This window comes from Vanacampus margaritifer, chromosome 5 (assembly GCF_051991255.1).
Source record: "Vanacampus margaritifer isolate UIUO_Vmar chromosome 5, RoL_Vmar_1.0, whole genome shotgun sequence".
NCBI lineage: Eukaryota > Metazoa > Chordata > Actinopteri > Syngnathiformes > Syngnathidae > Vanacampus > Vanacampus margaritifer.
Window position 1 is genome coordinate 28,626,629 of NC_135436.1, and position 144,179 is coordinate 28,770,807.

The window sequence follows — 144,179 nt, forward strand, 5'->3', positions numbered from 1 at the left end:
GTTGAAAATCAGAGGTAAAAACAAAAGAAACCTTCTTTTTTTTTCCAAAGGAGCATCCTGCCTAACAAAGTCTGCCTAGCAACATGTGACTTTGACACACGTCAACTCAGCCAATTGTCTGAAATCCATGTTTCAATGTTGTGAAGCGGTTTAAATTTCATGATGAATGAAATGTAAAATGCACCCAATTTGTGAACTTGGGATAGTTCAAAATCAAATACAAAATCCATCCATCAATAAACCAAACCACTTATCCTCTTAGGGTCATGTAACTTAGATTTAATTGTACAAAAGTAAAAAAAAAAAAAAAAAAAAATAAATAATAAAGTGTACAATACAAAATTGGATGATAAAAAAAAAGAAGTAAATAAGAAGCATTTCTGATTATAAAAATGAAAACATATAGTAACAATGGCTGCTACTGGCAGACCTCCGCCAAGGCCAAAGGAATCAAATTGTACACCTTCATGTATGCACTCACAAATAATGGAATGTTTTCATTCAACCTGAATTACTGACAAATTGTGAAAATAAAAAAAACATTCCTAAGTGAAAAAATATCATCTTCCTCTGCTCATGTACTGCGCCCGGCCAATTAGAGTAGAAATCAGTTAAATAATTTAAAAGATAAACATGGGCTATTATGTAAGAGTAAATAAGCACAACAGATGGTGTGATTAAAAAAAAAAAGTGTTTTGTGACTGCTGTCTTCAAAAAGTTTGTCAGCTGCCTTCTGCTGCTCGTTTGCCGTGTTAGTGGGAGTCTTTTTATGAAATCACAGCCCGTCTCCTCGGTCGTACGCATTGTTCCACTCCGCCAGTGCGCTGTTACGAACGCCGTAGCAGAAGTAGATGAGAAAACCTGCAAATGAGAGCAGTTACAAGACTTTGGACAGACAGGAAATTCTCCCAAAAATCTAAAATGTTGAAAAAGAAAATGGAAATCTGCATTTAAGATCTGCAGATTTGTAATTGCCTAAAAGATTTTGCCAGAAGGCGACAAAGCATATATTTCAAGAAAGTCAGCTCCTCTCCTCAATTCAATATATGGCAGGTGTCATAACAATAAGAACATATATCCAAGTGTCAACAATAAACCTATAACAAGCACTTATAGCCATTTGTCATAACAATAGGCACTGCAAGCCAAGTTCCCTAAAAATAATCACCTACAAGCATTTGTCATAACTATAAGCACTTAAAGCCATATGTCATAACAATAAGTGCTTATAGCATTTGTCATAAAAATAATTACTGAAAGCCATTTGTCATAACAATAAGCACTTCAAGTCATGTGCCATAAAAATAAACACCTACAAGCATTTGTCATAACAATAAGCATTTAAATACATATGTCATAACAATAAGCACTTATAGCCATTTGTCATAACAATAAGCACTTAAAGCAATGTTCTATTACAATAACCACCTACAACTATTTGCCATAACAATAAGCGCTTAAAGCCATTGTCATAACAATAAGCACTTAAAGCAATGTTCTATTACAATAACCACCTACAACTATTTGCCATAACAATAAGCGCTTAAAGCCATTTGTCATAACAATAAGCACTTCAAGCCATATGCCATAACAAACACCACCTACAACCATTTGTCATAGCAATAAACACTTAAAGCCATTTGTCACACCAATAAGCACTTGAAGCCATGTGTCATAACAATAAGCACTTGTATCCATGTGTCATAACAATAAGCACTTGAAGCCATGTGTCATAACAATAAGCACTTATATTCATTTGTCATAACAATTAGCACTTAAAGCCATGTGTCATAACAATAAGCACTTGAAGCCATGTGTCATAACAATAAGCACTTGAAGCCATGTGTCATAAAAATAAGCACTTAATATTCATTTGTCATAACAATTAGCACTTCAAGCCATTTGCCACACCAATAAGCACTTAAAGCCATGTGTCATAACAATAAGCACTTGAAACCATGTGTCATAACAATAAGCACCTATAGCCATGCAGGTGGTGTAGTGCATCCAAGGTCCTTTGAGGAGCTGCGTCATCAGGTAGGTGTTGATCAGCATGCTGACCAGCGGCAGCAACGGCACCAGAGGGACCTGCAGGTAGACAGCAGCACGTTCATTGACGTGACGGCCGGAACGCTCTCCGTAAATTTGAAAAGGGAAGTGAAGAAATGATCACTTGGAAGGAGGGCTTGGCCTTGTTTTGCGGTTGTCGCCACACCACAGCGGTGACGCCCAAACACACCATGAAGATGGCGCCCAGGAGGTAAGGACACCACGCCGCTTGCTTGCCCACGACGGCCACGGCGCTGAAGAGGAACGCCAAAACCACTGCCGGACAAAGACACAATTGCAGAAACTATTTCGTGCCACAACATCTGGTGAGAACCAACATTTTCTTTCATTGAAAAAAAGCTCAGTAACAAAAAGCACAAGCCTATTTTTTTTATTTTATTTTACACACAAACTAACTGTGGGAATGCTGGAAGCATGTTATTGTGATTTTTATTTTCCTCCCTTTTTTGCCCAGAAACAAATCCCACCTTCATGAGGCCAATTTGCTTCTTACCGAGCACGCAGGTGCAAATGATGACGGCGAAGCCGGAGCGAGGAGTGGGCTCTTTGTCGGGATGGAAGACGAGCCACCTGATGATGGCGCGGAGATCTTTTCTCCGGATGTCCACGTCGCCCTCAGTGACCATTTCCACCTCCTCAGTGGCCGTCCCGCAGGTGGCGCTCTTGTCAGGCTTGTACCTTTTGACACCATACATCATTTTAGACCTGACGTTGGACTTGATTGGACCAACAGTTCTCAAAATGGGATCCCCGAGCCGTAACCCGGGGTCCGACGTACCTGAGCAACAGCACGCACGCGGCGACCAGCGTGTAAGCCAGCAGAGCGCCGATGGACATGAGGTCCACCAGATCACGCAGGTCGAACAGCACCGCCATCACGGCTGCACCGGCACAACAAACAACAAACAACATGTCAGGTGACACCAAGGCAAGTTTCAACCTTCACATTTCAAGCCAGTAAGTTTGAACCTTCAAATTTTAAGTAAGTCAAGTTTGAACCTTCAAATTTCAAGTAAGTCAAGTTTGAACCTTCAAATTTTAAGTAAGTCAAGTTTGAACCTTCAAATTTTAAGCAAGTCAAGTTTGAACCTTCAAATTTCAAGTAAGTCAAGTTTGAACCTTCAAATTTCAAGTAAGTCAAGTTTGAACCTTCAAATTTCAAGCGAATAATTTTAAACCTTCAAATTTCAAGCGAGTAATTTTAAACCTTCAAATTTCAAGCGAGTAAGTTTGAACCTTCAAATTTTAAGTAAGTCAAGTTTGAACCTTCAAATTTCAAGCCAGTAATTTTAAACCTTCAAATTTCAAGCGAATCATTTTAAACCTTCAAATGTTAAGTAAGTCAAGTTTGAACCTTCAAATTTTAAGTAAGTCAAGTTTGAACCTTCAAATTTTAAGTAAGTCAAGTTTGAACCTTCAAATTTTAAGTAAGTCAAGTTTGAACCTTCAAATTTCAAGTAAGTCAAGTTTGAACCTTCAAATTTTAAGTAAGTCAAGTTTGAACCTTCAAATTTCAAGCGAGTAAGTTTGAACCTTCAAATTTTAAGTAAGTCAAGTTTGAACCTTCAAATTTCAAGCCAGTAATTTTAAACCTTCAAATTTCAAGCAAGTAAGTTTGAACCTTCAAATTTTAAGTAAGTCAAGTTTGAACCTTCAAATTTTAAGTAAGTCAAGTTTGAACCTTCAAATTTCAAGTAAGTCAAGTTTGAACCTTCAAATTTCAAGCAAATAATTTTAAACCTTCAAATTTCCAGCGAGTAAGTTTGAACCTTCAAATTTTAAGTAAGTCAAGTTTGAACCTTCAAATTTCAAGCCAGTAATTTTAAACCTTCAAATTTCAAGTAAGTCAAGTTTGAACCTTCAAATTTTAAGTAAGTCAAGTTTGAACCTTCAAATTTTAAGCAAGTCAAGTTTGAACCTTCAAATTTCAAGTAAGTCAAGTTTGAACCTTCAAATTTCAAGTAAGTCAAGTTTGAACCTTCAAATTTCAAGTAAGTCAAGTTTGAACCTTCAAATTTCAAGTAAGTCAAGTTTGAACCTTCAAATTTCAAGCGAATAATTTTAAACCTTCAAATTTCAAGCGAGTAATTTTAAACCTTCAAATTTCAAGCGAGTAAGTTTGAACCTTCAAATTTTAAGTAAGTCAAGTTTGAACCTTCAAATTTCAAGCCAGTAATTTTAAACCTTCAAATTTCAAGCGAATCATTTTAAACCTTCAAATGTTAAGTAAGTCAAGTTTGAACCTTCAAATTTTAAGTAAGTCAAGTTTGAACCTTCAAATTTTAAGTAAGTCAAGTTTGAACCTTCAAATTTCAAGTAAGTCAAGTTTGAACCTTCAAATTTCAAGTAAGTCAAGTTTGAACCTTCAAATTTCAAGCGAGTAAGTTTGAACCTTCAAATTTTAAGTAAGTCAAGTTTGAACCTTCAAATTTCAAGCCAGTAATTTTAAACCTTCAAATTTTAAGCAAGTAAGTTTGAACCTTCAAATTTTAAGTAAGTCAAGTTTGAACCTTCAAATTTTAAGTAAGTCAAGTTTGAACCTTCAAATTTCAAGTAAGTCAAGTTTGAACCTTCAAATTTCAAGCAAATAATTTTAAACCTTCAAATTTCCAGCGAGTAAGTTTGAACCTTCAAATTTTAAGTAAGTCAAGTTTGAACCTTCAAATTTCAAGCCAGTAATTTTAAACCTTCAAATTTCAAGCGAATCATTTTAAACCTTCAAATTTTAAGTAAGTCAAGTTTGAACCTTCAAATTTTAAGTAAGTCAAGTTTGAACTTTCAAATTTCAAGCGAATAATTTTAAACCTTCAAATTTCAAGCGAATAATTTTAAACCTTCAAATTTCAAGATAATAAGTCAAGTTTGTACCTTCAAACTTCAAGTAAGTCAAGTTTGAACCTTCAAATTTCAAGCGAATAAGTCAAGTTTGAACCGAGTAACGACTTACTGTGGCAAAAAAACAACAACCAAGTCAAGCCTTCGTTAGTTTTAGCTGAGTAAGTCCAAGTCCTAAAAAAAAGTCAATTTGAAAGTTTTCCCAGCTGCGCCGATGCAAAAGTTGCGAATGTCGCGTTTTCGGACTCACCCGCTACAACGCCCGACACGATGGTTGCGATGAGGGGCGTTTTGGTGCGATTGTTGATTCTGCTCAAACATTTGAAGAGCAGCCCATCTTCTGCCATGGCCCAAATGACTCTGGGCATGGGGAACATGGCGCCCAGTAAACTGCACACACACGCCAGCAGGTCAATATTTGCTTTGGGATTTATTTATTTTTTGGGGATTCAAACTTTTAAATCGCCTGATGACCTCATTTTTAATAATCGTTTCTTTTTTGAAAAGAGATTATTTAAAAAAAAAAAAAGATTATTAAAAATGAGAGCGTCAGGCGATTACATTTTTTAATTGTAATTAATCACATGACTTCAATAGTTAACTCACGATTAATCACAAATTTTATATCTGTTCTTAATGTACAATAAAAACTTTTTTCTAGGTTTTCATACTCTTGAATTTTTTTTTTTACATCTAAAGCCGTCAATGGCAGTGAATGAGTTAAAGTAGCTGTAGATTAATTTGATAATCGATTAATTGATTAAATTTGACAGCTTTACCTTAGACATGCCATTTTCCTGTAAATAAATATTTTATGTAGCATTACAACACAATCACAGAAATAAAAGTGAATCTGAAATACTTTTTTTCTTATTTTTTTTCCCTCATAAAAAATTGACTGTTTTTTAGAAAAATACTTCTGGAACATTCCAGCATTTTTTTTTTTTTTTAACATTACTTTTTCGCTGACAAACGGAATGTAATATGACATTTTTAAAAATGTATTTATTAAAAATGATGTATTGTGTCCATTGACCTTGTGGAGAGCGCGCAGAGAGAGCCGGCGGCCACGGCGTTGGTGGCGGTCAGCCAGCCCACGTGCGTGAAGGCCACCGGCAGCGGGTTGAGCCGGTCCAGCAGGTAGTACGGCATCAAGACGGTGAGGGCGGTGGACACGCCCACGTACATCACCAGGCACACCCCCAGCGAGCTGATGATCCCGACGGGGATGGCTTTCTGCGGGTTCTTCACCTCCTCGCCTGCACGGCGCCAAGATTGGAGATGGATGTCAGCGATTGCGAGAAAACGCCACTAGGTGGCAGTATCGCTCCGCAAACACTTTCCTGGTTGTGGCTGTCAGGTGTTTTCTGTAACTAATTAATGTGTTATAATAATTGTAAATAAATGTACAATTAATATTTTTAAAAACTATTTTTTCCACTTGCTGTCGCCTGAATATGACATCACCTGTGCTGAGGTAACGACCAATCACGGCTCAGTTTGCTGACCAAATCCAGAAAACAGGTGAGCCATGATTGGTCGCTACCTCAGAACTGGTTGAAAAATAAGTTTGAAAAAGTGTTAATTCTATATGGAAAACAATGAAGTTATCAAATTAATTTTGGACAAAATATTAACTTTTCACTGCTGAAAATGTCTCAATGAGTTAATTTTATTACATTTTTCTTATAAAATATTTTTTGTGGTTCTGTAAAATTACAACTTTTTTTCCTGTCCTCTTTTTTCTTCTTCAATTTTCAGTGTGTAAAAAAAAAAAAGTGTTTTAAGAATATAATTTAATTTATTTTTCTTAATTCTTAAAAAATTAATTATGTTACAACTTTTTCTCCAAAACCTTTTTTTCCCCTTTAATAATACAAAACTTTATTCTTGCAAAAATGATGGCTTGTTCTCTCAAATTGTCTTGAAATATTCAACTTTTTCCTTTTTCTCATAAAAAATATTGCAATTTAAAAAAAATTAACTTTTCACTGCTGAAAATGTCTCAATGAGTCAAGTATTATTACATTTTTCTTATAAAATATTTTTTTGTGGTTCTGTAAAATTACAAATTTTTTTCCTGTCCTCTTTTTTCTTCTTCAATTTTCAGTGTGTAAAAAAAAAAAAGTGTTTTAAGAATATAATTCAATTTATTTTTCTTAATTCTTAAAAAATAAATTATGTTACAACTTTTTCTCCAAAACCTTTTTTTCCCCTTTAATAATACAAAACTTTATTCTTGCAAAAATGATGGCTTGTTCTCTCAAATTGTTGTCTTGAAATATTCAACTTTTTCCTTTTTCTCATAAAAAATATTGCAATTTAAAAAAAAAAAAAAATAAACTAATGATTCCCCCCTTATAAAATGTACTTCTTGCAAGATTAATTTCTTTTTAAATTTTCTTTCAAAATTTCTTTTAAAAACACACCATTTGATAAAAGCAATATTGCAGTTACTAATAATAATTTACACAGAGACTTTTATATCTTATACACTGCCATTTTTTTGTTTGTATTTTAACATCAAGATTTTGTGATCTCTTCACAAGGAGAGAGAAAAAAAAAGTTTGATTCTCCTTTTTTTTTTTGTCTGTTTTCATAATCAGCAATCGAAAAAAAGGGGAAGTTGCACAAAATGTCAGATTTCCTGACGGCACCCACCTGTCGTGGCGATGCATTCAAAGCCAATGAAGGCGTAGAAGCAGGTGGCGGCCCCAGAGAAGACCCCCGTCCAGCCGAAAGGCATGAAGCCCCCCGAACCCAAACTTTCCTTCAAAGACGAATGATGCGTCGCGCTGAAGGAGCACACAAAGACTGAGAAAGCCATCGGATTGCATTTGGGGACCATCGAGTGTTTTTTTTCCGCTGCTCACTTGGGCGAGGACGCGTTGGCGGCGTTGAGAATGTCGTCGGGGTTCACGTTCCAGTTTCTCACGTCTCCCTTGATCATCCCGCCCACCATCACGGACAGGAGAACCACCATGTTGACGCTGGTGAACACTTTGCCCACCAGCGCCGATTCCTTCACGCCAAAGCCCAGCACGCCTGCAAAAACGTTCCAAATGTGCACAACTAATGATCCATTTGAGGTGAAAACAACAACACATTTTTGGAGGGGAAAAAAAAGTCAATATTTTACAAATACATTTTGATTAACTTATTCACTGGCAGCCATTTTCACTGAAGCAACCCCATTCGCTCCCGGCTGTTTTACTGGATTTTGAGGCCCACAGAATATTCTGTTGCTATACAAAGATGGAACCTACCAAATGAAAGATTAGAGCCTCTTCTTTTTATCAGGAAAAAAAAGTATATTTCTATCTATAGCATAAAAATTTAGCTAAGTTTCATCCTTATTCGCAAATCTATTTAGAAATGTGAGTAAAAAAGAGGGGTTTTTTTCAACATGGCCCTGGTTGGTCTCTTATACTCTGCTGCCACCTGCTGGTGGTTTTTGTAATAACTACCATTGCTTCAACCGTTCTGAGCAGTTGAGAGGCTGCATCAAAGCCTGCTGTATGCTCTAGCATTAAAAAAAAACAAAAAATGTATAAATACGTCTTTGGGACACTTAAAACATTTTTGGGGAGCAAATGAGTTTTTAAAAAATCCTCAGAAAAATGTCATTTTCTTAAAGATTTTTTTTTTTTCAAGAAAAACAAATAATTTTTTAATAAGAAAAAAGCCATGTTTCAAGAAAAAAGCAGCATTTTTTTCAAGAAAAAATAAAATTATAATAATCAAAATTACAATATTTTTAGAGATAAAGTTGTATTTGACAAAAAGTCACAATAACATAAATCTAGAGCTGTTTCCTACATTTAAAAAGTGCCAACATATTTTTAAATTAAAAAAACACTTCTAAACAATAAGGTGATAAAGAGCTATTAATTTAATTTGGTCGCCATTTTTAGAGTACATTCTAAAATCCAACCTCCACTGAACACGCATCACAATCAAGCCACAATCAATCTGAGCTATTTTTCAATACTTGTCATACGTTAGCATAAAAGCATAATTTTAACTTAATATAATAATAATAATAATAAAAGTAGTTCCTTTTTTTTTTTTTTTTGCAAGCCGGAATGGTTGAGTCAAGGCAACTGAAGTCTTGTTTTTTCCCCCCAAAAGATTCCAAATGACTGCCTAATCCCTTTTGGCTAACGTAATCCTTTCTTTCCAACGGAGACGTTCTGACCTGTCAAAATCACGATGAGGCAGACGGAAAAGATGTCGGGGTATTCGGACAGGACGCCAGGCGAGTTCATGGGCATGTTGGTTTTGCTCCACCTTTCCATTCGGCCTCCGATGAGCGTGTCGAAGGTGGCGCTCCACGTTTTGGCCACGCTGGAAGTGCCTGCGGACAAAACGAGAACTTCAGGATGTGATCTCTTACGCCGACTCATCAAATGTCATCATCATGCTCGTCCACAATGGCAAAGACAAATTATTGGTAGTTTGGCATCACCAATTTGGCCTTTTTGTGTGTTTCGATAGGACCAAAATTCGGGCCCTGAATTTCATAAAATTGTTTAGTAGATGGATACCAAATTTCATCTCTTGGCAGTCATGGCCACATCCCGAACCAAATTGATTAAAATTTTTTTTTTTTTAACTAGGATAAACTTGCCTCCTCCAAAGATAGTGAGATTTGATATTACAAAATCACACTAAATGGCCATTATTAGGGATGGACCAATTGTCGGCCGGGCTGATTATTGGTGCCAATATTTGGTATTTTGACAAATATCGGCCTTTTTACGAATCTGAAGGCCGATAAAATTGGTATCTCACTGAGCGGTGAATGCTTGCGAACATAGCCGATTTCGGGTTTTGATCAGATGTTCACAGAGAGATCGTACTTGTCGCAAAGACATTTTGAACATATTAAGACAATTTTTCACTGTCTGCGAATCGTTTGAAACCATTTACAAACCCGGACAAAAAAAAACAAATTAGCTACATTCGCATGCATTTGTTACTCAGTTGGATACAGGGAACTTTTCATTTAGGGATTAATTTAAATTTCCACTTTAAATGTAATATTTAAAATTAAAAGAAAAAGTTGTATTTTTTATGTTGACGCTAATATTTTCTTTTATGGCAAATGAATATCGGCTTGAAATATCAGTTATCGGTCTCCTTGACTACTAATAATCAGTATATAAATAGAAAAAAGGAAGCTCCTTGAAATTTTCGTTATAACATTTAATCAACGCTGTCAATTCTTCATATACTAAAAATTAAAAGAAAGGCTGTTTTTTTTTAAACTATTTTGATGCTAATAGTTTATATTTTACTGCAAATGAATATTGGCTTGAAATATCGGTTATCGTCAACTAATAATTGGTATGTAAATAGAAATAAGGAAGCTCTTTGAAAATTGTGTTATAAAATTTAAACAACGCTTTCAATTCTTCATATACTTAAAAATAAATTTTAAATTTGATGCTAATATTTTCTCTGTTACTGAATATAGGCTTAAAATATCGGTTATCGGTCTCCTAGACTACTAATAATCGGTATCGGCCTTGAAAAAAACATCGGTCTATCACTCCCCATTATCCAACCTGACGAATCTCTAAAGTCTCACCAATGGCGTACGACATGAGCAAGTTCCATCCGGTGATGAAGGCCAGCAACTCGCCGGCCGTCACGTAACTGTAAAGGTACGCCGAGCCCGTTTTGTGCACGCAGGCGCCAAACTCGGCATAGCACAGGCCGGCCAGGATGGACGCCACCGCCGCGATGAGGAAAGACAGGATGATGGCCGGTCCCGAACTCTCTTTGGCCACGTTGCCGGCCACCACGTAGACGCCGGCGCCCAGCGTGCTCCCCACGCCCAGCGCCACCAGGTCGAACGTGTTGAGGCAGCGCGACAGGCGGCTGTCGTTGATGGTGGCGTCCACCACTTTGATGCGCACCAGCTGCCTCCCCAAGCGCTTCAGGCCTTCCGGAATCATCACACCTGAGAGGCGGGATGTCGCCTGTTGGCAAAACAAGACAGATTTGTGCCGACGTTTTCAGGATCACACAGGGACAAAAACAGAGGTGGCAAATCCAGGTCCAAAAAGTAAAAACCTAAAGCCAAGCTGTGGCAGGTTTTTTACTTTCTGGACCTGGATTTGCCACCTCTGGAAACAAAACATTATTGTCCAGCTAGCTTGAAAACTATAGCTTAGCTAATGCTGTGAAGTGACCCCAAAAAAAGCTAAATAAGCAAATGACAATCCACATTTGGCTTTAGCCCTAGGTGCTAGCTACCTAGCTCCCTAGCTAGCTATCCGGGTGCTCGGTTACCTGCTAGGGAGCTAGCTAGCTAGTACAAGTGGCTAAAGCCAAACTGTGGCAGGTTTTTTACTTTCTGGACCTGGATTTGCCACCTCTGGAAACAAAACATTATTGTCCAGCTAGCTTGAAAACTATAGCTTAGCTAATGCTGTGAAGTGACCCCAAAAAAAGCTAAATAAGCAAATGACAATCCACATTTGGCTTTCGCCCCAGGTGCTAGCTACCTAGCTCCCTAGCTAGCTATCCGGGTGCTCGGTTACCTGCTAGGGAGCTAGCTAGCTAGTACAAGTGGCTAAAGCCAAACTGTGGCAGGTTTTTTACTTTCTGGACCTGGATTTGCTACCTCTGGAAACAAAACATTATTGTCCAGCTAGCTTGAAAACTATAGCTTAGCTAATGCTGTGAAGTGACCCCAAAAAAAGCTAAATAAGCAAATGACAATCCACATTTGGCTTTAGCCCTAGGTGCTAGCTACCTAGTTCCCTAGCTAGCTATCCGGGTGCTCGGTTACCTGCTAGGGAGCTAGCTAGCTAGTACAAGTGGCTAAAGCCAAACTGTGGCAGGTTTTTTACTTTCTGGACCTGGATTTGCTACCTCTGGAAACAAAACATTATTGTCCAGCTAGCTTGAAAACCATAGCTTAGCTAATGCTGTGAACTGACTGCAAAAATAAAATAAATAAGCAAATGACAATTCACATTTGGCTTTAGCCCCAGGTGCTAGCCGGCTAGCTCCCTAGCTAGCTATCCGGGTGCTCAGTTACCTGCTAGGGAGCTAGCTAGCTAGCACAAGTGGCTAAAGCCAAACCGTGGCAGGTTTTTTTACTTTATGGACCTGGATTTGCTACCTCTGGAAACAAAACATTATTGTCCAGCTAGCTTTAAAACTATAGCTTAGCTAATGCTGTGAACAGACCAACGAAACAAAACAAAAAAGCTAAATAAGCGATGGCAATTCAGTTTGGCTTTAGCCCCAGTTGGTCGCAGTTTTTCCATTGCAACAAATAGGTTATGTGTGCCAGGGTCAATTCTGTGGGTCCAAGTTACCTTTTTTTTTTTTTTTTTTTTTAACATTTGGCTGCGTTGCTTGTTGTGCTTTTAAAAAGGGCCTTCTCACTAATAAGACCCAAGATCTTGAATCAAAATCTCAACAATGACTGACTTCTACATCTTTTTTTTTTTTAACTCTGTGAGACCATCTGCACAGATTGAATAAGAAAGACATAGATAGTACAAATGTTTTCAAATGTAGGAAGTAAAACATAATCTTAAAAATAGTAGGTGTGTAAGTATAGATACCTGAAAAATCTACTTAAGCACAGGAACAAAGTATTTGTATGTCGCCACTTCCCACCACTGGCTTTTATTGCTGTGATGCGTGAAATGCAGATGATTCATTTTGTGACTCATGACCATAAAGATGAAGATTCTTAAAGAGGTTTTAACTTTTCAATTTCAAAATCCTCCTACAACCTTATAGTGCATCCCACTAGTCAAGTAGCTGTCACATCTTTCTTTCAATACCAGGAACCAAAGCACTAACAGTTCTTTCCATATAATCATCATTGTTGATTTCATTTTTATTATTATTAACGTTTTACCTTACGTTTTACATTAGATAAACTCAAAAAGCTTTTTGTCTTAATTTGGCTGAGAAAAAGCGTTGTTTTGGCGCCACCCTGAGGAGGAGAGCCAACCTGCAGGGGCTACTTTACCAGTGGCTACTTCCAGTACAGCTTCAACAAGAACGGAAATAGTAACTTACTGCTTATTTCACGTTTTGACATCGCCCCATTTGCCTTTCCTCTCCTTACTTAAATGCGTATGATAGTTGACGTCAGTCGTTTCAAAGTGACTAGGATCGCGCTTAGCCGTCATGCTGACGTTGGGGTAAAACCGTGTGTTGTTAAGTAGCGGCACTTTCGTCTTTTTGCCAAACCATTCGTAGGGTGTGTATTAGAAACAGCGTGGGACTACGTGTAAAAACAATTCGCGTCATTACAATAAATATATTAATAGGTGTATTGATTTAATATATCAAGACGTTTTAGCTAATGCGGAAATAGAAATAATGTAGAGCGAAAATGTGAAGGCGGACACTGGAACACTAACCGCAGTGCCTACATGGCGGCCATATTGGTAGGGGCGACTCCGGCTATCCAATCACAAGTAATGTACTGACATTCAAAGTCCCGACTAATTCATTTCAAGTGATTTTAATGAATTTTGCTAATTTTTGCCAATGTCAAAATGTGTGCTATCAATACACAAGGCTACAAAAAGAAAAAGACCAAAAAATAATTAGGTCGTGTGCTGTATTTTTTTTAAGTGATAATATTCCCTCATCTTTTGCTTACGTTTATAACCAGACAAAATATTAAATAAAATCTAGACACAAACGTCAAAGACTGTACTTGCTGCCTTCTACCAATAGATGGCGATAATGGCAAGGAATTGATCCTTAATCAGCGGTTAATATTAATATTTGTTAACTTCAAAGTACCAAGTATTTACGCCTAAAAAGGTGCATTTAATATTACCATAAGCTACCATAATATTATGCATAGTTTGCAAATGAACACTGCATCCCAACATAGAAAAAATACAATACTGTACCAGTTTACCTAAAATAAATGATTTAATTAAATACATTGCACATAAGTTAAATAAAAAATATAACTGAATATATGAAAACGTTATTTTGAAAGATTCATTGCAAATGTATTGTGTTTAAAAGTTAAATACAACTGCACAGAACAAATTAACTGCATGAAGAAAACGTTTGCGCGCCTATGACTATTTTTTTAAGACCACTAGGTGGCGCCCACGTACGAGACTGAGAATCACTGAGCACAATAAATTGAAATTGAGAGGAACGTTAAAATGTTTTACACATTGCCCGTATAGCTAAGGCGGTTGGATGTTGTGGGAAATTATGCAAAAACAAATAAATAAATACATAAAACGCAGCCTCTGACTCTGAAAGTTTTTTTTTAAACTGCACATAGGCTATATGTGTATATATATATATATATATATATATATATATATATATATATATATATATATATATATATATATATATATATATATATTTAGCACATCAGAGAAACAGTGATCGTGTGACGTGTATGCAAAATAAATAAATAAATATATATATATATATTTTTACTAGCACATGAAAAGCTGCCATATGTGGAGCTGATAATAAATCAAAACCCTTTTTCATCTTCAGGTAGAGTTCTTTAGAATACAGCATGTATGCGTAACGTGTCGCTTTGACAGCAGTGGAGAATGCTGGGAGAACACACATGCGTCTTTTCATATAAAAATATCAATAAAGAGCTCAGTTGCTTTGAAAGAAAGAAAAAAAAAAGTCTTTTTGAGTGAACCAGGTCAGTGGTTCTCAAACTTTTTGCACTAAACAGCACTTCAGAAAATAAAATTCAAGTACCGCCATAATAGAATCTAAAATTTAGTGACACAAGTGATTTTTGGGGTTAATTACGTTTACAACTGCGTAGTCATGAAAGAGATGAACGTTTGCGAGATGGCACGTTTTTCCTTTTAATGTTCCACACTGCAAAAACAACACTTGCAATGACAAAAAGGTCCAAAGTGTTGCCGTTGCTCATCCAAAAATCCTTTCATATTTCACAATTCCGTTTGTTCTGTGCAAATTACAGCAAGTTAATCATGACAATGCCCCCACCATAAATGTTTGATGCGCTGGAAATACTCACACGGTGCCACCTTACCTGAAGGGTACCTTTGAAAATACTTTACAAATTGGTTTTGTGATGTGCATGGAAACCGACATTTTTGCTTTTAAAGTTAGTATTTTAAAAAATAAAAATGAAAACTGAAAAATTATGAAACAAATAAAAAAATTAAAAATAACAGCCCAGACTGCAGTTCCACCAATTGACATGAAATGTGGCGGACATGTCTATCAGAAAAGGCCAATCAAAAAAAGTTTTGTTCTTTAGCCTAAGACTTGTACAGTATATTGGTGAAAATCTATTTTTAGCCATTAGGGCCAATTTCACGCCCTTGAGCAACTAGGGAAGGCGCTCAAATGTGCCCTCATCGGAATGAGGTGATGGACATGCTCGATTGTGAAGCTAATGCTAGCTAAAGCTAATCATATGTGGGCTGGACAAGGTGTGAATAATCTGATAATTTCGAGGGCAAAAAGATACCCTGAAACCAAGAATCCATCCCCCAAATTGAACAGGAAGTCAGCCATTTTGGTTTCAAGCAGCCATTTTGGGAAAATTCAAATCCTCAAAATCTGAAGGAAATTCATCCAAATAAGTCCCAAGCACAAGCAATTATCCACACTAAACACATTTGATTGTGTTTTGGGTAAAAATGACACATTTGCCTTTTATTTTACTGCGGCGATTTATGACCAAAGTAGCGGGCTCGCTATTTGGCAAGCTGATGTCTGACTGTGTCAAGGTTGTTTTTTTTTTAAGGCTTAGCAAAGTGTTAACATGACAGCAACAACCTATAAACAATCCAACTCATTAAGTATAACGGTACCCTCACTTGTACAGAAGCGTTGCCGACACAAACCAAACGTCAACATCCAAAAGTGCAAAATAAATTCTATCATTACTGATTTGACTGCTTATTATTATTGCTAATAATAATCCTTGATGTTGCGTGTTGTTTCCCTGCAACCACAATTGTGTTTCACAAAACAAAGAACACTGCTAATAACTGCAATTGGGTTGCTGGTGGTGGATGGACTCGAGCAGTGCTTGACATCTAAATGGACCAATCAGACACAGTGTGTGCGTGCGTGCGTGTCCTCTAATAACAGTAATCGATCTCCTCATTGGCCAGCACAAGGGCGGTCCTGCAGGGGATGTACACCTGGGGGGGGTCAAAAAAAAGAAAGAAAGGGGAAAAAAAAGACACATGTGAGAGAGTTGTTAAACAGTGGACCATGTCATTATTGTATTGCTTTTTTTGTATTGTCTGTGCATCTCCTGTCTGTCTATTATGGAGGACCAAAACTGCCCTAATTAAAAATAAATAAATGACAAAATAAATAAATGAATAAAAGAGGAAATAAAAACTGATATAAAAAAAATATGAAAAAAAAAAGAAAATGAAATAAATAAATAAATATATAAAGCCATAAATAAATAAGAGTAAAAATAAAAAACGAGATGCAAAAAATAAAAATTAATGTGAAAACAAATATGGAAATAAATGAAAAATAAATATATAAATATAATTAAATATAAATCAATAAATAAAAAAAAACACTGCAAAATATTTAAATATAATTAAATATCAATCAATAAAAAAAAAAAAAAACACTTTGCCGTCACATTTATTTATTTCACGCTGCAGACGCTCTGTCAGGATGACATTTTATTCAAATGAGGGGGCGGTCCTAAGCATGTCTTGGTTTGGACTCCGCCGTTGCAAACTGCCTTTCAAGGGTCGAGTGAGCGGGTCGGCGAACAATGAAGTCTCACCAGCTTGCATGGAGCGCTGCAGCAATAGATCTTGTCCGCTGTCACCACAACTTAGGCAGTTTGCAACGGCGGAGCCCAACCCAAGACACGCTTAGGACCGCCCCCTCATTTGAATAACACTTCGTCCTGACAGAGCGTCTGCAGCGTAAAATAAATAAATGTTGAGAGCAGAGCGTTTTTATTTATTGATATTTAATTCTATTTTTATATGTATTTTATTTTCTGAATCTCGTTTTTATTTTTGTATTTATTTTTAAGTAGTTAATAAATGTATGTATATATATATATAAAATATATATAAATTTCCATTTATATTTATTTTTTGTATTTAATTTTTGAATGATGTTTTTTATCTTCACTTTTAGTCATTTATTTATTTATTCAGTTATTTATTTATTTGATAATTTTGGCAGTTTTAGGTCCATGAAACCTAGCGACGCCCTTTGATGTACGGTACGTATGCAACGGCAACATACGAATGCATTTATTTTTAGAACAAGGCGTCTGCCACTAATCAGCTCTTTGATCAATCTGTTTGATATTCCGCGCGCGCTTGGCGGGCCAAGAGCCACCGAGCGCCATTAGTCATCTCATGAAAAAGAAAGAAAAAAAGTCAGGCAGACATAAAACGGCCTTAGATTTCCCCAAAGAGTCGCCGGAGCGAGAGCGAGAGCACGGCCGTAAACAATTCAATCAAGCGCTGCACTTTAGAGCCACTGCCGGGGTCTCTTTGGCGCCCACCGGTGGACCAAACGCTCACGCGGGAGCAACAACAGTGCAAGTAGGTGAGCAAAGTAGCACGAGCGTTAGCGAGATCATCATCGTTTGGTTCACATTTGGACAAAATTGAAAGCAAACAAAAAAAAACCTATTTGCTTTTTGTACATTTAATCTGATATAAAATAAAATGAAAAAGAAAAAAAACTAACAAAATAATATACAAAAAAAGTGAAATGTTTCATAACATAACAGCTAAAATATTTTCTTTTTAAGAAAGTGCAACATCAATAGTTATTTTTTCTTCATTTTAGGGAAATTACAACTTTGCAATTGTCTTTTTTTTGTCAAGACAAGACCAACATTTTGTCATATTTTTTGTGGAAGTTAAAATTTTTATTTTTTTCAGGAAAGCGCAACATCCATAGTTTGTCGCCTTTTTAGACCAGTGTAATAAAAAAAAAGTTAAATAGCAAGAGATTGTCTTCTTTTTAGGAAAGTACAACATCAATAGTTTGTCGCCTTTTTAGACAAGTGTAAATTCTTCATTTTAGGGAAATTACAACTTTGCAATTGTCTTTTTTTTGTCAAGACAAGACCAACATTTTGTCATATTTTTTGTGGAAGTTAAAATTTTTATTTTTTGAATTTCTTTAGGAAAGCGCAACATCCATAGTTTGTCGCCTTTTTAGACCAGTGTAATAAAAAAAAAAGTTAAATAGCAAGAGATTGTCTTCTTTTTAGGAAAGTGCAACATCAATAGTTTGTCTTTTTGGTAAATCACAACAATAGTTTGTTTTTTTATTTAAGAAAGCACAACAACAATGGTTTATCTTTTTAGAAAAGTGTATCAACATTGATAGTTAAACTTGTTTTTAAGAAAGTGTAACATCAACATAGTTTGTCTTCTTTTAAGGGAAGTGCAGAATGCAGATTCCACAGTGTATTTTCTTTTTAAGAAAGTGCAACGTCAATAGTTTGTCGTCTTTTAAGGAAAGTGCAACATTAATAGTTAACTTTGGTTTTAAGGAAAGTGCCACATCAACGTAGTTTGTCTTCTTTTTAGGGAAGCGCAGATTCCACAGTTTATTTTCTTTTTAAGAAAGTGCAACATCAATAGTTTGTCATCTTTTTAGGAAAATGCAACACTGATAATTTGTCTTCCTTTTAGAAAAGTGCCACATTTAAACATCAGTTTGTCTTCTTTTTAGTAAAACAGAACAGCATCAATTATTTGTCTTCTTTTAAAGAATTTATAATATTTCTTTGTAGGAAAGCACAACATCAAAAATCATCAGTTTGAGGATTTGATCTTTATGTTGTCGCAATCTCGTTTGAAACTTGTGACGAAAGCACACTGCAACAAGCCGTGACATCTGCCAGCCAGAAGTTGAGCTGCACTGTGTTTGTTTAGGGAGTCGACGAGGCTGTCGCACTTCCCGTCCCTTACGCGATACGCAACGGAGGCGTAACGTAACGGCTTTTGGCTCGCGACATGGACAAATCCCGTCAGCAAACATGCTGATGCCATCTAATTATTTTGGTTCCGAGTCAGGAGTGGCGGCGCGTTCTCGGTTTGCGGAGTCGGTGCCGACTTTGAAAGCACCAGCTGGTGACTAAAACATTGTGGGCACGTTCACGCCCCCTGTAGACGCCGGCGTCTGATTACGTTTCCATCGAACAACAAAGTCGATGCCAAGCAGGAGGCGGCGGCGTCTGTTTTCTAATCGGCCTCACTTTTTCCTCCTCCGACTTACGTGGTTACAAGACGCGCCGGCTTTTCGTGGCCTTTCGCTGACGAGAGGCCACGAAAAGTGGAGAAAAAGTTGCTCCTCGATGAGAAAACAGCAACGACGACAACATCGTTATCTGCTTAAGTGCACCGACGCTTGCATTAGCGACGAGCCAAGGTTCGCGTCGAGTTCATGTAAACAAAACCAGCGCCTTGAGTCGTTCACCCTTTTAGTACTTCGCCACGCGGCACATGAAAAGGTAACGCGCTGAATAATTTACATTTCTTACGTAAGGAAACGCAGGAAGCGGATTCTAATGAGGATTCAGAGTTGTATTGAAAAATGTGCATTTTTTTCTCCCTTCTTCTTTAAGATTAAAACGCTTTCATTTTGCATGAAGGGACGCCGTAGCGGGCGAGCGCTCGCAGGGCGGAATCGGCAACGCTGGTTAGCGTGTTTGGCTAACATCACAGGGTTAAAATATTAGGAACGGCTCTCAGTGGGATGCAAACTAATTACTGTAGTAGCTCTTGAACAGTAAAGATGAAAGTGTAGTTAGTGCAATCTAGCTTAGTGGAGTGATGTTCTTTGTACTTGATTTTTATACATTGAATCTCGCTGGAAAAACAAAAAATAAAAAAGTGTTTTATCCCTGAGAGACCTCTTAGAAAGGTGCAATATCGATAGGTTGCCTTCTTGGAATGTGAAATATTGATTGTTCTCTTCTTCTTAGGAATGAACAACAACGCCACTAGTTTGTGTTTTAGGAAACTGTCAAATCAAGTTTGTCTTCTTTTTAGGAGTGCACCACCAAGTTTCTTTTCTTTCTTGGGAAAGTGCACCACCAATAGTGTGTCTTCTTATTTGGAACGCACAACCATCAGTAGGTTGTCCTGTTTTCAGAAAGTGCAACATCAACATTTTTTTTTTTTAATTTTAGAAAAGTGCAACATCAATATTTGTGTCTTTTTGTCAGGAAGGTGTAAACTCAATACAGCAGTTTGTTTTCATTTGAGGAAAATGTAACACCAAGTTTGTTTTCTTTTTTATTGAGTGCAACACCACTAGTCTGTTTTTTTTTAATCATTAAGGATAACATCAACAGTTTGTCTTCTTTTTCGGAAAGTATAACAGCAGTATTTTAATTTTTTTTGAAAGGTGCAAACTCAATATTGTTTCTTTTCATTTTTGGAAAATGCAACACCAAGTTTTTATTTTTGTGTAAAGTGCAACTTCAATAGTTTGCCTTCTTTTTGGAAGTCATAACATCAAGTCTTTTTAAGAAGGTGCAAAGTCAATACTGTAGTTTCTTCATTTTTGGGAAATGCAACACCAAGTTTGTTCTATTTTTTGTGAAGTGCAACTTCAATAGTTTGTTTTATTTTTGTAAAGTGCAACTTCAATAGTTTGTTTTATTTGTGTAAAGTGCAACTTCAATAGTTTGTTTTATTTTTTGTAAAGTGCAACTTCAATAGTTTGTTTTCTTTTTCGGAAAGTATAACAGCAGTATTTTTTTTTTTTGAAAGGTGCAAAGTCAATACTGTAGTTTCTTCATTTTTGGAAAATGCAACACCAAGTTTGTTCTATTTTTTGTGAAGTGCAACTTCAATAGTTTGTTTTCTTTTTCGGAAAGTTTGTTTTCTTTTTCGGAAAGTATAACATCAATAGTTAGTCTTTTTAGAAAGGTGCAAAGTCAGTACTGTCGTTTCTTCATTTTTGGGAAATGCAACACCAAGTTTGTTCTATTTTTGTGTAAAGTGCAACTTCAATAGTTTGTTTTCTTTTTCGGAAAGTATAACAGCAGTATTTTTTTTTTTGAAAGGTGCAAACTCAATATTGTAGTTTATTTTCATTTTTACAAAATGCAACACCAAGTTTTTATTTTTGTGTAAAGTGCAACTTCAATAGTTTGTTTTCTTTTTCGGAAAGTATAACAGCAGTATTTTTTTTTTTTTTGAAAGGTGCAAACTCAATATTATAGTTTATTTTCATTTTTGCAAAATGCAACACCAAGTTTTTATTTTTGTGTATAGTGCAACTTCAATAGTTTGCCTTCTTTTTGGGAAATCGTAGCATCAAGTCTTTTTAGGAAGGTGCAAAGTCAATACTGTAGTTTCTTCATTTTTGGGAAATGCAACACCAAGTTTGTTCTATTTTTTGTGAAGTGCAACTTCAATAGTTTTTCTTTTTCGAAAAGTATAACATCAATAGTTAGTCTTTTTTAGAAAGGTGCAAAGTCAGTACTGTAGTTTATTTTCATTTTTGGAAAATGCAACACCAAGTTCTATTTTTTGTGAAGTGCAACTTCAATAGTTTGTTTTATTTTTGTAAAGTGCAACTTCAATAGTTTGTTTTCTTTTTCGGAAAGTATAACAGCAGTATTTTTTATTTTTTTTGAAAGGTGCAAACTCAATATTGTAGTTTCTTTTCATTTTTGGAAAATGCAACTACAATAGTTTGCCTTCTTTTTGGGAAATCATAACATCAAGTCTTTTTAGGAAGGTGCAAAGTCAATACTGTAGTTTCTTCATTTTTGGAAAATGCAACACCAAGTTTGTTCTATTTTTTGTGAAGTGCAACTTCAATAGTTTGTTTTCTTTTTGGGAAAGGGGAAAAGAAAAAAAAAGGGAACGGATAACATCAATAGCTTGTCTTTTTCCTTTTCCTGCGGAAAGTTATCATTGGTGAGGCGTACCTGCATGGAATGGGCGCGTCCGTTGAAGGGCTGCGGCTCCGTGAAGAACTCGGTGTTGTGGTCCAGCCGGCCGTGGCCGCCGTACAAATCCTCGTCAGAATCGAGCTTGATTTTGTACCTGGCAGGCGTCGGTTAAGGAAAGTGGAAGCCAACCTTAAACATTTTTTAAAAATTGTTTAATATTACATTTGTGGAATATGAGTTAAGCAGCAAAATCCAGCCGTTTTTATCCATCTCAGGGGGCGGCCATTTTGCCACTTGCTGTCGACTGAGGATGACATCACAGTTGCTCAGGTAACAACCAATCACAGCGCAGCTTCAGAAAACAGGTGAGCTGTGATTGGTCATTGACTGAGTGCGCCGTGGCCTTTTAGTTTGTTTTGTCAATCATTTCTCGTCCTTCCTTTTTTTTTTCTCACACTAGCCCAACGTACCGGACTTGTAAAGCGGGCCAAAAACGCGGACTGCCGAGCGCAAGCGAGCCCTTAGAGAGCTTCGGATGCGATTCTTCCAAAATCCAAACAAGCTGACTTCTCTTTGGCAGTCTGACAAGGCGTCTCCAAGGCCAAAGTGCCGACTGCGAAACGGCTCAAGCGAAAACCCTGGCAGCTTTGCGGCAAAGAACAAACTCCTCCGTCTTTCCCCGTACGTGAGCCGCGTGTCTGAACAATCTCCCGACACATCTATTTGCTTTTCCAATCTCGCCACTCGGCCCGAGAAGACATAAGCTCGTCCATCACGCGCACACACAACAAAAAAAAAAAAAACTCCAAACTGAGCAATTCAATTTGTGCGGCTGGAAGCGGCGACAAAACAAGCGCAATCAAGAAGACGAGTTAAAAGGAGGGCCGGCTCGGAGAGTCCGTCGCCACGTGAAGGACGGCGGGATAAAAATGACGGTGGGGGGGGGCAGCAAAGAGGGATGAAGATGTGATCCAGTGCGCACTTATCAGCCCGTCGAAAACCAATTGACTGGGCTGAATGTCATTGAAAGGTACTTTTTTTTGTTACTTTCAATGCATGAGACTCTCCAGGAAGTCCTTGTGCTCTTGACTCTTGAGTGGCGCCGCTCATCCGCAACGTGACGCCGGTTCTACTTGTATTATGCACATTATGCAAAGTTCACGGTCACATTCTCAACAAGTCACGGTTGAAGAGACATTTTTTTGCAAACTTTCATTTGCTATGTTAAGATTATTTTTGTGTCATGCGGATGGGAATTGATGAGAGTTGAGCGATTAGCAAGCCTTTTTTGCTAAATGGCCCTGGCTGATCTCTTATACTCTGCTGCCCCCCTGCTGGGCGTTTTTTTGTAACAACTATCATTACTTTAAGCCACCTCCATGTCAGAAGCTGCATCAAAGCGTTCTCCATGCTCGAAAACAAACAAAAAAAACCCTCATAAATACGTTTTGGGGAGTGAAGTAAAAATTATTAAAAACGTATTCTTACATTTTTGGGTTTGAATGAGATGTAAATTGATCTGATTTCTTGTTAAATCTCATTGGGTGAGGGATGGGATAGCGCAGGGTCCGGAGTGCTGCAGGTTTTAGATGTTTCTGCCCACTGGCACACCTGTTTCATATCATCAGTTCATCAGCATACCTGATAACAATCCTGATCTTTAGCATCAGGTGTGTTGGTAGGCGGAAACATCTAAAACCTGCAGGACTCCGAACCTCGAGGACTGGAATTGGTGAACCCTGGGATAGAGGGTTAAATCGTATGCAGGGGTGTACAAAGGAGGAGGGAAAGGGGGGTGGCATCCACAGCACCCCTAAAAAAAAAAGGGGGGCAGCAAAAAAGGTCTTTTTACAAGCATTACTCCAGACGCATGTTTACCACAAAAATCGACAGCAAACGGCAAAAAAAATCCGTCTGTCGCCCCAAACAGAATCAGTTTTCGATTCCAAATGATGACTTTGGAGTTCCACAAATCCCCCACCTCTCCTCTCTCAAAATAACTAATTCACATATTTCCTCGAGGACCTGTCCTCCGCCATTTGATAAAAACGTAGTCATTATTGTGCTTTCTCTACAATGCACAAGATAACACAAGATGGCGCTAAAATCCTTCTAAATAAGAGTTGGTCTCGAGGAGCTGAGGCGGCAAATCCAGGTTCCGAAAGTCAAAACAACTGCCGCTGTTTGTTTAGCCCCTCGCTAGCTCCCTAGCAGCTAAACAAGCACCCGGGGAGCTAGCTAGCTAGCTAGCATGTGGGGCTAAAGCCAAACTGGGTCATGGTTTTTACTTTTTGGACCTGAATTTGCCACCTCTGTCGAGGAGCTTGATGTGACTTTTGATGTCAGGAGGGAGCTTCAGTTAAAAAGTAATTAAATTGCTTTATATTATTAGTCATTGTGTTTTCATTATTATTATTTTTTTTTCTACATTATTCACACTTGAGACCCTTCGGGACAAAACGTATATTTTATGAGGGGTTCTTTTACATCTCTACAATCAAGGATGACTTTGTTCTCCAAAATAAAAACCCTGTTGATTTTGGAACAATATCCAAACCTCCGTCGGCCATTTTGCGTCATACGTCACTCAAAACAAAAGAGCCTTCACTCTGAGAGGGACGGACGGCATCGGGTTCCAGTTGAGCGTGGCGTGAAACGGACGAAGGACCTGCATTGAAAACGGCAGCAACATGAGTTTCGCTAAACGCCGCACACGTCGGACCAGATTGCCGTTTGATGAGCCGCCAAGCAACAGGCGGCGGCGGCGGCGGCGGCGGCCATTGTGCCAGCTCGTCACTCTCGCTCGCTGTCAGAGAAAGCTGTCGCACCGTGGGCCCTGACATGAACTCACTTTTACAGCGACAAACCCACACGCTGCTGTACTTAACACACTCCTTTATTGTGTTGCTGTTATTCAAAATGTACAATGCCGGGAAAATTTTTTTTTCTTTCTTTCTGCATACGTACTTATCACACTTTACTCACTCACTGCCGGTCTTTCTTTTTTTTAAATAAAGTTGCCAATAATAACAGCTGTTTTAAACAATTTTGATTGATCAGGTCCACATTGGTATTTTTAAGAGGAGGCTCAAGACACACTTTTTTTTTTTTTAGTTTGGCCTTGAACTTATTTACTCCCAAAAACGTATAAAAACGTTCTATTTTAAATATTGCCATGCTCCCAAAAACACATTTATACATTTTTTTTTAATGCTAGAGCATACAGAAGGCTTTGATGCAGCCTCTGAACTGAAGAGAATGGTAATAGAAATGGTAGTTATTACAAAAAACGGCCAGCAGGTGGCAGCAGAGTATAAGAGATCAACCAGGGCCATGTTGCAAAAAGCTCTTTTTGACATTGTTTTCAACAGGTTTGTGAATAATGATGAAACCTAACTATATTCTAATGCTAATTGCTGCAAAACGGAAAAAGGTTTTGCAGCAATTACCATTTGAATATTCATCATAATTCACAAATCCGTTCAAAACACTGGGGGAAACAGCTTGTTGCAACATGGCCCTGGTTGATCTCTTTAATACGCTGCTGCCACCTGCTGGTCCTTTTTTTAATAACTACCATTGCTTCAAGCATTCTCTTCAGTTTAGAGGCTGCGTCAAAGTATGCTGCATTCTGTATGCTCTATCATTAAAAAACACCCATAAACGTATAAATACGTCTTTGGGAGTGAAGGACAAAGTATTTTAAAAACGTATTTATACATTTTTGGGGAATGAGGCAAGATGCTTTGGTATGACCTTGGAAGAGTCACGAAAAAGAATATACAAACTGAAGGTCAGACAGTATATGGACATTAAATTGTGAACTATTTGGGGTTTTGTATTTTGTCCAGAAAGACCCAGGACCCCCCCCACAAAAAAAAAATAATCCCAATTTAATGATATAGGTTGAACAAAAAAGTTGTGATGATGTGGACAAAGGCCAAGACAAAGAGCGCTACTTTTTTTTTTTTGTAGCAGAAAGACAAGCTGACAAGAAGTAAATTGACGTCTGGCTCTGCAATCAAGACTCATGGCCGAATTGTTTGCAATGTTTGCAATCACGCCGCCCAAACTCGCCTCCCCCTCCCAGCTTATTGGACAAAATCGATGAGCGTTCCTCCATCTTGGCCTTTTATCCGCATTCATCGATGGGAATAGCCGACTGCCATCTGCAGCCGCTAACAAACACAATCCCTCCCTCCCAAAAAAAAAAGCAGCCAATTTGAAAAGGAGAAGCAGGACGTAAACACGGAGCGTTTGGAATCGTCGCAACGGGGCCTCGCTTGGAGACCCAAAACCCTGCAAAGTTCCGCTCGCTTGCCACAGCCTATTATTTGTCACATTTCGAGTCAGCTCCATTTTACATAGATTTTATGCATTTCAAAGTGTAGCTCCTAGCCATAGGAAAAAGAAAAAAGAAAAAAGAATGAAACGCACCACTTATACCCCCCAAATTAAGCCTTCTAACAGGCAACTCAGAATTGAATATGGCACAATATTCAACCACAAAATCTGAATTCTTGCCTATACAGTAGAGTAGAGCTGTCAAAATTAATCGATTAATCGACAAGTAATCGATTGCCAAATTAATCGACAACTATTTTAATAAACAAGTAATTAAAAATCGTCCAAATTCTCTGATTTCAGCATATCAACAGTAATTGTTCACTGATTTCTGTAGTCCTTGATGAAAGAAGACTGATTATCGTCTGTGTTTAATCAAAATAAGACATTTGCAAGCAACTGTTTTTACTTTGGACAACAATAACGGAATCCAATGACAACCCCCCCCACCTTTTTTTTTTTTTAAATCACTATACAATTACAAAGCATTAAATATCCATCAATCACTGGTGGTTAATAAACCGTAACCAGGGGAAAAAATGCTTTTGCAATACACTTTAATGCAAAATTAAAATGAATCCAATTAATCGATTGAATAATCGATAGATTAATCGATTCTAAAATTATTCGACAGCGACAGCACTACAATACAGTACGGCTGGGTTTAAAAAAAAATAAAAATAAAATAATTGATATCGAATCGATTTTGCTTTTCAAGCCCGATATCGATTAATAACACCATGAATCTTTTCCCCATAAATTCTTCAGATTTTTTTTTTAAAGGACAATTTTTTTTGTATCTTACTGTTTTCTTGAAATTTACTGTTCACGTGAATTCAAAAGTATTTTCTCACGCAAGACCTGACCTTTTTGCACTTTAAGACAATTTTAAATTCATATTACAATTATTGAATTAGATCATGAAAATACTTCCATCGGATCCTTGTGTAACACTTAAATAATTATAAAAAGTGTTACTTTCATTAATAAACTAAATCATTTGACCAGTTACTTTGGAATTCAATATTTGTGGAGTTTTGATCACATTTAAGAAGAATTGAGGTGCCATAATTATTCGATATCGGATTGAAGTGAATCGAATGGAACTGAAGTCTTGTGAATCGAAATCGAATCGATTGAGGAAATGACAATCGATACCCAGCCCTACTCGACGGTACTTTAGCACACAGGCAGGAACTGCCGCATCACGACTGGCCTAATATCAGCAACAAATAATTTTCCCTGCGGAATTTTGACCAAAGCATTTGACAGACAATTTATGAGGACACGCGGGAAGGTTTTCAAATTGCGGGGAAAATGCGTCAAGTGTTCTGCTGGCGCGCGGTTGCAAACAATGCAGTGGAGTCAAGCATGAGCGGCTCGGGTCAGCCTTGAGCGCCGATTATTTTCAGCCGCGTGACCGTGCCGACCCTCGCGCGCCGCCCAGCAAACTTTGAGCGTGTGACAGCCGCCTTGTAATGAAAAAGCACTTTTGCGCTCTTTCAGCGTGTTGCTGTTTACCTCGGCTGCCTTTGAGTGGCACTTTCATCTGTCTTCGCCCCTAATTGGATCCTCGGCGCTCGCTTCCCGTCGGAGCATCTGCATCTCCCCCGGCCCGCTTCACCTTCCTTCTCACACGCACATACTCTCACACTCACATACACACTCGCACTCTCACACGCCACGCATGCACGTTCACACACTTTCTCTCAAGCACACGCATTCCCGCGCGCACACTCTCACGTGGGTGTGACCACTTTCGCTCTTGTGCTCGCACACTCTCACACATACACCCCGAAACTCACCCTCTCATTCACACTCTTAATACTCTTAAGTTACATTCGCAAACATGCACACACATCCACACACAAACTTTCTCGTACGTCATTTAATACTCACGCGCACGCGTTCACTCTCACGCAACACAATCACACAATGTGACGTGCACACATTCATTTTCTTTCATGCACTTTCACACTCTCACACAAACTCGTCAATTACGTGTCACTCTTTCACTCAACATGTACGCCCTCAGCCACTCTCTTTCACACTCTCAGGAAAAACATATTCTCACTATCTCTCATTTACACATGCTCTCACACATACTTTTGTTACGTGCACACATTCATGCTCATTTTCTTTGATGCACATTCACACTCTCACACACTTGTAAATGACATGTCACTCTCTCACATCAATCTCTCACTCACATGCATGCCCTCAGCCACTCTATTTCACAAACTCACACATACATATTCTCACTCTTTCATAGGCACATGGTCTTTCACTAAATCACACACTCAAACGCTCAACTACACAAATCCACACACTCTCACAACACACTTTTTCACACACTTTCATACTAAGTCTCTTACACGCACAAAACATGTGCACACACATTCACTCTCACACAGACAAAAATCACACACAGTTACACACATACTCGCGTTCACACTCGTTTTCTCTCATGCAGTCACACGCATGTTCGCACATAACTATACACTTTCACACACATTCTTGAACAGGCACTCACATCACTCTCACATTAATATTCTCACTTTCTCTCGTGTATACATGCTATCACATACTTTTACTCTCATACACTATCTCACACAGAGACTCTGTCTACTCTCAAACACGCAAACCTACACACTTTCAAACACACTTTTTCACACACTATTTTAAACTATTTCTCTTACACACACATCTCACACATTCACTCACACAGTTACACACATACATATTTTCACTTTCTCTCATTTATACATGCTCTGACATACTTTTCCTCTCATACGCTCACTCACACACACTCAGACAGACTTTCTGTCACACTCCTCAAGTTGAAAACCCGCACACTTTCACTTTCGCACACACACACACACACACACACGCACACACACACACGCACACACACACACACACACACACACACACACACACACACACACACACACTCTCACTTGACGTGTTTACGTCCGCGTTGTATAATGACAGCAGCCGGCATCGGAGGCCTCTCCTTCAAAACATCAAAAGGCGAGCGGCGAGGCGATTAAGCGGCGCCGGCGCCCCGGCTTCACCCCGCCAAGAGAGGTTGTAATTACGCCGCGTCAAACACGCTGCCGATTAGCGCTCGATATTAAGAGATTAGCAGCTGCTGCTGTTGTTCTTTTCTTTCCGCGCTTCTTCCCCATCTGCAAATAAACACCGCGGCCACGATTCGCATCCTGCTGCGTGGCTTTTATTTTTATCCTCGGCACGCCTTTTTGTCTCCTATAATAAGCGACGTGGCGCACTCCAAACTAAATATGGATCTAAACATGCAATCCGCTTTAATAACTGACAAACAATTTATACGATAAAAGCGGGGAATTGCACTAATGTGTCCCTTTGAAAGGCTTTGGAGTGGAGGCAAGCGATTTCAATCATTCAAAATCAACAGTTCCTGCTCTGCCATTGCAAATTAAACCCGGAACGTTGGAATAATTACGCTGTCACGATTTAATATTTTTTAGAATCGATTAGTCTATCGACTATTCAATCAATTAATCGACTAATTGGATTCATTTTAATTTTGCATTAGTGTTGGCTTTAATCCAATAGTTTAAGGCTAATGCTAACATAGGCATTTTTTTTAAAAGTGTGAGAGAAGCAAAACTGAAAGAAAAACTAAATTAATGGAAAAAAACTATTTTCATTTTTTAAAAAAATTCTCTTTATAGTGCCGGATTTTCACCTAATGCGGGTCCGTAACGTGTGCCTCACGATAATCGGACATTCACAGTATGTCAGAAAAGCAACACTGTTAGGGATGTAACGATATCCAAAAGTCACGATATGATAAATATCACGATATGAACCTCCCGATGCGATCATTATGAGGAGGTTAGCTGTTAAAAAAAATAAAATAAAAAAAAACTACTCACAATACTGTTACCGACGCAATGTATCATGTTCTGTCGTTCACAATTCTGTGTTCAATTTTTTACAAATGTAAAATATTTGCTGGTATGACTGATTCATGGGAGTGATAACCGCCGCAGTGGCCAAAACATTCCGAATTAAAATTAAGCTGCACTAATAAACTGCACACATGGAACATAACCTTGCCTTTTTAACAGATGTGCCGCTTTTTAATATTGTGACATGACAACGATGATATTGTGACAATTTTAATATTGTGATATAGCCGTTATCGTTTAGGGCCAGACATATGCATTTTTAAGGCCGATTTTTGTCAGAAAAAAATACTGATTACCGATTATTTAAAAATATATATTTAATCCATACAATTGTGTTCCCACAGCATTTATTTGTGAATATTCGTTATTTGAAGGAAAAACACCCTCGAACTTCCTGTTAGCATTTGAATGGGACCTTCCCTTCACTTTTAGCATTAGCGCTAGGCTAGTGATGTTTTAAAAACGAAGCTTGTTTTGTGTTTAAATATACAGTATATAAAGATTCTTATCGTGGTGTTTTTAGTTTTACAGTTGACTCCAACTGAGGTGTCATTAAACAGCTTAAAGGACACTTATGGTCAACAGAATAAACAGAATAATATAGGCTACACATGTGCTAGTTGCTAATGCTACGCAAGCATTCAGGGTACTTTCACAGTGTCGGAAACTTCTTTTTTTTCTGATGATAACGTTTCAAGGGGAAAATAATCAGCCATTTGGCCCAATTGGCCGATTGTTTTGGTTAAGGCCAATAATCGGCCGATAAAAATCGTGGCCGATTAATCGGTCGGGCCCTAATATCGTTACATCCCTAGTTCTTTTATTGACATACTGTAGCTAGTGTCAATATTTCCTGAAACATCAAAAGACATCAGCTATAAAATGTAAAGCGCGAGACAATTTAACCCACGCGTGTCAGCTGTCATTAACAAGCAACAGGATTCCGGCGCCACACGAGACGCCAGCTGAGAAAGGATACTTTCCTGCCGCCTGCACGGCCACCTTGTAGTGCTGGAAGCTTTTGCTGGGGTGGAAGTTGAAGATGAAGAGCACGTTGGCCCTGTCAAACACGATGACCTTGTCCTCCTGGTGCTTGGCGCTCACAAAGGCCTGCAGGGGAGACAGCGAGGACACCAGAGCGCCGCATGAATAGTCATCATCTTCCTCTCCGATGCGCGGATTTAGAGGATTACAAAGCGGCACGCTATGTATCAGCGGGACGTCAGCACGTTTGCCGATTCCAGGTGGCGCTCATCTCGGCAGACGCCAACGCTTGTCAGCCGGGTTCAGCCGCGCGCGGCAAAGTCCGACCGGACTGATGCTAATGTTTCGTTAGCGGGCGTTATCAATGTCACGCGGACGCGAATGCCCTGGAGAATAGAATGACATCCAAAACTCAACTCAGTTTTTTTTTTAGGGCCCATCTAATAGGGGATTTTGGATACTGATATTGGTGGCTACAAAAAAAAAAGCTTCAAAATGTTTTTCTGTCATTCTCAGTTGCGGTTAACTATCAATTTAAACATAAAATGACACATATTGTATTTAAAACCAGTTTAGGCTTTTTAAGTCTGCTAGCTTAATGCTAACACTAAATAGCATCTCTGTTGTGGTGCTTTTAAGCAACGACTCAACACAAACTGCTGCTTTTAATCTACTATCTTAAGGCTAACGCTAACAGCCAATCATAGCATCTATGTGGCCCTTTAAGATACGAATATTTGATAATAAACGGGTGTTTTTCAAAGTATTTTTCCATCATTCCCAGTACTGTCAAACTAAACATAAACCACATACGGCAGCTTAGGGTTTTTTCAGTCCGCTAGCTTAATGCTAACACACTAAATAGCATCTCTGCTGTGGTGCTACAACCTTTTAAGCAACGACTTAACAGAAACTCTGCTGCTTTTAATCCACTATTTTAAGGCTAACGCTAACAGCCAATCATAGCATCTATGTGGCCCTTTAAGATACGAATATTTGATAATAAACTGGTGTTTTTCAAAGTGTTTTTCCGTCATTCCCAGTACTGTCAAACTAAACATAAACCACATACGGCAGCTTAGGGTTTTTTCAGTCCGCTAGCTTAATGCTAACACACTAAATAGCATCTCTGTTGTGGTGCTACAACCTTTTATGCAACGACTCAACACAAACTCTGCTGCTTTTAATCCACTATTTTAAGGCTAACGCTAACAGCCAATCATAGCATCTATGTGGCCCTTTAAGATACAAATATTTGATAATAAACGGGTGTTTTTCAAAGTGTTTTTCCATCATTCCCAGTACTGTCAAACTAAACATAAACCACATATGGCAGCTTAGGCTTTTTCAGTCTGCTAGCTTAATGCTAACACACTAAATAGCATCTCTGTTGTGGTACTACAACCTTTTAAGCAACGACTCAACACAAACTCTGCTGCTTTTAATCTACTATTTTAAGGCTAACGCTAACAGCCAATAATAGCATCTATGTGGTCCTTTAAGATACGGATATTTGATAATAAACAGGACAGAAACTCAGGACAATAAAACAAAACTCGCAGTTATATAGGACTAAATGAACCCCCCCCCCCATTAAAACACATTATTATTATTATTATTTTATTTTATGTTTGTTCTGTGGTGCCTTGTTATGTTGGCGCTGCTAATAGAGTTGCCTAAAAATGCGGCTTGACATTTATTGTTATATCTACAAAATGCCCTAGTTTTTGTGTTGCTCCTGGTTGGGCACCGCTGCTTTAAAACACATTTTGGAAAATTAGCAGCTCTGCAACAATTAGTGGGCTAGTTTAATTTCACTCTCTATCGTTGGGCAGACACTCCCAAGAGCCAACCTTTTGTACACAAACAATTAAAAAGTAAATTTGCTATCATTTGTCCTTAAAGTGACAAAGCAGCTTTTTCTCCCAGCGGGTCAACACAAACAATAAATGAGCAAACAAACAAACGTCTTTTGTGATTCACGAGTTGCTTGTCGCTCATTAAAGTGTTTGAGGCTCTAATGAATTTGGATGTTTTGAAACGTGAGACGACGGATCATTTTCAACAAATACCTATATATGGCAACAGAGCGTATTTCCGAAAAATGACTTGAAATAATGGCATGGGACGCCGATTCTTTCGATGAATGAATCGTTTTTAAGTTCAGCGAAAATTCAATGATTTGAAGGTTGTGCATCAGCAGCAAAACGCAGCCAGATGATGACTTCAGTGCAACTTTCCCCCACTTCAGTTACAGGCGCTTGGGAAATAAAAGTAGATGACTCGCGATCGATACGAAGGGGGAAAAAAAATGTCGGCCGAGAGGCAGTCATGGTTGTAATTATCCCGAGTTGGCGTGGCGGGGGGACGGCGGCGGCGGCGGTCAGGAGAGTAACAAGGTGAAGAGGCTCTCTCGCTGCGACGACGCACCCGCAAATCAATTACGCACACTCGCGCCTAATCCCGATCAATTTACTCTGCGTTTACATCATCTCGCTAGTGCCGAGAAACACTCGGCTAAGCGCCGCTATTAATTGAAGAGCGACGGCGCCGGATGAGAGCTAAATCCGAGAGCGAGGGAAACCTCGCCAAGGTGAACTTGACAGCCGTTTATCTCCATCTGCCTGCAAGAGCTCAGCAATCACTTTGTCTTGAGAAAGAAGTTAGTCGGTGGTGGCTAGAAATTAGGGGGGTCAAAATGAGTCAGTTCATTTTGAGTTAATTTGAAGTTCTTTAACGCCACTCATTTTCTTAACGCGTGATTAATGACCGCCCATTGGAAAGCTTGTACTGGGGGAATTCAAATTCCAGTCGCACCGCAGCAGACATGGCCACGTCAAAATTTAGCAGTAATAAATTTCATAATAATGCATATATTTGTGAAGACGGAGGTCAAATTGTATTTTACAATTTTAAAAATTGCAGAATTACCCAAGTTACTTCATCTTAAAGATTACATAGCCATTAACTCATTTACACCGATTTTCACTGAAGCAAACCCCTTCGCTCCTGGCAGTTTTACTGGATTTTGATTTGAGTTTGCAAGGCCCACAGAATATTGTGTTCTATTGCTATAAAAACATCGAACCTACCACAAGAAAGATTAGAGTCTCTTCTTTCATCAGGAAAAAAAGGATATGTGCATTAGAATATAGCTAAGTTTGATCGTTATTCACAAATCTGTTTATAACAGTGGGGGAACGAGCTTTATTCAACATGGCCTTGGTTGATCTCTAATATTCTGCTGCCACCTGCTGGCTGTTTTTGTAATAACTACCATTGCGTCAAGCATTCTCTTCAGTTCAGAGGCTGCATCAAAGCCTTTGTAGGCTCTAGCAAAAAAAAACAACAACTAAAAAACGTATAAATACGTACAAACTTTGGTAGCATGGTAATATTAAAAATAGAACGCATTTATACGTTTTTGGGAGTAAATGAGTTAATATGAAAAGAAAAATGCACTGAGCTGTCACCAACAACAAAAATGGCCTCAACACAAATCAATATCACACCTGTTTTTTGAAGTACATATTTGAATTTTAACTAAACGTTTTGAATTATTATGTCATTACTGTTTCAATGAATAAAAGATGCAGCAATATTTCTATTAGTTAAATTTTTTGCCACTTTAATGTTCACAAGAGTATGAAAACAGAAAAAAACATTTTAAGTTAACTGTTTAAGTCATGCGATTAATTAGGATTTTTTTTTTTTTTAATTGCCTGACACCCCAAGTATAAATAATATTTAAGTAAAAAATTAAAACATTTAACATTTAACCTGACAAACTTCTAATTCTAACCCTAACTTGAACCCTGAACAGTATCCGGCACAGGAATGTGCCCACGCTTGCCAATCAATTTGTCCTAAGAAATAACATGTGCTATAATTTATAGATAAGAAGATATAAAAAAGAGCCCATCTTCTTACCGGCGGGGCGGCCAGCCAGCCGTACTTGTCCTCGGTGCGGTTCATGTCACGGTCAAAGTTGTAAAGCTGCCGGTAGCGCAGATGCATCATGTCCAGCAGGTTGAACTGCCGCCGGGCGTAGTGGTAGCTCTCGTTGTTCCCCTCTCGGGGGAAATCCAACCATTCGGGGTGGCCGAACTCGTTCCCTGCGGCACACGGACAAAAATAGGGAGCGAAGATTAGCATCGGCGCTGCTATTTGAGGCTCTTTTCAAGTTGCAAACGGTCCACGACCTGCGCAGAATCCCAGCAGAGCGTCTCGCTTTTTATGTTATTATTATAATATTTGGTAGCAAACTGCCCCCAAGCACTTCCTGTTCCTGCTCGATTTAGACAACTGATAAAAAGAAGAAGCAGCCTATGTGTTCCTCGATTCCCGACATTCGAGTAGGCCTACATGACTGTTGTATGTTAACTCATTCACTTGCAGCCATTTTCACTGAAGCAACCCCCTTCGCTCCCGGCTGTTTTATTGGATTTTGACAGATTTTGCAAGGCCCACAGAATACTGTGTTCTATTGCTATAAAAACATGGAACCGAGCAAAAGAAAGATTAGAGTCTCTTCTTTCATCAGGAAAAATTTATATTTCTATCTGTTTCTGTTTTGTAGCAATTAGCATTAGACTATAGCCAGGTGCTCATTTACCTGCTATGGAGCTAGCTAGCACAAGCAGCTAAAGCCAAACTGTGGCAGGCTTTTTACTTTCTGGACCTGGATTTGCCACCTCTGTTATTCATAAACCTGTTAAAAACACTGGGAAAAGAGCTTTTTGCAACATGGCCCTGGTTGATCTCTTATACTCTGCTGCCACCTGCTGGTCGTTTTTTGTAATAACTACAATTGCTTCAGGTCAGAGGCTGCGTCAAAGCCTTCTGTATGCTCTAGCATAAAAAAAACACATAAAAAAGGTACAAATACTTTTTGAGACCATGACAATATTTAAAATATGTTTTGGGGAGAAAATGAGTAAATATTTGTGTGGTACAAAATAAAACTAGACACATTTGTTAAAAAGTAGACATGATACTTCTGTGAAACCGCTACACATACTTCTTGGACATGATAGTACAAACTAGACAAAATCTTGATAAAATGCTGCTATTCGTACATATTTAATAATCCTCATTCTAACAGATTTAGCTCTTCAACTGAGGTTTCACTGTCCTGTATTTGCATCTTGAATGTCAACAGTTGTTTGAAAGGTGTTGACCAAACATTCCAGGTGGTCAATCAGTACGGGTCTAAACCTGGACAAGTCCCACGGGAGCATTAGGAGGGGGGAAAAAAAAAAAGCGCGCGATGACGCTCTCCCGTCACAGCGAGAGACGAGTTAATGAATCCATCAACGGATGTCACGTCAACATCATAAAACAACAGCCGGCGATAATTGAATTCCCGGCAGAGGTGGTGTGGCAGGCACGTGCAGCCGGATGAAGCCGCAATAAATGCTGGCACCTCCAAGAATTCAACAATAATAATAATAAATAAATAAAAAAAACGGTCAAGGTAGTAGGACGACGCAGACGTAAGAGAGATTGACAGCACGGCCTAATGAAATTCATGATGTGGCTGTTAAAGGAGCAGCAAACAGTGAGGCCCGGCCCGGCAGCACCGCAATGCAGCAGCCTGTAAAGTAGCAAATAAGAGCAGTTATTTGTGTCATTAGTTCCATCAAAGCTGTCTTTTTACTGTGTTGGTGATAAGTGCAAAAGGTGTCCATGCAGAACGTGGTGTTGGTTGGTGGGTGTGGCCTAACAGATAACACATGTGGTAGGATGGCTGTGTCAAAGGGCATCCTCAACACTCCCTTTTTGTTTTTCTGGAGAGCTCAGTATTGTTCATTCGGTAATTTTACCGATTTGACATGTCATCATCATTGCTCTCTTTTTTTTTTTTGTATGTGCGTGCGAGTGTGCGTGTATTCATTAGTTCACCTAAAACCTATTAAAAAATCCCATTCCGTTCACCTAAACCGAACACTTCCAGCCAGAGTTGTGAGGCCGTCAGGAGACCCGAGGAAGGACCAAAGAAAGGAAAGTGAAATCCAGCACCGACCAGACACCACCCACCAGGCCACCAACCAGAGCCCTTCACCAACCCCAGAGACATCTAAATTCCAACAAATCAGGGAGACCTCAAGAGACCAAAGGAGACACTCCCAACGCCGAACCCAAACCCAAATCGGAAATTTTACCCTACACCTAAACACCAACCCTAAACTGGAACACGAAATATAATCCATCCTAACCACCAAACACTGAGACAATCGTAGAAATTGGACTTTCCGCTCCCAGAATATGGTCATAGTAAACCAAAAATCAAAAGAAAACGGGTCAATATGAGTCACACCTGCTCAGGATCACCCTAGCAAGTTTCCCCCCTTTTATCATTTCGTGGCGACGAGTAATCTGCCGGATTCTCTCTGCAGATTGATGCAGAGCCGCATAAAAGCTTCCCGTCTCGCGTTTAATCTCCGCTTGAGAGAAACGGATTGGACACACCTCCACCAGGTAATCGTTGCTCTTTCCTCGCCAAACGTTCCTCCCCGCACGCCTCCATTAATCACAGCCATAATCGCCTCCACTTCCTTGCAGCCAAAATAAACCAAATCCGCTCTTATATAAAATCATTTAATGGCACACAAGGGGGAAATAATGCGGAATGTTCAACTAGTTTCTATGTATCATATTTTCTCTTTAGTTAATAAGTGGTCATTGATGAATTTACATCTTTAGACTGTAGTTAGACGAGTAGAGAGTATATGAGCGCCATCAACTTTAAAAGATTAAGAGAGCTGGTAAACAAGATTTATCAGGTCTATAATGTAAATTAGATGCTACTGCAGTTTCTCTATTATGTAATGATAAAACCAAGATAAAATGCTGCGTTCCCTCCGTCTTGAGATACGATGTTTGATTTGTTGCATTTCAACTTTCATATCTCAAATCAGCTTTCCTTGCTTCTTGAATGAATAGAAATGCTATTCTTTTTTTTTTTTTTTACCCCAGCCACTACCCAAAACAGCAGAAATTCTTTGTTAGAATAAATGCACACAAGTTATCCCATATTTACTCTTTTTTGCAAAGCATTTATTCAGTTGCAAAACTGAAACCTGACATGATAGCGGCTGGACACATTTGTGAACTTTGACTTTCCGCGCTGAAGAAAAACGTTTGCATTATTGTCTGCGCAATGAGTCATATACGGGATGATTGTCACATTGCGGCTATGTGGATCCCCAAACCCTTTAGAGCAGCAATAGGCTATGAAACCAAGGCCTAACCCAATAAAAAGAGGAGATTCAGCAAAATGCGCTTCAGAACGGGTAGGAGATTGTAATCTGGGCGGTTGACTTCCTTCCTGGTCTGTTGTTTAATAAATGTTCTAGGTTGACTGAATCTGACATTCTTGTAATGCGTTTTTTTTTTTTTTTAAGAAAAATATCACTATATAAATTTGTACTTCATAAACTGTACAATCCTGACATCATTTAACAGAATATCAAGAGTATTTTTTTTGGCTTCAATTCAATAGACATTGTGCTGTTCCTTCTGGTGTGCACACCTTGGCCACATGGGGGCAGTATAATACACATATAGTGACACATGCCAAAAGGTGCATTGGCAATTGTTGTTATTAAATTTCAAATCAATAAAAGTTCTCGCATAGATGCGGGGCCAGCAAGTTGATGCAAGATTGTGCTGCATGCATTGAAATCAAACGTATTATTATTATGGCGCTCTTCGGGTAATTGTGCGCCACCGCCACCGCGGCTGCTCCGTTATAACGAGCGGGATGAATGTGAGGCGGCCATGTTTACACCAGGTTACGTCAGGCATCTCATTAGCGGTCAAAGCCAGACGCGCATCAGATAAGCGTCTGACAGTGACACGGTCCCCTCAGTAATTAGCGGCGCCGACAAGCCGCCGCGATCAATGTGTTTACCACAGGAGGGATTTCTGGCCAAAAGGGAAGATCAATGAGGGCGCTGGCGAGGCGAGAACAGATTGGAGATGGGGACTGCAAATAACAACAAAAAGTTACACAAGCAGGCTGCATGCTGAAATATACATTTGGAAAATGGAGGGTTTAATTACCGTAAAAAAACAAACCAATAAGGACCATTCATAAAGAAGGAGATTTAGAATATGCGTCATCTGTTTATTTTTTTTTTACTGACTGTTGCGGCTAACAAGCAAACATATCATTACTAACAGCCATGCAAAACCAAAACCTGAAAATGGAGCATAAACAGATTCACGTTCAAGATGAACGTAAAAAAAAAAAAAAAAAAAAACAGTTTGAGAAGCAAAGGAAGTCTTTAACATACGAGACACCAGGAGAAGTTTCCGGCTCAGTAATTTGGCCCCGTAAATCCGCAAGGTTATCAGCAATCCGTGCGAGCTGTGAAAGTCAGCCGGCGCGAGGTTCGCTGATGTCACGATAAAACCCCGCCAGGCGTTTCACGGCAGCCGCGGCGTTAATGCCATCGACGTTACAGTATCCATCTGGGCAGCGTTGCCGTCGGTCACGGGGAAATAAACCACACTTTCCAAACTGGGAAAATTGATTTGCATTCTCAAATTATTTGCTATGGCTCCGCAGCGGTAAGTGACTCTGGGCCGTCATTGATCCATTGACGCGAGGCGTCATCACACCTTTTACCTGACTTTATTTCACCTTTTTTGTTGGGTCGGAGTTAAATTTGAGGACCATTTTGGCCTTTTCCATCAAAATTTTCTCCAATTGGGACCAAATTGACTAATGATAAAAAAATATTTGCAGAACTTATTTATAGTTGGTGTGGCAAATATAAAAAAATATTATTTTGACGCCATGTTCTGCTCATTCTTTCTGGTGTGCCTACCTGGGCCACAGACACAAATGAATAACAGTTGCTTCTACTTTGAGTAAAACAGTAAACTGCAAGAATATGAGAGGGAGGATAAAGAATATACACGTGAGGGTTGAGGACCATTTATGTTCAAATATCCGTTGCTAAAGTACGACGGCGCATGAGGGCCACGTATAAATATATATATTTTTAGAGAGAAAAAACTCACAAATTTGCCACTTTATAAAGTGGCAAATTTGTGACTTTATAAAGTGGTAAATTTACAAGAAAAAAACTCTTAAATTTACGATTTTATTAAGTGGCAAATTTGGCAAACTTTACCCGTGATACACGGCAGCTAGAGCCACAACACTTCCTGATCAGCTGACTAACACTAACCAATCAGAAGCTAGCATACTTTAGGTAAATGCAAGTGAATGACGGAGAGCAACAGATTCGACACATCAACTTAGATACTTGTACAAAAAAATAAATACAAATGTATAAATAATAATTCTGGAAACATAAATGTCATGCTGTGAGCCAATGAGAAGTAATGTCGTCACAGGGCGGCCATCTTGGGACAGGGCTGCTCGATCACTCATAACATAACAGCCAATATTTTTCTTGTTAGATAAGACACAAGAGGTGAGACAAACAACTATGCTGTGCTTATAAACAATAATAATAAACATTTTGCCTGAATCATAGCCACGTTAGTAAGTTTCGTAATAAACTGTTATATACTGTTTGTATATCCGAAAATAATTCAACGAGTTCCGAACATTTATGTGGGTAAATCATCCTATTTACCACCAACATCACAACGCACCAGAGCCGTCCCGTCTTAAAATGGCCGACCACTGACGAGCTCGCCGACTTTGCCTTGAGCAACCAATCCCTCAATTTAGCTCCTCCCCGAAATACAAAAATTGTCTCTCAGTCTCAATGAATCACTCCACACTACATTCGTATTCAGACGGGGCTTTACTGCCATCTTGTGGCATTTTAGAAAACACACCCAATGGAAACAAATGGGTGAGTTTTTCAATGATAGTGACGTGTAAAAAAAACAAAAAAAAAATAAAATAAATAAAACTGAATTCAGGAAATGAACATAGGATTTCTGTAATGCACCTGAAGTTAACCACCCGACAACAATAAAACTTGACCTTCTCTAACCAGTGACGATTACGTTTTTAAAATCTATTCTCCCTAATGATGCTTCAAGTCTCAACCTTCTTCACTGCATTATATTTTTTTTCCCGTTCATTTAGCTTTCCTTTAAACAAAAGTTTTAACTTTCGCCCATGATTAATGTTATCACGCAATGATAAGCGCTACGCCTTTAATAAGGCTGACAGCAGCTCTCAAAGGAGAACAATATGCTTTTTCTCTGCCTTTAATTCGGCCGGCTTTGCGTAGCCGTGCGCTTCAAACGCTCGCTGACAGAATGAGGAGCGCGTCTGAAAAGCGAGACGAGGCCTCCGCCGCCGCCGCCGCCGCCGCCGCCGCCGCCGCCGCGCTCATGTCATTACATCACGGGTGCTTGATTATTGCAGCGGTGCAAAAAGCAGAAAAGGTCAATGTCGTTCCCCGAGTTGCGTAATTATTTACGATAAGCTGCAGATTTGCAATACGTTTCAGAAATGTGACGGAAGCTTTGGGCGAAAGGTTAAAAACATTTGAAGACTGCTTTTCTAATGTCAAGTCAATTAGTGGAGATTGATCAATGGCGTTTTTTTCCCGCAAAACTGAAATCTTATTGATTTTGAATCAGTGCAGCTGAGGGTCAAAGCACAGATCAGCAGGACACGATCTATACCGGACACAATCTATTACCAGTAGGGGTGTTAGGCGATTACATTTTTTAATCGTAATTAATCGAATGACTTCAATAGTTAAATTGCGATTAATCGCAAATTTTATATCTGTTCTAAATAAAATGTACAATAAAATATTTTTTTCTAAGTTTTCATACTTTTGTTAACACAAAAGTGGGGAAAAAATGTTAAACTAATAGAAATTTGGCTGCATATTTTAGTCATTGATACGGTAATTTCAAAATAATTCATAAAATGAAGTTAAAATTAAAGGATGTACTGATGATTTGTGTTGAGGTCATTTTTCTGCCACTAGATGGCATAATTGCATTTATAAGACATTGGTGACAACTCAGTGTATTTTTCTTTTCATATTTAGAGCTATCTCATCTTTAACATGAATTAACTTGTGAAATTCTGCACATTTTTAAATTGTAAAAAAACAATTTGACCACCAGTTTCCACAAATGCATTATTAATACATTTATTACTGCAAAATTTTGACGTGGACGTGTCTGCTGCGTTGTAACTGGAATTCCCCAAGTACAGTTTTTCCAGGTAAGGGGCGCGTCATTAATGGCGTCAAAGGAACTTTAAATTAACTGAAATTGAACGCACTCATTTTTACACCCCTAATTACCAGCAATGTGAAATTTCGTGGTTATGTCCATCATGAGTAGACCCACAAAGTCTCAAGAAGCTTTGACAATCGTGCCATGTTTTTGTGGTTCAATAAATAACAAGGTATAATGATTGTGGATCGTTTTTCTGCTGCAGCGCTCGGGAGTGCAGTGTTGAATTTATTTTTTATTTTTTTGCGATGGTCCACTTGATTCCCCTTCAGCCGCATTGTTCATTGCAGGGCAAGACTCCATTAAGCATATCTCGAGCCAACCTCCTCTTCTTTCGCGCCGCCGACTGTCCTCAGAGAAGCTACACAGCCAGCCAGCAGGGGGCGCTAACATGCAGTCGATGCCTTGCCTCATCTGTATTTACATGAATCCAGGGAGCTCATGCAGAGACGAAGGTCACCGTGTGACATCTTTAATTAATCTTTAATGTCTTTAGCAGCAGGTCATTTGGATTTTGAGCGTGCCGTATTCCACACCCAGTGGCGCAAAATGGCGATCAAACCCAGTAAAGCTTCAGCACATGACTCACTGGTGGCGATATCTTCAGATGTAGCCAATGAAAGCTAATGCACTTAACTCCGCCGCCCCACCCTTACTGATGGAATTAAACCGAAAAAGGCTATTTCATGTTTTTATATGAATTAGGATTCGTCAGCGATGCAAGTTTGGGTCTCGCCCTGAAGCTAGGAAGAAGAAAAAAAAATCATAAAGACATTAAAGTCCCTCCCACCAGGACACAGTGGGGACCACCCTCATTGATGAAATATTTAGACAGCGGCCTGTTGCCTCCTGCTGCCCGCGGATGGAGAGGATGAATAAATGTGTACTCGTATCGCAGCGGTCGACGCTTAAAACGGCGAGCTTTACCTTAAGGATAAAAAACAAGCGTGCGGCCAATGGGAGGAATGTAAAACGATTCCCCGCACGGCTCCGGGAAGCGTGCTATTAATCTTGCGCCTTTGCGTTTCTCCTGACAAAGTTACCACTTTTTGACAAATAAAAAGCCTGTAAATGAAGATTATCGCTGGAAATGTGTGAAAAGACTGGATTGTGCTGAATTGTGGAAGGTTAAACCGTTTTTCACCGTTTTTCACCGTTTACGATTTCGGCACGGTGATACACGTGGCTGTCTGGCAAGATGTCACCCGTCGTCCACGAAATAAGAACTTCAACAGCTTTGTATGTATCAGTAGTTATCTGGCAAAACTCAGAGTTACTTAATTATAGGGTTCGCAACTCTTAGAAAAATAAATAAGGGACACCTCAGCGACGAGGACGGCCGATCGCCCTCAACCTTTGCTGGCGTGATTTTTTTCAGCTTTTTTTTTTTTTTTTTACTATTTAGACTAGATTGTTGTTGCTATGTGAAAAACACTTATGTCTATTTTTTGGAAATTATTTTTAAGTTTTTGGGATGTCTGCATTCAGTTTCATTCCCAAAACATAAAAATACAAAAAATAATTGCTGCTAAGTAAAAAACACTTATGTCCATTTAAAAATATATATATATTTATTTTTACATTTTTGGGATGTCTGCATTTTGTTACATCACAAAAATGTAAAATTACAAAACTAAAAAATACAAAAAAAAAAAAACAGAAACAAAAAAAACACTTATGTCCATTTAAAAAAAATATATTTTATGTTTATTTTTTTGTTTATGGGATGTACGCATTGAGTTTCATCCCAAAAATGTAAAATTACAAAACTTTAAAAACAAAAACAAAAAAATTATAACAGAAAAAACACTATCTCCATTTTGAAAAATTTATATTTTATATTTATTTTTACAATTTTGGGATGTCTGCATTTTGTTACATCACAAAAATGTAAAATTACAAAACTAAAAATACAAAAAAAAAAAAAACAGAAACAAAAAAACACTTACGTCCATTTAAAAAATATATATTTAATGTTTATTTTTACGTTTATGGGATATACGCATTGAGTTTCATCCCAAAAATGTAAAATTACAAAACTTTAAAAACAAAAACAAAAAAATTAGAACAGAAAAAACACTATCTCCATTTTGAAAAATTTATATTTTATATTTATTTTTACAATTTTGGGATGTCTGCATTCAGTTTCATCCCCAAAATGTAAAAAAGAAAAAAGAAAAAAAAGGACATTAAGTGTTTTTCACGTCGCAGCGACAATATTTTTGAATGATATGAACACATGGAAAAGTTATTATGCAGAAATGTGCATGTTGCTTGAGGTCAGTCAGTCCACCATTGGGCTATCGTTTGTATTTGGCTATTCTATGTATATTCTATGTAAGATGAGCGGATTCTTTATCGTCATACTGGTGAATTAATGTGCCGTCAAGCTCCTTGATCACAGAGCAGGAGGTCCTTGGAACGTTACCGGAAGTCGTCACGTAAAGGGCACTGTTATTCACTAATTCCATTGACATTTTACGGAATATTTTTGACTCTCACCGTAATACGGGACAAAGCGCGTCCCTTGACAACTCAACAACGGTATGCGTAATGATTCCGTATTTCAAGGGACGCTTGGCAACCCTACTTAGTTAATATAACTTAGGCCCATTTGCACCGCTATAGCTAGCTAGCGCGGTATTGCCACAATGACTCACCCATGAAGTTGAGGTAGGCTTCGCCGCCCAGCGCGTGCGTGAGCAGGCGGATCATCTTATGCAGTTGCATCCCGCGATCGATGACGGGTGTCATGGGAGCCAGCGAGTCCATATTGGTGTACATCTCCTTGTCCATCAGCCAGAACGCCAGCGTTTTATCCCCGACCAGGGCCTGGAAAAATGATATGGAGGATGGGCATTGTGAGCACACACTATTTGTCTACTAGCTACGTACTGTATGTGGAAAAGTGATGTAATATGCATGCCAGGCCAGTAGATGGCGATGTCAATGTAAGGAAACGCTATCAAATTGCTTGTACTGAAAATGGTTGGCTGATCTTTTAAGATCTGTAGAATGTTGTGTTCTGTGACAAAATTAAAGAAGAATAGACCCCCTTCTTTTACCAGACCAAAAAATAAATAAAAATAAATCATTTTACATTCTTTAAATCGGGTTAGTTTCGCCAAAAATACTTGTTTCTGACCAAAAACGTTGTGAAAATTTGCTTTTTGTGAAAAAAAAACAGTTACTTTGATGTTTATATATTGCGTTGCTTTATAAAAAAAATAAAAACAAGGGGACATAATAATGACAAAATCATAAATTTCCAGAGAAATAATTAAGACATGCACTGCGACTCCCGCATGGCTGAAACCGAACATCAGAGGATTTTTGACGTTTTGTCATTCACGCCATGAACTGCATCATCTTTTCTCGCGATCATGACGGACTCTTTTCTACCACCATTACACATTCTCTGTTTATACTATACAAGAAACGATTATTTAAATAAAACGATTATTATGTCGATTAAACGACGACGAATCAGACAAAACAAACATGCTTTCATTTCCAATAGAAAGGGAAGAAAACGCACAAACATAATTAGGATTCAGTTACTGATAGAGTAACGTCAGAAAGTATGTAAAAATGGTGATCATTCATTTCCAAAATAAAAGCACATTTTTGCAAAAGAGTTATTTTGATTAATCATGCTTCCATAGAGGAGTGCAAAAATCTAGTCTTGAGTGGCCATTTTCATTTAAACAGTCTCTAAACAATTAATCAATTCTCAAAAATAATAATCTATTCATTTGGTAATTGATTCATTGCTTGCATTTCCCTTCTTCTTGTTCTGATCCTAAATTCAAAGTGATGCGACACCACCATCTACAGGAATCTGTTCGTCATTACAACGGTTTATAAATCTGAATTTCTCAGACAAGCTGAGCGAGACCTTCTTCCAACTCCTACCCATTGAAAAACACACTTCGCGGAACGTCAGTGTCAACAAACGGTTGGATTTCAGTTTCCAAATGAATGAATGAAAATGTATTCGATTCATCGGCAAATTAAACATTCAACGTGGTCAAAAAATTTATTCCATACATTAATATACAACCGGAAGGGTGTCGGCAGAAGCAAAAGCTTTAAATTTCTCTAGCACTACAAAATAGAAAAAAAATAATCAATTCAAATATTGTACATTTTATAAAGCACAAAATCAAGACTAACCTCGCACAATATAAACGTTAACGTTAGTGAACGTGTTCAGTTGAAAAACAACAAAGCAAATTGCTAACCTGGTCATGACTTTCAGCATAGGCGATGCTCTTTTCCTCGTAGCGCCTGTTGGTCAGCGTGTGGACAATGTTTCCGATGTCCCATTCTTCATCCTTGAACTCTTTCAGGATCTGCAGCATGGGGGGAAAAAAATAAATTTGAAAAAAATAAACGTAAAGATAGATGAGCGTGAGGGATCTGTTTGGGGCTTTCTGACTGATGTCCAAAAAAAACGCTGGCTATTTCGGCTTTCTGGAATTTTCTCTGGGTTACACTTGTTTCTCAGATCAATCTCTTGTTGTGACGTCTCTATATCTGCACCGTGACTTATGTCCGCTCGATGAATGGCTTTAATGGAGTTTTTAATAACTCCTCCGCAGCCCCACGGGCGGCGTGGCGGCATACCAGAAGACGGGCAAGGTCGCAGCCTTTCATCCAAACGCGGGGATTCCACAATAAATCCCGGCAAAAAGAATCAATGGGCGGCCGGCGGCCGGGCCGACTCGCGAACCTCCTGCCGGGAATCATTTACAACAGGGGTCACCCGGCCCACGCGGTGCAGGCGCAACGGCTATGACGGTGTTTCCCCGCTACATTGAACGGCCGCGTTATAGCGCTGATTTTGAAGCAGTTGTCGTTCTCACCAAGCAACCAGCAAATAAAGCATTATTGTACGTTGTTTTTGTATGTGTTGCTGCTCTGTATGTATTGAATTTAGGGCTGTGCAATTAATCGAAATTCAATTCCAATTTCAATTATTATACTGCACAATTACAAAATCAGCATAATCGTAAAAAAAATTTTTTTTGGGGGGGGGGGGAGTTGTATAATTTATACATTTGCACCTTTGTTAAATTTTAAAATAGCTTATTTAATCAATTTTGTTTCATCCAAAAGGAAGTTGCATGATTATAGTGTTTCAAAGAATTGTATTTGTCTTAATATTTTATGTTTTTTTTTTACGTTTAAACATTTTCTTGTTTTATACCCAAAAATAAATGATCGTCTATTATTATAAATATATGTTATGTTATTCAGTTTGATCCAAAAGGAACTTACATAACAATAGTGTTTCTTCTGTTTTTTTTAATTTGGTCTTAATATTTTTGAATGGGTAAACATTTTCTTGTTTTGTACCACAAAATAAATAATCGTGATTTTAATTTTTTCTAGAATTGAGCAGCCCTAATTGAAGTAGCAGCTGTTTGAAGGTTTATAATGACCATAACATCCAATGCTAATTTCTGTTAGCGTGTCTATAGTGTTTCACATTATATACGAGCATTAAGCTTGTGCGCCTTTGAATGTTGTTATTGCTAGAAGACTTTCAAAACAAAACGATATCAATTTTGGGTGCTTAAATATACAATTCTCTTTTTGTGCATGCAAGAAATTAAGAAATGCGCTAAGGAATGCTTAAAACATTTATTTTAAATGTGTTTTAATACATTTGTGGGAGGGGTAAATTGTATAAAAAAATTTAATTTTAAATATTGCCATGGTTCCCAAAACGTATCTATACATTTTTTAAATGTTTTTTTTTATGCTAGAGCATACAGAAGGCTTTGATGCAGCCTCTGAACTGACGGACGCTTAAAGCAATGGTAGTTATTACAAAAACGGCCAGCAGATGTCAGCAGAGCAAAGGCCCTTTTCCCCAGTGTTTTAAACAGATTTGTGAATAATGATAAAACTTAGCCATATTCTAATGCTAATTGCTGCAAAACGGAAACAGATAGATATACATTTTTTTTCCTGATTAAAGAAGAGACTCTAATCTTTCTTTTGGTGGGTTCCATGTTTTTATAGCAATAGAACACAATATTATGTGGGCCATGCCAAATCAGTCAAAATGCAGTGAAACATCTGGGAGCGAAGGGGGTTACTTCAGTGAAAATAGCTGGGAGTGAATGAGTTAAAAATATATATTTTGCTCTCTATACTGTGGATTTTCTCCAATAACGAGTGGGTCTGGAACGGATTTCCCACAAGGAATGGGGGTTGACTGTAATCCTTCGCAGTTAGCAACAAGCTAGTTCCTAAATGGAATAAATGCCCCCCGCCTTCCTCCCCGCTTGAGCCCTTGCTGATGGACGTGCGGCCCGTCCGGCTGGATGGGGGCAGCACGTGGCGAGTCTATCCCGGTGACAGGCTTGAAGCGTGCCGGGTGGAATTGGCCCCGACAGCTGACTGACAGGCGAGGAAACCTTTATATTACTCTACAGAGAGGTAATCCTTGGAGTAAAGGGGAGTAAATTGTGCCGATCAATACGTCCAAAATGAACTGGCTGGTCCAACTAAATAGTGGCTCTTGGCTTTATGTATTTATTGTACATTATATACTGTAGATATCACCTTTTCACCTTAGCCTTGTGGGCCCAGATTAGTTAGTGAAGGTCAATATATAGCTTCACACAGGACTGCTGCGGCGAGTATATTTGACAGTTTATTAATATAACCAACACCGAGTTTATGATTCTTTATCACAAACAAAATTGTTAACTGGGAAACACTCTTAGCGTCTTTTGAGGCAGTGATTCTCGACATTATAATGGCCCGCAAATTTGTATTTAATCTTTACGTATAGTCGCGGTTCCCTTTTTGCGGTCTTACAATTTTACATTTTTCTGTATGCTACTTCGAGCCTTTAGTAAAGGCCTCTACAGCAAAGCTAACATAGCTAGCTAATTTACTAGCCATAACCTAGTCAGAGCGAATTGTAATCCCTCCACAGGTGGTCAAGGATAGACGCAGCCGCTAGTGTACTTTCAATCACTTTTTTTTGCTAGGTCAACAACCAACGTTTGCCCAGAGGCACTCGGGTCGATACGCATACTAGCTAACGGTTAGCCAGCTAAATCCCGCCTTTTAAAGCCTCATGCACATTCAAAGTCACAGATATAACCGTGTAGACCATGCGGATAACAACCCCAAGAGGACAAAAAATTAATAATACCAGCAACTCACACACATTTTTGTATTGGTAGTATGCATAAAGCTTTAAAACATATTGTAAATAAAATAAATACACTAAATACTACTTTACTGTTTGTTATCAAGCATTTATCTGGGTGCAAATATTAACTTTTGTGTGCAGGAAATTTTAATTGAATCATTGTTAGAATAAATGTACATAAGTTATCCCATATTTACTCGTATAGTACTGCAAAGCATGACTCATGCTCGTGCAGCTTCAAAACCAAGAACTGTGCCCCTATCACAGGATAGCGGCTGGAACATTTTGCGGTCGAACTGTTGAACTTTGACTGTTGAAAGTTTCAGTGCCCAAGAAAAACACATCTACATTATTATCTGCACAATGACTCATATCCGTGATGGTTTTCGTGTTGCTGCTGTGTGTCCCCCTCCCTTTTAGAGCAGCAACGGCTGTGTAACTAGGGAACGCCCTGTAAAAAAAATAAAAAGAGGGTTGGGCAGAATGTGCTTCAGAGCGGGTCGGAGATTGTAATCTGTGCACATCTCTGTCTGTTCTCCTCGCGAGCAAAAATAATCTTAAATCTCTTGTCTTCCTTCCTTGTCTATTGTTTATTACATGTTTTAGGTTGACTGAATTTGACAATCATTACTCAGGTACGCTTTCTAATTTTCTTAGACATCCTTTAACAGTGTTGATGTTCAAACAGCATAATGCTACAGTGTCTTACAATAATACTCAATATCATTTTTAGGAATAAAACCTTGTTCTCATTTTTGAATTGACCTAATATGGTTAAAGGTGAGAACCATTGTTCTACAGTATTTGGAGAAATTGCATAAAGAAGGGCAGAATGCAGTACGCAAGGTCGTTTGACTAAAACCTCATCTGTCGTCACATTTACACCAAACATATGTCACAAACATACAATATATACATTTTACACTTGTTTATAGTTATGTTGAACATGCAAAATGGACAATATGGAATAAATCCTCCCCCCCCACCATCCATCACAACATTCAGTCACTCAAATCATTTCTGCTCACTGCAACCTCACCAGTGCTGTGGGAGCAATTAATGTGTTAGCGGCGCTGTCCAAGCGGAGACGGCGAGCGACCCGCTTGACGACCACAGGCTCGACCGCGACCCGGACCCCCGAGCCCCTTGGCGCCGCAGACACTCCGCTTCATCAATGGTAATGAGCAGCAGCGCAACAAATCTTACTTTACAAGCCGGCTATCGCCAGCCGAGCCATGAAGTGCTCGGATTAATTAGGCAGGGATGGAAATAAAATGTAAAAAAAAAAAAAGAAAAAAGAAGAAGTGTAGCTTCACGGCAACCTTTAGTGGTTCTAACATTGGGTTCCCGGACCTCTGGAGGTCCATAAAGCATAGCTTGGAAGTGCATATTATTATTTGCATATTATTTTATTAGGGATGTCCAAATTAGTGCGTTAATTTTGAGCTAATTTAAAGTTTCTTTAACGCCACAATTTTTTTTTAACGTGCGATTAATGACCGCCCCTTACTTGGATAGTCAGTGCAGGTACTGGGGGAATTCCAGTCGCAACGCAGAAGACACGTCCATGTCAAAATTTAGTAGTACTAAATTTAATAATAATGCAAATATTTGTGGTAGACTAGGGTCAATTTCACAAGTTACTTCATGCTAAAGATTAGATAGCTCTTAATATTAAAATAAAAATGCAGAGCTGTCACCAACGCTGCAAATAAATATCACACTCGTTTTTTACAGTAATAACTCAATTTTATGAAATTACTGTATCAATGACTAAAAGATGCAGCCACGATTCTATTGGTTTATCATCCCCCCCACTTGTATGTTAACAAGAGTATGAAATATTTTACTGTACATTTAGAACAGATATAAAACTTGCGATTAATCGTGAGTTAACTATTGAAGTCATGATGTTAATTACGAATAAAAATTTGAATCGCCTGAGATCCCTACATTTTCTGAATTAAAAAAATGCATATATACATAGAGGCAATAGCATAGTAATAAAACAAACAAACCAATTATTCCTTCCTATCTTTGGGGCAATTAAGTGCTCAGAATTATTATTATTATTATATTAGAAACTATTTTTAGAGTCTAAAGGGCAGAATAAAAATTAAAGTAATATGAGAATATATATTTTTTTTTAATTCACTTGTTAAAATATGACTTTTATACCTTGCTCCAAGTAATTGTAAACATCAAATGATTTCTAAGCTCTTTATTTTAAAGGGGTCATGTTTGAAATGGCATTTAAATGTATTGGGATCATTACGTTTGCGGTACATTTACAATTTAAACTACAGACAAATGCAAACATTTGGAGACGGGGGCTGGCAGTGGCATTAGGTACTGTTCTAAGATTCTTTTTTTTTTTTTTTTTTAACCATTAAAATTTCAATTCTCGTGCAGTAAATCACCCAGTACATACTTTAATGTGTAAGATGAATAATTACACCAAATATATTGTTAACAATTTTATAAAGCGCAACTCTCTGCACACCGCTACGCCTCCTTCCATCAAACACGGCGGCCCGGTAGGGTCATTATCCACTAAAATCAACCCCGCCGAGTGGCAGCAAGCAAGGAGGTCAAAGTGAGACGCGGCGTAAACAAGCAATTTTCGATAAGCGCCCTCTAATTGAAAGCGATTCCGCCATGATGGACGCCGCAAAGAAAAGCGTGGCAGAAAGAAATGTGTATTTCCATTCAATTAAAAAAAAACGGGCAGAAAGAGAAATGGGGCTCGGAGGTCATTGGAGTCGAGAGATGCCGAGGGAACCGGCAGATTTCACGTTTCTTATTCCCGCCTCTAACTGTTCCAATTATATCCAGACTGCAGCTGGGGGAAGGCCATGCGACCGTGTAGCTATTAAGCGGGGCAGTATTTTGTTTGTTTGGGCAGTGCAACGTCTTGCGCAGCGCTGGATAGTGGCTGTTTTTTGGATTTCACAAACCCTATTCACAAACTATGGCCAGCAGATGGTCAAAGCGTTTGTCACATTAAATCTAATTCACAGGCGTCACGAAACAAAAAAATATTAGTGTCAAAAGTCACTGTTGAGCAGAAAATGTATCTTTTCACAAAACGCTTGTTTTCTCCTTATTTTTCTAATTTGGCTTGATGTCACTCAAATGGCCTATTTTCAAATGGTGATTACTAAAGAATGGAATAAGGTAGAAACGTACTTTTTTTTTTCTGGAGAGCTCAGTATTGTTCATTCGGTAATTTTTTTTTAATTATTATTATTAATTTTTTTTGTATGTGGGTGAGAATGTGGATGTGCCTGTGTGCGTGTGTGCGAGTGTGTGTGGCCTATTTTCAAATGGTGATTACTAAAGAATGGAATAAGGTAAAAACGTACTTTTTTTCCTTTTTTTTTCTGGAGATCTCAGTATTGTTCATTCGGTAATTTTACCGATTTGACAGGTCATCATCATTGCTCTCCTTTAAAAAAAATTTTTTTTTTTATTATTATAAATTTTTTTTGGTATGTGGTTGAGAATGTGTATGTGCCTGTGTGCGTGCGTGCGAGTGTGTGTGGCCTATTTTCAAATGGTGATTACTAAAGAATGGAATAAGGTAGAAACATACTTTTTTTTCTAATGAAATAATAGAATCCAATCTTTCATATGGTATTCACCATGTCTATATAGTCATAGCACATAATATTCCGTTTGCCTTGAAAGAGGAGTGAAAATGCTTAAAATCAGGTTTGGATAATGTTTGGTGGTAAAAAGTGTTAAGACACACCACACCTTGGGATAATCGCTTACAATCCTCTTTGACGGATGATTTGACAAGCAAACCTTTGCTGACTTTGATCACAAGAGGCGAAAAATACTCAGAATTAAGGCCGATTATCAATATTTTCCCCGCCCGGCTTCATCCGCTACTCATTATTAAAAGATCTTTATTTTCCCCGCCACCGTTAAAAGAGTCGTATTGAATGAGTCACAGCGAGGACGGAACTCAGCGTGACGCCAAGCTTGCGGAACTGAGGGACTCATCGGGTACAAATGGGAGCCTATAAATAACACTGTCGAAGTCTGTCTATCTTCTCCCGTCTCATTGCTGTTCCAGCCTGTTCACAAGTAACGTTCCCTAATTGACGCCATGAAGGAGCGAAGCATCGAGAGGTTCATACATCATATTGTCTTATCAAGATCAAGCGCTTTCATCGACTTTCCAGCACCTTACCATTCTGCTAATTGGCATATATAGAATAAACATGAATGTGGAATATCTGCGATGGAGAACTCCATTCTTGTGCTAAGAGTTTTTTTTTTTTTTTTTTTTTGGTATTACAATTGCTGACTTTATGAGCAGATCAAAACAAAAAGGCATGTCATGACTACATGGGGCATATTAAAGCCATGCGAGGCATAATTAAAGCTATGTATAACAACCGCACACTAGTGCAAAACACACAGCGCTATGCCTGGCATAACAATCACACCATTGTGTATGCGGCCTTGAGAGATTCAAAAATAATACATACAATAAGTCATGGCAACAATTCCTATTATCCTTCTCCCTCTTTGTAATGTATGACAACATATACACAGTATCTTTGTTAGCAAATGTTAACATTCAGTTGTACCTATGGAACGCCACTAGGTGACAATAGCACAATGCAAAAATCTTCCCCTAACTGAGCCTTTCCCATCTGTCAGGTCTGTTCAGTGGTTGACTACATAAATGGCCATTAGGGATGTAAAAATGCTACTTAAAACATTGATTGTATAGTTCAGACAATTAACTCATTCATTCACAGCCACTTTCACTGAAGCAACCCCCTTCGCTCCCAGTCAGTTTTGACTGATTTGTGGATAAAGATGATTAGCTATATTCTAATGCTAATTGCTGCAAAACAGAAAACAGATACAAATGAGATGAGACTCTAATCTTTCTTTTGGTAAGTTCCATGTTTTTATAGCAATGGGGTATATGCCATGGAGGAGGCGGGATTTCCAACTTCCTGGTTTTCACACATTTCCGTTTCCTGTTTGTGACGTGTGGGCCACGTCCTAGTTCTTGCGCTTCTGCCTTTGTGCCCCTCGCTTGAACGTTTAAGCCAACGGGTATGAGTGTGTAGTGTGTCTGTCTCAGTTGTCCGAAGCATTTCAGAGAGTTGAGAGTTGAGGCGCGCTCCCCCGCTGGGGGGGCGCAGGGGTGTGGGTGCGAGTGTTAGAACGCGGCCATCAGTGGCCGGAAACGACGCTGATTTGTGAAATTTGGAAGTCGGAAGTCCGTGGCAGAACACAATATTCTGTGGGCGAAGGGGGTTGCTTCAGTCAAAAAGGCTGGAAGTGAATGAGTTAAGGGGCCAAAAACGAAGTCCTTATTCATATATAGTTTTAAAAATGATCACCCGAATAATTGGTTCTCAGAATTTTATTCTGCTAAATATCGAAATTGGCATTGACTTTAAAATGTCAAATTGGACATACAAATTCCTAATTGACGCCAAATTCAAAGCTTGAAAATGCAACTTTAAAATGACAAGGATCTGATGATGTGATAAAGCGAGCAGGAAACTCTCAAATTGTTCAGAGAAGTCAATGCATGAAGGAGAGTTCTCCAATGGCGCTCAGAGGATAATCCTGCAAGTGTTTACCGAGCAGGAGGCTTCAATCCAAGGAAAGTAAAGCTGGTGTAAGAAGTGAGTGAGCTAGGAAGGTCAAGCCTGGGAGTCATCATCATCTTCTTCTTCTTCTTCTTCTTCTTCCCTCTCTGTCTCTCCATCTTCCACGGGGAGTAACAGCCACCGCTGTGAGCGACTGGCTTGATGAACGATGCGTAAACTTTCACGTCCTTCCCCCTCCGGCCAAGATGAACAATCAAGTGTAGCACGGGAAGACGCGTGCCGTGACAAGGTTGCATTCTCCGCTTAATTATGCAAACACAATTTTTTTTTAAATGTTCAAAGGATTACAGGCGCAATTACTTTTAAAGATATGAATGGACCAACAATCACACACTGTGCATGGGTGCACTTAACTCTTTGACTGCCAAAAACGTTAAATAACGTTTAGTAAAATCCTAGGGAGGAGTGCCAAAGACGTTAAAAGACGTTTGTTTCAAAACAGAGGTGAAACTAACCATTTTCTATTGTTGATTACTGAAAAACGGAATAAGGTAGAAACAAACTTATTTTTTCTGATGAAAGATGAGAGTCCAATCTTTCATTTGGTAGTATGTGTGTTCCCATAGTCCACGGCATCCCTTTTCTGAAAACGTCTGGCAGTCAAAGAGTTAAAAGAATGACCCCCAAAGCTGTGTGGCAATCACGTGCTCATGCAACCAAACAACCACTTACCTAAATGTGGCATAACAATGACATGCTCGCGCAGTCAAAAGAATCAGACTTTTAACTATGTGTGACATAGCATTCACAGGCTGGCGTCAAAACAATGAGTCCCAAAGTTATTTGTGGCATAAAAAGCAAAGTCAAAACAATCACTCACAAAGGTATGAGTGGCATGACAATCACATGATGGCGCAGAAAAAACTGCATCAAACACATAATCACATGCTGGTGTCAAAACAATCAGTCTCACAGGTTTGTGAGAATTTATTTTTTACATTATTTTTGTTTGTAAATTTCTTCAAATGTTGACTTATTGAAGCACGTTGAATTATATTTTGCATGAAATGTGCTATATCAAAAACTGCCTTGCCTGTGTGTGGCATAACAATCACGCGTGTCAAAACAGTCTCAAAACGATGTGTGGCATAACAATCTACTCCTAAAGCATAACAATCACTGGTGTCAAAACCATCAGTCCCACTGGTATGTGAGAACTTTTTTATTATTATTATTTTGTTTGTAAATTTCTTTAAATGTTGAATTATGTGAAGCATGTTGAATTATCTTTTGTATGAAATGTGCTGCATCAAAAACTGCCTTGCCTGTGTGTGGCATAACAATCACGCGTGTCAAAACAGTCTCAAAACGATGTGTGGCATAACAATCTACTCCTAAAGCATCGTGTGTGGCACAACTGGAATAAATCCATCCTATATTGACGATAATAAAAAATAAAAAAAAATCTCATATACGGGAACACAGATATTGCACTTCTATAAACAGTTGAGTCAAAAATAACCCAAATAGACCGATCCTCTACTCGACCCAACTTTCTGGGTAAAACACCCATTTCCTGACTCAAAGTTTGGTCAAATTGACCCATAAAGTGGATCGGTCCATTTTTGACCCATAATTGGGTTACTTTGAACCCAACTGTTTTTAGAGTGTGTGATGTATCGTTACATCATAATTTTCCAGTATATCAGCCACAAGCGTATGTATTCCAATATTACCCCAATTGTTGGAAAAATATCACATTATCATATTCCGAGTTTTCATCTCTAGTAATTGGACAGATGCAAAAGCACAGCAGATGAAGTTTCGAGCACCTCAACCATCCATAACACCATGTGACCAACTTTTTTGCATTGAAATGTAGATGTCAATAGCTTTTCATAGCCATTGCTGCGCTCTTATAAACAATGTTTTTTTCCCACGGCATGGTGGGCCATTAAGTACTTCAACATTGGCACTTTGGGCTGAAGAGGTGAGCTAAAGGGTGCTTCAATACTTGTTGTGCGGAAGGACATCCGCGGTATCCTGTGCCAACAATTTCCCAACCGGCGTGTGAACGAGCACCGAGTGGTCATTTGTATCTGTCCAACAACGTCAAAATAACAAAAAGAAAAATGTCCATTACTAACAACAAATCTAGTGGCGGCCAAAGACTTTGGCACAGTAATCGCCACCAGTACGTTTTTGATGTGGCTGAGCACGTAGCTGCAGAGTTTGCAGCAGAAATGAGGCCTTGTCACCTTCATAAAACATTGATTTTGTATTCATAAGACATAATGGCAGGCATGGAAACGTGTGTCTGATGAGGTTTACCCATAATGCCCCACTTCTAGAAATGAGAACCATTGTTAAAAACATTATTTTTTTTTTAGCTAGTACTTCAGAAGGTAATACCATGAAAGAGGTAGAAATATACTTTTTTTCCCCTAATGAAAGAAGAGACTCTAATCTTTCTTTTGGTAGATTCCATATATTATTATAGAAATAGAACACAATATTCTGTGCGCCTTGCAAAATCAGTCAAAATCCATTAAAACAGCCAGGAGCAAAGGGGGTTGCTTCAGTGAAAATGGCTGCCAGTGAACGAGTTAATATTGGCGCCATCCCTAATAATTCAGGATATTTATTCATGTCAATACTGATCATGTTACTTATTTATCACAATAATTAGTGTTGAAAAAAATTATCTTTTTCTTGCGCGTGTTCGTTTTCTTTGGGGTAGTGAGAATGTTGGTTATCCGAATGCAGGCTGGAGATCGATGAACAGTTACTTCGAAGCTTTTATTTCTGCAGAATATTCCGGGCACAAGTGAGTTCCAGACAACGGCTGCAGCCTCTCACAAGTGCGAAGATTACAGTGGACTTACAACATTCTTATGCTATCTTGAAGGGCGGTACCACGAAGCCCCCAGCAAACAGCCCACCCGGAGTTCACCGGACATGAGATACTTTAAAGACATCATACTAACACATTGACTTCAACCACAGACAAATGGTCTATTGTTGTGGAAATAGAGGAGGTCCTCCAGACATGCCGGCAGCGAGCAGAAATCGCGACAACACTCACAAAGACACATCCACAGATAAAAGTTCTACTGAGGAAATAAGGAAATTAAAACAGTTATGACTAAATCTGGGCAGAAGACCCTCTTCAATAGGAAACACCAATATATATAAATCTCTTCCAGTGTTTACATTTTCTATCACTTCTACAACTTCCTAGAAAATCACAATGTGCCATCACCGCTGCGCTATACTTAGCGCGGGCCAACGGGCCACTCGTGTTGTCCCTGGGAACTACCTGGTGGCTGCAGGCACCAAATTGGTGGCCCCTGTTTAGAGTTGTGAGGATTTACGCTGTGAACAAATGCCATTGGTGTTTTTTAGAGCATAAAAACTCAGACTGCTCACACTGCTGCACATCGTCCAATACCGAAAGAGACGGCAAAACCATTTATGTGAAACTTTTGCCACATCTGCGCACAACTTTAGCAAGTGAAGCCGTTTAGGTGCGCTAACCGCTAACGTGTTGTAACATTCGGCCCGGCTCCATAACGAGATGACCTTCGCATGAAAGCTCGTCGCCATCCCCGCCGGCCTCACAAGGAGAATACGCCGTACGTGAATGCATACACGCGGGAATGGCGGTAATTACCCGGTGAACGGCAAGGTCACCGTGAATGAACAGGTCAAACGCTTTTATTTTTGCTATAACAACTGTGTCTCGTCGTCCCGCTTCTTCCGTACGTCTTTTGTTTGAGGGGATGAATAATGACCTTCTCATTCAGTCAGGAGGTGGGATTAAACAAGCAAAAAAATAAAAGAGCGCTGCATTAATAATAAAAAAAAGAAAAAAAGAGGAACAAAGGGCTTGCATGTGGAAGATTAAACCTCTCACACCGCTCGGGGGCGAGAAAAAAAAAATACTCAAGTGCTTTTCACACAAGGAGACTTGATCATATTAGCTGGAAGAAAAGGCACATGTGCATGTGACGAGTGCCAGGTAGGCATGCACTTTTTGTAATGATACAACAATTTACTACAAATTAATTTGCGCGCCTCCAAGCTAAGGGTTGCAGACAACCGAACCACTGTGATGTGTTTCACAATTAGAGATGGGCGAGTATCAATACCAAGTGTATCGGTATCGGGACCAAACCTGCCAAAATAAAAAATAAATCAATAAAAGTGAAAATAAAAAAAAATGAATGTAAAATAATAATACAAAATGAACATCCATTTTTATTTTCAATTATTTATTAATTTATTTATGTATTTTTATTTTGGCAGTTTTGGTCCTCCATAATACCCAACCTTAAGTCTAAAAGGTATCAACGGCGTCCGGTAATCTTGTGGCCATTTTACGGCCAGGAACTAGAAATTAGAATAATAGAAAATTGCCTCACTCAATCCCACCCAAAAATTTATAAATATGTTTTTTAATACTTTGTCCTTCACACCCCAAAACATATTTAAACGTGTTTTATGTTTTTTTTTTATGCTAGAGCATATAGAATGCTTTGATGCAGCTTCTGACCTTAAGAGGTCACTTAAAGAAATGGTAGTTATTACAAAAAACGGCCAGCAGGTGGCAGCAGAGTATAAGAGACCATCCAGGGCCATGTCGCAACAAGCTCTTTTTGCCTGTGTTTTCAACAAGTTTGTGAATAATGATGAAACTTAGCTAAATTATAATGCTTATTGCTGTAAAACGGAAACAGATACAAATCTACTTTTTCTCCTGATGAAAGAAGAAACTCTAATCTTTCCTTTGGTAAGTTCCATGTTTTTATAGTAATAGAACACAATATTCTGTGGGCCTTGCAAAATCAGACAAAATCCAGTAAAACTGCCAGGAGCGAAGGGGGTTGCTTCAGTAAAAATGACTGCGAGTTGAGTTTTAATTTCATGCAGGGAAATTTTTTTTATATAGTGCCTAAGTAGGCCTTTCTTCAAAATTATCTGTCATTGAAAATTGGCATCGGTCTGAAAAAGAGTGGTATCCAACATCCCAAATCAAAATACTTGAAACACTTTCACACTTTTGCACTCCAACTGTCAACTCACCACGGGGTGTCAAATGGTGTAAACAAAAACGAGTGAGAAAATACAAGTGAAAGCAGATCAGCTTACCTGAATCCACTTATCGGGAATAGCCATCGCTAATCGGTAATCAAAACCGAGCCCGCCTTCCTCCACTGCCCTGCAGAGGGCGGGCATCCCCGACACGTCCTGCACAAAAAGTTGCATTTTGGGTTAAGAAAAGAAGAAAGTGAGAACAGAAGGAGAAGAATACAAGCAGAGACGAGGCGAAGCAAGCAGTAAAACTTGCAGTGTCAAAATGTAATGATCCTTTTGAGGATTCACCATGAAAAAGCGAGCCTGAGGGGCTATTCGTCACTGCTTTCAGCTTTAATTAGTATTCTTTCCACGACTGAATGGGTCTTTTTTTTTGGTGATATTAACCAATTTTTGCAAGTGTGTGAATCCTGGTAAAAAGGGATATATTTAACGACTCTTTTAAAATCTCACTCACAAGCAAGCGTCCCCTGGAAAAAAAATGACCCCAGACACTAGACTAGATTCACATTTTGGCACTAAATTGGGTGGACATGTTTATCATGACAGGGCGCATAGAAAAAAGTCTCAAGGATTCATGAAGAAAACTGAACAGCCTGTCGGTCCTTTTGGATGGAAGCAGCAATTTTGGGCAAATTCCAGGACTCAAATTCTAATTTGCCAAAATGGGCCCCAATCAGAAGCAGGCATCCTTGTGGGCAGAGCATGGCGTCAAGTTTGAGAATTTCGAGGACCATCCGCCATTTGGTAAAAAAAACAAAAAAAAAAACTAATTTGCTCCCCAAAATGTACAAATTTTAAATATTGTCATGGTCCCAAAGACGTATTTGTACATAAAAAAAAAAAAAAAAAGTTTTTTATGGAAGAGCTTTGATGCAGCCTCTGACCTGAAGAGGTCGCTTAAAGCAATAGTAGTTAATACAAGAAACGGCTAGCAGGTGGCAGCAGAGTATAAGAGATCAAGCAGGTCAATGCTGCAACAAACTATTTTTCCAAGTGTTTGTGAATAATGATGAAGCTTAGTTATATTCTAATGCTAATTGTTTTTTGTTTTTTTTCCAGATGAAAGAAGAGACTGTTTCTTTTGGTAGGTTTAATGTTTTTATAGCAATAGAACACAATATTATGCGGGCCTTGCAAAATCAGTCAAAATCCAGTAAAAGAGCCGGGAGCAAAGGGGGTTGCTTCAATGAAAATGACTGAGAGTGAATGAGTTAATTAAGATTTTACAACAGGCAAAGTTTGACCCTGGATTATTTCTAATTGCATTCCCTCCTATGGGAACATTGTTTGGAATTCCGAAGAAATCACAAGGTCAAAAAGTGTCCCCGGCGCGGATCCTTGGAGGTTCCTTAGGCCGACAAGAATGACATCTCATTGCCTTTTCGCATTACTTCCTAATTACAGCAATGAATACGCAAGGAAGCAGCGGCCGGTGATGAAGTGCCGCTCACTAATAGCCGCCGCGGGCCACGTCATTACAAAAGACGACCTCTACCTCGGCGACGGTGATGCAGTCGGGATACAGCGTGTGCAGGATGTGATTGGCCAGCATCAGGTACACCAGCGAGTCCTCGTCCACGTGGAGGCCAAAGTACTCGCTGTAATCCCCCGAGAAGGCGACGCCTGAGGAGGAAACGCCCACATAAGAAACCTCGCTTTCGATGCTACACTTTTAAACCGTTGAGGTTACGGAACTTATGTAAAGAAACTCATCAAGTGTGAAATTAAACAATTAAGTAAATCGTTTTTTTTATTTTTATTTACCCGTTTCTGAAAGTCATCTAAGTTTCTCTGTATTATATACGATCAGTTGGACTAGGCGAGCCACAGCCACTTTCAAGCAATTGCCAGCATCCAAGACCCACAGAGAAAAAGTAAAGGTTAAAGGTAAGCAGAGCTGCATTGACTTTTGTTAGCATCTTAGCATTAGCTTTTGACACGCGGTCAGATACTTGATTGCTGAGGAACCTTGAGCCCTGCTGCGAATCGTGAAAATCCACCAGTATGAACTCCCTATCAAAAAGGTTTACTGTAGAATAATTGCCTCTAGATGACACAAGATGGTGGTAAAGGACTACTTTTGTCTAACTGAAGATCCTGAACTCAGTTTGGCACAAAGATGCCACCAGATGGAGTCCTAGCAGGGCAGTAAGTACGTGATTTTTCCAAGAATAACAGGAAAGATTAAAAACAAACAAAACAAAAAAAAACACACAAAAACATAAATAGTGTATATGCATACATTCATGAGTGACAAGGGCTGTGCAATTAATCGAAATTCAATTACAATTTCAATTATTACACGCTACAATTACAAAATCAGCATAAGCGTAATTTTTTAAAATTAATACTAATAGTGAGTTATTTAAATTTATACATTTGCACCTTTTTAAAATAACTTTTTTTTTTTAAATCATCCAAAAGGAACATGCATAATGATAAAGTTTCAAAGAATTGTATTTGTTTTAATATTTATTTGTTGTTTACGTTTAAACATTTTCTTATTTTGTACCCCAAAAAAAAACGATCGTCCGACTGCACAGTGCACAAGCTGCACTCCAACTTCAAGTTTTTGCCAACATAATTAAATAAATAAATAAATATATATTTTTATAAATACATATTATTATAAATTCAGTTTGGTCCAAAAAGAACTTACATAATTATAGTGTTTCTATTTTTTTTTAACTAGTGTTAATATTTTTAAATGCTTATACATTTTCTTGTTTTGTACCAAAAAATAAATAATCATGTGAATAATTGTGATTTTGCTTATTGCCAAAATAATCGTGATTATTATTTTTTCCATAATCGAGCAGCCCTGTGAGTGACTGTATTTGTATTTGGTGACAATCGTGCTCGGTGTCATAATGGATATGTAGACCGACTAACGTCCTTTAAACAATTGCAACTATGTCCAGCGTTGGCATGGCTTACCGATGCCGTGGTGGTGATACAGCATGGAGGTGACGCCGTCGAATCGGAAGCCGTCAAACTTGTACTCTTCCATCCACCAGCGCAGGTTTGACAGAAGGAAGCGAAGCACTTCCCAGCTAGCAACACACACACATTCAAGGTCAGACACGGCAGAGGCTTGAATTATTCACACGCCTCATCATGCACTTTGAACACTAGAAATTAATTTCCAACGCTGCAGGACATTCACATATTGATAACCAAAGCGTCATTATGTCGCAAGCTAGGCGGCGGCGGCGGGAGTCGTTTTCATTATCGTAGAGACAGCGTTCAGGTTTTCTCGGAAATAAGCAGAGGTGACAAAAGTACTCGCGCTCGCTACTAAGTTGATGAATGCTTGCTTGTGAGACTGGTCAAAGCAAATTCATTTGTCAAAGTGATTGGATTTCAGTTGACAAATAGAATCGTCCATGTATATATGTATATATATATATATATATATATATATATATACACACACACACACTTTTTAAGTGGCAAATTTGCGAGTTTTTTCTCGGAATATTGCGGTCATTTGTCAAGGTCGCTACAGACATGTTTTGCCAGTAAAACTTGCCAGTAAATATGTTTGACGTTATTTATCTTTAACTCATTGACTGGCAGCCATTTTCACTGAAGCAATCCCCTTTGCTCCCGGCTGTTTTACTGGATTTTTACTGATTTTGCAAGGTCCACAGATTATAATATTCTATTGCAATAACAAAATGGAATCTACCAGAAGAAAGATTAGAGTCTCTTCTTTCATCAAGAATTTTTTTTTTATATTACTATCGGTTTCCGTTTTGCAGCAATTAGCGTTAGAATGGAGCTCAATATCATCATTATTCACATTCATGTTGAAAACACTGGCAAAATAAAGCTTGTTGCAACATGATCTCTTATACTCTGCTGCCACCTGCTGACCGTTTTTGTAATAAAGTTCAGAGGCTTTCTACTGTATGGACATGGCAAAAAAATAGAACATATTTATACGTTTTTGGGAATAAATGAGTTAAGCAAATGTGAAACGTGATGAATTAAAGAAATCATATTGCTAATATAGTTTATGTGACATTGAGCAACACTAATGAATCTGAAGGCCCTGGTCCACAGGTAAGACTGACATGCCAGAATACAGAGGCTGAAATCTAACGCTACAAAATGAAAAGAATATAATGTTGGGGAAAAATGAATTTAGTCTCATGAAGGAAAAAATATAATTCAGGTTAGTGCTTTTAATAGTGTTGAGACCAGCAAAGAGCCCTGAAGGTCCACCACTGCGAAAATTTTACTTTTGGCTCTTTTCTCAAAAGCACGGCTTCCCTTTTAACTGACGTCTCCATGGCAACATGCCAAAGATTTGCTCTTGTAATGAGCGCCAAATGAGCGACACCCGCGACGCCGATTAAAGCGTGAGTGTCTGACTCTGCGTACAACCAATTTTGCACCTTGGGCACTTGTGGTAGCATACTGAGAACTGGTGCTGAGACTTGCACCTGCACAAGAAAAAACTGGTCCCGAAGACAGCCGTGAAATGTTAGTGACGTAATCAAACAATCATGAAAATGAAACTACTGGTGCTGACTGTAGCGGCGTACATGTAGGCTTACTAATCACGAGTGAGCAATATCAATGACCAATCACATGTTCAGCCGTCAACAAGCGACATGGACTCCCACATACAGTATTTGTTACAGTGGACGCCAGGATAGAATAGCTGTAACGTGTTGTAAACTTACCAAGCTTATATGTAACATTGCGATTGGTCAATATAATTAGAAATAAAAACAACTAAATTTATATATATATAAAGAGAGAGAGAGAGAGAGAGAGAGAGAGAGAGAGAGAGAATAATCAATTTTTATTTTTTTAATCTCATTTTTTATTTTTGTATTATTTTTTAGTTTTATTTATTTATTTATTTAGGGATATATATATATATATATATATATATATATATATATATATATATATATATATATATATATATTTTTTTTTTTGTGTTTGTTTTTATTTCCCATTTATATATGTTTTTTATTTCCTTTTTTAAATTATATATATTTTTTATATACATTTTCATTTTCACTTTTATAATTTTTTTCTTTTATTTAGTCATTTATTTATTATTTTTTTAATTTTGGCAGTATTGGTCCTCCATATAATCAAACATGCCAGTCATGACACACATCACCCTTTCGACCAATCACAGGTGCTGCAGGTACTGATTGACACCTAGACTGACCAATGAAGAGCAAGCTTACTTAACCCGAATCAAACTGTATATATTTTTTTTTCCCCAGCACATGGCAGCACAGCGAGGAAGCAGTTTAACATTTTAGTGATGGACTGGGGCCATTTCATCATGTCAAAAAGCTGTTGCAGCAGCGACTACTTCAATAACCTCTCAAACTGCCACATCCGTCCGCACACTTAACATTTCTTTCCTTCAATAATCCCCCCTGCTCTCTCACTCTCTTTTTCGCTGGAAAATATGTCACCCCTGCAGGTTTTAACTTGTCCTGAGCCCTCCTCCTCATCCTCAGTGATGTCCGACCCGGGCGCATGCTGACAGGTGCGAAGCAAAATGTTACATCAGCGAGAGGAGCAGCACCAACGGTGGGGGGGGGGGGGGCTCGGCGTGAACACCGGCCGGGCTGGGTGGTCACGCAGCTCCTGTGATAAATAGATTAGGTCCTTCACTCTGCTGCACAGAGCCAACAAAGACTCCGGCACAATGCATCCTCCGGGGAAAGAGATAATAGCCAGCCAGAGCTCAGTAGGGGTGGGGGGCGCGGTTGTATTTGTGGCAGGGTGGGGGCTCCGGGATGAAACCGTGCTGCCACATTAGGAGCCACAGTGCCATTCATCATCAAGCCCAATTACGGGCCGGGTGCTTGGCTCTCTGGTTGGGGAACAGATACGCAGCTCAATGAAGTCATCGCTCAGTCTGCGGTGTTAATGCTGGAGCAAATTGCAAACTACACGGTGCTCTTGCTTAAACGCGCCGCTGAAACATGGTTAGGGGAGCGCTAATAGAATAAAGAAGCGCTAATGGAGTCATATTGCTGCTGCTGGTGGAGCATCTTGGATGTACAGCGGAACCTCAATGCCTTCCCCTCATTTGTTTTTCCCTGACAATCTACTTCTACCATAGAAAATAATGGATGGCTGCATATAATATTTGGCAGGTAGCACGGCCAAGGACGTCACTGACCAATCACTGGTGCCGGATGTAGACGGCCAGAAAGCCACTGACGAGTGAGGGACGTCCTGTTCACAGCAAAATCACTAGAGCTAGATTAACACTGAGAGTGTTAAATCTAACACTAGAATAGAATAATCTACACTGGTAAACACTGAGTAGTGTTGAAAGTACTCTATAATAGTGTCAGCGTAAAACATTTAATTATGCCAAAATACACTTAACTCTTGTGTTTATACTTGAGTGTATAGCACTAATATCAGTAGTTGGGTTTCCATCCACGCATTTTTATTCGAATTTTCAAGAAATGCGAAAACAAAACTCAAACTCAAACGCTAGAAATTCGAAAAAGGGCCCAAAATTCTCCCCCCAAAAAAATTACGCTTAGAGGGGGTGGATTTTTAAGCGTATCGAAAAAAGGAAAATGCGAATTTTGGCTATGAAAACAGGTTTTGCGATTAACCGCTCGCAAGACCGGATATTACGTCACACGTATGTTTGTCGTCCCAAAACAATGGTGGACGAAAAAGTAAGGTATGTTTGCTTGTTTATTTACACACAATCTTAAAAACATACAATTATGGCAGAAATAAATAAATAAAATAAATGCAACACATCTGAAGTTGAGGTAGAAACCCATTACGGGCTTATCAAGGACCTAACCTGAGAAAAATAAACTAACATTTTAATAACAAAAATATACTACCAATGCTATATATATAGCCTCAACAAACATATCTTCAACACTGAATTATTACTTTTAGCCTAACAGTGTTACAATAACACGGTTTACTGCATATTTGATCGAACACTGGAAATTTAACACTAGGTGGGTTTCCATCCAATTGTTTAGAATTTTTTTAAGCGAATGTACTGAAAATGCGCAAAACGTACACGTGACGTCATATCCGGTCAAAACGTGAGACGTGTATCCAGTCAGCGTTTATTCGCAAAACCTGTTTCAAAAATTCGCATTTTCCTTTTTTCGATGCACTTCAAAATTCATCCTCTCTACGCGTATAAACTTTTTGGAGAATTTCTAACGTTTCGATTCAGTTTTATTTTCGCATTTCTTAAAAATTCGAATACAGATAAGTGGATGGACACAACTACTGACTGATTTGCTGTGTAGACGCGTGAGTGATGTAACTAACCAACAATTGGTGTATAAGGATTAACAACCAATGACGACTGAGTGATGTCATCAACCACCAATTAATAGAGCTGCTTGTAATAACACAATGTGGTAAATGAGCACCCATGAATGCTGACTTAATAACGATTGATAATGTCGAGCGGCCGACGAAAAAGGAATGACCTAACCGACTAATCACAGGTCTATAACCAACCATTTATGGTAAAGATGAGAAGCTTCTCTACTTTTTATTACAAGCACAGCTTACATGAGTCACCATTCAAATAACAGCCTGCTTCCTTCAGCTCATCTTCATGCGCAGTTGCCGCTTATCGGGTTTTATCCCCCCCGCCACCCTCGCTCCCCCTCCAGCCGTACACGACGGCAACCCGTATAATGCGATGCACCCGAGTTCGCGGGCAGACGGCGGGTCAAGCTGTCACCACGGCGAAGGAAAGATTGGAAGTTTTTTGGGAAAGCTGCGGATAAGAAAGCAAATGGAAGGACGCTGCTGATGGAAGATGTGCACGGGTAGAGGCCAAAAAGATGCTCAGGAAGGCTTTTCAGGCATCCGTCGTGTGGAATTTGGAAATACCTTTTCATAATGTTTGTGAACAAAAGGCACACGGGCGCTTGCGGGTGGCCAAAAAGTGAGTGGCTACAATTGACTTCAACTGAAATGATGACAAAAATCTTGTTTGGTGTTATGCTGCCAGATATACCCCAAACGCTTTTAGGTGTTTTTTGTTGTGGTATTTGCTTGAAATAAATAAATTAATGAATAATTTTCAGCTAAAATAATCATCCAAGCTTAGTCATCATCATCATAGTAAACCAGGTCTTTAACTCATTCAACTCCCAGCCTTTTCACTGAAGCAACCCCCTTTGCTCCCAGCTGTTTTACTGGGTTTTGACAGATTTTGCAAGGCCCACAGAATATTGTCTCCTGAAAAAAACAAACTATATTTGTATTTGTTTCCGTTTTGCAGCATTTAGTATTAAAATAAAGCTAAGTTTCACCATTATTCACAAACACTGGGGGAAAGAGCTTGCTGCAACATGGCCCTGGTTGAGCTCTTATGCTCTGCTGCCACCTGGTGACCGTTTTTGTAATAACTACCATTGCTTTAAGCGACCTCTTCAGGTCAGAGGCTGCATCAAAGCCTTCTGTATGCTCTAGCATAAAAACAAACAAACACGTTTTTGAGACCATGGCAATATTTAAAATAGACGTTTTTATACGTTTTTGGGAACAAACGAGTTAATGAACCTAACATACGAGTTTTGGGATCATAGCTTCCTACAATAAGCCGGAGTAGCCGAAGATCATGCAAAACTCCACACAGGAAGGTCAGATCTAAGATTCAAACTCAAAACCTCTGGAGTGTGTGACCGACATGCTAACCTCACCATGCGGAAAGTACATCAATGACGTGCGGGTTTTAAAGGCCTTTGAATTCAGATTTAAAAGGGTCATATAATGGAAAATTGACTTTTTAATGGTTTGTTTACAAATAGTTGTGTCTCTTTAGTTCCTGCCCACCTATCAAGTGTGAAATTTAACAATCAAGTCAATCTTTTGTTAACGACTTACTACACAAAATGTGTCTGTGAGCCGTTTGAAATGTTTGTTCATTTACGAAGCCCCGGTCCGCTTGCTGGCTGTCAAGTCGGGCTTGCCAGTGGATGATCCAAAGGGTTGAAGCATTTTGGGGGTGTAGGTATAGTTGGATATAGTAGCTACAGACAGATACAGACTGCATGTCACAATTGCACTGGTTAACCACTGATGCCAATGAAGTTAAGAAAACTAAAACGGGGAAAAACAGTCGATATCTACCTCCATAATTGAGTACTCCACTGCTCTCAGTCTTTGCACATTTTTGGCAATTATCTTCCAACGTGTGTAGTGCATTTAGAAGCAAATCTCTGAATTCACTTTACAGGGTCTTTAAGGATTTAACTTTGGAAAATCAAACCTAATACTTTTTTAAGAATCGGTGGACACCCTCATTTAACATGAATCCCAATTTTAAATTGCTTGTAATAATCCCATTTTATACTTTAGAAGTGTTTGCGCCTTGTTTGGGCTTACAAATCAAGTTAATCACATTTATCCTTGAATACCTTTATTTAATACCAGCAGAAGATAAGTTTGGTATTTCCAATCGCCCTATGCACAGATCATTATCAGAGATCTTTGTGGGTCAGAAAAACACAAATATAGACTAATCCTGTCAGAGACGCAATAATTATTCCTTTGTGCTCACGTTCGGCATGAAAATACGGGGAGCAGTGAAAGAGTTTTCAAAGGCGTGGCGCTGGCTCCTTTTTTTCCCCCATATCTTAGGAATCCACAGGCACATTGAAGTCCAACAGAAGCGAATGATCCTGGAGAGGTGGTCAGATTACAAGTTCCTCAGAAGTCTCTCTCATCTGGAGCGTGCCGCCATCCTGCGAGGTTTGGGTTTCGCGGCCTGCCAGCGCGCTCACTCGCCAAACATGCCGCCTTGATTTACTTGGCTGCTGTCTCAAGGTGACTTTGGCATCTTTTAAAAGGAAACGGCGGCCAATAAATTAGGCTGACATCCGCCGGTTGTTGCGAGCACGCCCTCGTACCAGCGCATTCGGAATGGGATCAGGAATTTGGGGGAAAGGATTTATATCTGCTAAGAAAACAAAATATCCTTCCATGTTTTCAAGGGCATTCGAGCTGGACACAAATGCTTTGGAAAATTGAAATGAATATTTAATCTACTTCAATATTTTAGAAACCAAAAGTACACACTTCTTCTGGGCAGGGATAACAAGAAGCCTACAAGGTAAACCTGTTAACAATCACAGTAGAGGTCACTCAAAGCAGAGGTGGCAAATCTAGGTCCAGAAAGTAGCTAGCTAGCTAGCCCCTGGGGCTAACCCCAAACTGTGGCAGGGTTTCTACGTTCTGGACCTGGATTTGCCACCTCTAACTCAAAGTATCAAATATCGATGTATTGTACCCTTTTCTACAATATTGATAAACAAACGTTGGATTTCATCACAATGACTGTCTGATGGCCAAGTAAGCAAACTTTGCTCTTAAGGTATTTAATTCAGTCTAAGTTTGATGTTTGTTAACATTCTTGTTATGCCATGAGCCGAATTGAAGTAAAGAATTGAAGTTAAAAATTTTTTTTTAACTCATTTACTCCCAAAGACATATTTATAAGTTTTTTTAAAAGTTTTTTTTTTAATGCTAGAGACGGATAGGATTTGATGCAGCCTCTGAATGGAAGAGGATGCTTGAAGCAATGGTAGTTATTACAAAAACGGCCAGCAGGTGGCAGCAGAGTATAAGAGATCAACCAGGGCCATGTTGAATAAAGCTCTTTCCCCCACTGTTTTAAACAGATTTGTGAATAATGATGAAACTTAGCTATATTCTAATGCCAATAATAACCAATGTTAGCTTCTGATAACTAGCAACTTAGTCTCCTGTTCTAGATGGAGTCTCAGCCTCCAGAAATCTTCCATAAGACCACAAAAAGACACTTTATAAGTTGCTCGTCACTTTTTCAAAAAGTAGTCTGCTGGAGGCGTTGGAGAAGTCACTAAATGGCAGTCTCACAAAAGCTATAATTCTTTATCCATTGTTTATTTTGACTAAACATGTCAGAGAACTTTTATTAAGACACCTGGGAAATGTATTGAATTGGGGGGGAAAGCAAAATAAGCAAAAAATTATTATTTACTGCCGAGTCATTGATGAAACAAGGACAGTCGCAGTTGCTTATTCTTTCATCTAATTGCTACTCAGCAAGTGTGAGAGTATTTGTGGCCTCGCTTGGGCAGAGAAGTGATGTTTGCCAAGCCAGGCATTTGGAATACTGATAGCAGACCAACTATTTCTCTCAAAGGTACGCCAAGCTAACAATTTAGATCTAAGGAGTGTGGTCTCTGGTGATACCGCTTGGCAAGATGGTACTGAAGACAAATCCAAAAAAAAAAAAAAGTTCTTCGATCAAGACAACAGGAATGAAAGCAGAATTTCGTTTGGACAAGCAGTACAAGTCAGCATCTGTCAAACACGGTGATCCCCTCTGATGACTGACAGCAACATTGTTCAATCAAAAACAGGCAGCGATTCACGCTAGGTTTACGGCTATGCATCCTCAAACGAAGATGTCACAAGCGAACAACCCAGCAGGATCTGAAGCTCCGCTGGGCTTTCACAAATGACTCCTTACGTGCCCCCCGCGGTGCAGCCATATGTCTCATAAGCGCCGCGCAACCTTGTCCACATATTATTGCCTTGTGCCTGATGCTAAGTAGCGCAACAACTTTAACAATAGCATTGGTCGCTAACAGTGATTGATATTCTCCCACTGCGCTGGAAAATCACAACGGTGACACGACGACATGTGGCCCGAAAACATATTTGACAGTCAACTTCAATGATGCACCTTTTGGTTTAGCATATTAGCAGTTAGCACTCATGTAGCATGTCTGATAATAGCAGAATGTCTTCATTTCACTTCATGGGGATCTGGGGCTGTTTTGCACAAGATTATCAAGGTATTCTGGAGCAGTTGCCCTTAATCTGAAAACTTGGCCTCAGTCTCAGGCTGAGACCTCGAAACCGTCATAAAATGAGGACCACCTGCATTCATACAAGAAGTACCTGGAGTAGTTGAAGAGGCAGCTGTCCCAAAGGCTGTGCTCCCCACGAGGAGGCGAGTGGAAGAAGCACGAGTCCGACCCGTCAAACTTGTTGAGGCCGTCCTCTGTGTTTTTGGAAGCGTGGCTGTGGACCACATCCAGCAGCACCACGATGCCCATCGAGTGTGCCACGTCAATCAGCTGCTTCAGCTCATCAGGGTTGCCGTAGCGACTAAGGAGGACACCAAACACAGAGTTTGGTTATGTGTGAAGGTTCTAGGAGAGTCAAAATTATTGGTTAGTTCAGTCTTCTTTTTAGGAAAGTGTCTTAAGAAAGTGCTACAAATGGTTTGTCTTCTTTTTAGGGAAGTTCAATAACAGTAGTTTTTCTTCTTTATTGGAAAGTCAACAATGACAGTGCCTTCTTTTTTAAGGAAGTGCTACAAATAGTTTGTCTTCTTTTTAGGAAAGTGCAACATCAATAACTTTTTAGGGATTAGTAACATCGATATTTTTCTTCTTAGGTACATAAGTGCAACATCAGTAGATTGTCTTCTATTTAGGAAAGTGCAACATATCAATAGTTTGTCTTCTTTTTCGGGAACTGCAACAATTGTAGTATGCATTCAAACAGCAGTTTAGAACCTTCACACATTTTGGTTATGTGTGAAGGTAAAGACAACAACCCCATTTTGGTTATTATATTAATAGAAGACAATTGTTGACTTTCCACTAAAGAAGAAAAACTACTGTTATTGAACGTTATTGATGTTGCACTTTCCTTAAAAGAAGACAAACTACCTGTAGAACTTTCTTAAAAGGAAGGCACTGTCATTGTTGACTTTCCTAAAAATAAGACAAATTACTCAACTTGAACTTCTCTACAACAATAAGACAAACTATTTGTAGCACTTTTTTTTAAAAAGGAAAGCAAACTATCATTCTATTTCAATAAAAATAAGACAAACTACTGTTATTGAACTTCCCTAAAAATAAGACAAACCATTTGTAGCACTTTCTTAAGAAGGGAAGCTATCAATGTTCCTAAACGTTCCTAAAAAGAAAACAGTTGGCATTGCACCTCGCTAAAAAGAAGACTAAACTAACTAATAATTTTGAATCTCCTAGAAAATAAAAATGTTTCACACATTTTCATTATATCTGTACTTTAATGTATATACACTACTTGGTTTAGTCAGTTGGACCAGTTAATTGGAGAATTTACACAAAACAGTTGCATATTTTGTGGTGTGGGCTGAAATTTGCATCCATAACAAAATTCTGATCAACAAAGCTGGAAAATTTGGTTATTGGTCCAAATTAGGACTGTCCGGCCCTTGCTTGAATCCTACCTTAACGACCAACTTTAATTGCCACAAAGCTGTCACTGCAGAGAGGCTAAGTAGGAATATATCTAATCTTTGACAAAACCCTTCATATTTTCCCCAATAACAGCCGTCCCGTCCCCGCTGCTATCATCCCATCGGCCTCCTTGTGAAGCAGCACGCATAGCACCAGCATTAGCCGCTTCCCGGTATTCAAGCGTTCCGGTTTTAAATGACACTGAGAGATCGATCATGGGTGAAATTACACTATATACCTTACACTCGGGGGTTTAGGCTGTACTCCAAAAGGCGAGGGAAGGGGCGGTGAAGGTGGGATGGGGCGGGTGGTGAGGATCTCTGACAGAAGATAAACACTCAGACTAGTCCAACTTTATCAGAGAGTCCCGCTCTCTGGATTAACTGGAAATGTGTTTACAGAGAGATTACTGCCGGGGTCAGGCGTGCTCACCTTGATCAGACGCCAGGCAGGAAATTGCTCGCTCTGTTTTGTCTCGACGGCCCGCGTTGTGAAATGACACGACTTGACAAATATTTGTAGTAAAGATGCAAATTGCGTGAAGACATTGGGATAATTCCTCTGCTGGTCCTTACTGACATAACTCAAGTGATCTACAATGTTATGAGGATTATTGGTTCCATGTCAGAATCGATTGATTTTTATTGATATTTCAACAGTACATGATGATTCAACGCCGCATCAACTGCTGCTGATGAAAAGCGGTTTCGATACCAGATGCCAACACGTCATAATTTTCAACTGATCTTGAAACAAACAAGACCTCTGTTGATTTTTGTGAGACAAAATGCCAGAGTTAGCGTTGAGCTAAGCACAATGACAAACCTGGAAGCTGCAAAGAAGCTGGTAACCTGATAGCCAAAGCTTGCGTAGTAGGCGTGCTCCATGATGGCCATCATTTGAATGCAGTTGTAACCTGGATACAGCACACACATTTTAAAACGGATTATCTACTTGAAATGTATTCCTGTTGTGACATGATCAAGCTGTCTGTGTGGATTGTTTGTTTTGCAGGTAAAAGTTTTCAGCATGATTCAGTGAGGAGAGCAACACCTCCATCTGCTCGCGTCGCCTCATTTCCTGCCATCACCGCAGGCCTTGTTGTCGTCTCTCTTGGTGATTTGTAGGATGCCAGCGGACCGCATGGGATACACGCGGAACGACAACGTTACCCGCAACACGTCAACACTATTTTGCCGGAATTCCCATTTAATACCATAATCTGTCTTGTTCCATGGACAATTTAAGAGACATATATGCAAAATTGCGAAATTAAAGCTATTACCTTCCTTTTTACTACCTAGACGTATGATTTTTTTATATTTATGCTTTTTTTTTACTGCATAAAGTTTCAGCATTATTGGTATAAAATATGCATTTATTTTAATTTTCAGACCCTTCAAATTTCAAATTCCCTTAAATATGTTACCAGGCATGACTTTTTTTTCTTATGTTCTTAGTGCTGTCTTTCTACAGTCAGTTGAGAAGAGTGATCTTCCACTTCGTAAATTAAAATAAAAGTTTTTCACCATGGTCAGCAGATGTTATCTCCACTTTTTAATATCAAAATTGTATCACTTATTTGCGCATTAGAAAGCAGCAAGCCTCTTTGGACATGAAGAATATTGCATGAAATTCCTACTTTGAAAAAAAAAAAAAAAAGACATAATCAGGGATGTGATTTGACCAAAGTGAAATTATCTGAAAATTTAGCCGGGGGTCTGGGGGCCGCTGGCACTCGCTCATGGGTTTTCCGTGTTTTTAAGTACTTTCAATGCACTCACATGACAAAGAAATAGACAAAACAACAGCATAAATTTTCAATGTATATTGAACTATCCCATATAAAATGGCAGTTTTAGTCAACTCAAAATCAGTCACATTCAAAAACATTGGACTGCCTTTGCTTTTAAAAACTATCACTGAGAATATCATCATATCTAACTAATGTGATTGCTAAGTTAACACATAAATAATGTTGAAGAGTTCAAATTTCATGAACAAATAATTGTATCATGACCAAATGAAAAGTAACTCATATTAGAGCATACCACAAATGTCTTTGTTATAGCAGAAGATGTTATCTGTCGGAGTCAGAGTGCATACACAATGAAATACACAAAAAAAAAAAAAAAATCGGATTTTTTTTCTTTTTCGGGGAGATAAAAAAAGCGGAATTCCGCGAATTAGCGGAAAAATCACATCCCTGCATAATGTAAAATTGGTTTGAAAAGCGAATCATCTGGAGATGCGGTCGGCGCCGGCCGTCATCTCCGTCAATCCCGCATTCACGTATGACATCTCAGCACGCTCCCATGCGAGCTGCTTCCACGAGCGAAAGGCAACTCCAGGCTTTCAAGCCACCGTCGAGCCCACCATAGGGAAGCCCTGCGATTGTTTTGCCATCGTTGCATGATGGCACCCGGCTCGGCTTCACAATGGAGAGGAAGCAAAGAAACGGATTCTGAGGCAACGTGTCAGCATTTCCATACAAACTCGAAAAAGACGGCAGAGATTCACCTCCTGACGCACTACAATTGGGAATTCCCCGAGCTGCGGCGAGTAGGCAGTTTGACAGGAGACATGTTGCGGTAAAGCATTTATCAGATGGCTCCTGTGCGTTTTAATAACAGGAGACCAATAATGCATTTGTTTCTCAACTCCAGACAGTTCCCTGGTGTCCTAACAACATGTCTGTGACACGATTGAGTCAAAATACACTAAGGATAGAGAATTACAGCATTACAATACAAGCATGGATTGTAATTTCACTATTGGTGGCAGTACTTCATTACCAAGTGGCCCAAGTAGACTTCCGATCCAACTAATCGCATATAAATGTCACATGACCAGACTCAAAAAACAGGTGAGGCGTGATTGATTCCCCAGTGTTTTGAACAGATTTGTGAATAATGATGAAACTTAGTTATATTCTAATGCTAATTGCTGCAAAACGTAAACGGATAAAAAAATATTTTTTTGTTTCCTGATGAAAGAAAATACACAAATTTTTCTTCCTTTGTGAGGATGAACTTGGGCTGAAATTCACTGAAAAAGTAAGATGATATTGTATTTAAGTGAGAAAAATACAATTGAGGTAGATTTGTAGTATGACCCAGTTTAATTACACCTGTAAGCGATAATGAGGAGACGTTGCAGAAGGCCACAAGGGGCAAAATATTGATGAATGGTTTTTAGTTCAGACGTCACTGCAGGCACAGACGCGTATGCAAAATTGTAAGATTTCCTCAAGGCTGCCGTCATGAAAAAATGGAAAAAGCTCGGCTCTGTTTATTCCATCGAGCTTTGGGTAATGTGACACAAAGTCAACTTTTTTTTTGTTTTGTTTTTTAGTAGAGCCAAGAGAGACGTCACTGTTAATGAATAAATAAAGACGCAGAGGTGTTGATAAGCAGTTATGTTTCATGTTAAGCGTCACGTCTTACCCAGGTCTTTTATACGAGGCAGCACGTTGACGGTGAAGTTGCTGTACGACGCGATCTTTCCCTCGGGTGACGCAATGCCCACGTGGGCCTCATAGATCCTCAGGTGCGTGGGTTTCATGGGCCGCGGGTGGATGTGCTGGAGAGGAAAGCCAAAATGGAGCAAAAACATCCTCCCAGGGCTGTAGGAAAAAAACATCTTCCGACAAAGGCTGCGGTGGTGTGAATCACATTGTCTGTGTTACGCAAGAGATTTGTTTGGCGCTAACATCCTCACGGCTACACAAAAGGACTTGAACCCATAATTTGAATGAAGCACACTTGAACATTCCATCTACTGACAAAGCTCTCTCTAGGATGCTTAAAAGACAAACTGAAGCTAGAGTGATAAACTGGCCTTTATGTCCACTTTTTCATGGCGAATGCTCAAAATGATCAAACTTCAATGCCGTGCTCCTCCCACATTAGACGGTGTGGGCAAAAACAGCGTTGAAATTTAGTGTCATCCGACATTTGGATAACTGTGGTGGCAAATCCAGGTCCAGAGAGTAAAAACCCTGCACAGTTTGGCTTTAGGTAAACGAGCACCATGGGTGCTAGCTAGCTAGCTAGCTCGCTCCCTAGCAGGTTAACGAGCAACATGGGAGCTAGCTAACTGGATTAGGCACCACTGGCTTTTGATTGTTGCTCATTTCAGGGTTTCCCCTACTGCTTTATAGGCCTGGCGGGCCACCAAGTTTTTCCTGTCCCCCCGGCAGGCTAAGCATCCCGCCCCCACTATGTCAATGAATAGTAACGACCGAATTGACAAGTATGATTCAGCGCATGTCGTCTCCCCCGTCAACGCATACAATTCAGCGGGGGCTGCTCATCATCAACAAATAGGATTCGTGGCATGTTATTCGTCATACGTAAAACGTTGACAAATATTTTCTTGGGCCGAATTTTATACCCAGTCTGTCGTGGACCACCAGGCTTAGCAAAGTTCTCTGGGTGAAACCTTGCATTTGGACAATTTTTTTCTTACAGAAGTTTCAAAAATGGCTGCTTCAAACCACAAATGGTGGTCCATATCGTTGACAATATTATATATATATTATATTAATATAAACAATATTAAAAAAAAAATTAAAGCATGTTGACGAGTCCCAAAAAGCAATTCATATGTTGGCCGCATTATAAACAGTGACTCCAAGATGGCCTTTGGCCTGTTTTTTTTCCCGAGAAGAAGAAGCCAACCAGTAAGCACTTACAATGTAAGGTTGTGGGGGGTCCCAGTGAATCCAGTCATAGATGACTGCGTTCTTCTGCTTGGTCACATATTTGGCCCATGGCGAGATCCGGTAGAGCCGCTCACCGGCCTTGGTGTGAACCACCACCTGGTAAAAGAAGAAACCCCGATTATAAGCAACAAGCACAGTGTGAGAACAGTCAAGCTAGACACACAAAGATGGTGGCGTAGTGTTATGAAGGTTCTGATTGTTCTTGTGTTTTGGTGTTCTGGGGAACTTGTTTGCTATTTCTGTTTTTCTTTAAGTTTGTTTATTATACCCGCATGATGGCGTAGGAGGCAGGTAACATTCAGCAACCAATCTTATCGTCTTACCAGCCTTATCGTTTCTCCACCGATCAGGACTGAGCTTTTGCTAGCCACTAGCGAGTCCCTCCTGGGCCGAGCACTCGCATGATTCAGTGAACTTCACAACTATCCGTCTTTAATCATTTGTGCGTCCATGAGAAGTTACGTTCATGTCGAATATGTTGTACAGGGTGTCCATAAAGTCTCTTTACCATTTAAAAAATGTATTAAAAATGCAATTGATTAGATATTTTATTCAGATTTGTTCTATTGTATTCAGTGTTTAAAAAAACACACACAGTGTTTATCATTACTGACCTTAAGCAAAGGATTACTGATGCCATTGCCACAATTGATGAGGCTATGCTACAGCGAACATGGCAAGAAATCAAGTACCGTCTTGATGTGCTTCGTGCAACTAATGGTGCCCCTGTGGAAGTGTATTAGAAGAGGTAAAAAAAACTTTAACTCTTTGACTGCCAAAAACGTTAAATAACGTTTAGTAAAATCCTAGGGAGGAGTGCCAAAGACGTTAAAAGACGTTTGTTTCAAAACAGAGGTGAAATTAACCATTTTCTATTGTTGATTACTGAAAAACGGAATAAGGTAGAAACAAACTTTTTTTTCTGATGAAAGATGAGAGTCCAATCTTTCATTTGGTAGTATGTGTGTTTCCATAGTCCAAACACATAATTTTCTGTGGACCTTGAAAGATCAGTCAAAATGCTTAAATCGGCTGGCACCCACGGCATCCCTTTTCTGAAAACGTCTGGCAGTCAAAGAGTTAATAAACGCTGAATACAATAGAGCAAATCTAAATAAAATATCTAATCAATTGCATTTTTAATAAATTTTTGAAATGGTAAAGAGACTTTATGGACACCCTGTATATTGTTGCTTGAATAACTCCGTCCATGGCCGTCCTATGTTATAGAAGCTAGTTAAACTAGCCAAATTGGGTCGAATTGTTACTTTCATGTAGAACACTAGATTATTTGTATCATACACTACTCATTCTCTTTTTTTATTTTTCAATTTTTTAGAAACCATAAATATTCCAAACAAATGATTTACAAATAATCCCACACAATTACACAAATAGAAGCATCATCATCATCGCAACTCCTCAATAAAGAGTAGCATGATAGTGAACGGTCTTCTTTATTGTTCTGGCCGGACAACCTGAGGAGATTGAGGATGTATGAATCAGTCCGAGTCCAGTCCTTCTCTGAGGTCACAAGTTTGGGTCATCTTCCCGACATCTCCATTACATGTAGTGTTGAAAAGAACATGGAAACATTTTGTTGTCAAAGTATATGTATTCAGATTTGGATTTTTTTTGTTATAAAACAGGGCAGCTCAATATTGATTAGAAGATTGGTTGCGGTGTTTTTTTTTGTATTGCGAGGGCCTGCCCAACAGGATTTTTCAACAACTGAGCTATTTAGCAAGGCACTATGTTTAGTAGCTTTATGTTGGCAGCATTATGTTGAGTTTTGTTGGGTAATTCAGCTGAAGCCAAGTTTCTAGCAGGCATTACAACTCAAATGGACTCCCTGTGGTACGGTTCAGAATGGTAAACCCTGAACTGGCTATATAAAAATATAAATGAAACCATGAGAGTCGAGAAAAGCAAGCAGTCAATTCCGCAATGTTACGCGCAGTATGCGCTCGGCCACCCGCAGATCTCGGCTAATTCTGGCTATTCCTGTGCAGTAATGACCAGAGCCACCTGCCCGAGTGCTGTTGGCCAGAACCCCCCTGGGCTGGTATTTCATTACAGCCGGCCTCCTGGGGATCCAAGTTCCATCCACTGGCGTCCTTCAGAATTTACAGGATTAGGAAAAAATCAATGCACTAAGGTGGTCCTTCACACAAATTGGCCAGTATCAGGCACGTTAACAGAAAACCACGGGAAAAACAAGCATCGGCTAGGCAATGTGTTTGATTACTTCAAAAATGCTTCCCTGCCGGGCGTCATCAGAAGCAGGTGCTTTGCCCACAACGTTTGTTCGTGGAGACAAATTGGAGCCCAGAATAAAGGGTACGCAGGGCTCTACATTAGAGGGTCTAGCGCTCGGCTTCGGCGAGGGAGTTTATTTGAAAGCGCGAGTTGGCGGCAATGCTACCATTGACGGGCAGCGGGGGGGCGCGGGGGGGGGGGGGGGGCGCAGGGGGGCGGACAAGTGCCAGCGCTTCCATCTGCTTCTTATCATCCCAAGACTGACCTCCGCTGACAATGGGAGCGAGGCGGCCTGTCCGGAGTGGCTGGTGGGGGAGCGGGGAGGTGGTGGGTTGCGCCGGTGATGACCCGGGTCCCAAGAACAGTGGTACTGGGACAGTGTGACACCTTCCATTCCATGGATGGCATCTTATTTCAAGATTGTAGACTTCCCTCTCAATAGCGCTGCCCATGTACCGTGGCCCCACTACATCATGGGAATGGGAATGCTGCGAGGTCCCTATTGTTTTTCTAGGAATTCTTCTTCTTCTTATTATTATTATTCTACTTATAGGCGTTGCACACACATTGGGCCTGGTGAAAAAAAAATATATTTTAACTAATTTGCTTCCAAAAACGTATAAATACGTTCTATTTTAAATATTACCATGCTCCCAAAGACATATCAATATTTTTTTTATGTTTTAAAATTTGCGACTTTATAAAATGGCAAATTTGCGACTTTATAAAGTGGCAGATTTGCGAGAAAAAAACTTACGAGAAATACATGTAGCGTAGCTATAGTTTAATGTGAGGATTTGTTGGTGGTTAATAGGACATTGTTTATAAAATGAAAAGGCAGGATGGAGACGGATTCATTCTTAATTTAAACGTTTGTTCGTAGTCATACACGGCAGCTAGAGCAAGAACACTTCCTCATCAGCTGACTAAACACTAACCAATCAGAAGCTAGCATACTTTAGGTAAATCCAAGTGAATGACGCAGAGAAGCAGTTTCGACACACACAAAAAAAATGGCAAAATGTATGAATGTACAAGTACATTTTTGTTTTAACAAATTCACTTAAATGCTTGATCCTCAGGGGTGTGGACCTTCGCAAAGCGAGGAGTTTTTGTCACTGGCAGTACCCAAGGTTTCAAAGTGCGAATGCATGATATGGTTAAAGCCATTACTATCTCCTAATTTGAAAACCCGACCGAAAAGTATTGGCACAAACATCCGAGTAGTACGCTACGTGTATTTCTCGTAGGTTTTTTTCTCTCGCAAATTTGCCACTTTTTGCGAGAAAAAAAACTGACGAGAAATAAGAGTTTTTTTCCCTCAGAATATTGCCCCCGCCCTCTAAAAAAAAATCTATATTTATACGTGGCCCTAATACGCCGTCGTACAAATTCCTTTGAACTCCTTCTAATAACAAAAATGAGTTGTTCTAGTTGTCAACATATATGAATAAAGTATCAATGTGTTTCGAGCATGTGGGAGCATTAAAACAACTGAAAAACAATTATATAGTCTTTGCCTATCGCGGCATTTCACCAGAATGGGTGGGTCTGGAAAGCATCCCCCGCGGTGAACAGGGATTCACCGCATTTGCCATCCTCACGGCCGACTTGCGAGACAATTCAAAGCGGGAGGTGTGTGTTTTGCATTTAACCTTGATGAATTTTTCACAAGCGCTAAAAAACAATCATCCGCAGCCACAGTGGGCCACGTTGTGTGGCAAACAAGGAGACGTCCCACGGGAGTGGAAATGAAAACAAGCCTCCACCGCGCGTACTGCACGCGCGGCGTAATCTCCCTTGTGCTCGCCGCTCATGGCACCACGCCAGCCTTTCGCACCCATCTTACGAAACGTGGGCGGGGGGCGGGGGGGGGGGGGGCACGGCGTCGACACGGCACCCGCTGAGGGCGTGAAAGTCGGCATGAAGATGCGCCGCTGCCTACCTTGAGCTTGCTGTTGTGATCCACAGCGGGAGACCCGTCACGCTTGGGCGGGAGAATCAACTCCCACTTGCCGTAATCTCTTTTGGTGTACGGGTTGGAGAATTTGTCCCAGCCATCTAGGAAGAGAGGTAAAAAACAAACATGTATGCTGGGAAGCAACATGACCGGCTTTTAGCACAGAAACATGAAAAAGAGCATCAGGCTCGATGTAACACACACCCAAGATTTGACCTGATAAAGCTATCAGGAAACCTTTGTTGCCCCTGAATTGTAATTCTTCAAGTCATAAAGACATTTTGGGCAATCGTATTCTTCCATCTTTTTTTGGGCAAGCAAGGTCCAAAAAGGCATGCTTGAATGTGTTTGGTGTGGAAGAAAAAGCCTATTAAACACCTTTAACTCAAACATTAAAACCCCAAAACGTATAAATAAGTTTTTTATACTTTGTCCTTCAGTCCCAAAAATGTATTTATACGTTTCTTATGTTTGTTTGTTTTTTAATGTTAGAGCATACAGAAGGTTTTGATACAGTTTCTGACAGCAATGGTAGTTATAAAAAAAAACAACAATGGCCAGCAGGTGGCAGCAGAGTATAAGAGACCAGCCAAGACCATGTTGCAACAAGCTCTTTTTGACAGTGTTTTCAACAGGTTTGTGAATAATGATGAAACTTTGCTATATTCTAATGCTAATTGATGCAAAACGGAAACAGGTACAAATATACATATATTTTTTCCTGAAGTAAGAAGAGACTCTAATCTTTCTTTTGGTAGGTTCCATGTTTTTATAGCAATAGAACACAGTATTCTATGGGCCTTGCAAAATTAGTCAAAATCTAGTAAAACAGCCGGGCGCGAAGGGGATTGCTTCAGTGAAAATGGCTGCAAGTGAATGAGTTAATGTGGACTAAAAATAAAGATGGCTATATAATGAAGTAGAATACGTACATGAAAGGAAAAAACACGCACACATATGCAGTTGATATTATATCCCACAGGATTTTTGCCTGATTGTTTCAAGCACCTTTGGCCATCATTTGGCACATATGTTCCTGTACGCTATTCTAGCCTTTTCAAGCCACTGGTATGTTTTCTCGATATCAGCCACTTCCCTCAATTTGTCGGTGTAACATGCCACGCGGGGCTTGTCTTTCCATGACAGTCCATCTGGCTCCTTCTCCTTACTGGGTTGGGAGTCATCATCTTGATGATGATGATGATGATATGTAATATATGTGCCAGTCAATCCCGAGACAATATAGTTCACTTTAGCTACGCAAACAAGGGTGGATTTTAAGTTTAAAAAGTAGTAAGAAAAAGTGTCAAGAAAAAAAAAGTGATTTACTTTTCCAGTCCTCCTCGAATGTTCAAATGTAAAAGCCTGCCATGGGGAATTTCATTATTTTTGATTGTTAATGAAATAAGTCACTTGGTGCCTTTCTGCTTTGTGCTCAAACAGCTCCCCAATGGCCCGGTGTATTTCACCAGCCCTCCTCTCCTCCGCAGCGAAATGCCCACTTCACCACTCAGTGAATCAAAGATCCTGCTGAGAGCACATTACCGGCAGCTGAAGGGAACATTTTAGAACGCTGAACATTTATCACGCCGACCATCCGGGCCACGTCTCTAATCCATATCTGCTTACCCTTGATGAACGGAAAACAACGGCAGGATGGAAAGTGAAAGGCAGAAGTGACTCGACACACTCGGATTTGTGTGGGATTTATAGCCTGAAGCGTACCAGCACAGTATATGCATCAGTGTTGCTGCTAGTTAAATCAGAGAATATGACGGCGCGATGTCACAATGTAATCACTCTCACTCAAGTCAATGTCGCAACAGTGCTTCTATACATTTCCCACCAATGAAGGATGACAAATGAATGCGGAAAGTGTGCCGGGATGGTAAAAACAAGCAGGAAAGCGCGTCAATGGTTACCATTTGAATGATGGTAATTGGTACAAGGACAGCACAGTGGGCAAGTGGTAAGCACAGCCGCCTCACAGTTGAGAAGTTCTGGGTTCGAATCTCAGTCATGTTACTCAGAAATGAGGTACAAAAGAAAAAGTTACACAAGTAAAAGAGTTCATTTTCATAATGTACTGTAATTTAATTGTTTCATTTGTCATTCATCTACAGTAGAGGTGCAACAATTAATTGATTGATTAATCAATAAGTAACTGATTATCAAGTTGATCGATAATTATCTTTGATAATCAATTCATTGTTTCAATACCTTTTTAATTATCCTCAGAATTCAACAATAAATATGATCCAATTTCTGTCGACCTCATTGATAGTAGACTGATTATCTTTGTGTCGAATCAAAATAAACCATTGGCTTTTACTTTCGTGACATGTTACAGACCAAACCAGTCGCTGAATCATAATTTATGTTTTCTGCACTTAGAAATAATGCCTTGTTTTTTTTTAATCGAAATTGATCAATTAAAATATGATTTTAATCCACAGATTATTTTATTATAAAAATAATTGTCTGCAACTTGCAGCCCCAATTTACAGTAATTATAATTTACCAAATATTTAATGAAAAAGGTCAATGTAATTTTTTTGTAACTTAATAATATTTTCTATTTTATTTACATAAGAAATCAGTTAGTTACTTTTAAAATCAAGTCATCAAAGTAAACTACTTTAAAAACCAAGTAATCAGTAAAGTATCTAAATTACAAGGTAACGGCGCAAACGCTGGTGCTGAACTCCTGCTTCTTCAGCCTGTGCGTACTTTAACTTGTCAGAAAGCCAAGACGGGCTTCCAAGACCCTCTTGGAATTGCTGTGCTTCATTATTATTTTTACGACAATTTGATCACCTTTTTGCGGGCCTCAACATACCAAAAAAGTCAAATACTTGGTTAGTGTTCATCTTGGTGAAAATCCGTATGTATTTTAGGCAGCCCCCAACATGCTTAAAATGGGGGGGGGGGGGGGATGCACACAAAAAAAAAAGTCTCAAAGTCCCATGTATGAAATTGAACAGGAAGTTGGCCATTTTAGATTGAAGCAACCATTGTAGGCGAACTTCCAGCCGCGTGGTAGGAAGGGAGCATCGGGGTGATGGGCGGCACCCTCCCGAACCCCGGGCCCGGCAGGGAAAGGTCCCGGTTGTGAATATACTCATATTTTGACATTCTCCTACTTTGGGAATTTGCCCCAATCAAAAGCAGCTATCCTAGTCATAAAGTTTTTTTTGCCTCCGCCATCTAACGTGGGCTGAGCGTAGCGTCAAAGTAATTTCATTTCATGCACAGGTAGCAAGAAGCTATGCTTATTTTTAGGTTGTGATTTTTTTTTCCCCCCTCCCCTGTGTCAAATGAGAGTCATGCGTCACGACTGGTTTGTGCAATAAAGTCGAGTGCTCTAATAGGTTTGATGGAGAGGAGAAGAGAGGAAAAAAAAAAAAGCTGAGCAATATGAAAACAGCTAAAAAAAAAAAAGGGCCTGGAGTGTGAGGTGCGTTGTTTATCTATTTGACAGACGAGAGGCAGCCTGGTGTTATGTCGCTAATGATGATGAAAATAAATGGTCTTGACTGACATGGACACCATTAACTTGATCTGACTTTCAAAGTTGGCACGGCGGGTGAAAAGGAGTTCTGGGCGCAAACACGGCGCTTTTGCATTTCTCATCAGCTATGCCGGCGATGATGAAATAAGCAGCTACTAAAAAATTAAAAGGCAGACTCCCACCAGTTCCACTCTTCGGTATTCAAGCCTATCCTGCGTGATCAATATTTTCCACATTTCCCACGTCGGCCGATCAAAAGGTACCTCCGGCTGCTCCTTATCTTAATATCTGCTTTCTCTTTGTTCAACAGCACAGCAATGTTGAATAGCTTCTCAAACGCTGAGTCGAGATGCAACCTTCGTGTGTGCAATCAAATCACTTGACAGCATCGGGAACAAACTCTGTGACTTAAAGCCACAATTTGTGTTTAGTAAAGCGAAGGGAGATGAGGACAAGGTTAAGATTTTTTTCACCACTTCAGTCACAATCGGACTCAGTTTTTTTCAGTGAGTAAGGTCCTGTACCAAAATGAAACGAAAATGGAGAAATATGATTGAAAGGCAAGTGTTTATGACTTACGAGCATGGTCAGAGAAAAAATGAAACTCCTAAGTCAAGGCACTAGCGCTGGGTAGCGATACTAATTTCCTAAATCGATTCAATTTGAGTCAATTTCCCCAATTCAATTTAATCCAATCCAATATTGACTTAATATACATAACATATATTTATGGAACATCTATTATTCTTAAATATCAAAGACAAACGCCACAATCAATATTTTTTTTAATTAAATTATGCAGCAACAGTAACTGGTCAAATGATTTTGTTTATTTTTGTTAATGAGAGCAACATGTGTTATGATCACTTAAGTATCAGCAAGGATGAGATGAAAACATTTTCATAATTCTAACTAACGATATTTGTAATTATAAATTTAACATTGAAAACAGTGAATTGTCTTAAAGTGCAATATGTCAGGCATTTTGTAAATGTAACAAAATACTTTTAATTCATGTGAACATTAAATTTCAAGAAAATGGCAAGATACCAAAAAAAATTAGGCTTTTAAAATACTATTTTCTCATGAATTGATAGAAAAAAAAGTAAAATAATCGATTTATGGTTTTAGGCATCGATATTGGGCTATGAAAGGAAAAATTTTATTTGATATCGATTAATGGACTTTTTTCTTTAACCCTATAAAGCCAAACGTAGCAGATTAAATACAAGACATTTTGAGCCCTCTATTTCATGAGTATAATTCCCCCCCCCCCCCATTAAAACCCGTACGTACCGTATATGATCTGACACATGCATTGCACGGATAATCCATTAACGGGCAGTATCTCCCATCAGTAATAAATGTACGAATTTAAAGCCTTGAGACCGGATGTATCTAATATGACACAAATTAAAAGTCATATGTGGAAGTTGATTTTCCCCAAAATATTTTTTTTCATTTGTTTGTTCAAAAGGACCAATAAATACTCTATCTACAAAGAATCTGAATTTTTTCTTTTATACTTTATGGGTCAGGCTTTATAAGGTTAAACTCAGCCCTATAAGGCACCACTGTAAAGGGGGGGATGACTATTCTTCCCTGGGTCATTTCTTTGCATCACATCATCTGTGAGCAGGTGCACCTGCTTGCGGCTACGCGGAAATTGCCAGAACATTGCGGGGAATTCTCCCCGGCGTGCTGATAGGTGTGTTCTCACCCCGAGAGTCCACTTACTGAAATCACCGGTGAGGAAGAGGGCCTCCGCAGCCGGAGCCCACTCCTTAAAGAAGAGGCTATTGTTGGGCCGGCGCTGCACGCCGAAGGTCCAGTAGCTTCGCGTGAACTGGTCGAAGCCGCCCTCCGCCTCTTCCAGCTGGAAAAGCTGCTTCTGGAACAGCTCATATCTGAAAAAACACAAGGAAAGATCACATGAAAACACAAAATGGCTACTCGGGTTTGGCTTAAGCCAATTAGTCGACTTTACTACTCCGCATGGTTTATAGCTTTGAAGGTGACCAACTGAATTTGAAATATGAATATTATATATCAAATATTTGAAATATTGATTCATCAAAAAATGTATCCTCAGATTCATCGATTAGGGCCCAACCTATTAATCGGCCGCCGATTATAATCAGCCGCCGATTATAATCGGACGATTATTGACCTTCAAACTAAACAATCTGCTTATTGGGGCCAAACGGCCGATTATTTACCCTTTAAAACGTTATCGAAGAAAACCAAAGTTTCCGACGCTGTGAAAGTAGCCTGAATGCACCATTTTGCTTGCGTAGCATTAGCAACTAGCAAGTGTGTAGCCTATGTTATTCTGCTTATTCTGTTGTCCTTTAAACTGTTTAATGATATCCCAGTTGGAGTTAAGTGTAAAAACTAAACACTAAAACTAAACAGACAATGATAAGAATTACATCCACCGTATATTTAAATACATAAATATGTTTTGAAAACATTGCTAGCCTAGCACTAATGCTAAAAGCGAAGGGAGGATCCCATTCAAAAGCTAAACTGAAGTTAGCATCGACTTCGGGAGTTTTTCCTTCACATAATGAATATTCATACACAAATGCTGTGGAAACACATACCAACAGGTGAGATAACACTACGCAAAGGCACAAATTCTTCCTAATGTGTGAAACATGAGCTATTTTAATATAATTGAATCAGAACTTTCTTCTGTACTCACTTTAAGTGTGTACACCATGGATCCACGGCACCACACTGCCCCCAAGAGGCCAAAATGCACAGGAACAGTCAGTATTTGTTCTTAAGGTTTTTCCAGTTGCTATTATTTGAGTATATTGACATTCTATTCTTATTTTTATTTTGTCATTGTCCTTTGAAGTTATATTTAAAGTTGATATTTCAAGGATTCAAAGAATTTATTTTCTCAGAATTCAAGGATGCAAACATCCAAGAATTTTTTGGGGTCTTAACACGCATATCCACATATTTTTCCAGCCCAATTATGAACTCTAAAACATATACAGTAAACTAGTTGTAAATAAGTAAGAATTATTTTATTGTTGACACATAAATCTATACACTAACCTTGTATACTTCATGAAATTTGTTGATAAGGTCATACTATGGACTTGTAAAGCAAGTTCAAAGCAGAGTAAATCTTGAGCGCAAAATTTAAGGATGGGGCGGGGGATAATTTTATGCATTTTATATATATATATATATATATATATATATATATATATATATTATTTCTTTAAGAATCGGCCGATTCATCTGTATTTTTATCTGCCCAAAATCGGTATCGGCATCGACATAAAAAAAATGCATATCGGTCAGGCCCTAATTGATTCATCAAAAAATTAATCGACAGATTCATCGATTGTTAGTAACCCAGGCTTGGCTATACTGTATATATTAATCTCTTGTGTGGAAAAACTGCCATGGAAATGCACACAGGCGTGAGGATTGCCACAGATACACTCCAAAATCTTCCTCGATCCGGTGTTCCCATACTGGAAAACCTTCAAATCTCTTTGATGCAACTTGGCTTAATTCTGTCCTGAACCTCTGTCTTTTCACCTTTCAGGAAGGATACGCCGACTACTTTGTAATTTATCTCACTTAGCTTCCTACAGCCAGCTGGTGTCCATAACAGACCCACCTCACGCCTGCAACCCCCCCCCCCCCCCAAACCCCCCAGTACTGAAAGCCTCTTTCAGCCAGCCGAGTTAAGTGCACTTGCTTCCCTACAGCGTCCATGCCAAGCTTTCCACTGGCCTCTTCCAATGCCCTTGGGCGACGGAGTAATCGGCTGACGGACGCAGCCGCCATTTCTCAGCAGCTGCTTACAGGAAAAAAAAGAAGAAAGAAAAACTCATACTTCTTAAAGTCCAACCATAAAATTGAAAGAGTAGTTGGAGAGAATTCACATGAGGGTTTAACAACCGCAATACTAACAATGTTTAAACCAATTGTAATGTGGAGACAACACTGTGTAAGGTTTTGCATGTTTATTTGAGTGTTTCTATTGGCTGCAGTGAATTTTTCCATCATCAAGATTGCTACTATTTCATCAAATATAGAGGTAGTATTTTTTTTTTCCTTTTCTTTTCCCTGTACCGGTAATGAATTCCTAATGCAGGCGATTCATTGTGTGAACTTAAATGAGTTTTTCTTCTCTGTCTTGACCCAAAACGATCACATTTATTGCTATCTCGAGTTTAGCCCCTGCTCCATTCCTATTCATGATAATGATAATAATAAAAAGAGATGCCCACAGAACACTAAAATAATATCTCTGATGGCGCCAATAAAAAAAAAAAAAACGGAATAAATATCTTTGTAAGGTGCAAAATTTGACATTTTTGGGGGAAAAGCATAATACAAGAATCCCCCTCATATTCACAGTTGACTATCCAGAATTCACATTTTTTGGGGCTAATGTTGAGAAGATGTCTAATGTTGCACGCCATAATGCCTTCCACCTTTTGCAGTCTCACTTGAACTCGGCACCATCGGCCTCTTCTGCCTCCTCCACCATCAATGTAAGCATATTTATTTTTCATTTCATGGTATGGTTTATGTTATACGTGTAAAAATATTCATTAGACATATTTTTTAATTTTAATCTATTTATTGACAATATACTGCATTATTGTCTATACAGTATATACTGCAAATTTAATTTATTTAATCTTTTTTATTATTATTTATTGAATCAAATTTTATTTTTGTTTGTAAATTGAAGATAGGGCTGTCACTATTTTTAAATGGATTATCTTATTGATAATTCCATTGAATAATCGAATAACCTCCCCAAAAAACTGTTTTCATAAATTTAACTTCTTCTTTTTTTAATCCACTAAGGTTGAACGTGAGTTAAATTGAGTGGATATAACTACTCAATTATCTGAGCATTATTGAGCACCAATAAAATTAGCGTATGCTAAACGGTTAGCAATCGCGATTAGCATTAGCGCACTAGTGATTACCAGCAAAAATAAACAATAACCAACAATTAGTTCACACGTACATCATTATATCTACATGAATTGAATTGATTGGATGTAACTACTAATTATTTATTGTCTTCCGTGCATGAGCATTATTGAACACCAATAAAATTAGCGTATGCTAAACGGTTAGCAATCGCGATTAGCATTAGCGCGCTAGTGATTCCTATTTAAGGTCAATGAAATTGAGGACTGCCTGTATTTGCAGTTTTTGCTCTTTGAGGCAGGGTTTAGCATTCTCTGCCTCCGTTAAGTATTCTTCAATATTCAAGGAAGAACCGTATTGCTATCTGATCCGTGATGCCTGAGGGGACAGGGAGCAAATGTACCTTGCAGTTTTGATTTTAAATTAAAGCGCTATCTTCCAATCCCAGCTCATAATCTTCTGTCAAGTTCACGACCCGTCTTCTCAGACTTTCCCCAAAGGGGCCGTTAAAATCTTTAACCTATTTACGTGCAGACGGGAAGACAATTGAAATCTAGACGCCGTTTACGCGTCTTTTACGCGTGACTGATGTTAGCATGGCAGTCTAGACCACCCGAAGAAACACCGGCGGCGCCGAGTCATCCCCAGACACGTTGAGGCCGGCGGCAAGATTTGGCTTAATGTCGCTTGATGGCTAAGTACGTTAATGAGGCTAAATGGAGAGCTGAACATCGGCAGAGCGCTTGACTGATGGAAGTTAAGATACAGCCGCAGCCCGCAGCCCGCAGCTAATGATATTAAATCGGAAGTTCCACTAGTTGGGCTCAAGTCACTGCATCAATGTCAGTCTCGCTCTGAATAACCAGCAGCATTTCGGAATCGCTTCAAATCGGCTCGTGCGGAACTCGCCACTGTTAATAAGCAGCATACACGCGCCCCTTTTCACTCGCTCCAATTTGAGTGCTTCACGGTGCCGCGAGCTGCAAGATTTCCTGCCGTCTTGCGCAAGCAGACGGGTAAATAATGAAGCGTGTCAACAGAGCAAAGCCCGACGGGGCTGTAACCTGCGCGCGGCATTAATACCGCTTCTCGCAATCATCAACGCGGCTGCTGGCGTTCTGATGAACTACGGCCCGGGGGGGGCGGCAGGCTCACGCCGGCCGGCTGGCTGAAGCTGGCGGGGGGCAAAGTTCAACAGACGTGCGCAGCCCCTGGCCATGACGCGCTGCTGAGATCTGAAGGGTCCGTCTGTGCGGTCAAAGGTCTTTTTCTGATAAACTGGCTCGATTCTTGGCGGGCTACTGCCGGGTGAGAAGACTCGAGAGCTTGAGATACTACTTCCTATGTGACGCTGCGGATTAGACTGCCAGCCGGCCGCACGATGCCGGGGGCTTCCTGAGAGCCTCCACTGAGCAGCGCCTCATCGTGTAAAGTCACAAACGCACGTTTATGCACGACCACAAGCAGCAGGTTGTTCATAATCAACATTTTGCTATTAACCTGACAAAAACATGAAAAATGTACAGAAAATATACGAGAGATAACATTTTAATGTGCACTAGTGCGGTCGCTATCGAATATTTTTTAGAATCGATTAATCTATCGAGCTTTTCGAGTATCAAGCTATATTTTCATGAAGGACTACAGAAATCTGTAAACAATTACTGTTGGTTTGCTGAAATCAAAAGATTTGGACAATTTTCAATAAAAAAAAATAAAAAAAACGATTACTCGATTATTAAAATTGCTGCCGATTCATTTGATAATCGATAACTTGTCGAGTAATCGATTAATTTTTCATATTTGAGAGGCTTTTTGTGTTGCTAGTTTTTAATTACATTTACATTTAAAAATAACTTTGCTATTATAGGGCATTTTATATAAAATTTTACAACAAGAAGCAGATAATTTGATGACTTTTGTAGATTACTTCAACATAACAAAGTTAAGAAATTTGTTTAAAAAATACATTAATTAATTAATTAAGTAAGTAAAATAATAATAATAGTAATAATAATAATAATTTTAAATATTACTATTACATTTTTTTCTTTCATTTTTTACATTGGCGTTATAAATATAATCAATTTTGGAATATGACTTTCATAAAATGAGGGAGAAGAGGAAATACCTTTGTGTCTTAAATAGCCAAATACCAAAGTTCACTGAAACAATCACAACTTTTTGGAGTTTTACTTGCAAGAGAAATAAATGTATCTATAAAAACAAACAAACAAAAAAAAAAAACTAACTAATCTCAATCTTATTATTTTCTCATCTGTCATGAAAAACAGTCCAAATCTGCTCAATGCATTTGGCAAACAAGTTGTCATTTTGTGAACACTTTGAGGGAAAATCCAAATTTACCAACAGTGAAGACTGTTAAACTTTCGACTCATGCTGAGATATCCAATATTGTTATAACTGTAAATTGATGCCAAAGAAAAAAACTATGCGGCAGATGAACAACTATCAATCCAACACATCACAGTAGGGAACAATTATTTGAGCTCCATCAGCAGGGGCTCGTGTTTGAGGCACATGTCTCGGGTTCGGTGAAGCCTGGCAATCCCAAGCTGGGCGTGTGATGAAACTGACACTTCTCTTCTCGGCGCAAGGTTAGAGCCTGGCACACGAGCTGGAAAAACAAAGCGGGTGGTCCCTAACCTGCCATATTACAAAGCCGCCCCTCATGAAAATGGATATTGAAAATAATAACAATGTGACCCCTGAGCGGCGTTTTGAGATCCGGTTCCATTCAAGCAATTGGTTTTTACAGGAGACATCGAAGTAAATAACATTGTGTTTTTAATTAAACACCCAGCAGGTATGGGTGGCTGTATATTAGTTAAATGTCATAATAGTTTGTTGTTTTCTTTTAACCTTTTTTCTTAAGAGGTGGCAGGGAGCGAGTAACTACCCTTGGCTTCAATTGAAAACAACAAAAATGTGTCGTGCCGCCAGATACTGTATTGTATAGTATACCCCAAATGGTTTACGGTTTTCCACACTTCCTTAAAAGGGGAAATCAACCAAAAGCATTTGATAATTTGATAAATAATGATAAATGCACACATAACATAAAAAAAAAAACACACGTGCAAATCGCGGATATATTTTTGGATCTGGAAAATGTGTGGAAGTCGCCGCTCTAATACATCGTCATACTTAACTCATTCACTGCCACTGACGGCTATAGACGTCAAAAATTAATTTGAACTATTTCTATTAGTTTTTAAAAAATCCACTTTTGATAACAAGAGTATGAAAACCTAGAAAAACTTTTTTATTGTAAATTTATAACAAATTCATCGTTCAAGTCATGTGATTAATTACAATTTAAAAAAATTAAACGCCTGACGGGCCTAGTTAAAGAAAAAAAAATTAAAAATAAGGGCCGTTTAATCGTAATTAATCGCATGATAATTTTATATCTTATTAATGTACAATAAAAAATATAGGTTTTCATAAAAAATGAAATGAAAAATTATTAAACTAATAGAAATAATTCACATGATTTTTTGACGTCTATAGTCGTCGAAGTGAATGAGCTAATTATTTATTTTCTTTAGACTCACATAATAATAATAAAAAAATACCATTCAGTTTCTATTCCAGGCAAGCTGTGTCACACATCCATCAACTATGCCATCGGGCACTTCTGTATTTAGCTACTTTGACCTTACACACATTGCAGTCATTCTCAAAGAAGCATTATTAAATGAGCATGGCATCATGAACATGAGTATCAATCAGTACCTCCCCCTCCATGGTATTGCAACAAGTCATCAGGTTCAAACTAGTGTACAACGGTTTAACTCTGTGGCCACATTGCACAAACACGAGCCAACCAACATCCAGGCAACTCGTCCGAGTGCTTTAAGGTCACCCTGCTGTGCATAAAAACATGTTGTTGACTCCACTGAATGGCCATTTGCTTTAAATGTCCAACCAGTGTGCATTTGTGTGGACCTTTTAGCGTATGTATAAAAGGCACAGATAATTACAATTACAGTGCACACGGGAGCTAAATGGAACAATCTTGCAGTACATTAACACAAGAAAATGATTTCATATGGCCCACACAGGATAAAAAATGGGTAAAAAAGGTCCCCGCTACTGATTTTAAAAGACAGTGGTAGGCTGAGAGATGCTGAAATTCCGTGGAGTTGGATTATTTAAGTCAAATAATCAATTATCTAAATGGTGCTCAATTAATTATGAAATCTGAAGAGTACTACGTTTGGATTCATTTTTATAGGGGGGGAAATAGAAGAATTTTGCTTTGGTTTTCCTACGATTTGGTTTCAGTCTGACTTTTTGGCTTCTCAATGAGCCATTTTCCACAGTAAAGTTAATATGTAGTCAAAAATTAATGTGATAATGTATTATTTTTTTCTTGTAGCCTACAAATAATACCTTTAAAAACACATTTTTCCACTGAGCCATGTTTGGTCGTTACCTGTATTCTCGGCACAGGTGATGTCATCTTCAATCGACAGCAAGTGGAAACGTATTTTAAAGGTATTAATTGTTCATGAAAAATAATGAAGTTATCACATTAATTATAGAGCAAAACAGTTTGAGAGGAGGCGCTGCTAGAGTGCTGTGATTTCACTGACTGGTTTTGTTTTTAAATATTATTTTGGGTTGAAATTTTGTATAAAGAATCAATAGACATTTTGTTAATAATACACTAAAAAATAAAACAATCATTGAAATGCATTAACTTTAAAATTAATTTATTATATCATGACTATAAGTGAAGGACAACGGCCATGATGCCTGGCGCTCCTTGATGACGCAATGTAGAGTCGCCTGTCAAAGTCTGACTAGCCTGCGCATGCTCAGAACTCCCAACTGTCAAAACAGCGCGAGTTTGCGACTAATTTTGTGTCGTTGTCGTGTCTCATCTGGTCACGCAAGCCAAGCCAAGGCGAGTACTGCATCTTCAAAATGTTGTAGTCTGAGCTCGACTAATAAGAGCCACAATGTCATTAAAAGGTCACAGGTAAATGCAGGGGAACCTTGAGGTGTTGCAAACTTGGCTTTTTTTTAGCTTGAGGTTGTGTGATTATGGGGTCCAAAGGTACACATGTTAGAGCAAAGCATTGACCTCAGCGCGTGATAGTCAGCGCAGATTTTTTTTTCTGCACCAAAGCGCCACTCGGGAAGCATTTACCTCCGCTTGAAGTCCTTGGCGTAGGGTTTAAGGTACGGGTCCATTTGGAGGAGAGTGTCGAACTTAGGAATGGTAACATTATCCTCCCGTGCCGCCATGGTTTCCATCCAGAGACCAAAGTAATCGAGCACCGAGCACCGCTCTTTGCTCCGCTCGCTGTGTGTGCGAACAAAGAGCAGGAATGCATATCACCGGTGACTTTTTGTGAGGCTGGCGGTGACAGGCAGTGAACTCAGTCCGTCCTCCTATCACAGCACGCGACTGTGTTTACCAGCGGGAGGAGCCGAGTTTAATCGAACATTGCCGAGTGCGACTGTCACGCCTGCCAAGCTGACAACATGTCAGCCACTTGCTACGTCAGTGGTCTATGACTCAGACGGATATTTTAAAACCATGAATATTTATAAATCTATTTAAATGTAATTCTCTTTCGCAATGTCAAGAAATGAGAATCCTAAATGCATTATTTTCATTTTAACGTGGTTTTAGGCAGCCTGGTGACCTCATGGTTTGAGTCATTCTCTCTGGGTGATTTATTTGAAGAACATAATCACAAAGGGTTAACAAAAATATTCATATAAAAAAGTTTGGAAGGAGTTCAATAAGTTATGTGCACAAATTGATCATGAAACTAATGAATAAGATGATGATCTGAGTTTCTCAAAGAAGAAATGACATTTGGGCCAAGTGGTTTAGATTGTCAGCTGTTCAAGACCCAACCCCCTTGACACACTGTTGCGGTGTCCTTGAGCAAGGCTGGCGCTTAAGCAGCCCCCTACTCCAGTGGATGCCACTAACAGTGTGTGTTTGCTGTAATAGGTCAAATATTTTCAAAGAATGGTTTTAAATAGCATTGGGGTTATAAGGTGGGGTTAAGGTTTCAAAGTAGGGTTTAATAGGTTTTCAAAGTTGTGTTAGGGTTCCAAAGTTGTGTTAGGGCTTTAAAGTAGGGTTTTAAACTAGCATTAGATTTTGAGTACATCCCTCTCAACCGCCAGAGGTGTTACTGAACAGCACGGAAATCCCGTCACGAACACCCAGAACAAGAATGCATACTGAAAACACGGGGGGCGTGTAGAAGAGCCTATGACACTCAGAGGTGGCAAATCCAAGTTAAAAAAGTAAAAACCCTGCCACAGTTTGGCTTTAGTTAGGTGCTAGCTAGCGACCTCCCTAGCGAGCTCCCTGAGTGCTCATTTACCTGCTAGGGAGCTAGCTAGCTAGTACAAGGGGCTAAAGCCAAAGCAGGGTTTTCACTTTGTGGACCTGGATTTGCCAACTCTGCTAATGAAATGCTACTGTTAGAGGTATTGATATACTTTATCCAACACACAAAAAAAATATATTTTTTTTCTCCATAATTTAATTTTAGTCTCAAATCAGAACTATAAAGTTTGATTTTAATACTCAATTGGTCAAATTTATGCAGTGGCTGCCTGTGCATTTGGTACCGATACCGGGTGTCATTATTGGGTTGATAATAAGTTCCCAAAAGCAGCCACCAATGCTTAAGGCAAAATATCTGACATTGAGTAAGTCCTCCTCGGCACTAGTTGGCGCTATATTGCTGCAGTTTGACATCAGCGAAGAATCCGAAAGAAAACTCTTTCTTCACAATTTTGTTGTCCTTCTAATGAACAGAGGTGTCAAATCCAGGTTAAAAAAAATAAAAACCCTTCCACATTTTGGCTTTAGTCCCAGGTGCTAGCTAGCGAGCTCCCTAGCTAGCTCCCCGGTGCTCGGTTACCTGGGAGCTAGCTAGCTAGCACAAGGGGCTAAAGCCAAACTGTGGCACGATCTTAACTTTCTGGACCTGGATTTGCCACCTCTACCTGGCATCCACTGTTAAAAAAAAAAAAAAAAAAAAGAGAGAAAGAAAGAAAAAAAGTTGTTTCTTTCTGCATTCGTCCTTTGCGATGCTGATTTCCCCGGTTGTAGCAGGTTTTACCTCACAATCACAAAAGTGACACAGTTTACTTAATGGACTTGGTTGTTATGGGGGTGTGAGAGTAGGTGGGGGGGGGTTAACCTTGCAATCAAGTACAGTAGATTAAATGTTTCTGAAACTAAGGAACAGCGGTGCTCTTAAAAGTGTCGTCCTTGTCACCGAATGAAAGTTTTTTTGACCACTGCGGGGCAAAGCACAAAGCGAGTGTCATTACAAGGAAGCATCTGTTTGGAGTACAAAACACACACACACAACGTCTGCCCCTGAAGGCTATGTCAATAGATGTCACCTGTGTAAATAACATCACCTTTACAAGGGCGTGAAGGGGAGAAAAAAAAAAAAACACTCAGTCAATTTTGTTTTAGGGTCGGCAACTTGGATGACCTTTCCTGAATGCTGCTGCTACATTCATTTATATTAATGGATGCTCCTTATGGGAAGATTAATTTGTTATTGAGGTGAAATCCACAAATTAGCGACTACATTTTTATTTAATTATTTACATACATTTTTAAGCTTCATGCTTATATTAATACAATATACGCATGTGAGGTGCATGCAGGCACAGCTCCAGTACCAATACAAAAGGGGGCTGATAATATAATTTATAAATAGATTTTATATCAAATAAAATGCTGGAGGGGTTACCTTTCTTTAACAAAGCAATTGAAATGGCACCAGTGGCTGTTTTTCCTTGACCACAGATGGTGGGATTACAATTGGTTCAAACTAGCAGTAATAGGCTATATTCATATAGCTAACAATGTATAACTGTAGACATGTCAGTTGTATTTAGTTCGCCCTTTAGCTTGTTTTATTAAGTGCAACAACAGTATCAACTGTGGATATTTTCTCTTTTCTGCACTCTTTTCAAAAATTTATCTATGGTCACAACTACGAAGGGACTCGAACCCTCAATCTTCTGATTCGAAGTCAGACGCCTTGTCCATTAGGCCACGCAGTCACGTGGAAAAACAAACAAACAATTGTTTTCATAAGCAAACTTTTTTGACTAAAGCCATTTTTTTCTTTTTCGACTTTAGTGGCTCCTGGAAAATTTAGGGCCCATCGATAATTACCAGTGTTTTCTGCACATGAGCAACGATTATACAGCAATAATCCACAATACTGACAGACAAAACTATGTTTAATCTTAGCCATCTGAGCGACCAAGGCTAGCTAGTTGCACTGGGTTTCTAAACTTGTTGACAAAAATGCTAACAGTATGCTAATAACGTGAGCCCTACTTGTTGTCTGGTTAGCTCGCTAAGATAACGAGGCCAACTGCACTGCTAGTGCCAATATTTTTGTAAAAATAATAGCAAGGTGGACAAATTAGCCAGATTAGCTAACAAAGGTTGTGCCCGCTAAATTAATGAGGCTAGCTATGCACTGCCAGTGCCAATATTTTGGTAAAATTATGTTATGGTGGGCAATTTTAGCCAGATTAGCTAACGAGGGTTGTCCTGTCCTAACATTTTCATAGGCTACAAAAATTCATCTATGGTCACCTCAGGACACAACTACGGAGGGACTCACAGACATGTGACTTCTTTTTTTTTTGCTGGAAAAACAAACAAACAAACGTTTTCATAAGCAAAAAAATAAATACAAAATGGAGGAAAATTTGACAAAAGCCATTGTTTTCTTTTTCTTTTTACAAAAAGTGAGGGTAGTAGGAAGTATGCATTTTTTTATTTTTTTTAAAGGACAACGTGTATTATTATTTTGCTTACTTCAGAATATTTTTTTTATTTTAGAATGTTACTGATAACGAGTATTTGATTTTAAATGTCAATAGCCTACCTGTACATGTATTTATTACAGTAATATAGAAACTAAGGCATAGCCACAAGACGCAGCAGTACACAGTCCAGTTGTTTTTGTGTTATGATGTCTTTTTTTTCCTCGGGTTGCCTGGCACTCAAATTGACGGCCCTGCCAGAGCCCAAATCCAAAAGCGATGTTGCATAATACAAGACCATTCAAAGCAGATTCCACATTGGCGCTCGGGCGCTTGAATCAAATTCTCTCCCCGTCCCCGCTCGCATGTTCACCCCAGTTTCACCCCGAGAAAAATTTGTTTCTGTGTCCCCCCCCCCAAGATGCCTCTCTTTTAGTAATTTATTCATTCTGAAGAGTTTAGATAATGTCTGTAAAGCTAAGCTGGAAAACAATGTGTGTGCATTACCAGTGTTCACAACAAAGATGCAAATTTTAAAACACAATCAGAAGGGAGTTGCCATGGAAATGTACGCGCTTTGAAGGAAGCCGGATGCAAAAACATGTCTCCTTCGGTCTTTATTGATATCGTGCATTGTAATGAAGATGACGAAGAAAAACAATATCTGTAATTATTCATCAAAAAGCACTTTAGTGCAACCCAGCCTGAGATTTTCTTCCTGGTGTGACAAGGTGCAAGGCAAAAAAAAAAAAGTGAAGGCGGATTAAGTCAAGCGAGTCAGCGGACACTAAAGATTAAAGGTGCGGGGGACGAAGCGCAGCGGCTGAAACATTTATTCAACAATCAAATAGAATAATCAGCGTTATCTGCTTGGAACATTTGGCAATGGATGTTTTACTTACTGGAACACTTTTATGAAACTCCGCCGTAGTGCTGATTGATTTCATTGTTAAAGCAGCGGAAAGGAACAATTGGCTTCTTGCTCCAGGGCGCCCCCTACAGTAGGAAATTAAATACATTTTCAAGCCAATGCAATACATGTGCAGTAAACCATGTTGGTGGTTTGGCATTTGTGAATTCCTCCATTACTCGCTGAAAAACACACTCATTAAAAAAAAAAACATTGTGCGCAGGCTCAAGCCATGTCTAATGTAAAATATGGCACGTTGAAGTGAGGGGGCGGAGCTTTATTTAGTCAGGACATAGCCATGTCTTATAGCGGGAAAAAGTGCTTTACCGCCTTCTTGTAGCCATTATAGGGAATTGTAACCCTTTTTTGGTGGGTGTCCCAATCTTGAATTTGCTGTTTGTGGTAGGGTTTGGTCCATATTGCCAAAAATTGCGAAGGTTCATTACATACCAAGGTTATTGTAGTGAACGAAATCCAGCAAAATAACTGCAACTAAAATTGAATCAAACATTTTTAACAAAAATAAAAATGCTTTAAAAAAAAATAAAAGCAACCAAAACTACATTTTACATATATTAAACTAATGACAGATAATTATAATAAGAGTGAAAATGTTGTTTGTTGTCATCTTTGTTTGAGCCTTTGGCGTTTATTTTCAATTTATTTATTTCTATTATACACCACAGCCGTATATTAAAACTAATAAAAACTAAAGTAAAGCAAGGCATTTTGCGGATTGTTGTTTTTAAAAAACGTTAAAAAATTGGTTGAATTTTGACTACATAATACTTAAAGTAATGATTTTTTAAAAATCTTGCCCATAAGAAATACACAAAATAAAATAAAAATAATATTAAACCTAAAACTAATAAAAAAAGAAAACTAAAGCAAGGCATTTAAAAAAAAACTAATAAAAAACAACCCACCCTCAAAATGTATGCTACGTGCTAGGAGTGCAGTGTATTGGAGAAAGAAAAGACATTTTAAAAGTCTTATTGTTCTGGTAATGTCACAGATATCTTTTCAATACTTTTTTTTGCTTTAATTGGGAAAAATGCGCATAATATCTCTAATATCCTTGAAAGTATGTAATGTTTACCTCACTTTGAAAGGGTTTCATAATGAGCAATTCGCACAATGAATAGAAAAGAACCAGAGTGACTTTTGAAAAGTACTTTTGCAAAAGACAATTTGACAGCTGGTGGTGCCCGTGAAAGAGTTTGTTTTCTTCCGAGGACCCTGCAAGGAAACAATAATGGGCAAACAAACAAGAGGCGAAAAAAGAATCCCACCATATTTCACGCTGATGGTTGACGAATTGAAGTTGACTGAGCACAAATAACACGACTTATTTACCAAATGTCACGGCCAAAAGTCAGTCGCGTGATGTTCGACAACCTCACTGACTCCATCTAAAAGTCAAGCAGCTCATCTTCTGCTAAACCTCAAAATGGAAATGTATTTTAATTGAATTAGGTCCAGTAGGTCGGACGCAGACACAATACAGGCGGCTTCCTTCTTCGCGGGATCAAATTGGATGTCAGGGATCCATGCGCTGAAATATTACCAGTCATAATTCATGTGAAAGAGAGCCGCCGACTCGGCGTGAACACCGCTAAGTGAAAAGGTTAACGCCGTATGGGACGGCGGATGATGCTAATGAGAGGTGATAAGTTCGCTTCCAGTCTTCAATTTCAAGGATGGAGGAGTCCCGGGAAAAGGAGACCGAGACCGACGCGAGGAGCCGCCTCATATGATGAGAGACATTAGACCGGGCGGTCGGCGAATCTCTTTAAAAAGAGGAAATGCTGCCGGAGATAAGTCACACCTGCCCTGACGTGACTCTCGCTCGTACCGTATGTGACTCATTCAACATGTGAGTCACACAGAAGACTGCGGTTCATTTTTCTGGCCCTTAAAATGCATTTTTAGGTCGTCAAGTAAATGTCAAGCACTGGTGGTGATATGACCCGTAGGGGAGACCGGGGCTAGTTGTATCACTTTTATATTTTTATATATTTCTTGGAATCAATACATCATATATAAACAAAATGTATACCATACGAAAGACCAAAGTCTTAGGTATATTTTTTTGTATTCATGTCATTTTCATACTTTGTGTCAGGGCAGAGTTATAGGCCATCAAATAGAAGGAGTGAACATGTGACATGTTGCCACACCAATGGGTAAGTTGTCACACTATATGGGGTAAGATGTCACGTTGGATTTTTAAAACAAGGACAAAATTATCCTTGTTCTCCTGTTTTTTTGTTTTTACAGCCAGAGAAATTGTTTATCATAGATCTTGAAAATTTGAACCATAGTCATTGAGCAAACATAAAATTTAACATAAAATATAATGGAATCGATTAAAGTCCTTAGGAACTGCTGGCATGGAGGTCATAGCGCTCAGCTTTAAATGCCTGTTTTGCTTTTTTTTTTTTAACTGGAAATTTGAGATTAAATTGAATTAAAGCATTTTGGTTAATGGATGGATGTTTCATCGTGAAACTTAAACCAGTCCTGACATGTAGACATACTGTAGTTCCGACAACTGGAAAATCCATTTTTAAACAATGAAACAAAACCTGGCAAACTCATTTCCTCACTCTTCAGACGCATCAGAGTTACCAGAGGTGCATTTTTTATTGGCCCCTTCTTTGCATATGTGACAACAAACCCCAAAATGACTGAGACAAGTTGCCCCAAACTACCATGTTGGCTAATACTTACTCTAGTTTAAAGTTAGCTTAAAATAGAGCAGTGACTGAGGCATGACAAGATGCCTGAATATCTCCTCCAACGAGTCCACATGATTTGCTGCTAGAATCTTTCAATGTACGACGCCTGTTTCAAAATATATGAAGTTGAAATTTTTTATTTTGGGTATGCGCAAAGCACATAGAGTACAGAAGAAAATCGCAATGTGACAACTTACCCATGATACAACTAGCCCCGGTCTCTCCTATAACATCAGAACCATTTTTGCTAATCAGAAGACTTAAGACAGCTACTGTATGTCCACACAATGAGGCTGCTTTTAATTACAGCAAACATCCCGATGACATAGATCGGGTTGATGAATCTCATTTATTATCTTTCCACGTGTGGGGTGTTGAAATAGCTCATTTACTAAGTAGGTGGATATTCGATCATGTCATCAAACAGCAAATTCCAAGTCAAAATAGGCCGTTTCTCAATATAATGAACGCAGAGTACGCTTTCGCACGTACTCTCTTTGTAAATTGGAGCCTCTCTGTGCTTGTGAAATTCCTCCTGAAGAATTTAGCTGTTACTAAATTGCCTTTTTTATTTACAAAAGTGAGGTTACAAAAACAATTTACAGTCCCCGGATGAACCAATCATACTGTAGTATACAATGAAACAGTGGTAGCTACCTGTAAATTGAATAGAACTTTTTTTTTGCCACAGGAACAACGGAAAATGAAACGTTTCAACAGAGCCACTGCCACACGCACAAACACTCTTTTATGCATAATATATTGATGCAGGCTTTTGTGCTTCACCTTGTTAGTCGCACAAGGAATAGAGTCGTCTAAAATTAGCTGCGCCGTTTGAGACCCAGCAGGTAGGTAGCACCCCGTGCTAATAGATCCTGGAGGTGAAATACCCATTAGCTCCAAAGGCGTATTCACCTCCAAACAGATGTTTTGGTTTAAATGGAGGGAACAACAAATGGTAATGGAACACCTGTGCTGGTGTGGGGTACGTTGTAAAACAATAAGAACAATCACAAATGCGGCATTTTCATGCGGCAACTAAAACGGATCAATGCAGGCTGTGGACTGGATAAGGCTATGCGTTTGCCCTCGGTCATTTGAATACTGACAGACAAAATTATGTTTAAGCTTATCCAGCCGAGCGACCGAGGCTAGCTAGATGCGCTGGGTTTCTTAGCTTGTTAACAAAAATGCTAACATTATGCAAATAACGTGAGCGCTAAGATAACGAGGCCAACTACGCACTGCTAGTGCCAACATTTTTGTAAAATGATTGCAAGGTGGGCAAGTTAGCCAACAAGGGTTGTGCCCGCTAAGCTAATGAGTCTAGCTATGCACTGCTAGTGCCAACATTTTTGTAAAATGATTGCAAGGTGGGCAAGTTAGCCAACAAGGGTTGTGCCCGCTAAGCTAATGAGTCGAGCTATGCACTGCTAGTGCCAATATTTTGATAAATTTGTATGGTGGGCAAGTTTAGTCAGATGAGGTAACAAGGGTTGTCCAATACTAACATTTTCATAGGCTACAAAGATTAATATATGGTCACTTCAGGACACAACTACGGAGGGACTTGAACCCTCAATCTTCTGATCCGAAGTCAGACGCCTTGTCCATTAGGCCACGCAGTCAAGTGACTGTCGTCTTTGCTGGAAAAACAAACAAACAATTGTTTTCATAAGCACTTTTTTTGTTGTTGACAAAAGCCTTTTTTTTTCTTTTTTGACTTTAGTGGCTCCTGGAAACTTCAGGGCCCCCTCGATAATTGCCCGTGTTTGCCTATTGGTAAATCCCATCCTGCGCATGAGCAACGATTATACAGCAATAATCCACAATACTGACTATGTTTAAATTTTGCCAGCTGAGCGACCGAGGCTAGCTAGATTTAGCTACTGGATTTCTTAGCTTGTTAACAAAAATGCTGCATTATGCTAATAACGTAAGCCCTACTTGTTATCTGGTTAGCTCGCTAAGATAACGAGGCCAACTATGCACTGCTAGTGCCAACATTTTTGTAAAATGCTAGCAAGGTGGGCAAATTAGCCAGATTAGCTAATGAGGGTTGTCCTGACCTAACATTTTCATAGGCTACAAAATGTTATCTATCATCTCTTCAGGACACAACTATGAAGGGACTTGAACCCTCAATCTTCTGATCCGAAGTCAGACGCCTTGTCCATTAAGCCACGCAGTCATAATCTGGATTGTAATGGAGTCTTTACTTGCATTTTCTTACATGGCATCACTTATTTATATCACTTTTAGTTCACTTTGATGCGAGCAAGGCCTGTAATTGCGTGCACCTCAGTCATCATGTTTCCTTGATCAAATTTTCATCCGTGCCTGAATAATGCATCGCCGATGCATGGTGAATTTACGCCCAGAATTTTTGTTTCAAAAACAAAATCTCGGGCTAAAAAAACATGTAGTTGCTGATCTTTGGCAACATTTGTGTCTGAACTGTTTGTAAAACACACATCAAATAAAAGGCTGCTAATGGAAGTTGTGGGGAAAAGTTGTTGTGTTGACCGCAGCGCAAGTGGTGCATCACTCAGCTTTTCTTTTTACGGTCGTCTTTTAGCGGTTTGCAAAGAGAGTCAAAGTCATTAGTCATTCTGAAAAGCTGAGGCGAGCGGACATCTTAATACGCTCAAAGTGGAGGCCAGACGACGGCCTCGGGAGAAAGGAAGAGTGTGGACGGCTGTTAGAAATAACAAAATGTCAACAGGCCAGGCATTCAATATAAATTTGTAAATTGTGAAAAAATAAAAAACATAAAATATGGAACTTGTACAGTACTAGCAAAAGTCGAGATGAATGGACTCTACCAAGATGAAGGACACTCAGGCAATGTTGCTAGAAGCTACTATACATCAAATAAAACACTATAGCAACTCTCTATATTACATTTAGTGGTTAGAATAAATAATCATTTTCTAGTGGTTGACATCACATAAAATATGGCTTGAAATGTATTTACTCCTACTTTAATCGTTTTGTTTTGCTGTAAAAACAGGACTTCATTCTCATTAGACAACTACCTTTGAAAAGTGGCCTTACATTTCCTCAATAATAATGTAACTTTGATTTAAGTACAAATTTATTCTAATGAGATTACTACTTTTTTTTCCAAAAGATTTTATTTTTGTCCAATCAGATTTCAGATTATAAACTGCCACGTCAATGTAATCTGCCCAGGGCCTTCAATGCCATACTGTTCCTTGACACATAGCACACAATTAGCAATGGCTGTTTTTTTTTTGTTTTTTTTAACCAATCAGATTTCAGATTGACCAAACAAGGCCTGCTAGCTTGCTTGAAAAGTGATGTCACTATTCTTCAGTCCTCTCATTTGTTGAGCTAATTAGTCTTGCACTGTGCATGGAAGGTTGATATCCAGAGGAGGTGCTGGACATGATTACAATTATTTTTTTCAGGATGGACTTTCCAAGAAAAAAACGGACATTGTGAGGATAGATCGGCTAACACCGCTGACGGCTGGCTTGTTTCAGTCTGGAAAAGGATTTATTCTGTACTTTGACAGCAAGCATATATGGGTGCTACAGCTAGCTTAAAGACAGGAAGTGGATTTTATCTAAAAAATAATCAGCATTTCTGGTGAGTAAACTATATTTTGCTTAATAGTTTGTATGTTTTTGTCATGTTATTAGATAACTATTGATTATTAATTGCTCCAAATTATATTGTAGAGTAGAGCTTTGGAGTTTTTATGTTTCTTTGTGTGAAATTAGCCTCAAGGCCAGACAGCAGTTAGCATGGTGGGCGTTAGCAGAATCCTACATTTGTGACTTGTATGTGTACATATGGCAACAATTAACCGATATATAACCGGTAAACTGTATATTTTACAAGTCAGTTACTTAAGAGTACTGAAAAAAAATGTAAACAATTAAAAAGGAGATTTGTACTACAATATGTGTTCCGCATTTAAGTCAACAAAGTGTTTAGAACAACCACAGATGTATGGACCGGGTATCTGAGAACATGTTCCTCGCACTTGTATTGTTACAAACAAACACTGCACGGTAGTTCACCTTTTTGGGCTATCAATTAAGTCGGGGGCTGTAATGGATTGATGCCATTTCCATTCATTTCAATAGGGAAAGATAAATGAATCAAACTTGTATCTCAAGTGACCACTGTCCACGTAAGTACATTATCGCATTTCTCCAATGATTTCTTCCACCTGCTGTATGACCTAAAATGTGTTTGTGGACTTGCCAAACAAAATGGCAGAGTGTCACTTGTGCAGTTTTACCTTTGTGCGTCCAGCGTCGTATTTGTGTAAAAGATGTCAGGAAGGAGGAGGAGGAAGCGTACAATGAAGTCGCCAAGGAGAGCAGATGGTCAGCAGGAGCGAAGAAACGTGACGAGTTGTGACAGCTTAATTTTGCAGCCAAGTAGTGCGGCCTTTTTGAGTGCTAACCCAACTGAGTTAGCCAGTTACTCAGTCACTTGGTTAGTAGGTGTTAGTTGTTTGGTTAGTTGGCTAGTGAGTTACTCAGTTGTGGACCTAGTTACTCGTAGGTTGGTCAGGTGTTGGTTAATTTGTCACTTGGTTGCCTGGTTGGCTAGCTAGTGAATTGTGAGGTACTTGATTCAGCAGTTGGTTATATAGTTGATGGGTTAGTATTTTTTTGATTAGTTAGTCGGTCAGTGACTCAGTAAGTTAGTTAGTGAATTACTTGGCTGTGCACTTAGTTGGTCATGTTGGTCATTTAATTATTTAGCCGTTTAATTAGTGTGTCAGTTAGTTTTGCCCGTAGTTGTTTGTTTGGTTGGCTGTTAGTGAGTTACTCGGCTGTTGACAGTCACGGGTTGGTGAAGTGTTGGTTGATTCAATTGGATATGGACTTGCTCATTTGCTTGGTTGGTTCATTAGTTGGCTAATCAGTTGGTTAGTGAGTTGATTAGTTACTATTTAGTCATTGGTTGGTTAGGTAGTTAGTGACTCTATTAGTTGTTTAGTTGGTTGATTAGTCGGCTGTGCACATAGTTCGTCACTTCGTTGTCTGCTGGTCAGTTAATTGTTCAATTAGTCAGTCAGCTAGTTGATTAGTTGGTGATTTATCAATTGGTTGGTTAATTGGTTAGCTTGTTAGTCGGTTTGTTAGTTGGTTGTTTGGTCAGCTGTTGGTTGGTTAGTGAGCTAGGTGGTTCGTTAGTTGATTAGTCAGTATTTTGTCATTGTTTGGTTCGTTAGTTAGTCAAAGGTTAGTGGGTCCATTAGTTATTTAGTTGGTTAATTAGTCGGCTGTGCACATGGTTGCTCACTTTGTTAGCTGCTGGTCAGTTAATTGTTCAACTAGTCAACCAGTCAGTCAGCTAGCTGATTAGTTGGACATTTATCAGTTGGTCAGTTGTTGGTTGATTCATTGGTTAGCTTGTTAGTTGGTTGTTTGGTCAGCTGTTGGTTGGTTGGTGAGTCAGATGGTTTGTTAGTTAGTTGGTCAATTGGTTGGTCAGTCATGAATTGCTTGGTCAAACTTATATGGAGGCACACAAAACTATTGAATGTCCAGGAGTTGTCAGACATGAAGATAGTGTCTTCACATAACACAAGCTCGTCTTCCATAGTCGTTTACAAGACTGGAGATTGTTTATGTGGCTTGGTAGGTGCTGCTGTTTCTGGGAACAATGGGTTCATATGGGCTCAGCAGTGGAGCTTGGTTTCTGCTTGAGGGACTGGTGTGTAAATTGTTGTGCCCCAATTCGCATTCATCTTTCAACCCTCATGTTATTTTTCTTCCTTTGGCACAACAAAAATGATCAAAATAGTCATTTCTGCCCACCTTTTAGTCACTTACCTATTTAACTGATAGGTCAATATATTTCAAATAAAGTGTAAATTAAAATTTTAACAAGAAAACAAATAGACCAAAGCCAGCAGAAGATTAAAAAATATGTATTTAAAAAAAAAGGTGTATATATTAACTGACTGCTCATTGACCCACAATGCAAAAATGATTTTTTTTCCCACCTAATCAGCTCCTTGGCGTGCTGTTGCATTTCAGCCTTTTAACTCCGTCCTCCCTATGGAGCCATCAACGCTTTCAGTACAGTTAACCCCTTGAACCTGGCACTATAGCGAGTCACGCACACGCTCATCGTATAGCTCGCTTATGATTCACAGCGGTGGAGAGCCGCCACAGTCACGATGGTACAGATTGAATCCCACGAGGCCCTGAAGGGCAATTCTTAACCACTTTATTAGATTGGTGAGAACAGATAAGTCTCGTGTGGCTACCAAACGACCAGAAAACAAAAGAAACATCAAATGCTACCTATGAAACAATGTATGTTAGCGCTGTCTTATCATTACGACCATACAATTGTTTACTTGGAAACATCAAGGGTGGGGCTCTTAATGCATTGTGATTGTTTAGCACGACAGATCTCACAGTAAGACACATAGAAGTGAAAGGAAATACCATACTTCCTTAAGATGGAACCCAGTGGTAGCAAATACAATGGAAAAAAGCAGCGGCCTTAAAAGTGAGCCCTGCGGAACCCCAATACGTAACGACAGTGAGGCAGGGTGGGACTTAGAGCAACCAAGGCTAACACAAAAAGTTCTGCCTACCAAATAGGAACTAAACCACTGTAGAGCACTACCACCAATGGCCACCTGGCGCTGCAAACAAGCCAACGAATTACCGTGGTCCTCCGTATCAAGCGCTGCAGTCAGGTCAAACAAAATGAGAAACGCATAATCTCCATGAAGTTCATCCAAGAAAAATTTCAGCTGAGTTTTCACCATTTTTTTTAAATTTTTAAATTAGAATTCTCTAAATAAAAGTTCAGCTTTTTATATACAAGCTAGCTTAGTTTATTCTTTGTAAGCAAGATGAGATATCGCTGTTCAAATCTACTTTTACTCACTTATGAACATACACTGTAAAAACAGTAAAATAAATCTAAAAATAACCCAACTATGCAGGGGCAAGAATGGACTGATCCTCTACATAAAGTGGATTGGTCCATTTTGTTTTAATCCTTAATTGGGTTACTTTTGACCCGACTGTTTTTAGAGTGTACAATTGGCCTCTTGTTGCTAGGCAGAATTCAAGAAGCAAAATTATTTCTGCATTTACAATGCTGTCTTCTTGGCAAATTTACGGGAGAAGGATCTGCTGCATCCACAAAAAAAAGCAGAATTGAAACAGAGCGAAACAGCATTTGCCATCATCAACTTCCAGGATATATCAAAGATATGTCAAGTATTTTTTATTGCTGTCAAGTGTCAAATAATAATTTATTGCAAATTATTTTGCAGACCCCCCCCCACATTATGGCTCGCAAACCCCAGTTTGAGAACCACTACATTAGCCCACAAGTAGGCGGAGCTTTGTCTCCTCCCCGTCATCCAATCAACGAGCAGCACGGGAGCCGCGGGCTGCACATGCATGCTGCCAACCAGCAGTCAGCCTCGTCCTGCTCCAGAAGAGGACCGGCTGCCCCCCCTCCCTCATCCTCCTCCTCCTCCTCCTCCTTCTTCCTCCTCTCAAGCATCATCATCATCATCATTATCATCACCAGTCAGAGTTCATCCATGTAAAGTCTGCGCATCCCTCCGTCTGGATAAGTGAGCCCCCCCCCTCACCCCTTTCTCCGTTCCCCACGCGTGGAGCGCCAAGACACGACAAGGCATCGTAACACTTGAGAAGTGAAGATGATGATGGTCCAGCGGCACCTGCTCTTCCTCCTCTCCAGCCTGGGCGCGAGCATTTTTGGAGGTGAGTGCATGCGTTGAGGATGATGCTGCAAGACCGGGGTGTGGTGTGTGTTGATGTGCGTGGAGACCCCCCCCCCCCCCCCAAAATAATTTTTTTTTAAATAACGCCTGTTCCAATTCTCCATCATCTGTTTTGTGTGCACTGGAATGCGCGGAAGTTGCGGCGTGCTCCCGGTGGAAACACTGCGGCGACACAAGTTTGTGTGTTCGCAGGGGGGAAGAAGTTGTGTGTTTTGTGTTTCACTATGCGTGTTGTTGTGACTGCAGCAGTCACCTCCAGCAGAGGTGTGTGTGTGTGTTGCACTGGTAATGCACACTTTGGCATATTTCATTGGCTTTACCTGTTTGTGTGGAAAATTAGTGTGCAGCAATCTGATGCTGCTCCTGGAATGTTTGTATGTGTAATCAAGTACCCCCTTGCTCAATGGCAAAAGTCTCCAAAGAAATCAAAAAAATACCCCCCCCACTCCCATATGACCTCCCTGCCGCCCCACCCCACCTTAATACCGCGATCCCCGCCCCTCCATAGTGTAGCTGGTCCCATCCTTGCTCATGCACGCACAGCCGCCGCCCCTGGTAACCGCAAACGGTGCGTGTGCACGCAGCAACTCGGACGTGCGCGTTTGAGGTTCGACTATAACTTGTCACACCAATCCTCAACAAAATTTGCAACATTTTTCGCAAAATAGATTTTTTGGGGTGTGTATTTTCATTTCTATATTAATTTGTTTTAGAGTTAACTAACTGCTTATTTATTTATTTAGCGGATTATATTTTTCATATTCTTTGAGCAAATATTTTATTTGTCAATTGTAATATATTTGTAATTTTTATTAAGTAATATATACTTTTATGTACACATTTTCGATAAAGACAATTTTGTACTTAGTATTTTAATTTTATACGATTTTATTCTTTATTTGTACATATACAAGATTTATTTTATTTAAAGAGTCCATGTAGCTCATTTTATTTTTGTATTTAATTGTTAGTATTTTTATTATAGTGTGTGTGTGTGTGTGTGTGTGTGTTTATATACATATTTCATCATTAATATAATTCATACATATTTTATTAATTATTTTATTCATACTTTTTTTTTTTTTTTTTTAGTAACGCTGATACACAAAGTGACATTGAAAAATAATGCAAGACCTTCCTCAACATATTAAGAGAGAAAACAAATACTAAAGACCAACTTAAGAAGGCATAATTGATGAAAGAATCATTCAGAACTCTTGTTTTATGTCATTGGTGTCCAAACTGCAGCCCGGGGGCCATTTGCGGCCTGCCGTTCCTTTTTCAGTTGGCCCGTGACTAAAAATGGCATGTGACACAGCTACAAAAAACAAAACAACTTTAGAAAGGGAGAGTGTCAAAAAAAATAAGTGCCATGATTACAAATAAATTGGTTTATATACTGTAGCATTTTTCGAGATATGCAAAAACACAAATAAATTATTAGTAAAAAAAATAATAATATTTTTTTTAGGACATAACACAATTTATCTTCATAACATTACGTGGCACTTGCGTCCTTCTGATTTTCTGTAAGTGGCCCTCAGATGTAAACGTTTGGACACCCCTGATTTATGTGGAATTGATCGTTGATTAATCACATCGTTATTAAATAGAATGCAGTAGTTGTCTGCAGCCAGCAGAGGTGCTGTTGATGCACTAAACTAGTCCAATATCTACTATTGACATCTGTCTTGACAAAATATGACCTTGATGTGCTTTTGGGGAGCAGAGTGCAGCCTATTTTTTTTTTCTTTCTCATCCGTGGCCTGCTTCAAGCCGGCCTCCCATCCAGATGTGGCCTGATGACACTTCCAAGTATTTCCGCCTCCTGCTGTGACTACCCGCTTTGCATCTGGAGAGTTGCTGCTTTAAACAGCCACGTTTGATGCTCCAAACGCGAGTAAATATGCACAACTCTCTTGCTATTGTGGCCGTCTTCTCTAGCTTGAGAAAATTGGGTGGATGAATGAACGGCCATTTTTCAAGTTGTTTTGGTTTTTCATGGAAGCCGTTATATATATATATACTTACTCTGAATCTAAAGGAAGCCCCCCAAAAGAGAAGATAAATGGCCATTTAAAACTTAAAGGGCTTCCAATACTCAAAAACCCGCCAAATTTGAGGGCATTTTCATCCTGCTGAATTCCATTCAACTTGGCTTGGATGTGCCATCTGGAATCAAAACGAAGAAATAAAATCAGCCCCTGAAGCTTGTTGCACTGATCAATAGGAAATCTGCAACAGGGGCCTGAATAGAAACACATAAAAGTATTTTCCAGGAATCCTCAACTACTCCAATTGCCACCAAATTTGAACTAGAACCGTAGCTAGTTTTACAACCAACTATACGTACAGATAACCCCATAAAAATAATTTAATTCAATTAAATTATTAAACAACAATACAATAACAACATGTATATGAGGTGCAGGTATTATTTTCGCCCACTTGGAGTCGTCATCCTCCCTCAGTAGATCGTAGTATCTGTGACGTTGAGTGTTTGCGGCTTTAAAAGGCACGGTCTGCCCCGGTGAGTGACATGTGCGTCAGCGGATGAGAGTGTAGTTGGCTGTTGTCTGCTCTGGGAAGCGGCGAGCTGTGAAGTGGCAAATCCAGGTCCAGAAATAAAAAAAACCCTGACACAGTTTGGCTTTAGCCACTGATGCTCGCTAGCTAGCTGACAGGTAAATAAGCACCAATGGAGCTAGCTAGCTAGCACCTGGGACTAAATGCCACAGTTTGGCTTTAGCCCCTGATGCTAGCTAGCTAGCTAGCTCCCTAGCAGGTAAACGAGCACCAATAGAGCTAGCTAGCTAGCACCCGGGTCAAACTGTGGCAGGGTTTCTACTTTCTGGACCTGGATGTGTCGCCTCTGTTCAGTAAAGTGGCTGGAAGTGCTTTGAGGGCTATATTGAATTAGCTAGCAATGTTTCCGTTAGCTTGTAGGTGTGCCTAACCCTAACCCTGACTGTTATTATATGGTTTCTTTATGGCTCATCGTGGCGGCTTATTTCTAAACGGAGGGCTGTGAGCATCTGTACCATTAGTCATTGTGAAAAAATGATCACTGTGATGATGCAAGACATATTTTGTGCCAAACTTTTTTTGTAATCTGTTTATTTTAGTTATTCGATGAATGATTTCGGCCTTAATTGGAACCATGTACGAGTATCTGAGATCACACAAAAAAGCTTGAAATGGTCTATAGATTCCACAAAATGGCAGCAAAGCACTTTTTTTTCCACCAGAAAAAGCTAAGGCTTGCCAAAATGAAGCTCCTCCCTTCAGTTCAACCTTCAGCAGTTGCTTGGCCGCCAGATGGCGCCAAAGCGATATTTTTACAAGGTAAACATGACCTGGCTCAAAACCTCTTTCCTATCTTCAATTACGTGTTAAATAAAAACAGTGAAGAATATCAATGAGTATTATGTGTATGTGTTTTTGTTTACTTCCCAAAACTGTGCATTCACAAGGGATCTGAGTAAATATTGATCTTAGCGAGGCTGTTTGTTGTGCTTTTGGCAGCACCCTCACATGTGTTTGTTGTGTTTTTGGCAAAAGGACATTTCATGCCGTTTTGAAGCCTCAACAACATAAAATCAAATAGCAAACATCCGTTGAGCAAATGAGACATCGTCTATTGCGAGCAGTGGACATTGTGGACACAAAATATTGCATAAAGATTGAGTAGCAATATGAATAGTCTATTAGTGGTGTGTCCCCCCCCCCCCAACGTGCTCAGTGCTGCATTGATTAACTGCTTATCCTCAACGTGTCACGTCGTCTATTTTGTGCCGGTCAAAGCCTTTAGGAGTTCTGCTGCTGCACATTTTATTGATTACGGGTTTGTTTGCATCACAGCGTCTTACTCACGTGAGGGAGGCCAAAGTGATATCTCATGTCTTCTAACCACAAACATGAAACTGCAGGTCAAGGTGGAATAATCCCCCCCCCCCCCACAGGGTAAATGAATCCTTAGACCTTGTTCAACGCTTTTAGCTTGTTTGTGGCCATTTTTGGGCAGGAAACTAATCAGAATCTAACAGAATGAGTTCCGTTCATATTTTTGTTCAGTAAAATTTCTCTCTCCACTTATTAAAAACTAATTGTGTCATTTAGTTGCTCTATTAGAGTGCCATAAGCCATTAAATGCCTCTTATAGAAGCCGAGAATATTACATGAAATTGCGTCCTTGTCCAAAAGTTGATCATTGACGTCGTCGGGTAGAAAACTGTTCAAGTGCTGTTCAAGAACTTCATTGCATTCACACTGGCACAGTTAAAATTAGGGGCGCGCCGATCGATCGGCCAGCCGATTTATCGGCTCCCGATTTCCTGAATTTTTGAAGATCGGTGGTGATCGGCCGATCCCTTCAAAATAAACTGATCTTTTCCACCAATCTCATCTCCCTCCTCACAGGTCTGGAAAAAGTCAGCCACTGTCCTCTTCTGCTGACTAATAGGATTTTCATTTCTTGTAATGAAAAAAATCGGTATTGGCAAAAATCAGGAAAATTGTACTCTGTGCACCCCTAGTTAAAATGGTTCATAAAAGCAAGCGACACAAATAGCACACAAGAGTTGAAATGTACCTTAGTTAATGGAGCTTTGTTTCATTTTCTCAAGTGGATGATTGACTGATTAGCTGATCGATCAGCTCCATGAAGTCAGAAAATTGTTGTTGTTGCTGTTTCTATCGTCTCATTAAAGGGAATGCTCTTCTTACCATATCTGGTTCGCATTTGGTGAACACTTGTATGTAATTATTATTTTTGTTCATTGTGCTGTTTCTAAGCAGGGAAAAAAAAAGAAAAAACATTTTCCCTTGTCTTCTACTGCTTTGCTCTTTATTGTCACAATGTGATTGGACCGTTTGTTCTGTTATCCCGTATGAAACAGGAAGTAGCCTGCCAACGTTGTTTGTGCATCATATCTGAAAGCTCATTGGCATTGCGCGTGCCTCATCGTCTGTATTAGGCATCATAATAAATGAAACGAGACTCGATTAAGATGCCGTAATATTAGTTGTTTTTTGCAGAGGATAAAGAATGTACGCCTGTAGTATCGTTACGTAGTCGCACCGTTTGTGTTCATTTAAGGGTTGCAACTACCGCAACATTGATGCTAGTTTTGTTGGCCTGTCTATTGTGCTTTCCTTTGTGTCTTAGCATTAAGCTAGCAGACGTTGACAAATTATGTCGTTATTGTTTGACTTTCGGCTAGTCTTGTGTAGGAAAATAACAAATAACACTCCTTCCGTCGTCTACTGTCTTAGTGTGTGCACTGCTGATTTTTTTTTTTTAAGGTCTTCTTTTGCATGCCTTGAGGACAAGATGTATTGTTGAAATCGTGGAAGCCCAACGTGTGGCATTTGAGCTCCCTCTAGTGGTATGAAAAAAAGTGACTGCTTAAATAATAGGTTTTACATAGTTGTTACGTTCCTATATTTTAGTGAAATGGTAATGTTCCATCTTCATTTCACAATTGCTTACAATTATATTAACTATAGAGCACTTTGTAGGAATAAAACATCTGCATTACATTACCGATCTCAGGAATGTTCAATAAGTTTTTAGTCGTTAGCTTGGAAAACAAGCAGATGGTGCGCTGGTGAATGCAGAAAGTGTCCCCCAAAAATCTCTGCGGTTTTCGCGCTCCACTGACTGCTGTTGTGGTTTAAAACGGTTTCTTCTACATTTGCGGTATTGCTTTGCCACCTACGCTGAGTAATTTTTCACTGGGAGCGTATACTGCAGGGTGGCACTTTTCAACGCCACTTGATAGCTGAGAAAATGCACTTGTGTTTCATCTTCTGACTCTGTGAGGGCGTGCGTGCGTGCGTGCGTGTGTTTGTATGGAAAATGTCTGTCAAATGAACTTGTGAGAGTGAAGCCTCTAGGCTGTCGCATATAAGTCTCACATCAACACACGCACACACACAGCTTTAAATGTTAGCTTAGCATCGGAGACGTGCAAAAAAGTTGCACCATTAACGCTGGTCGCATTATTAACTCATTCACTGCCATTGACGGCTATAGACGTCAAAAATTCATTTGAACTATTTCTATTAGTTAAACATTTTTTTTCCACTTTTGTTAACAAGAGTGAAAACCTAGATTTTTTTTTAATTGTTCATAAATATAACATTTGTGATTAATCGTGAGTTAACTAGTGACGTCATGCGTTTAATTACAATTAACATTTTAATCGCCTGACGCCCCTAATTTTTTTAAATCTTTTTTTTAATCACGTCAGGTGAATAAAATTTTTCATTGTAATACACTTTTAGTTTGAAAATACCAACTTAACTCATTCACTGCCATTGACGACTATAGACGTCAAAAATTAATGTGAACTATTTATTAGTTTAACATTTCATTAAAAATTTTTATGAAAACCTAGATTTGTTTTATTGTACATTTATAACAGATGTAAAATTATCATACGATTAAACGCCCCTTATATTTATTGTGTTATTTTTAATTAGGCACGTCAGGCGATTAATTTTTTTTTAATTGTAATTAATCACATGTCTTTGATAATTAACTCACGATTAATCACAAATTTTATATCTGTTCTAAATGTACAATTTTTTTAAAAAAGTTTTCATGTCCTTATTAACAAAAGTGGGAAAATAATAGAAATAGTTCATGTGAATTTTTGACGTCTATTGCCGTCAATGGCAGTGAATGAGTTAAGTACACGGTCAATACAGGAGATTTGTCATTAATATTACAGATAATAATGCTGACTTTTGCTGAATATTGTCATTTTTGAAAAACAAATCTGCAGTTTGACTTGGCATCATGAAATTTGGTGGTCGTGTCTATCATGAGTAGACCCACAAAAATGTCTCAAGGATCCATGCCTAAAAAGACATCAGAAATCCAGAATTTTGTTTTAAAGTGGCCATTTTAGGGTCATTTGAGTCATTTCCAGGGTTGGATTGCTCCTAAATTGGAACCACATGAGATAGATGACCAATGATTTTCAGTTCTGGCACATGTCCGGAGAATGGCGTCGTAGTTGATGCTAAAAAAGTCTCAAGACTAAAAAGACAGGATTTTTTTTTTTTTTTACCATTTTGTCTCATTTAGTCCATTTCCAGAGGTCCTCAAAGATTCCTGTGCGTTGTGTGAGCTGTTGAAATTCCCTCTTCGGTTTCGACGTTGCTCCTCAAGTGACATTTGTGATGCTTCTTTTCATGCCGTTTGCAATGTTGACCTTTCCCAGTCTCTCTTGGCCCTCATCCCTGCTCAAGTGGGGTTTTGTGCCCAATAATGGATGAGCCTGCGAATTTCATTTAGCCAATGTGATCATCTCACTTTTCTCTCTCACACTCTGTCCCCAGACTCTTTCAACAAAATTATTATTATTTGTATCTGTCACTAGTATTTTCAACCTTAAGAGATGTTAATTGTAGCTGGGCCAGTCAGTGGAATTGATGGCAACCAGTCAAATAATTGGAGTATTATGATGTTGACAATTGAGTGCTGCCTAACCGCCATTTTTTTTTCCACTTTCAATTGATTAGATAACACTTACGGCAAAAAAGCTTTGCAATTTAGCTTCTGATTGGAACTCATTTGGGTGAATTCCCTCATCACCAGCCGTGGAATTTGGTGGATTCAAACCAAAATAGCAGGCTCCAGGTTCATTTGCGAACATGGGTCCTTGAGACTTTTTTGTGTGTCCTGTTACAATCGACATGTCCACCCAATTTCACTTTGATCGGTTAAAACTGGTGTTGGCCGATTTTTACACCCCAGCCCCAATTTTCTTTCATCTAAATAATTGTCAAACTTTCACAACATGCTCAGCCCACATTTAGGCAAAAAGCTTGGCAATTTAGCATCTTTACCCCATCTGTTTAGGAAACCCGCTTCCAATTGTGGCTCATTTGGGCAAATTCCCTGGTGGAGTTTGTCAAAGTATGAGCCCTGGAATTCGCCCAAAATGGCCACTTCAATCTAAGTAAAAAAAAAAAAAAACTCTGGTTTATTTTCCATGTGTCCTGTTATGATGGACATGTCCACCCAATTTCACTGAAAATTATATCAGGGGCTAATTTTTTTTTCCTGGCGTTTGTGTTTGGATCCCTTAAAATACACATTTTCATCGGGATGAAGCCTTTTTGTTTGAGAGCAAAGGTTGTACGGAGAAATGTCGAAAAACAAAGCAAAATCCTCAGCAAAAGAAGCTCCTTCATGCTAATAAATAGCTCTCCCATTTGACTTCTTCCTCTTTCAAGGCTTGCCATATTGGAGATAGATGAAAGTTAGGATAGTGAATGCAGGCGTGTGTATTTTGCAAGGCAAGGTGGGAGATAAAAGCCCAGAATCGCATGTCCTCATAAAGAGGGATCAGCCGTGGTCCGCACGGCAGCTGCATACCGATGGGGGGGAAAAAGACGAGGAGGAACAAGAGGAGAAGATGGAGCCTCGGAGGCAGGGAGGGGAAATAACAACAACAGCAGCAACAAAAACAGCCCGTTGGCAGAGAAGAAAAATGATGAGAGGCGGGACATTTTTAACAACCATTATTGTAAATTACACAATATAAGGACTGCAAAGGGGTGGAAACTTTTTCCAAAATGCTTCTATAAGAAAGAAAAGATACTAGTAATATCCAGTAAAATGTAATCTGAAAAAAAATCTTCATTTGTGAATAATGATCAAACTTAGATATACTTTAAAGCTAATTGCTGCAAAATGGAAACCGATATATAATATTATTTTTTTTCCTGATGAAAGAAGAGACTCAAATCTTTCTTTTGGTAGGTTCCACGTTTTTGTTTGTGTTTAGCAATAGATCACAATATTCTGTGGGCCTTGCAATATCAGTCAAAATCCAATTACAGCCGGGAGCAAACGGGATTGCTTCAGTGAAAATAGCTGAGAGTGAATGAGTTAAAAAAAATTTGTTTAAAAATCATTAAAAAAAAAGCTGATTTAAAACTTATTAATTTGTTATTTATATTTGAGATGTAAATTGGTCATCAAGAGAAAAAAGCTGTTTGAAAGTGTGCTCAAAAGCTATTTGGTATTTTGAAGAATATTTAGCAATCACTTTTACGAATGCTTTTGTCAAATTGGTCTGGTAGGAAGAAAAAAAAAAAAAAAGTGAACACATGCTAACGTTAGCTTACCCTTGCTACTCAACAGTCTCACACATTTTAACACTATGGAGGATCTATGTTTGTCCTGGATATCATTCCGTCCGTTGAAGGCGGTGTGTTTTGTTTTGCAGTTTCACTATTTCAAAGCAGGAAAACGGCCGGAACTGAATGTTGCCTCTCGATTGGCGCTAAGTGATGTTGTTGACATTAACTTTGCATGAACGTGATCACGTGGCTGCTTGTTAATTTATCACAAACCCACGGTATGTATTTATGCCGTCTCGAGACCCTCCAGCGATTAGCAAAGTACCCAAACAACTGTGATATTTTTTATGTTTTTGAGTTCCCGAGTACCCAAAGTCACTCAATACTTCAAGTGAGGATAGCGAAGCCTCCATTGAGACCAAAAAGCGCCCACTTTGGGCTGACCCGCCTTTTTTTTTTTTTTTCAGGCGAACATAATTACGCATTCAGTGGAAGTGCATGCCGACATCTGCTGTGCTCCAGGTGACCTTAACCGCTGGAGCTGCAGCAAGCCCCCCCACGTAATGACCACTCTCAACCTCGGGGGCCGCCATCATCGGCCCATAAATACACAGCGAGACGGCGGGAAGCTGCCGGCTTTTTACAAATGGACGCGCCACACTCGCCGGAGGCTTTTGTGTCTGCGGCGTTGCCGGCGGGAGGAAAAGACACCATAAAAAACAAAATTGTCCAAAAGCTTTTGTGCAGGCTGCTGCAAGTTAACGGCAGTCAGGTGGCAAGATGTCTTTCAAGCAATTTCTCAAAGTCCTGACCTGAAAAAAAAAGAAAAAAGAATCCACAAGGGCTGACCTCAGCTGAGGTTGTTGGAAATGGTTGGACTTGGTGTAATTGGAGATGTGAGGCGGGTCAAAGGGAGAGTGCTTGTGTAACCAATGACCATTAATGTCAATTTTCCAGTGCAGCTGGTTTGCGTTGCAGGATGTTTCTGATAGATTGATCAAATTTCATGGTTGCTTTAAAAAAAAAAAAAAAAAAAAAAAAAAAACACCACCACAGGATAATGGTTATACATTTTCCAAGCAAAAAATTGAAAACAAAACAAAAAAAGGCATTTATTATTATTTATTTATTTAAAAAATAAAAAAAAATGTAATGAATGAAAAAAGTGGTCTATTTTCGAGGTAAATATTTATTTATTTAATTGTTTTATTTAACAAAAAAATAAGTTATGTCATTTATTCCACTTTTGTTAACAAGAGTATTAAAACCTAAAAAAATTTTTTTTATTGTACATTTAAAACAGATATAAAATTTATGATTAACGATTGAAGTCATGCGATTAATTACAATAAAAAAATGTAATTGCCTGACGCGATTTAAAAAAAAAAAAAAAAAAAAAAGAAGAAGAAAAGATGATTAAAAATTAGGGGCGTCAGGCGATTACTAGTGAAGTTATGTGATTAAAATTTTTAAACTCAATTAATCACAACTTTTCTATCTGTTCTAAATGTACAATATTTTTTTCTAGGTTCTATACTCTTGTTACCAAAAGTGGAAAACATTGAAATGATGCCACTTTTAATGCTGAAATTTAAATGCTCTGTTCTAAATTTACAATATTTTTTTTTCTAGGTTTTCATACTCTTGTTAGCAAAAGTGGAGAAAAAAAAGTTAAACTAATAGAAATAGTTCAAATGAATTTTTGACGTCTATAGCCGTCAATGGCAGTGAATGAGTTAAATGACATCTGAAACTGGCTGTTGTTCAGGATTTGATGCCTGATATTGATACACTTGTGAAGGCTAAAAGATGCCAAGTTTTAGGAGCAAAGGAAGACCACTTCATATGAAAGGCTGTGCCACCTTTGCACGTCAGTTTGAATAAATTTTAGCCTTAATGTGCTAATGTTAATTATTAGCGCTGAGTGCGCCTGAATGCTACTACAACGATCCTTCTTTGCCCACTAAGGACGTGACGTGTGTCATTATGGAAACTTTTCTCTTTATACTGTATTGTTATCCTATTACGACACCGAATTAAAGGTAACCATGGAAACGACTGGCGGAGCACGCTACCACTGTGTCAAAAAGCACTCGCACTCGTACACTGGTTCTCCGTAATTGGTGTGATACTTTAACATTCTGGCACATTCCGAGAGGAAGAAACATATTATATTTCAATTAAGAGAAGCTGGCTAGCGTTTCCTGTTAAAAGTCTGACGGCACAACATGGGCTTATTTTGAGATTTACATGCTTATTAGATTAGAAATTTGCAAGAAACTGTCATTTATTGGGAAATAATGTCTAATGATGAATTGAGCAGCATTAATGTCCTTTTTTTTTTTGGAGCACAGACAATGAGCTGATAAGTCATTTTTAAAGCATGTTTATCCACTTGCTGGCTAGAACGCGAAGCATGTGAATTATTAGCGAGTATTAGCGAACCAGAAACGCATTTCCTGCCGTAAGACGAGCAAATCCCTTCATCACCTCCCGCTTCTTTGCGTTACATCCGATCGCATCAAGACGGGATACCGACAGCCAGGATTTGTTATCCTAATCTCTTGGCAGGTGATCACGTTTTCCGCGCTTCCGTCCTCAATATCAGCGACTTAAAAAGGTGATTTACTTGGAAGCGCCGCAATGTTTTGTTCCCTTTTATGGTCTTTTTTCCCTTTTTATTTTTTTCGACTGTCACCCGAGATTTTTGTCACTCGAGGACTCATTTGAAGTTATTCCCCAATTAGGGAGGAGACACTGACAGACGAACGTGAACGCTGGCTTTCGTTTTGTCGCAAGTGCGCACTTTGACGCTGTGAAGTTTTTGACAAGGTTGAAAACTTTTCAGGAAACTCTTTCGAAACTTCCTAATCTGACAATCTGAATGGGGAATTTGATGTCTTTTTGTCTGTTTGTTTGGTGAAATGTAAATGCGGCTGTAAAAGACCCCCTGAGATCTTACAATTCGGAATTTGAGCAAAATGTTAGGGAAATGGATGCTTTAGTCACAAAAAAAAAATGTCATCGTTCAAACACAGGAGGTTCCACAAAGCCAACAGACTTGCATTGGAAGCACGAAGCGTTGCCTTACCTGTTGATTAATTGGGTCAATGGACTCTATGAACGCACCATTTTCATGTTTGCGCTTATGGTGGCAAGCTAACTAGTGCTAATTTTGTCCGCCATTTTTAAATTTAGTCTCACTATTAGTCCAGTTTCAATCACACTTGTTAGTTTTTATCATAGTTAGTCAACCTCAACCTGTTTTTATTTAGTCCGTTTTTAGTTGACTATAAATCTAGCATTTTTGTCTTTTAGTCCAAGGAAACATCATTTTATTTGTCTAGTTTTAGGTATATTTTTGTCAGCAGGTTATGTTGAACATTTTGGATCTAAAAATATTTCACACAAAATTTCCTCTCATAATTTTGAGAAAAAAACAACTTGACACATTTGCAATATATCAGCAAGTGGCTACTATCTCTCCATGCTAGTAAATTAGCCGGCATTAGTTAGCGGTGGGATTAACATTATTGTTGAAATTGTCTTGCTGAATATATGGACTTTCCACCGCCGTTGTAGTACCAGTTGCCAACACAACAGTGAGTTCCTTCGTCTTTAAGAAGTCACAACTTTGGATGACGGCGAAAAGCACCACTTCACTTTTGTGCCAGAAATGCTAATTGTGTTGTTGTATATATGGCCCATTATTGGGCAGCACATCTTTAGTGGCATTTTTTAACTCATTCACTGCCATTGACGGCTATAGACGTCAAAAATTCATTTGAACTATTTCTATTAGTTGAACTTTTTTCTCTCCACTTTTGCTAACAAGAGTATGAAAACCTAGAATTTTTTTTTTATTGTAAATTTAGAACAGAGCATTTCTATTTCAGCATTAAAAGTGCCATCACTTCCACATTCATTTCCACATCCAGAAAGAAAAAAAAGAGGTTATTTGTGCTCAGAGCAGAATTTACAGACAGGGAAGACTTTTGTGTTGGTTTTAGCTGCAACTTTGACATTTTATATCTGAGTCTACCCCATGAATGATTGTTCAGTGACCTTGTGGATTTTGTGGATCCAAAAATCTGCAGCTAATGTTAAAATGCAGAAATGGTAGGATGCAACCAAAGTGGCAAATCTGCTCTCCCACATTATGATTACGATTATTTGTTATTGTCGTTTTTTTCACTGTTGACTACTTCTCTGTGGTCTGAAATGTCAGCGTCTTAATTAGTTTCCTTTTTTTTTTTTGGCTTGTTTGGAAAGCCTCTGAGAGTTTTTATCATTATTATTTTTTTTGCATCATCTGTGACATTCAAAAAGTAAATGGCAGGAAGATAAAAGTAGGTCGTCGTGCATTGATCACTTTCCTGATTTGCCGTCATTTATAAACACATTGACTCTTATGATCAAGTCAATTAAACTCACATTGTCTCCCTGGTTGCTGCGTAAATGGCATTGGCACAAAACAAACAAATTCAATTCAAGATAATAAAATGTCCATGTGTTTTGCAAAGTGTACTTTGACTCATCAAATAATCATAAAATAACAGTTTTATCTATCTATCTATCTATGCTAGCTTTTGTTTATTATCTGCCCATTTATCAATAAACTGGGCAGCTTTAGTTTAAACACAGTTTTCTTAAGTTATGCAATAGGTGCTACACACAAGCTAACAAAAAGCCATATGCTAATTGCTCGATGCTAATCTTCATCCATCGCTTGGTTTTGTTTTCCAAAGCAAAATGCACACTCGTTCTCAGCGTCAACAATATATTGCCATTACTTTGATTTTTATTGGCTGACAAGATGTTATAGTCAAAATAAATAAATACGATATTAACAAAACCTACTGAGGTGCATCTTCATTTTTGGCAATGACTAGCAAGCGTGTTTTTTCGTGGGCGAAACAAGAAACGATGTCGTGAACCGCCGCTGGCTGGAAGTAAAGTCCAAACTCTCAGAAGAGCGCTGAGTCATAAATGTCAAACATTGTGCAATGCCGCCCACCGGCACAAATGCACTCAACATGTGCATACGAAAGGACCAAATGTTAAACATTTTAAAATGGATACAAATAATGTCAGGTTGGCTGGTAGATGACACTTTATGACCAACAGAGTCACATGACTTAAAGTGGAAGTCAACCTTAAACATTTCTTGACAACGATATGTTATACGTGACCTCACTAGTCTAAACATGACATTCTGATTAATATTACATTTGTGGAATATGAGTTATGAAGCAAAATCCTGCCACTTTTATCCATCTCAGGGGGCGGCCATTTTGCCACTTGCAATTTACTCAAATAAGCATTCCACATGCATTCAAATCTTAGCATTCCGCTATTAGCTTTTAGCATTCCCGCCTCAATTTCTCCAGAAATTGCGCTTAGTAATTTGAACTCCATATCAATGATTGAGTTTGATGAAGAGTGTAGACTTCTTGGAGAAAACGTGTACCCCCCCCCGACCCCGAATGGTTGCCGGTCTCCGAAAAGTATGTACGTTTTGAAGTGGCCTTTTTAGGGTTATTTTCCAGGGGTGTTTCACAACTAGTGATGGCTTTTAAATTTCGACCATATTTACTTGACAACAATTTGAGATGTTGTCATTTTGCGTGTGAAGACCATGGCTGAGATGTCACCATAAATTTTGCAACAAAATGGACAAGATTTCCCTTCAAATTTGCATATTCCTTCACGTCTTCCTAGCAATCCCAATTTCACGTTGCGACCTATTTTTCCAAAAGCTTCACCTGGCGTTGACTGCATCAGGGGCCCGAATTGTGTCCTCGCTATTGGATAAGCGCCGCCTCATGTTCAAGATGTCGGCGTATTGCGGGATCCCGGGCGGCGAATATCTGTCACTGTGCCATTTCAAAGAGCTTATCACAGAGGGAACATTTTTCTGCTATTTGAAAGGAGATTCTTTTGTGTGTTATACACTTTTTCACACTGGCGGCGATAATATGCAGCATAATATGATCAAATGTGTCATAATTGAACATAAAAAATGTCTGGCATTGACTGAAAGCATTCAGTTGAGATGAATGCAAATTGGAATTAGTAACTTTTTAAAAGGTTGTTTTCTAATTGAATCCATTTTTTTCCCGCTCCTCTCCTCAGTAAAAGTTCATTCCGCCACGGAGTGTGGGGGTGAGTTGCAGATGTCTGGCGGGAGGAATGAATGTCAAACGCAGTGACGGCAGATGGCACACGCCCGGAGTAAACGTCGCCTAAAGGCGTCTGGGAATCGGCAGTCGGGAAGGCGCTTGTGTTTGCATCATCTATTTCGTGCTGTTGCATCTTTTCTTCTTTTGGCCTCCTGATCAAATCGGATGTTCATTACTTTTGCAGAAAGAGAAATGCACATTTTCTGCTGGCTAAATATCCTTGTGAAGGGCTTTACAAAATTGCTATTAGCCAATACAGATTACCAACCGCTGTCCCGCTCTACATTCTTTAAGAGATTATCAAGTGTGCTGTGGCAAATTATGCATCATTGCTCTGAAAATGATGTATTTAGTTGAAATTATGTTATATTATAATATTTTTCTTCCTTTATCTATGCCTGCAATCTAAATACATACATTATGTATTGTAGGGTGAATATTTTTGAGGGTATGGATACTTTGACTCATTATTGCTACTAATCAAAAAAATAAATACTTTTTTCTTAATATCCCCCCCATTTTTTTGAATATTTTTTTTTATGACAGAACAAAAAAGTATTCAGTAAAACAGACAAAAATATGCAGAAAAACAGAAATAATAAAAAAAAATTACATAATAAAACAACCCCCCCCCCCAAAAAAAAAATTGTCAGAAAAACGGGAGGCTTTTTTTGTTTTTCAATTGGATTCAATACGCTTCCATGATATTGTACCGTGTTTCAGCTGTTAAAGAAAATACATTTTAAGAAAAAAAAGTATTCGGTAAAACAGACAAAATTATGCAAAAAAACAGAAATAATTCAAAAAAAAATTACATAATAAAACAAACCTCCCCCCCCAAAAATTAGTCAGAAAAACGGGAGGCTTTTTTTGTTTTTCAATTGGATTCAATACGCTTCCGTGATATTGTACCGTGTTTCAGCTGTTAAAGAAAATACATTTTAAGAAAAAAAAAGTATTCGATAAAACAGACAAAAATATGCAGAAAAACAGAAATTATTCTAAAAAAAATTACATAATAAAACAAACCTCCCCCCCAAAAAATGTTCAGAAAAATGGGAGGCTTTTTTTGTTTTTCAATTGAATGCAATACGCTTCCGTGATATTGTACCGTGTTCCAGCTGTTAAAGAAAATACATTTTGAGAAAAAAAAGCATTCAGTAAAACAGACAAAAATATGCAGAAAAACAGAAATTATTTAAAAAAAAATTACAAAATAAAACAAACCTCCCCCCCACGAAAATTTGTCAGAAAAACGGGAGGCTTTTTTTGTTTTTCAATTGGATTCAATACGCTTCCATGATATTGTACCGTGTTTCAGCTGTTAAAGAAAATACATTTTAAGAAAAAAAAGTATTCGGTAAAACAGACAAAATTATGCAAAAAAACAGAAATAATTCTAAAAAAAATTACATAATAAAACAAACCTCCCCCCCCAAAAATTAGTCAGAAAAACGGGAGGCTTTTTTTGTTTTTCAATTGGATTCAATGCGCTTCCGTGATATTGTACCGTGTTTCAGCTGTTAAAGAAAATACATTTTAAGAAAAAAAAAGTATTCGATAAAACAGACAAAAATATGCAGGAAAAACAGAAATTATTTAAAAAAAATTACATAATAAAACAAACCTCCCCCCCACGAAAATTTTCAGAAAAATGGGAGGCTTTTTTTGTTTTTCAATTGAATGCAATACGCTTCCGTGATATTGTACCGTGTTCCAGCTGTTAAAGAAAATACATTTTGAGAAAAAAAAGCATTCAGTAAAACAGACAAAAATATGCAGAAAAACAGAAATTATTTTTAAAAAAAAATTACATAATAAAACAAACCTCCCCCCCAAAAATTTATCAGAAAAACGGGAGGCTTTTTTTATTTTTCAATTGGATTCAATACGCTTCCGTGATATTGTACCGTGTTTCAGCTGTTAAAGAAAATACATTTTAAGAAAAAAAAGTATTCGGTAAAACAGACAAAATTATGCAGAAAAACAGAAATAATTCAAAAAAAAATTACATAATAAAACAAACCTCCCCCCCAAAAAATTTTCAGAAAAATGGGAGGCTTTTTTTGTTTTTCAATTGAATGCAATACGCTTCCGTGGTATTGTACCGTGTTTCAGCTGTTAAAGAAAATACATTTTGAGAAAAAAAAGTATTCGGTAAAACAGACAAAATTATGCAGAAAAACAGAAATAATTGAAAAAAAAAAATTACATAATAAAACAAACCTCCCCCCCACGAAAATTTTCAGAAAAATGGGAGGCTTTTTTTGTTTTTCAATTGGATTCAACACGCTTCCGTGATATTGTACCGTGTTTCAGCTGTTAAAGAAAAAACATTTTAAGAAAAAAAAGTATTCAGTAAAACTGACAAAAATATGCAGAAAAACAGAAATTATTAAAAAAAAAAAATTACATAATAAAACAAACCTCCCCTCCAAAAATTTGTCAGAAAAAAGGGAGGCTTTTTTTTCGTGATATTGTACCGTATTTCAGCTGTAAAAAACATTTTTTAAAAAAGTTTTTAAATTGCTATTTTATAAAAGAATTGACAAACTTGCATTTTATCCCAGGCCATATCACCCAGCCCAAACCTCCGGTCGTACTTGCCTAGCATGTTAATGTCGCGGTCAACAAAGTGTAAAGTCCAAAGTGACATATCACCAAGACGTTTTGTCAGGCTCCCGTTGCCGTTTGTCCACTTGGTGCTCTGCCAGGAGACGTGCAAATGAAATGTGCGCTGGCGTATGTAACACGACGTGAGGGCGTAACAGCTTGCGGGCCAGAATGTCAGATGACGGCGCTGCGGAGGGCCCGCTTTGTTGTCGGGCCAACGCGGCGTGAGCTCGCACCCGCCCGACATCGCCGGGACGTCAACGCAGATCCTCGGTCCATCTGTCTGCGCGCGTTCCGTTGCGAAAACACACGTCGTCGCCTCTGACACGCCAATTACGAGCGGCTGGCGGCCCGGGGCCGAGAGATAAAAAGCAGCCGGCGGCCAAGCATATTGCTGGCGTTCCGCCGGGAAATGAAGTCCGACACTTGTGCCGAAGGTTGGGAGCACTTTGACTGATAAATGTTCATGTTTTCTCTTAAATGGGCAGGGAGGGCCGGATACAAGGTCTTTGCATGAATGCAGACCGAACACTGAGCTGAAGAATTGTTCAAACTGGAAGTAGACAAATAACTTTGTCTAGTCTAAACATACAGAAGAGGATTAGGGCCAGTGAAGAGGAAAAAAAAGGTTGGCAGAATTCTCACTTTTATCACAGAATTCTTACTTTAAAGTCAGCATTCTGACTTTAAAAGTGAGAATGCTGACTTTAAGGTCAGAATTCGGTGATTTAAAATGAGAATTCTGAGATTAAAGCCAGAATTCAGATTTTAAATCGGAATTCTCATTTCAAAGTCAGAATTCTGAGATTTAGAATTCTGACTTTAAAGTGAAAATTCTCACTTTTAAGTCAGAATTGTCAGAATTCTGACTTTAAAGTAAGAATGCTCACTTTAAAGTCAGAATTCTGTGATTAAAGTGAAAATTCTCACTTTTAAGTCAGAATTGTCAGAATTCTGTGATCAAAGTGAAAATTCTGAGATTAAATTCAGATTTTAAAGTCGGAATTCTGACTTTAAAGTCAGAATTCTGAGATTTAGAATTCTGACTTTAAAGTGAGAATTCGCACTTTTAAGTCAGAATTGTCAGAATTCTGACTTTAAAGTGAGCATTCTTACTTTAAAGTCAGAACTTTAAAGTCAGAACTTTAAAGTAAGAATGCTCACTTTAAAGTCAGAATTCTGTGATTAAAGTGAAAATTCTCACTTTTAAGTCAGAATTGTCAGAATTCTGTGATTAAAGTGAAAATTCTGAGATTAAATTCAGATTTTAAAGTCGGAATTCTGACTTTAAAGTCAGAATTCTGAGATTTAGAATTCTGACTTTAAAGTGAAAATTCTCACTTTTAAGTCAGAATTATCAGAATTCTGACTTTAAAGTGAGCATTCTTACTTTAAAGTCAGAACTTTAAAGTCAGAACTTTAAAGTAAGAATGCTCACTTTAAAGTCAGAATTCTGTGATTAAAGTGAAAATTCTCACTTTTAAGTCAGAATTGTCAGAATTCTGTGATTAAAGTGAAAATTCTGAGATTAAATTCAGATTTTAAAGTCGGAATTCTGACTTTAAAGTCAGAATTCTGAGATTTAGAATTCTGACTTTAAAGTGAGAATTCGCACTTTTAAGTCAGAATTGTCAGAATTCTGACTTTAAAGTGAGCATTCTTACTTTAAAGTCAGAACTTTAAAGTCAGAACTTTAAAGTCAGAACTTTAAAGTAAGAATGCTCACTTTAAAGTCAGAATTCTGTGATTAAAGTGAAAATTCTCACTTTTAAGTCAGAATTGTCAGAATTCTGTGATTAAAGTGAAAATTCTGAGATTAAATTCAGATTTTAAAGTCGGAATTCTGACTTTAAAGTCAGAATTCTGAGATTTAGAATTCTGACTTTAAAGTGAAAATTCTCACTTTTAAGTCAGAATTATCAGAATTCTGACTTTAAAGTGAGCATTCTTACTTTAAAGTCAGAACTTTAAAGTCAGAACTTTAAAGTAAGAATGCTCACTTTAAAGTCAGAATTCTGTGATTAAAGTGAAAATTCTCACTTTTAAGTCAGAATTGTCAGAATTCTGTGATTAAAGTGAAAATTCTGAGATTAAATTCAGATTTTAAAGTCGGAATTCTGACTTTAAAGTCAGAATTCTGAGATTTAGAATTCTGACTTTAAAGTGAAAATTCTCACTTTTAAGTCAGAATTGTCAGAATTCTGACTTTAAAGTGAGCATTCTTACTTTAAAGTCAGAACTTTAAAGTAAGAATGATCACTTTAAAGTCAGAATTCTGAGATTTAAAATTCTGACTTTAAAGTGAAAATTCTCACTTTTAAGTCAGACTTGTCAGAATTCTGACTTTAAAGTAAGAATGCTCACTTTAATGTAAGAATTCTGTGATTAAAGTGAACATTCTGAGATTTCGAATTCTGACTTTTAAAGTGAGAATTCCGACTTTTAAAATGAAAATTCTGAGAATCCCACCAAAATGATTTTCTTTTTTCCCTGGCCCTAATCCTCCTCTCGCTAGCAGCACCGTGTTGCACTCTTACGTTTCGCTGACAGCTGTGGAGTGATCAGCGTTGCAGGGCAAGCTTCCAAAAGTTGAAGACGCAGCAGCCGGTTCGAGCAAGATATTAACTCCAGAGTCTAGCGGAGATCGCGTTTATTTAGCGATAGCGATTGTTTGAGTGTGATTGATTGTTTGAATTCACACGTGTCTGTTAAGTGAATATGATGGGAGGCACGGTGTTTAGGAGGGCGGGTGTTGCTAAAAGGGTGTTGACTGCCGGCTAATTGCTTGTTAATTGCTTGAATTGAGCGGTCGGTTTCTAGCCTGCCTTCAGTCACACGTGGTGAAAAGTTTGTGATGATGATTCTGAATTAGCAGGAGTTGAATGAGGGCTTATTGGTAGTGTGAATGTTTACAGGGTAAAAAAAAAAAGGGGAGAAAAAACATTTTGCAATTAAATGAGGTTTAAAACATAAATTAGCTATGTGTTAAAAAATAATGTGAAGGAATTTTTAAAATGAACTTAATGTATTTTTATTTAATGGGTTGTATTGATATAAAAATGGTTTGCATTGAATATGGAATATAGATGAAAGTCAGAATTCTAAATGTCAGAATTCTGACTTTAACGTGAGAATTCCGACTTTAAAATCTGAATTCTGACTTTAATCTCAGAATTTTCACTTTAATCACAGAATTATGACTTTAAAGTCAGAATTCTGACAATTCTGACTTAAAAGTGAGAATTTTCACTTGTGCTTGTTTGAAAGGTTTTTCACCTAATGATCAATGCCTTAAAAAATAAAAAGAAGAAAAGGAAAACTTGTCACTGAGCGAATCCCAGTTGGAATCTTCAAGTGAACGCTTTTCTCTCTTTCAAGTTGGAAAAATCGCACCTAAATCAAATAACCTGACACGTATAAACATGACATTCTGATTAATATTACATTTGTGGAATATGAGTTATGAAGCAAAATCCAGCTGTCCGTTTGAGCAACACTGATGTCATCGCCAGTGGACCGCAAGTGGCAAAATGGCTGCTCCCTGAAATGGATTAAAAAGGGGGCGGGATTTTGCTGCTTAAGTCGCAATATTAACCAGATTGCCATATTTATTGTCTAAATTTTTGTTGTTGGGTTTATATGAATTGAAGTGAATGACCTGCTGGGAATGAGCGTAAAGACGCACTCTTGGCTGTGACAGGCAGATATTCGCAGTCATGTCTTTTTTTTTTCTTTTGGAATCTTGCCATCGTGCCAGGCGCTCAAAAAAGGAGAAGATAAAATTCCTCCACGGCTGCCAACGTCAAGCGTAATTGTGATATAAGCCTTCATGCTGTTTTATCAGGAATTCGATAACTCAGTGGTTCTCAACTTGAGGGGTAACTTTGTGCTTTGTAAAATAATTGACAGAAAAAGATTGTATTATATCATAAAAAAAAGCGCCTACCTGCTTATGCCTGTCCTGCACTTGAGCTAGCATGCGCGCTAATTCTACCGCTGGCTTCCTCGCTAACGGACATTTTCATTAAGCCCGTCAGACGTCGGATATTCTCCAGAATTGCAAAATCAAATGATTTCCAACACCTATTTCCTTCTTTTCATTCAATTTCAACTTCTCATGAATAGCAGCAAAGTTAGTGGTCAAATGAGGCAGAAATGTTGTTGTGTGTGTGTGCGCGCGCGTTATTATTCACCGTGGCTCTGTTTCTTGCAATCTTATTAGCAAAAAAAAAAATAATCCCGGCAAAGTGTTTTGACAAATAATGTTTGTTCCGAGCGTCTCGGCACATTCTCGGCGGTGACAAATGCGCTCAGATAATTATTTTCTGCGCGATAGGCTGTCAAAGCGCTGCCGCGTCCTGCGAAAACGATCAAATTAAAGCTGACAAAATGACAGCTCAGGTATGTTTTAGAAGCGTCGAAATTGATGTTTGTTTGTTTGTTGTTTTTTTTTAAAACGGGCGGAGTCAGAAATTTTTCTTGGGGTGGCCAGGGTGACAATGTGACTCATGTTGGCACACGCCTGTAACCTCACAACTTTGACAACATGGCCGAGATGTCGTTGTTTAGCATAGCAGCCACAATCGGGCTTTCACGAAATTAAATGCACAGGAAGTAGATATCCATATCTACTTTACTAGATCGACTATTGCGTAATCACCATGTGATCACAACTGGAAAACCGTTTATTCAATTATTTGACTTCTCGCAAGAAAAATGAAGAGGAGATGGATGGAGCATAATTATGCACGAAAAGCAGTATATAAGGTAGATACGTGTTTTCCTTTGAAATGAACAGGCACTAATATGAGTTATTCTTTGCAGAGGATAAAGAATACGTGCCTGTGAGTACTACTGTATTACATTGTCACCTAGGCATAGGCTGATTACAAGCTTGACGGTAAAAACAGTTGGGTCAAAAATAACCCAACTATGGGTCAAAAATGGACCGATCCTCTACTTGGGTCAATTTGACCCAACTTTGAGTCAAGATGAGTCAAATTGACCCATAAAGTGGATCGGTCTATTTTTGTTCCATAATTGGGCTACTTTTGACCTAACTGTTTTTAGAGTGTGGTTTGGAAAAGTCAAGGGTTCAATAATTGCTTAGACTGGCTGCCACTGGCAATGAGCCTTTCTTTTCTTTTTAGAGTACTTCTAAGCAATGCACAATCAGATTGACTGCTTGCATTAGTAAATGAGCTGCGTCTTTGAAGTTAATTGCAATTAACATTTTGTTCTCCTTCTTGGCAATCAGATAGGGGAGGGGTGAGCAGATACTTACAGAGGAGGAGGGGGAGGGAGCAAGAGAAAGGGATGCAAAGACAGGCACCTTTTTGCACTGCATTCTTTTGCGTTGTCAAATTAAATAAATAGTGCCAGCGGGTACTAGTTAGCCCAAAGACAACATGAGTGGCTCTCCAGTGATGGGACACTGTGACTTATTTTTTAGATCTATTTAAACATGACATGGTACGTGTTTATTCGTGGATAGGAGAAAAAAAGTACTAGTTTTATTTACCCAAGTATTTCAACTGCTGCTTAAGTGAGTTGAGTTTAGCACTTATATAACCTTTTTGCCAAGTCCAAGCAAAAAAAAAAAAAAAAAAAAAGGCGACCTGAGGGACATTTTGTCTTATGAACACCTCGCAAGCCAAGGTATCGCTGTAATTCCTTGTCTCCTATATGCCACCAGATGGCACCAAAGTGATACTTTCATGTTAGACACGGCTTCGTTCTGAGAACAAAAACTACGTGGTTGCATTTATTATAAGGTGTCTGCATTTCTAGTTGTAATAATGATTAAAAAAAATAAAATAATTCGTATTATATTTTTTATAATTTATTATTTTATAATTATTAATTATTTTTAATAATATTTAAATTGCTGCTGTACATTGTCACAAAGCTTTCTGATTATGGCAAAATAAAGTCTGCGTTTATGAGCTTTGAGCACGTTGCAGTGTGCTATTGCGCAATCCGACTTCCATCCATCGCGCTTCAACTTTGGCGCTTCCCTTTGCAGGCAAAACAACAAGTGGTGCATGTTTCTTTTGCGCTGTCGGCTCTTGAGAGGCCATTTGCTGCTCATTTACTGCACAATGCGATTTCGGAAAGACGCAGGCAGATGGTTTCATTTGTACGTGGCCGTTAAAGCGCACGTGGGCCTGGCCGAGCCCCTTATTTGCATTTAAATGCGTTTGACCTTGACACCGTGAGCATGCCGGCTCCCTCTTTTGTGGCTTCACACCTTTAATTGGATGATTATTTGGTGTTTTGGGCCGCAGCCTGCATTATTATACTCTGTTTTTGCCCGACAGGAGATTTGTTAAGCGTCTTGGTGAATGGGATTTTTTATTTTTTTTTGCTCGCGGGGTAACGAGCATAATTTTTAATTAGAGGATTGACGGCTGTTGCGACTTTCGCCCCGTGACCATCGGGGGTCGCCGCAGCAGGTCACACGCGTGATTTGTTTGGCACAGTTTTTACACCAGATGCCCTTCCTGACACAAACCACCGACGTTTTGATCCGGGTTTGCAAAGGAACAGCGCCGGATTTGCACCGTTTGAGTATTGACGTCAAAGGTGTCATGTTTCTTTTATTGATGCCTGCAGGTTAGAATCATGTGCTAATGTTACTGGCACATTGCACAATAGAAATAAACAGAATTTGTGAAAAGAATCCACGGTAGTAAAATCGATATTACTCTGTCACGCTCGAGTTTGATTGCGTAATACATGCGCCCGCCAGTTATTCACGATAACAATGAGAATATATAATACGCGGCGGCTATAAATAATCTATAAAATCATAAATCCACAGTGAGCTCATCCATGCGAGTATGTGTGCTATTTGGGGAATTCAAAGGTATGCCCTGTTAAAAAAAAAATGAAAAAAAAGCCAAGTTTGTGTGATACAAAGAAAATGAGATTAAGATGCTTTTTCCACCATTCATATAACAACAACAACAAAAAAAGATGAGATATGAAATAGAAATAAACGTCTGAAGTAATGTGGTTGCGCAAGTGTGCACACCTTATAACTGGGATATATCGCTATATATATATATATTTATTTATTTATTTTTTTTTTTGCATTCTCATATTGCAACTCCTATTTTTCTGAAAATGTTGGGGGGAGCTTTGTTTGTTTGTGCATTTTATTTTTATGTTTTCAGAATTTTTCCCCATTTTTTTTTTTAATTATTATTGTTGTTTTTATTATTATGCATGTTTTTTTGTCATAATAAATATTCAGAAAAGCAGCAAGAAAAATTACAGAAAACAGAAAAAAATATTCAGAAAAACGGGGGGAAATTATTTTTAAAAAACTGAAAAAATTTACTCTGGTGCTCTTTTTTTCGGAGCATTTTTTTATTTTTATTTTTTATACCTCTGAACTCCAAGTGACTTGTTGCAGACTCGCTAATGGCAGACACTTTCCTGCATGCAATACGCTTCCATAGAGACAACAAGTCACTTAGAGTTCAGAGGTAAAAAATACTCAAAAAAACTGAGCACTAGCTTCTGTTTTTTGGAGTAATTATTTATTCACTCATTTACTTTTAAATACTTCTTTCCCCCCAGTTTTTTTTTTAAATATTTGTTTCTGTTTTTTTGTGAGTAATTTTTCCTCCCGTTTTTCCGATTAATCCCCCCCCCCCCTTATTTTCCGGAATATATTTTTTTATGACAGAAAAAAATAAATATTCAGAAAAATATACAAATTTGTCATAAAAACTGGAGTTTTTCTTTTTTTTAAAGTGAATGCACCACGCTTCCGTATTATTATTATTATTATTATTATTATTTTACTTTTCACTTAACTCTTTGACTGCCAGACGTTTTCAGAAAAGGGATGCCGTGGGTGCCAGCCGATTTAAGCATTTTGACTGATCTTTCAAGGTCCACAGAAAATTATGTGTTTGGACTATGGAAACACACAGACTACCAAATGAAAGATTGTACTCTCATCTTTCATCACAAAAAAAAGTTTGTTACTACCTTATTCCGTTTTTCAGTAATCAACAATAGAAAATGGTTAATTTCACCTCTGTTTTGAAACAAACGTCTTTTAACGTCTTTGGCACTCCTCCCTAGGATTTTACTAAACGTTATTTAACGTTTTTGGCAGTCAAAGAGCTAAGTTGTTCTATCGATCTAACTTAACATTAATGATTTATCATGGTCTCATTTTTTATTGTATATTGCAAAATCCTGGCATTTGAACTGGGGTGTGTAGACTTTTTATAAGCACTAAAATGATTACAGACACTGCAGTGGGCTGTAATTCATCATAACCACCACCTTGCTCAACAGAAATAAACTCAACAACTAGAAATAATCCACACAACGCCTCGTTAAGTCCATGAGTGCATGCGAGGTGATGACACTGACACTGACACTGAGAAAAAAAAAAAAAAACACAAAAAAGGTGAGGCAGACACCAGTCTAATTTCAGGTGGCATCAATATTGGAAGCAGACGGAAATTGGCCTCTCTGGAGGTTCTCTGATGAAAGCGTGTGAAATAGCTGAGCTGGTACGTCTTGCTCACATCCCAGCGTTGATTGCGCGCCGCCGCCTCGCCGCTCTAATTGACTCAGAGCGAGAAACTGAGAGAAACTCTACACTTGATTTGCATGCCGACGGTTCCTGTTCCTGCGCAGGTGCGAGGCGGCTGAGGTGTCGATGAGATTCCGGGCTTGCATTAGGGAGCAACTATTTTGAAAAACAAACTAATTGCAATGTGTGTGGTTTTTTTTTTTTGTGTGCGTTTGTTTTTCCGAAATATTGCGATTTCATATGCGATCATTTTTTCCCCCATGGTCCTCTTCCCATGTATTTTTGAACACAAGAAATAAATGAATCCGTATTACATTTTGAAATTTGCATCCATTCAACGTTTCTCGGAGACGGATAAAAGCTCTTAAGTGTGGGGATTAAGTGCATTGAAATGTGCGCATGCTTGGATGTAAATGTTAATAAGGAGCCTTTATGGCGTTTTAAATGACAAATGTTGAAAGGGAGACAAAGGCCTCGCTACCATCTCAAATGTCAAGGCAACTCTTGGTCCTATTTCAACTTTTATGAGACTTTTATTGAAGCGCCGGCAAGCCTGGAGGAGGTCACAATGAAGCAAAGGACATCTCGATTTTTTTTTTCTTCTTTTGTGCTCATAAAGCCTTCATGTGTTATCAACTTTTTTTTTTTTTTAATCATATAAGCTTGAATGTGATCTGACTGATTGGCATCTTCAGCTTTTGTCATTCAGTTATTTTATTATTGTTCGGGACATTCTATTTTGTGTATTATATTTTTAGTTATATAATTTGTTATTCATTCCAACTGGTATTTTAATTCTATATTTATTACCAGATATTATTCGATTTTTCATGCAGTATGTCAAACTATTTATTATTTGTATTATCAATATTTTATTTTTTTACTATTCAAATTTGTATTATTAATCCATGTATTGTCATAACATGTTCATTTATTAATTACATATTTTATATTTGATTTTCTACTAATCAATTGACCCATTATATATATATACTATATATATATATATAATTTCAGTTTCTTTAAGCAAATTATGTAGTCGCTCACTTTTGAATGTTGAATGCACTCTAAAAAGAGTTGGGTCAAAAAATAACCCAATTTGGGTAAAAATAAAAAATAGGACCGATCCACTACTTGGATCAATTTGACCCAACTTTCTTATACAAAACGAAAACAACCCCCAAAATTGGGTCAACTCCACCCGAGTAAGGGCTCAATCCCTTTTTGACCCAACTGGTTTTAGAGTGTATGTATTATTATATACATAGTCATAACTTTCTATATGTTTGTATTATTAATAAAGAATTAGTTAATAGTAGTTGTAGTATGTCTTTTAATTTAAAATAATTGTACATTTTCATTATATCATTATTATGGTAATTAAAAAAAATCCTTGTAAAATCATTTATATATTTATAATTATAATTTTTTATATTTGTATATATTTATTGATTAATTTAAATAAAAATAGATCATTTTTATTTATTTATTCCCTGTCTATTTTACATTGTACTACTTTTAGTTTATTATTAGTACTTTTTTAAACTTTAATATTCATATCCTAATTATGAATTAGTGTTATATCAACTTTTATTGCAGTCTTCCCTGAAGGACCTGATGAAAAGTTTTCACCTTTTTTTTTAAATTTTATTTGCTTTTCAATGCCACACATTAAAGACGTGTTTTGATGCCTTTCTTCCATCGTGTTGACGCTCGCAACCATCTGGATGTGCGTCGGCAACACTCGCAGGATTTCCGGGAATCGACGTTCATTCCGGGAGAAAAATCTAATTAAAGCTTCATCCGCATGACTTGGAACCAAGAGTAATGACTTATTTGCACAATTGTCTGTTTTTCTCCAGACTGGAAACAACTTTGCGAGGACGCTGTCAAATCCACATTTCAGAAACCGGATGATTTGTTTCTTATTATATTTGTGATCACCGGGCGGGACACGGTTCTCGTTCTCATCTATCGTCCATCATCGTTTGAGAGAGGTGTGGTTTATTGGACATCGTTTCATGTGCTTCGGGACTTAAATGTGTCAGGAATGAGAATCATGTTGGTTGGAAATAAACAATATTAGTTACTTTTTAAATTCAAGTAATCAGTAAAGTAACTGTTACTTTTTAAATTCAAGTAATCAGTAAAGTAACTGTTACTTTTTAAATTCAAGTAATCAGTAAAGTAACTGTTACTTTTAAAGTCAAGTAATCAGTAAAGTAACTGTTACTTTTAAAGTCAAGTAATCAGTAAAGTAACTGTTACTTTTAAAGTCAAGTAATCAGTAAAGTAACTGTTACTTTTAAAGTCAAGTAATCAATAAAGTAACAAAGTTACTTTTTAAATCAAGTCGTCAGTAACTGAGGTACTTTTTAACTCATTCACTGCCATTGACGGCTATAGACGTCAAAAATGAATTTGAACTATTAGTTTCACGTTTTTCCCCCCACTTTTATTAACAAGAGTATGAAAAGCTAGAACAAATTTTATTAGAAGAATTAGCAGAACAGATATAAAATTTGTGATTAATCTTGAGTTAACCAGTGAAGTCATGTGATTAATTGCAATTAAAAATTGTAATCGCCTGATGCCCCTAATTTAAAAAAAAAAAGAAGAAGAAAAGATTATAAAAAATTAGGGGCATCAGACGATTACATTTTTGAAAATTGTAACTAATCCATTAATCACAAATTTTTATATCTGTTATAAATGCACAGTAAAAAAATTCTAGGTTTTCATACTCTTGTTAACAAAAAAGGAAAAAAAATGTGAAACTAATATGGTTCAAATTATTATTAATTCTTTTTTTTTACATATATTGCCGTCAATGGCAGTAAATGAGTTAAAATGAAGTACTGTGATCACTAAAATAACTAAACCAAGGTACTTTTAAATAAGTAATCAGTAAAGTACTGAGCTACTTTCAAAATCAAGTAATCAGGGAAGTAACTAAATCGTTTTTTTTAAGGTCAATGTGGCAAAACTGCAAAGTGTCTCACAGCAACGCTCATTTGGGCAGCCCAACGCAAAAGTATCCTTCAGGTTTGACTCCTTTTTGCGGCATTTCAAGTGCTCAAGTTTTTCTGTCCGTTCACCAACCGGAAATGAACTTACCGATTACTGGCGAGATGCGAAGTATGCCAACAGACCTGGTGCAGGTAGTTCATAACAATTGCAACTGAAGCAGGAAATGTATTATTTTGACGTATTTTCTTTTCTCTAAAATGCCGTCTTTACAAGTTTGATGGATGACAGTGGAGCGTTTATAGATTTTGCAGCTTTGTGTTACTTCAACAGTTCTTTCCTGCCCTAGCTCGCCTTTTATTTCTCTCATTCTTTTTTTTTGGTGGTGTTGGGGGTGCGAGTAGACGGATGACGGCGGCTCCGGGGCTGGGCGAGGGCGGCGGAGTGTGCGGCTCGCCTCAACCCCTGTCACTTTGACAGAGTGAATACATTGTGAGAGATAATGGAAACTTTCTATCGGAATAAAAGCCAGACTCGCCGCTCGTTCATCAACATCGATTACTGTACAAAGACGAATGCTGAATCGCGGTGGAATAAATAAGGACAACAAAAGTGTGCACTATTTACCTGTTAGGGGACATCACCCCAATTTGTTTTAAGGTCTCACAGTGTCCAAAAACATTGAGCCACGGGCTTTTATGTGTAATTTGTGTGTGTGTGTTTGCCTTAAATCCATTAAACAGTGCACACAATGAAAAGCAGAGGTGGCAAATTCTGGTCCAGAAAGTACAAACCCTGCTAGAGTTTGGCTTTAGCCCTTTGTGCTAGCTAGCTAGCTCCCTAGCAGGAAACCCAACACCCGGGGAGCTAGCTAGCTAGCTAGCACGAGGGGCTAAAGCCAAACTGTGGCAGGGTTTTTACTTTCTTTTCTGGACCTGGCTTTGCCACCTCTGATGAAGAGCAGTGTGCTTTCATTGTGTATCCAAGTACAAATACTTACTTAGTTACTGTACTTAAAGTAAAATTTTCAGGCGTTCATACTTCATTTATTTTTTCTAACAACTCTCGACATTTGAAAGCAGAGGTGGCAAATCCAGGTCCAGAAAGTAAAAACCCTGCCATAGTTTGGCTTTAGCCCTTTGTGCTAGTACCTAGCTCCCTAGCAGGAAACCGAACACCCGGGGAGCTAGCTAGGGAGCTAGCTAGCTAGCACGAGGGGCTAAAGACAAACTCTGGCAGGGTTTTTACTTTCTTTTCTGGACCTGGCATTGCCACCTCTGATGAAGAGCACTGTGCTTTCATTGTGTATCCAAGTACAAATACTTACTTAGTTACTGTACTTAAAGTAAAATTTTCAGGCGTTCATACTTCATTTATTTTTTCTAACAACTCTCGACATTTGAAAGCGGAGGTGGCAAATCCAGGTCCAGAAAGTGAAAACCCTGCCATAGTTTGGCTTTAGCCCTTTGTGCTAGCTAGCTAGCTCCCTAGCAGGAAACCGAACACCCGGGGAGCTAGCTAGCTAGCACAAAGGGCTAAAGCCAAACTGTGGCAGGGTTTTTACTTTCTGGACCTGAATTTACCATCTCTGTTTGAAAACAGATGTCTGTACTTTGTACTCTTAGATGACATTTACGAGTCTTTTTGTATGTGTGTGTTGTTAAATACAGTGTGTGTGTGTGTACTCTTGCCACCCCAGAAGAAACAAGAGTGACCACATGATGATGATGATGATGACTTTTGGATGCTGGTTATTCACGTCAGGCCGATTGAGGTGTTAAGAGGCTCGTTCCTCAGAGGACATTTTTATTTCATTTTTTTTACAACCTCTTTGGCAGCACTTGAAGCGCCAAGGTCCCAGCGCAAAGACATCTATTAGTGGAGAGAGGCATTTTTGAAATAATGTTAATGTTATATTACAATATGTTTCAATCTGAAGTGGCGTATAAAGCAGCATAAAAATAATTGGAAATGGGAATAAGAAAAAGAAAAATGGATAGAATCAAATAAAATGTATCTGTAAGGATTCCAATTAATAAAAAAAAAAAAAAAAAGTGAAATGAATAGTCAGCAGCATTGTGAGCAGCAGTGCCCTGCAAAAGTATTAATTGAATTGTGTACCTTTTTTCTTTAGGAATTGTAATAAAAATGAAAAGAAAACAAGCAAACAAACAAAGACATTTTTATGCGTGTTTTGGTTCTATTGTTTTGATTGACTGTAAAACGAATCCCAAAAATGAAAATGCTTGTATGTGACCTTTTATGGCGGCTTGTAAATTAAGCAAAAATATTCTGTGTACAGTCGTGCTGCAGTCACAATTCAGCATTTAAATGTGAGTTGATTAAACACGGCCGACTCTGGCTGGGGAAAATAAATACGTCCTTCACACAGACGATTAGATGCCATCAGCAGATTGTGGACGAGCGCATGGCTGCGCAAACTTGATCAGCAGCAAACTGACGACCAAAAGTGCACACCGATCAACGTTTGCCCGTGAAATGGATGCAAATGTTTGCAGTCGTGTCCTGATCCAACTGACTTTGCCTTTTTCAAGCTAATATGTCATATTTGCTGGGCTTGATGGTCATTGGTTACCCGGGTAGGAAGAACTTTAGAGGCGGGCGGGACTGATATGTGTAAATATTCATTCCTAGTGACCTAAAAGGGGTTTGTGGGTAATTTTTTGACATTATGAATATTTTGAGGACCAAATACAGCTTTGTTTTTGCTCTAGTTGTGATGTGTCACATTTTATCAGTGTTGACATAGTTACCATAAAAAAGTAACTTAGTTACTTTACTGATTACTGGCTTTAAAAAGTAGCTAAGTTAGTTTAATAGTTACGACAATCTCATTGTCACTGAAAATTTTGAGGCATTATTAAGTTTTAATTAATTCTCAGCGCACAAATAATTTGCGATTAATCGTGAGTTAATTATTGAAATCAGGCGAAAATTAATCGCCTGACACCTATAATTAAATCGTATTTAATATTTAACAGGTTGTGTTTGAGCAAAAAAAACATAACTACATGCATTCAAGTAAAGCATTTAATAAATGTTTGCATATGAAATTAAGAATATTTGTTTAAACTACTGTGGTCGTTTTTTTTTTATTTGCAAATAATTATCTAATTGGAAAAGAGGAGGATCAAGAAATGTTGAAGATGTCCTCATAACATTAACTGTTGAACCGAGGTGGCAAATCCAGGTCCAGAAAGTAAAAACCCTGCCACAGTTTGGCTTGAGCCCCTTGTGCTAGCTAGCTAGCTCCCTAGCAGGTAAACAAGCATCTGGAGAGCTAGCTAGCTAGCACCTGGGGCTAAAGCCAAACTGTGGCAGGGTTTTTACTTTCTGGACCTGGATTTGCCACCTCTGATGTTAAACGAATATATAACGGGTGCTCTTCAAATTTGGCGGGCAAAAAAATGTTGATAAAAAGGCTTTTTAACTAGGTGGTTAATCAAAATTCTAAAATGTTATTAATCTGCTAAAAAAAAAAATAGTTTGATAGCTCTTATATTTCTAGAGTCCATGTGATTCACAGTCCATTCAACATGGCCGCCGTATGTTTTTTATCGCAGCAAATGAAACCTTCATTCCAGTCGACAATGGCGGGCGAAACGTTCTGTCGGATGGCGCATTCAATTATGTCTGAATTGTCAGGAGCTTTGGGCCAA

At 38.7% G+C, this 144,179-nt stretch overlaps 3 protein-coding genes and 2 non-coding genes across 8 annotated transcripts in view; 1 reads left to right on the forward strand and 4 right to left on the reverse strand.

Moving 5' to 3' along the window:
• Positions 1-695: 695 nt before the first annotated feature.
• LOC144052055 (high affinity cationic amino acid transporter 1-like) lies at positions 696-14,025 on the reverse strand. 3 transcript variants are annotated; one of them, XM_077565821.1, is made up of 12 exons: positions 12,961-14,025; positions 10,499-10,892; positions 9,104-9,262; positions 7,779-7,950; positions 7,567-7,700; positions 5,942-6,164; positions 5,156-5,295; positions 2,849-2,951; positions 2,564-2,748; positions 2,174-2,325; positions 1,980-2,088; positions 696-861 (listed from the first exon to the last, which is right to left on the reverse strand). In XM_077565821.1, the coding sequence occupies exons 2-12, from the start codon at positions 10,866-10,868 to the stop codon at positions 776-778; spliced, it is 1,833 nt and encodes a 610-aa protein (XP_077421947.1). In that variant the 5' UTR covers positions 10,869-10,892; positions 12,961-14,025; the 3' UTR covers positions 696-775. The 3 variants fall into 3 exon arrangements, with proteins under 3 accessions (XP_077421947.1, XP_077421949.1, XP_077421948.1); XM_077565823.1 differs by having other exon boundaries at positions 12,495-14,025; XM_077565822.1 differs by lacking the exon at positions 12,961-14,025 and having other exon boundaries at positions 10,499-11,407.
• A 712-nt stretch (positions 14,026-14,737) lies between these two features.
• On the reverse strand, positions 14,738-96,221 carry gbe1b (glucan (1,4-alpha-), branching enzyme 1b). Its single transcript, XM_077566657.1, has 16 exons — positions 96,016-96,221; positions 87,645-87,814; positions 82,382-82,497; positions 78,148-78,273; positions 76,898-77,033; positions 74,277-74,367; positions 72,112-72,321; positions 63,097-63,212; positions 61,655-61,782; positions 60,211-60,309; positions 46,533-46,643; positions 44,949-45,120; positions 35,020-35,204; positions 31,085-31,215; positions 21,839-21,956; positions 14,738-16,079 (listed from the first exon to the last, which is right to left on the reverse strand). The coding sequence occupies exons 1-16, from the start codon at positions 96,120-96,122 to the stop codon at positions 16,017-16,019; spliced, it is 2,079 nt and encodes a 692-aa protein (XP_077422783.1). The 5' UTR covers positions 96,123-96,221; the 3' UTR covers positions 14,738-16,016.
• A 2,633-nt stretch (positions 96,222-98,854) lies between these two features.
• Positions 98,855-98,927, reverse strand: trnar-ucg (transfer RNA arginine (anticodon UCG)). Its single transcript has one exon. It is a non-coding gene; the product is annotated as a tRNA-Arg (tRNA).
• Positions 98,928-104,853: 5,926 nt separating this feature from the next.
• Positions 104,854-104,926, reverse strand: trnar-ucg (transfer RNA arginine (anticodon UCG)). Its single transcript has one exon. It is a non-coding gene; the product is annotated as a tRNA-Arg (tRNA).
• Positions 104,927-106,663: 1,737 nt separating this feature from the next.
• Positions 106,664-144,179, forward strand: part of cadm2b (cell adhesion molecule 2b) — a 123,997-nt gene continuing 86,481 nt past the window's right edge. For both annotated transcript variants that reach the window (XM_077565723.1, XM_077565724.1), the window contains exons 1-2: positions 106,664-106,913; positions 110,593-111,052. In XM_077565723.1, the coding sequence (XP_077421849.1) occupies positions 110,989-111,052 (64 nt within the window). In that variant the 5' untranslated portion in view covers positions 106,664-106,913; positions 110,593-110,988. The remainder of the gene's footprint in view (positions 106,914-110,592; positions 111,053-144,179) is intronic.

What these genes read in the sequence shown, in the direction of transcription:
- LOC144052055 (XM_077565821.1), bottom strand. Translation starts at nt 10,868, where the DNA reads ATGATTCCGGAAGGCCTGAAGCGCTTGGGGAGGCAGCTGGTGCGCATC. An exon ending in CCTCATCGTGATTTTGACAG is followed by an intron (nt 7,951 to 9,103) that starts GTCAGAACGTCT and finishes ACGTTTTTGCAG; the next exon opens with GCGTGCTGGGCTTTGGCGTG. An exon ending in CACCACCTGCATGGCTATAG is followed by an intron (nt 862 to 1,979) that starts GTGCTTATTGTT and finishes TCTCATTTGCAG; the next exon opens with GTTTTCTCATCTACTTCTGC.
- gbe1b (XM_077566657.1), bottom strand. Translation starts at nt 96,122, where the DNA reads ATGGAAACCATGGCGGCACGGGAGGATAATGTTACCATTCCTAAGTTC. An exon ending in AGCCTACCTCAACTTCATGG is followed by an intron (nt 35,205 to 44,948) that starts GTGAGTCATTGT and finishes CGTGTGCCGCAG; the next exon opens with GGAACGAGTTCGGCCACCCC. An exon ending in GCTGGCTGGCCGCCCCGCCG is followed by an intron (nt 31,216 to 35,019) that starts GTAAGAAGATGG and finishes TCTCCCCTGCAG; the next exon opens with GCCTTTGTGAGCGCCAAGCA.